General features: G+C 37.0%; 1 protein-coding gene across 3 annotated transcripts; it reads left to right on the top strand.

Annotated features, from left to right (window-relative positions):
* The first annotated feature begins 27,488 nt into the window (after window positions 1-27,488).
* On the top strand, window positions 27,489-137,479 carry ATP11A (ATPase phospholipid transporting 11A). Of its 3 annotated transcripts, none has more exons than XM_017817374.1 (30): window positions 27,513-27,647; window positions 79,376-79,498; window positions 90,774-90,863; window positions 91,994-92,074; window positions 93,588-93,695; window positions 96,417-96,545; window positions 97,059-97,162; window positions 99,631-99,681; window positions 101,131-101,195; window positions 101,585-101,666; window positions 102,964-103,114; window positions 104,312-104,509; window positions 104,987-105,160; window positions 106,475-106,638; window positions 106,950-107,021; window positions 107,867-107,940; window positions 108,190-108,293; window positions 109,987-110,168; window positions 110,664-110,915; window positions 113,445-113,619; window positions 114,855-114,957; window positions 115,209-115,354; window positions 116,315-116,374; window positions 117,937-118,064; window positions 119,815-119,950; window positions 125,306-125,371; window positions 125,667-125,770; window positions 127,568-127,733; window positions 131,923-132,038; window positions 134,386-134,501. In XM_017817374.1, the coding sequence occupies exons 1-29, from the start codon at window positions 27,609-27,611 to the stop codon at window positions 132,010-132,012; spliced, it is 3,417 nt and encodes a 1,138-aa protein (XP_017672863.1). In that variant the 5' UTR covers window positions 27,513-27,608; the 3' UTR covers window positions 132,013-132,038; window positions 134,386-134,501. The 3 variants fall into 3 exon arrangements, with proteins under 3 accessions (XP_017672865.1, XP_017672863.1, XP_017672864.1); XM_017817375.1 differs by having other exon boundaries at window positions 131,923-132,027; window positions 134,386-134,497; XM_017817376.1 differs by lacking the exon at window positions 131,923-132,038 and having other exon boundaries at window positions 27,489-27,647; window positions 134,386-137,479.
* The last annotated feature ends 6,700 nt before the right edge of the window (window positions 137,480-144,179 follow it).

Genomic DNA, 144,179 nt, shown 5'->3' with positions numbered 1-144,179 from the left:
ATCATACATTTTTGAAGACACAAGCATATTTAACTTGAACATTTCACACAGAATTAAATGTGCATGTCAGTTAAAGAGTCCTTAAAACATCTAATGTCAGTATAACAGATCCATTTTAGGCACAGCTGTCAGCTAAACAAAGCAATCAAAATTATTGACAGTTTACTTTGTAGGTCATGCAAGTTCATTTTCCATTGACTTTGCTGCCATCTGTGCATGGTTGCTGCTTTTTTTTTCCAGAATAGGTCTGTTCTGTTCCAATGTCTTCTGTGCTGTAAGATGCCATCGTAGAGCTTCGGTGTTCATTCCAGTAAACAGATTCCTCTGGCTCAATAACACTTTTCTCTTAGTTTGTTTGATGAGGCCGAGGTCAGGAAACAAAAGGATTTTGTTCTCCCGATACTGGATATTGCATTGCTAGAGTTGCTTTCAGCAGTCTATCCAGTTCTCCTGTTTCAAACTTAGATGAAATAAAAACACTCCCACTGTCATTCGCAGTCACGTTGTCCTCACTGGTATTCTACAGCACTTTTCCACACAAAATACGTTCTTCCCTGGTATTAATTTCCAAAAGTTCAGTAGGAGTTTTAATAATAAATGAAATAGGATCTGTCTGGCCTGTACCAGAGTGGAAACAAAGGTTGTGCAGAACTTCAGAACTCATTTGGTTTTTGGTTGCTTCCTCCCTTTTGTCTAGTGACACACATTTCACAAAGGAATACAGACACCTCAGACACCTTCTCCACCTTCAGCCCATGAAATTTTAAAGGCACTTTTAGGCTCTTTACCTCCTCTTATCATGGAAAGAGAAGCTCTCAGGAAAGAAGTAGAACAGACAGAACAGAAACTATTTCTCTATCTTTCCATAATGTGCCCACATTCAGTGGTATCTGAACTCAGAGCTCCAGAGTGGGCACATGCTTCCGATACAGCCCAGCCCATACCACAGCCCCAGTATGTACTCATTCTGTAGCTCTCTGTGATGTCTGGTTTGCCAAGCACTTTTTAAAAATTATGTATTCAGAAGCAATTATTTTCATACCAGGAGTCTTTACCAAAAAACTGCCTAATAGGATAGAAAAAACCCAGACTTTCACCAGTGATGCACAAAATTAAATCTATCATAATTTTAAACAAAATTTTAATGATATTTCCTATACTTAAAAGACATAGTTTAATGCTAACTGAAAACGAAACAAAACAAAACCAGTCAAAGGCAACACCATCAACCACAGCATTTGTACTTTGCTTTAATTTTTCAAACATTTGACAGTAAAGAGCCATCACAATGTAATACTTAGTTTCTCTTCACAAATACCATCTTTTTTTTCCCATTACAGTTTGACAATGGATTACTGTGCTCTCTGCTGCAAGTAATCATTTACTATATTCTTCTATCAGGTGATTGCAAGCAAACCCTTCCTTAAAATTCATGCCAGGAATTCTGGCCAGAAAAGCATCTGTAGCAATGCTGCCAGGTTTAGCTCTGTGCTGGGAGAACTGTGCAAGGCAGAGAATGCATTGCATGCATTGAGAAACAGCCACATGCACCTCAGTGGAGTTCACAGACACGTGTAGGTGGTCTGTATCTGGACAGCACAGGCATTATCACAGGGACCTTCAGCAGCCACACTCCCCCTTCCCACAGGCTCAGCACCGGTCACATCCCAAACTGCTGCCACAGTTGAGGACTCCTGACAGCAAACTTCCTTGACATTCAATGAGCCTGCTACACATCCAGACAATCTGCCGTGTGGATGTTTCTGCTGCAACATCTGTTGTTCATGATGCGACCAGGACAAAACAAATTTAAATTAATATTTACAATAATCCGTTACCTTTATTTTCAAAAATTTTAGCAAACGTGTATTTTTGTTTAGGCTTTTCATGACAAAAGAGATTCATAATCTTATGTTCCCCTGCAGGCAAAGACTTACTGGCTAAAAAACATCCCTGGCTTCCAATTGGAGAAGTAGGCAGGAAAGAGAGGAACATTTTAATTCCCTTTTGTAAAATACTGTGTCCTTTTGTTAGTCTTGAGATCTGCAAAGTAGTTGAAGAATATGTCCTTTAAGACCATCACCTTCTCTATCACAAGATTTATTGTCTCTCTCCTTAATCTCTACAGTTGAGGCAGTGTTAAACTTTTATGTTCATCAGTATACAAAAATGTGGGTTGATTAATAATAATTTAATTTCTCAGAAACCAAAAAGCACAACAGCAGCCTTTTTTCTTTCCCAACCCTTTCTTTTGACATGCATTCTAACCCATAGCATAAAAGTCTCAGCATCCAACATCACTAGAAATGTACTTCTTTTCATGTGAATTTTCAGACTGTCGTGCTGAATAACATAGGTGAAATGTTATTTTAAGATCTGAAAATTTAATGTTCTGAACAGTAGTTGTGTGCATGCATGAGAAAAAGTAAAAAAGTTGACCTATAAAAATACCATTACAGATAAAAGCTCAGGAAGACATTCTTTTGTCAGATTCTCCCTGTAAAAATCAGAATACAGTTTTCTGAATATATATTATTTTATTATTTTAATTATTTGTATATACTTGATTTGTTTCACTAATAGGAAAAGTAGGAAAGAATATGGACAAAGAATTAAAAGACTTTTAATTAGAGGTCATGGACCAGTTTTGATGACTCAAACGCAAGATGAGGAAGTTTATTTACTTTTAGGGAGAGTTTCTCATTCACACATTTGACAGCCATCTTTATAAAATCCTTGGCCATTTTCCTGGGAACGTACAACTGCTGCCACAAAGACTCTAACTACATATCACACAAGTTGATTTTAACTTTTTATGGCACTGAGACTCTACCTCATGTTGTTTCACGATCTTCATTCGATCCTAAATCAACTCCATGTACTTCAGCACAGGTTTTATCCCTTATGCAAATGAAGGATATGGGTCATTTTGTTTGATTAGAATTCTGCTGTGACCTACTCCTCCTGTAAGGAGTACCACTGAAGATATATAAGTGTCATGGAGTCTCCACTTCCATTCTTGTCCTTACAGATGTTTGTCTTCTGCAGCTTGGCCCTTGGTGCTCCCTGACAGTGCTGATTAGGCTTTGGTAGAACAGCACCACAATTACTCCAAGGACAGTGAGAATGCTTGCAAAACTGATTCTGAATTATATGCTTGCATTTGCTGGGAATTCTTTAGAAAACAAACTTGGAGCAGACAGAAAGACATCCCCATCACCCCAGCTTTACGAAAACAGCAACACACAATATCAATCACATAGATATAGTATTTCTGGGATTACTAAAAACTGCTTGGCTGGTAAGCTACAGTCATGCTTTTGTCTTGTCAGAGCTAAGACAAAACTGGGAGAACTATCATTAGGCTTTAATTGAAAATTAAAAGTGTTTTGAGTAAATTGAAGCATTGCTTTGGATAGGCTTTAACTGTCACGAAGTGGCAATGGGAGAAATGTTGTAAAGGTTTTTTTTCATCATTGTGATGAAGGCTGACAGTACTAATGGGGTAGGCTGTGAGAAGAAAGGACTTAGAAGACCTTTAGCCCATTCCAGTAAATCTGCCTCTGACAGATGATGAACAATCTCTGACTTAAAGAATTAATAAAGCATGCTGTAAAAATGCTTGTGTATTTATGACATGCCTATTTGCATCTGCAAACTGAGTAAAGTCAAATAAGTACTCAAACTGCCAAGAGAAGAACATTTGCTTAAGTCTCATTTTGAAATATATCTGAAAACAGTCAGTACCAGTTAGGATTTCTTAACTGCCAGGGGTGACAGGTACCTATTATTGATGGAAAAGATGAGCTGTGGCAGAACCATCTCTTAATATGGAAACACTGATCCAAATTCCATTCATTTAGAATGAGAATTGCTCATACAAAATGAAAATGTCCTGCTCCAGCTGCTTCAAGTCTGAAACTAATAAGAAAGATTCTGGATTAAATTAATTTTGAACATCTTCCTATGACTATTATGACAGTATTTTGGAAGAACATACATCTATTTTATATATTTTGGAAGACGACATACTAAATCCTCCTCTTCTGAAATAAGTATTCCTTTCTGTCTTGGCCCCACGCACACACACACACACAGACACACAATTCTAAGGCAGTTACATTACTCAGAAATACTTACCTCAGTCTAAAAATACACAGAAGAAAATCTATCAGTGAGAATAACTGTATTTTATTATTAGAATCTAGAGAAAAATGTAATGCATATTACATAGTTTTTCTGCATGATAATCTGGCAGAAATTTTAGTTTTCTGTCCTAAAATGAAAACTAACAATTTTTAAATTTGGAATATTTTAATATTGTAATGCATCAAGGTTAACTTAGCTTAACATTGGTACAATTACACCTTCTGAATGACCTTATTTAAGATCACTGTAAATGTGGTGAAACAAGTTGTCAGCTCAGCACAGATGTCTCGTAAGACAAGGTGAAAATTCCCCACAGGACCATGTTGTTCTTTTCCACTAAAGGAAAATTTCTGTCACGGGAGTAAGTCCCTGCAGGAGTTTCCCCAGGTAAAATACTTTATACCCTTTTCTGATGGAATAGCAGTACTACAGGTTCTAGCTCAGTTTCCACAGGAGTCTGTGGAGCCCCACAGAGATCCTGCACTTTTATAAGAGCTATATGCCTTCTTGTTGCTTTTCTACTCCTTCCTACCTAGAAACACATTTAAAAGTACCAGCTATCCACTATAGGTATCTGCATAACTGCATGCCTTTAAAAAATTCCCAGTGTGGAAAAGATATCAAAGGAAAAAAATACAGCATATGGTAATTTTACACATCCTTCTCCACTGTGTAGCGGGAAACAGGTAAAACACATTCTATTTCTCCTCTAAAACTATATTATAATGTTAAAATGTTTTGCAAAATAAAGATCAATTCGAGGAGTTAATTTAAGACTTTGAAAAACTGCATTTACTCACTTATGCAATTCTTGTCCAGTTAGTCCTTCATAATATCTTGAGATTCAGTTACTTATATTGGATCTAATTGTCAACAGACGAGTAGCAAAGCAGCCATATTTCAAAGAAGAAAATCTACAAATTCAATATACAGGATTATTTTATAGTCCTACCGTTCCATGTCAGCAAATTGAAAGCATGTCACTGAATTTATTGAACTGAAATGAGGATGGCCATAACTGTTACTATGGTAATTGTTGTGCTTAAAAGTTCTAACAAAGAGGGGGAACCCCTTCTGGCCCTGTTGCCATAAAAAATCTACATTTCTTCCAAAGGGCTTCTGATCCTGCAAAGTGCTATCTGAGTGCTCAAATTATGTTAATTGGATTTATTCATGTACTAAACAGAGAAAATGTGTAAGAAGGGAAAAAAGAACCATATTGTGTGAATAAAAAATTAATATCAAGATTAGTGGTGGCTTTCATTAGGAGCATGTGTTAAATTATTTTAAGCAGAGCTATGTCTTGAAGACTTAATTTAATTCCTCCTCTACATTACATTTATGATTTCCTAATTACCTTCATACAAAGGCATTGCAAAGGTCAGTTGAGATGCTTCTGTGATATGATGTGTATAGAAGAGGTATGCTATTATAATTCTAGCATAACTTGTATTCCAGTTTAAATCAAGATTTCAATCACTTAAACAATGTGTAGATGTGGCACTTAGGGACATAGTTTAGTGGTGAACTTGGCTGTGCTGGGTTAATGGTTGGATTCAATGAACTTAAGTGCCTTCCAGCCTCAATGATTCTATGATTCTATGACTTGATTACAGCGAGTAGCATTCCAGGGTAGGACAGTTTTACCTCTAGGAGTTACAAGGATGTACAGTAATTTTCTTGGATTGTGTTACTGTTCAAGCTGAACAAGATTGGAAGAGTTTGTTGGTGCAAAGAAATAAAAGTTGCCCTGGCATGTCATGAAGGTGCGCTAACTTGCAGCATAAGTAGAATGCCTTAAATCAGGGAATAACTTGAAGCTGTTTGAGCTTTTATGTGTGTGACATACAAATGTCTAGATCATAAATCTGTATGATTGTATGCAGCTCAGTGATATAGAACATATATCTGTATGATACACAGGAAAACAAAATTTATATTAGGAAAATATAAATTGCTAACATGGCAATTATCAGCTAAAACGTCAGGCAATACATTGACATTGAGCAAAATTAAAATAGATTAAAAATTCTCCTTAAAATACAGTTAAAGCAGAGCAAATATTTGAAAGTCTGTTCTATATAGTAGTCTTCTTTAAAGACATAGTTGGTTATTCATATTAATCACAAGTAAAAATGAGTACTCAGTTAAAATGCATGCTCAAATTGTCACTTGTCATTGCATCATTATATAAAATGAATTAGCAGGCTCCATTAGTTTCACTATTTTGGCATAGTGTAAGACGCCAGGCTCACCTCACGAGCTCATCGAAGGGGTTTTATGCCAAAAAAGATGTAAGGCTCCAAAAATCTGTCTGATGGATTTATTAAGGGAGCCTTTGGCTCTTTTATACCTTGAGGCCATGCACAGGAAAAATGCTACGATGCTTTTCATGGGGTCAAAATAACACACTTTTACCGGTAAACTTTGGAAAATAAGGGAACTTGGCAAAAGTTTAAAGCACACATCCAATCAACATAAAGAACTTCACAAAGCATTGACTTAGCAAATTCCAACCCATCAAGGTTTAAGTTTTCCAAATATCAAGAAAAGGGAATTATGAGAAGAAGTAAAAAAGAAGAGAGTGAGAGCAAGAGAAAGAGAGAATTATAGCTCCTACCTCAGATCCAGTGTAGAACCAACTACCACAGATCCAAGGACAATGGGGCCTTGACCATCTGGAGGCCTTTTGCTGCTGGTTTTATTTGCTCTGGACTCCTGTGGCCACTCCCTGTCCAGGTGGGGCTTCCTGTCTGCCAGCCATTCAAGATCTGGGTCAGGGGCTCCAGGGACGTCATGTGGGGTTTCAGGGGTGCCAATGGCTAAGAGCCATTTGGGATCTGGGGTAGGGGCTCCAGAGGGTGGGCTGTGGGGCAGTGCTCTCAGTGTGCCAGTGACTGACGGCTGCACTAAAGGCTATCAGGGAGGTGGGGTTATGAGGGCAGAGCACCATTCCACCTTGGCAGAACTCAATTTGCCCCCTTCCCCACACACAGAGTTGTTTCCAGCCAGTAATATCTTTTTTCCAGACTCTCACATATAGCTTTCATAATTCCTAGATTTTTTTAACTGCCACAGATGTCTATAGAATATTATTCATGCTAGGCAGCTGCATACAGCTGTAGTGGACAGAATAAAAAACTTGAATAATTTTACTTTATTTTACTTTATTAAAGTAAAATTATTAATTATTTTTGTTGCATTTGCCATTGTGTTGGATTTCAAGTGTCTTCAATGAGTATGGCCAGTTTTAAAAAATAAATCCAATAGAAGAAAAATTGTCTAATGGATGAGAAATTCAATATTTTTATCTTCTTAAAAACAATATTTCAAATAATCATGCTACATGTTCTCAAAAACCCCACCACTCTCATGAATGTCATTTTATATTTGATAGTACAGGACTGACCTGGCTTTAATGAATAAATATATTTTATATTAGATACAAGACTAATTGCACATTACATAACAATAGATGTGATTATTTCCTACTCTATTACATATTTTTTAATACAATACTTTTCAAATATTAGGAAAATAATCTTATCCCTCTGAAATAGGGTTGGTCTCAGCCTTTACAATAACCCAGATTACGCATGCCTATAGCAACAATATAAATGTTCTCCCTATAAAAAAATCCACAATTTATAAAGACGATAAAATCAAGATGCCTTAGTCCAAGACTCTTTGGCAATACCCTCTTGTGCATATTATAGAGCTTCTATCACATGAAACTGATTTTAAATCCAATCTCCAGTGATCTAAATATCTATTGACTTTTGAAGTAAATAGAAAAATCAGTGCTGACAGGATGAAGTTACTTTGAAAATGGATTTAACCTATACTTACCCTGCAGCTTTATACCCCTTTGGCATTTAGCTTCTTCTGAGGCAATGCCAGGAATGCAAATATGATAGATTTGGTCTTCTAATATCAGCCAGGCAAGCAACCCAGGAAAGAATAGTTTTTTACATATTCTATATATACATTTCTTCCATAACTGAAGACAGGCAACTCCATGTTCCTAGTGTTTAGTGAAGATGGTATTTTTTCTCCTGTACCAAAATCAGAAATCCGTTAGACTTGATTGAGAGAGCAGGGATGCATTTATGTAAAGGTGCAGGAGTCAAAAAAAAGGACATTATAAGAGGTTTAAAAGCAATAGTTTTCCCTCTCAATAGTTAGGCCATCAATATATCATTACATGTATTCTGATCCAAGAAAGTTGACCTAAAAAGCCCTGAAACTGAGAAAGATTAAATTCGTTGCCCAGAGGATGCTGAGACAGGTTCACATACACAAAGTGTTATTGTCAGGGGCAATTATTCACAGCTGGTGGCTTACAGTACCTCTCATATTGAATGTTACTTTTTGGGATGGGAAGAGTGGAGGAGAGAGAGAAAAATAGCTCTTAGTGGACAGCTGAGAAAAGGAGGGATGGCAGATCCTCTGATGAGCATCCTGCCCTGGACAGCTGGTGCCGCCCACCATCCTGCCTTCCCTGCAGTGATGCCTGGGGTGACCTCAGGACCTGCCCCAGGCCCTGTTGTGTTTGTTGTTTCTGTGTATGTCAGCGTTGATTAGGGTGTGCATGCAGCGCTGTGTGCTGACCAGTTGGAAGGCTTTGTGCAGTCCATCATGGGTCTCCTCAGGTCAGCCAGACCCTACAGCCGAGGGGTGGGAGACAGCAGTGTGAGGGGTCAGTCTTGGCCAATGCTGGTCACTCCCCAGGAGAACCCACCACCACCACAGCAGCTGGTTTGCTAGGGTGAGGCCATGGGAATAACAGCATGAGAACAACCATGTGGGGGCACCAAGGGAAAAGGCCTGAGGCTAAGGGGCAGCTTGGGGGCAGGAGTGCCCAGCTGGTAGGGAAAAGCAGGGTCCAGAAGGGCCAACAGGAGACCTTTGGCAATAGAAGGGGGAAGGCACCTGAGGTACTGTGCAACACTGGGGAACACAGATTATGTAAAATCACGACCTATCTGCACATTGCTGCACATTCTAAGGTGATGAACATGAAAACTTTTTTTACATCTGCCTTATGTAATATATACAAACTAAACTTCAGAAACCACCTATGTCATCCTTGACTGCACTGAATTCACATGTTCCTTTCACAGTCATCTTTCCATGCCCATTCCAGCCTAAGCCAGAGGCATGCAGTCTTTCTGAGTACATGTGCTACAACCAGCGTAGAACATGTTGCATTTTTTTTTCCTAGAATGAGCAAATTTAGCACCTTTACTCAGAGGCACAAGGTGCATATAACACTGCTCTATCTCTTCATTTGTGACATGTCAGTGGTCCTTAATAAAATGGCAGAATTCAAAATAATTCCTGATTCAATTAAAACAGAGGTAAAGAGTTAACAGCCAGTTCAAATTTATTTCTAAATCTCATAGAAGTGTTTTAAAGTACTTCAGAAAAATAAAAAAATATTCACGAGCCACCTCACCATGGATTATCTAGGTGTCAGAACATTAGCCTAAGATCTGAGATGCCACAGTTTGTTTATATTCTGCCGCAAAGACTTCCTATATAACCTGTAATAATTCATGTGGAGACAATATCCCAAAGGAGTTTAGGGCCTGACTCCCGTGGGATCCGATCTGAGTCACTCTGTTTATATCTGTATTATCCCATAGGACAGAGGGTGGAGTAATAGCCAGAATATTTCCTGACAGAGTTTTGTTCCTTTATCTGCCTCGCTTAGTACTTAGTCCGTGACCACCTTGTTCAAAGGATGAGGCTGCTTGAGCTCTGGCTACCTACAGACACCAGCTGTCTGTGCCACATGTGGTATAGGGCCACTGCAACTTCCACACTAGTCATGAACCCGTTGGCTGACATGTCTGTTCTCCATTAGCCACAGGACACACCAAGAAGGGCTGTTGCTGAATATTGTGACGGACTCAGCCAGGATACAGAGATACCAGTATATCCAACTGCACTTGAGGTTGCCTAGTTCTACTTTCTCCCCCAGTAGGTGTCTACATACATGTCTGCATAGAGACAGGTGTCTACAGGGAAACACATCTGGTCAACTGAAAGCCTCCCTGAGCTCCCTGCCTGCCCTGATTAGCTCTTCACTGGTTATAGTAGGAGTTCAGACACTGTTCAGGTGAAGATTCTTACAGTGCAGACACTGTCAAATTGCACTTCTAGATTTCATGCCATGGTGTACACTTGCATTTGGAAAGACTGAGCTAAAATCAAGACTTAGAACTTCTAACACATGAAACGCACCATAGATGTTCTTGGTTTCCTTTGGCAAGAGAGGAGAAAAGTACTTCTGCCTCACAGTGGTGTTCTAAGACAAAAAAGACAAAATACATTCCAGGCAATGGTTGCTACCCACATAGTGAAAAAGTTCTTTCTCAAGCTCAGGTGAATCTTCCTGTGTTCCAAGTTCTGCCCATTGCCTCTTCTATTGCTTGGCACCACCAAGAAGAGCATGGCTCCATCCTCTTGGCACCCTCCCTTCAGACACAGATGAGGTCCCCTCTCAGTCATCTGTTCGCAAGGCTGAACAGTTCTGGTGGTCTTTTTGACACTGCTAGGAGAGACAAAGCTAAGCAGTCTAGCAAATTTCAATGCATTCTTGAAAGTATTTTTAATATAATATTCTGTGTTAGTGCTGGTTAAACCCTTATTTAGGCCCTTTAGCCCATGCTCTTGTAACAAGATACTGAAGAGAAAGCACTTTTCGTCTACTGCTTTCTTGTCCAATGCAAGCAGAAGACACCAAGGATTAGCACCCAAGGATTTAAGATTTAATGTTTTAAGGTCTAACTCTATTAGAAATTTAGTGCTGTTTCACTCCTGAAACTGTTCTACTTGTAAATCCAAAATACAAGAATATGAGACAAGTGGTTTGTTCCAGACAAGGTTTATTTAAAGACTGAAAATCTTGTTAGTTTAGAGGAAATGGATCCTTGTGGGTCCCTTCCAACTCGGTGTATTCTGTGATTCTGTGATACCTACTCTGAGCTCTGTAACAACTGAGGAGGTGGTTAAAAATTTGGATATTCTATAACACAAAAATATTTATCTTACTTCCTTGGGTCTTTCTCTTGATGAGCTATCAAGTTTTAAAAACAGTCTTTTAGGCAACTTTCAGACTTATTATTCAATTCCCTGGGACACCTAGTATCAAGCAAAAGAAAGAGCCTATGGCCTATGGTATTCAAAGACCCTCATATCCCAGTCCTTTATACTCTGAATAATTTTGAAGATGGATTGCGAGAGACCTAATCACCATATCAAAGATGTCAATCAAAGATTCTTCACAATTTTACTAATGGAATGTTGACTAAGAAATTTCATTTGGGTGAGGAAAAAGGTTTCTGGATTTTTTTTATCGCTATGTTGTTTGCGGTTTTGCCCATGTCTCTACTCAGGGTCCTCTCTGCCCTTCTACAAGCTCTAGACAAATTTCCCAATTTCCCTTCAATAAATTCAAAGGTTTTGGGAGCCCCTTTGATCTTGCCGGCACCTAGCTAAGCATAAGAGTGAATGTTTTGGATCCTAATTTGCATGTCAGGTATTCTGGCTTGACATATCAGGCAGTATCAAACTCACTCTGCCTTTGAAGCAACAGTGTTTGATTTTCTTTCATAGTTAACTAGATATGAACTGACAGACTAAACTTAGTCACAGAAGTGCAACGGTTAAGATGTAAATGTATTAGACCTCTTCTTCTTTGTGGAGTGTCTGGTCTGATTTAAGAATTCCTTCCTGTGGGGCCTTACTTCAATTAGGGTGCAGAGGTGTGTCTGATTTCCTTCTGTATTTTGCTAGAACTTTACTGTGAATAGCAGGTCCTGATCGTGCTTGTTCAGGCAATCATTTACAGAATTACTCTTTTCCGAATTGTCTGCAAGGGAAGTAAGGGAACAAAACTCAAGAAAAGGAGAGACTCTGGCTCTCACAAATACTAGTTTAGTTACAACTCTGACCTCTCTTCATTACCTGTAGCCTTTGCTGGCTACAGTCCATGATTTTCCCTCTCTCTGTCGTTGCTTCAGGCTGCTGTGTTCCATGCTCAATCCCAGTGACTTCAGCCCCTCTAATACATATCTCATTCCTCCAAAGCCCTTTTCTTTGGAAGATAACACAGCAGTGTTATCATTTGTAGCATTTATAAGTAATGAAGCATGGTGGGCAAAGAATTATGCAAGATTTTAAACTAATGAAGATTTTAAACTAATTTTAAACTGATTTTACACTAATGAAGATTTTGCACAGGTCATAGGTATTTTCCCATGTGGTGATCCTTCTGGTCTACATATTTTCTACATCTTTCAGATGCTCCTCCTGCTCTGTCTGCACAGCATAATCAGCTTTCTTAGCACATAAACGAATTATCTGCCTGTCAGTGTAGACCAACAGGGCACTGGAAGAGCATTAACTACAAAAAAACTTAGTAATTGCATTAGTAGCATTCTTGTTTTTCTTTATTAAAACCAGGCATATTTAGTTATGATAAAGAATACTTGTTAAATTTTTACTTGTTTAAGCCAAAGTGCAAAGAGACATACAAAGACATCAGATACAAATCTGATGAAATTCCAGGCAAGGATTGTTACGCTGACTTTCTTGAAGAGTCTCTGTCCTGTATGACATCAATAGAAACCTGGTAAACTACAAAATCATACCCAACTGAGAGAGGATTAACGTGGAAAAGTGACAAAATTTTAAATTACAGCAAAAAAAAAAAAAGAAAAAAAGAAAGAAAAAAAAGAAGCAAAAAAGCTCAGTAGTATGCAGAGCAGTGAAGACGCTCTGATTTTGCTGGCACTACCAGCATATTTTTAAATCACTTTCACTAAACTGTAGTTTGGGTGAACAAGCAGAAATTTCTGAACTGTATTCAATGATCTCATTTTAGTCAAATATAGCTGAAGCGATATACATGAAACACAACCAAAATTTATGGGTTTGGTGCATCTGGTCTTGTGGACTCAAAATGAAACACTACAAAATAAGTTACCTTGAACAAAATGGTCCCCTAATAATCATAGAATCATAGAGTTGTTTAGGTTGGAATATGTTTTTAAGATCATTGAGTCCAACCATTAACCCAGCATTGCCAAGTTCACCACTAAATCATGTCCCCAAGTGCCACATCTACGTGTCTTTAAACACCTCTGGGGCTGGTGACTTAACGATACTGTGGGCAGCCTGTTCCAATGCTTGACCACCCTTTCAGTGAAGAAATTTTTCCTAATATCCAATCTAAACCTCCCCTGGCGCAACTGGAGGCAATGTCCTCTTGTCCTGTCACTTGTTACTTGGGAGAAGAGACCAACACCCAGCCGGTTACAACCTCCTTTCAGGTAGTTGTAGAGAACAATAAGGTCCACCCTGAGAATCCTCTTCTCCAGCTCATTCAGTTGCTCCTCATAAGACTTGTGCTCCAGATCCTTCACCAGCTCTGCTGCCTTTCTCTGGATATGCTCCAGCACATCAGTGTCTTTCTTGTAGTGAGGGGCCCAAAACTGAACACACGATCTCAGGCGTGACCTCATCGGTGCTGACTACAGGGGGACAATCACTGCCTTGGTCCTGCTGGCCACACTATTGCTGATACAGACCAGGATGCCATTGGCCTTTTTGGCCACCTGGGCACACTGCTGGCTCATGTTCAGCTTCTGTCAACCAGCACCTCCAACAGGCAGATTTCCAAGTGCTCTTCCCCAAGCCTGTAGCACTGCATGGGGTTGTTGGGACCCAAGTGTAGGACCTGGGTCTTCTATTTATTGAACCTCATACCACTGGCCTTGACCCATGGATCCAGACTGTCCTGATCCCTCTGCAGAGCCTTCCTGCCCTCCAGCAGGTCCACAACCCAACCCAGTTTGGTACCATCTGCAAACTGATTGAGGAGCTGCTCAATCCCCTCATTCAGGTTGTCGGTGCAGATGTTACACAGAACTGACTCCAAAACTGAGTCCTGGGAAACACCACTTGTGTCTCTCCACCAGCTGGATGTAACTCCATTTGCCACCGCTCTTTGGGCCTTGCCATCTAGCCAGTTTTTAACCAAGGTTTTAATCCTTTCTTGAACCAAGTACCCATTAAAGACTACAGAATATGTAAAAGTTGCAGCTATGTACTTATTCTGAAAACTGCAGAAACAGTAGGAGCAAAAGCAGATGCAAATATATCTAGATGCAATGTAATCACCGACAGACAAACTAACATGAACAGAAATAAACATCTTCTGCACAGAAAGTTTCAAAGAAAGGAAAAGATCTGTCTTTTACATTTATACATTTGCTATGTTTATACATTTGCTATGTTCTTCTAGAGCAACTACATTTTAAATTTATTTCTTCTGGAAAATAATTTGTTTTAAGATTATCTTCTCTAATATCTAAAATCTTCCCTGAACCAGACATTTTTATAAAGGACAGGACCTCAAGTACAACGGCAGACAAAGCCTCATCATAACGAGAGTTTTGAGGCTGAAAATACATGTATAATCCTATTCTTCCTGTCTTCTTCAGGAAGACTGATCACCTTCACTCTTCAGAGAACTCTTCAGCTGTTTGTATCTCTAGCTCCAGTCACTGGCAAAACCTTGGTAGCATCACATATGGAAGCAAGGTAAAAGCTTGTAAAAGTAACGAAATTTTATTTGTCTCTTAACTGTATGCTATAATATTCTTATCTGACAGCCATTTTGCTACATAACCGATTATCATTATCTCTGTCTCTTCTAAACAGGAGTAGTATATTCATTCTGGACAAAGCACAGTAGCATTTTCTAGTGATCTTTCTGCACTGGCAACGCCATGCAAGATTAATAAAATTCCACCTGTATTCCTAGAATATTATTATAGAACTGACTCTTTCCCTTTTTATTGGTCCCAATATATAGATTCATTTGGGCCTTTTCCTGTCACACGAGAATCTTCACAACTTTAGTATCAGATTTTCGAGCACAATCAATCCTGATGGCATCCTATAAATCATGTTAACAAAAAGAATGATTTTTCCAGGGACTGGAGTGCCTACCAGATGCCAGGGGACTGTTCTTCCCTTCTTACTGTTTATTTCCATCAGAGTTACATTTGGTAAGCTATTCTGTAAATCTGGCCAAAAGTTTCATTGAGCTTGTATTTCTGGCTCTGTAATCTCAAACTAAGAGCATCCTAGAAAGTCACTCCATTCTTCTGTCTGCTATGGAGAAAAACTTTTTTTATAATCCTTTTTCACAAATAGGACCAAAATGGTCTTTTGAGGCATTTCTGGGGTCTCCTTTCTTGCTACCTAACATTTCAGATTATTTTGCTGATACAAAAGATGACTTTTACTGGACAGATTTAGGGAAGTCAAGCCATTTTGACATGTCTGATTGCCCCTACTTCCCCTTCCCTTTCAGTTCACCAGTGTAGTTTAGGACAGTCTAAGAATTTCTTCACCTGTTGAATAGAAGCTAAAAAATAATTAGCATGGTATTTGATATTTTCTGCAGCTGCTACATCTGGAGTACCCTGCCTCCCATTTGACAGGTTGGTACTGAATCATGCCCTGAAATGGATCATAACAAAAGTAATCTGAATGTGACAGACATCGTCTTATGATATTGTTGACACCTCTCTATCAGAAAGAATACATCTTCAGAGTTCTAAATATGACATATAAGTGAAAGGAATGTATGCTGCTTTACAGATATTTGCACCTTACCACTAAATCCATGCTAAATAACTGAATTCTGCAGGGATACACCTCCTGTTTGCAATGAAGTGCTATGCAGTTCCAGGCTGCTTTGATTTTTAAGATATAAATGTCGAGGACACAAAAACTCAAGCATGATAAATCGGTTGCCTTATATGTGCCTGCATCAAACGTATTAACAATCCACTCAGATCTGAGGGGAAACCATGCCAAAATTTCTAGCTGTTAATAAAAAAGCCTTGGCAGTCTATCAGCATAGGAAGAGTAATGTGTAAGCTTACTGCAAAAGGAAAGGATATTTTGTCAGAAAGCACTTTTTTGACCTTAGTCATGGAGAAAAATTCATTGTCTTCACCTTTTCCTGAGAAACATAACAGGCCACATAAAAAAGAGATATGTTAGGTTTTGTCAGTAGTGGCTGGAACACCCGGAAACGTGTACAATGCAGGGGGTTATGCAGAACCATATCACTATATTACAAAAGGGAAATTGCTGGGCAAAAAGGAAGCACAGTTATGTTCTCAGCAAAAATAATAAGTAAAAGCAATAAGTAGTATCTATTTCAAGTAATAATGTTTGTGTATTTAGAATAAGAGCATCTTTAAAGGTGTAATGAAAGTAGGGTGGTCTCCCTATCTGCTCTTTGCTATTTGTCCAATCATTAGTATAAAATAAAAATCCAGGCTTCCAGACTAGGTTTGTAGTACACTTCTATAATATTATATGCATATATAGCACCTCAAGAGTTCTTTAGACCTTTGAACATGACTATAGTTTTATTATTAAATGTTCTTTTCTTGCTTTATTCAGTAAAGTTATTTTTATTGTATTTTGTTTATGTGATGAATACAAAATTAAACCAACTCAATATTCCTGTTTCAAGCAGTTTCCAATTTCATGCAGTAAAAATGTCCAACCATGCTTTCACTCTAAAATGTTTCTTAAAAAAAATCCCATCAGAGTACTTCACTGATTCTTGTTGCAGTTTACTTTCTGTATAAACACAGCTAAATATATCCTGATACCAGCAGATGCACAATCGTGAGATAAAAATTTGTTTGTTTGCTTTTAAAATTTTTCTGAATGTAACATAGTATTCCCACAGCCTTCTTTTGCTTGCTGAGTATGAGATAAATAGAAAGTCTATGACTTAACAAATGCTTTTATTATCCAGGGTTTCAGTGCCATTAAGAGCTTGTCTAAAAACTGCAGAGCTGTAATGGGGCCATCCAAATTCTCTTTAGGCTCACTACCATAAAGGATACTGGCAGCAGTCTACTCATGGAACTCAGACAACATATGCCGCTTCTTGACTAAAATTAGCTTTTATGTCCCATAACTGTAACCCTTAAGGGATATGTAATACACTGTAGTAATACAGTTTCAGCTACTATATTCCAATTTTTTTTAGCAGCAAGTTCATCTTTACAAATACTGTAATTCATATATATATGCATTGCATCATTCTGTATATATGCTATAAATACATATATGTAATGCATCAGCCACTGGGTTATGCATTATTAGAAAAGTGCCTTGATTTCATATGTGTCTATATCTGTATATACAGTGACTAGTACTAAAGGGCCTCACTGTAATCAAAATGTTAAACAGAAAAAAGGAGTTTGTATGCATGTGGCTGTGTACACATTTATAAATAATTATAAATTAATTGATAAGAGCTACCAAATAGCCATCCCACCTTTGTTCTGTCTATTCCCTTCCCCTCACCCCTCTTCTCTCTGGCTAGCAGTTGCCCAAGACTTGGTCGGATTTTTTCATAAGACTTTGTTTCTGTCTTCACAGTCACCACCCTGCACCCTTGAAGCAGCTCTGCAGAAATCCAAGAAGCCATTCAGATTCATAATGTGTGAGGATCATTAGGAGCAATTCAGTTACCCACATGCCAGTCCACCAACGTCAATGGGACTACACAGAAGCAGGCAAAGATGGGAATGCAGCCTAAGGGCTAAGTATTTCAAGGAAGGAATCCCTGACTCATGACCTTAAAGCACGGAAGCCTTCATAAATCACTTCTCCCACTACTGGATTCTTTCCTTAATATCTTACCTTTGATGATTAACCCGAGCCACTCTTTCCAAAGGCAGAAGAAGGGCACAGCAGGGAAGAGTGGAAAAAGCTGACATTTCCCTCACTTCCTTCTCTAAGCAATATGGAAAACTAAGGCAAAAATTTGAAATTTCTCTTTGTTCATATACTTCTCAGTATAGAGGAGGCAAAGTGGTTGCTAATTGACAAAACTCAATTTCAACGGCTCTATGACAACATGAACAAACTCTCCCACATCCAGCTATAAATCAATACCCATTACAGGAGTCATTCTACCAGGATGATTAGTTCTAGAAATGTCACACATGCACATACACTCCCCAGTTCAGATGCGTCAGGGCAGGCCTGTGCAACTCAGGACAGCACTCCTACTTCATGTGGCTCTGAATCCCAGCTGCATCTCCATGTGTAGGAAAATTCAGCTACATTCATCTTTCTGCAGTAGCACTGAAGATGATTTGTAATGGTGGCCTAATTTTAGGCACTAAACTGCCAGTAAACAATTATTTTAGAAAGCAAAAGAAAGAAGCATATTCAAGAAGTAAGATAGGTTGCATTCTCTCCTTTCACCTGAGGATGTTAAAGCACTAGTTGTGGAGGATACAAATCATACACCTCGGCCCTTCCTTTCCAGCACCAGCCAGCTTTGTAGAAGCAGTAGCATCAAAATGGGGCAAAGCAACAGTAACCTTAATTGTCTTAAAATCAGTCAACACTGAATGGTTGCTGTGGGACTGCCCTGGTAAATGTGTCCATTTATAGGGCACCAAATAGTGTTGGTGGCACCTAATCATAGGATTTAGCTTACTACCAGATACATTTCTCTTGAATGGTTTCTAGTAGTATTATTCACCTCCACTGTAAGTTCACTACTACTGAGCATTAAGTCCCCATGAAATTCTCAGCTAAAAATATTTTTTTCCATCCCACGATTTCTGGACGCTAGGTCAAATCTCCTCTGCCTGGGTCCAGCATAGACTTTCACCTGCTGACAGGATGGTCACTGATGTCCCTTGCCAGGACAGCCTACTCCAGCAAACAGATGCCTCAGGTTAGAATCAGAGTAAACACAAAATCAGGAAAAGCTTTGGTTTGCCTAACCAGAACTTAAGCCCAGTTACAAGGAAACATGAGCCTTCTCAGAACAACTGACCTTAGTCTGCACAGACTTAACATCTCAGAAGAAACTGCTGCTTTGCAAAACTACAGCCTTTTGATAAAATCTCTCCCTCACCAGGCTTTTCACTCTGTGTAGATGTTGTTGACCAGCTCTCCTTCCTACTCAGCTATTAAGTCAGACAGGTTCCCTTCAGAACTGACAGCTTTGGGAAGTATCACGACAAGGCATGGATGCCATCACTACCATTTATTAATCCTTTTCTATTTAGCCTGTCATCCATATGCCCATTACATGAAATAAAGAAACAGAAAAAAACCCCAAACTTCCAGTACAGCAAAAGCACACATAGTGTCTGGAAGCAAGCTACTTCATAGTCACACATATCTACCTCCACACTCTCAGCAAGCTACACAAATTTTCTCTTCCTTATAAAATTTGTGGAGACCAGAACTAGATTTGCCCATGAATACTTCTGTCCACAGAGAATACTAGCCTCTATACTAGTCTGGGTCTTCTTCCTGCTCCCCTCTAGAGGATTTAAATGAGTGGAATGTTATAGGAGAATACAGAATTCAAACTTCTCTGATTATATATAATATAGCGATATTTGGCATGACAACAGGCTGTGCTCTGGAAAGATAAGACAATGAAAATGCTAATATTTTTATTTTTGCCTTTTTATGCAATTCTAATTTTTATCTTTATAAGCCCTTTTGTAAAGACGCAAAGGTTTGTGATAATACATCTCTGTCAGGAGGAAACCTTCTTCCTAGAATTATTGCCTACTTAACTAAAGCAGTTTGTCATAATATACAAATGACAATTGGAACAAACTTGTAACAGCAACTTTAATGAAAATACACGCAAACTCCTGCAGGAAAAAACCCCCAATGACTGTGGCCATTACACATTTCACAGCAAGTGACATGATGGAATTGAACGTTGTCATGGTTGAAAGCTTCAGGGATCTCACACACTTCATTGAATCCATCTACAAAATGCTAAGTCTCACCATGTTCCCTCACAGCAAGATTCCCAGTCCACACAATGCTCATCTTGCCAAGCCTCATCTTCTCAAGAAGATGAGCCAGACATAGCTGCACTAAGGGAAAACACAGCAGGGTCTTAAAGAACTAATTCTCAATCGAATAAGCTGTGGCCATAAAAGCAGGTTTTGATACTTACTACATGCAGATGAGAAAGCCATGTATAGAGCATTACTACTGAAAACATGGCCAAAAATTATTTTGAAAATATGTATTGAAATACTGGTAGTTTTGTTAATCTAGAGAAAATGCTGATGCCTTTTGCACAGCAGAAATGAAAGAGGTGCAGACTGTGTCACTGTCACCTGGGATCTAGCTACAGGGAAAAAAAAAGGACCATATCCATCCTACTTCCATCCTCCTGCCTGTGGGGGTCATCAGGAGGTGTGAAGGGGTGAAGAAAGGACCATCTTTCAGACACCCTCTGCCACCATCACTCCACTGCTGTGTCCACTCCTAGCCCGTGAGCACACAGCTTCCAAGAATAACAAAGAGGGAAGGAAAGAGAGAACGATGCAAAGGTAGGGCAGTTCTCTGTAGAACAAGTCAGATTGCCCTAGACTGCAGTGCTGTGTCCCTTTATTAGGAATTTGTCCTCCAGCTAGCTTTAACTTTCAAACTGGAAAATCTGATGACTGTATCACTGCATCACTTTTATCTAAGCAAATGGTTCAGTTTTGTAGTGCTTAATATTTCTGGTACTTATGTATTGATTTGAAGCTTCTCATGCTTCCTAAATAAACAGTTATAAAACAAATTGAACATAATCAGGAGAAAAAGCAGATATTCTTGAGAAACCTGAACCACAGCTTTTTTGAAGCATAGAATGCTGATACTGCTATATTTAGTGCCTTATTTGGTGAGAAAGAACAAACCACTAAAAGATTTCTTCCAGCTTCGATTGAATGCTACATCAGAACAAAAGTAATTTAACACATGACATTAAAGTAGCCAGAAAGTGATATCCTTATTATTTACTATCCTTTTGGAGGATCAGCTCCTTGCTTTTATTGCTAGAAAATATTGTCAAAAAGTACCTCCTAACCTGGAAGTATGTTATGATGAATAGTAGCTGGACTAACTAGTCCATCTGGTTATTATCATGAAATATGACAGGAATTTTCATACGCTATTTTAAAAGTAATCTCTTTTTTCTTGATACTTGGGGGGAAAAAAGCAGCCTGAACAGCTGAAATTTATTTTGAATTTGACAGTTTCACAGTGTAGAACGATTACACAGTTAGACAGTCTAATCAGAAAAATGTAACAGCTGAAAAAAATGTATGTAAATGTGGAAACTAGACCTGTGAAGTGCTATCAAAAATAAAATTAAATAGCAAAATAATGTTCTTGTCCCTTTAAAATACCATCTAGATCCTGATGCTGCGCTCAGCTCTACAGTCAGAGGAGTCTGACTGTAGGGAGTTCACTGCTGGATCAAGGCACTGAGGTGTAAAATAGAGACATAAGGCAAGACTAACATTAATGCAAATCCAAAGCAAAGAGAACACAAAGTTCACAAAGCAGCAAGGACAAAATATTATTCACAATACCCATAGATTCCAGCACTTTCCTTTCTTCTGTTTATTTGCTGCTCGTTTGTATCTTTTTTTCTCTGTGATTGTGAATGGCTGCCACTAATGAGGTTTGTCACTATTCCAACAACAAATCTCTCTGAAGGTACTTGTGTGTGGTGCTTGAATGGGAGAGCAGGTGAGTGAACAAGGAAGTAAATGGAAAATCACATTAGTAACCATAGCAGCCAACAGCATTTCATCCCAGGAGAAGCTTCTTCTGGTGGAGGCTGGGCTTCCTCTTAATGAGTTTCATACACTGTTTCACAGTGATGGGGCAAGTCTTCCAAACAGTTCAAGTGACTGTTCTATCTCACCAGTAAGACCTTCCTGATGAACAGGACTACTTTGCAGCAGCCAAGGACTGGGTCTCTTGCATCAGGTAAAGCAGATGAACAAATCTTGGTTGTAATTGCAGTTAACTGCCTGACCTGGCAGAAGATTGCAGCCAAATTATTTTAACTGACGTGCATTTGTTTGATTGTGTTGGATATTTAGAAGCCAAATTCTGTTCTTTTAGAGGATTTTGTTAAGAAACTATATAACAAAGGTCACCTTTGGTAGCAAGGATGTGGGAATTACATTTCGTCATAATGACAGTGCATTTAGCTTTTGATTATAACAGAAGTTATGCATTATTGCCAGAGGTTAGAAACAAAGAGGTCAGAGTCAGAAATGTCTCATTTTCACATAGATGCTTTCTGGAAAAAAAAACAGATCTAGATGAAGAAAGTCAAGCAAGAGTGATCTTCAGTCTCCAGTGCTCAATCCTGTGTCCTTTGGGCCACTCTACTTCTACTAAAATCATCAGAAGAGCAGTTTAATGCTGGCCATTTTACTTGCTACATCTTCACCTTCAGTTTGTTACCTGTCCTGGGCAGGTAAGTTCTCAGAGTACCCCAGTAACTGTTAATTATGTTCTTCTTCAAATTAAGTACATCTGTCACAAACACCAGGCCATGGAATGTTTTTAACATAAAGCAAAGACTTAAAAATTATTGTTGGTATCTCTTTTCACAAACAATATTCAGAAGGATCTGAGAAAATACTATTTTAATAGATCAAAGCAGAAACATCTGTTCCACTGAGGGAATAATTACCTTTTCAGAAATATAATAGAGGGAGAGACACAAATTAAGAAGTGATATATTTGTAGAGGAAAAGCCAGGAACGCTGCAGGATAAGCGATTGCACTCAAAGCACACACCAATTTCTCAAGCAGATGAGCTGCATACAATTAATGGCTTTTCAATCTCTGTATTTCCCATCCCTCACACTATTCTCACCTATGCCCGAGTCAACTCTTACCACCTACATACAGTTTTTTCAAGAAGTATTTAGTCACTTTAGCCAGAACTACTAGAGGTACATAGTCACTAACATAATAGGAAGCAGGAACATAAACAGATGTTAAACATCCTAAAATCCAGAACAAAAATCCTCTGATGTCTGCCATGTTATCCATGTGTACTATATCACCACTGTGCCTGTGGTAACTGTGGAACTTTATTGTGGCTCAGCTTTAAATCCTGTCTTCCCACTTTCCAAAGTCAAGGTAGACTAAACTGCAGGGTATCTATCACTGCCTCAAGAAGAGACTCCAGCATGAAGTGAACTGCTGCCCTTGGACCAGTCTCTCAACATCACTGCAATTATGAAACAAAGTAACTCAGTAAGAATTGCAAAGTAACAGAAAATACATCTGTACATAAGAAGAGTAAATCTTTTGCACACTAACATATTCACCTTCATTTCTAATGCTATTTAAACAATGAGGGGGATCTTTCAAGCAGAACTGTACCGACACAGTAAGTAAATCAGAAGCAGTGTGAGATTCTGTGGTAAGTAGTAAGATCTAGAGCATTTGGTGATTCAGCTGGGCAGGTAGGAGGAGGCTGAGAGGCCAGTAATGGATCACAAGGAATCATTCAGTAAGAACAGGAAGGAGAAATGGAGAGCAATAGAACAGGAAATCTAATCTGCAGTCAGAGAAGAAGAAGAAATTTAGAAAAGACAGCTAGGTCACACAAGATAGAGACAGCATACAGGTAATTTTAGGAGTTTATTTTTAAAATGAGAAATAAGGAGTGAAATAAATGTGATGGCATATTCAAAGACAATTAGTTTAATAAATTGCTTGAAAGTGAAACATTGCATAATAGGCAGAACAGATCCATGACCAGTATGATCAAGGCTCCTCTTTTGGCTCGACTGCTAAGTCACAACGTGACCTTTAGCAGGTCGCTTAAGGATAGATCCAATAAAGGACTCAGGCACCTTAAGCCTGACTTAGGCAGATTTGAAGTACCTAAGTCTAGAAGTATGACCTAAACACCCTACTCAGTTGCACACTACCCCCGGAGAAGCTTTTAACTCCAAAAAGTCAGATATCTGCTGTTCAGTCCTCCCTGCACAAACATGGCTCAGTTGGCAAGGGTGTGCTGTGTTAACTTTCCGTGTCCTACTGGTGGGTGCTCTCTTCTGGGCTGCACATTTAGGTGTCATTTTTGGGGAAGTGTGGGCACAAGAGACACCTAACACAGGCTGGCATTTCACCTCAATATGTGCCCAGAATCCAGCTGTGCTCCTTTTCTCTCTTTTTCTTGGCATAGGGAAGGGCAGGAAAATGGCTCAGCTTTGCTTGAGCAGTAGCCAGGAAATGGCTGTATCCAAGTGTGTGTGTGTTGCCTGCCCTTGACTGAAAGAGTCAGTAAGAACAGGAGCCTTGGTCCCCTTTTCACCTAAGGGAATACAGCAACCTTTGCAGAACCTAAAGCCACAAGTGGGTCCAGGCTCTGGATGCAAGGAAAATGTTTCTTGCAGGCCCATTTTGGTTACTAAAGCTGAGGAGACAACAAGGAACTTAGAAGTATCCCCATGATGATCATGCTCAGCACTGAGCTGTTGATAACTGTTCCCAGCTCATCAGGCGAACTTCCTTCCCTTCAGAGATGCTCCAAGAAGTGCACCAAGTAGGGTGTGCATTGCACACAAGACACTTCATTAAGTGGAAAAATATATTGAGGCATCTGGATGAAAGAAACTACCAAAAGTATTAAGAGAAAGAAAACTGTAAAAAACAACTTTCTGCATATTTTGAAAATCCACTTTCATTCCAGATCCTGGTAAGAAGTAATGTCATTGAAAACATTGGATTGATTAAATGGCACGGCTTAAATAAAAGAGGAATAACTTTTAAAAATATTACAAAATATGAATATTGCACAGATTCTTTGAAAATGGAATGGCTAGACAGAGAAGTATCCTAAAAACCAATCCAAAGAATTTCCTGTTTCAGCTTTGCAAACTGAATATTTTGAAATTATCCCTTTAGGCTCATGAATTAAGTTCTTCTGTGTTTTTTTTAGTAATAAACTAGTTTCCTGAAGACTAATGATACGCACACATAATATTACTGTAATGTGTAATTGTTCATGTAAATAAACAGATAACAGTTTTGTGTTAACTCATGCAGAATTGCTACTTTTGAGAAAAATTCCTGTTGTTTCATAGGTCTAATTATTTTCCCCTTTCAGTTTCAGTGATGATTTCTCGAAAGTGAAATGCAAGTACAGAAACCTATGTTACAAACCATTTGGTCTGTAAACAGGAGCATGGAAAGGGGAGGTGCTACAAAATGCATACAAATTATTAGTCATAACTAAGACGAAGAAAATTGGGGTTTAGACCAACATCACTTTAGACTTTGAATAGCAGCGTTACCTTGACCACAGTGCACTTAGTGTGCATTAAATTATACGTTTTGCAATCTAACCAGCAATAAATGCCAAATGTACATAATGCATCTATATTAAAGGTGACCTGTAAAGAAGCAATTATATGTCCTTTCTCTTAGTATTTACGTAATGATCTCAAAAAGTGTAATTTCTATTTTTTCCATGCGTTACTTGTATTAGAAATTCAGGTACTCTTTGGGTTAGCAACTTTTATGGTGTCCAGAGAACTTTTTAATTGAGACAACGCAAAAACTAAAGAAGCAAAAATTGCCTAGTTCTGGCCATAAACTAGGCAATAAAGGACAGCTTATGTGGTTGCTGCTAAAGAAGAGAATGGATTTTCATAAGTATAAAATGCTCTTGTCAAAACTAATAATTTCAGTAAATGATTGAATTTTACAAAATTGATAAGTTCCAAATTATTTTTGAGAAAGTATTTGGTGTAGAGGCTTAATTTTACATTAAGTTGTATAGAGTAATACAGAAGTCATCTGAGACTGCTTACAAGAATCTTGCAAACTTGAGCTAGTCTTCGGTATGAACGGCATGAAAACCCAACAGTTGAGTAAAATAAAGGCCTTTAAAGGTGTTCTTTCGGGTATTTAAAAAAAATAGAATACTGATATGCTCCTACTTCTGTTTTGTGCACGTTTTTGCTGAGTTCTGCTTATCCCTTCACCTAACACCAAGTCATTTCTACCGTTTGTGGGCTTATCAGGACAGTAATATTTGGGCTTTAGTCACTGCACAGAACTTTCTTTATCCGTTCCTGCCGCGTTTTACAGGCGGGAAGGTCCCACCTGTCCGGCCGGGCTCCCGCCGCGCTGCGCCCCAGCGCTGCCGCTGCTCGGCCGCCGGGACGGGCGGGTTTGCCTTCAGTACAATTCGGACCCGCCGCGCGGCACCGGCAGCACTTATCGAAATCTTTTTCACGGTCCAACGAGAGGCAGGCCAGGCTCCGGCGGAGCAGCACCGCGGAGCCAGCGCCACCGCCACCCCGGGCACACCCGGGAACGCATCCCCCGCCCCGGCGGGGCAAAGGCGCCGTCCCGCCGCCCCCACCTACGCCCCGGAAGGGCGCGGCGGCTGCTCCCTCCTGTTCTGCGCCTCACCTTCCACCTTCCCCTCGCTCCGGGCAGGGCGGGAGCGCGGGGGGCAGGGGAAGGCAGGGCGGAGGGAGTATCCAGTATCACTTCCCATCTCCCCCAGTGCTCCCAGTTCCCTCCCAGTTCCCTCCCAGTGTCACTCCCTGGCTCGCCCCAGTGCTCTCAGTTCCCTCCAGGTGCTCCCGGTATGACCCTCTGGCTCCCCACGGCCCCGCCCCCATCTCCCCCCCATGCTCCCATGCCATCTCAGTACTCCCAGTGTCCATATCTGGCTCCCACTCCGTGCTCTCATTCCATCCAAGCTCTTCCAGTATTGCTTCCTGTCTCCTACCAGCGTTCCCACTTCTCCCCTACTGAACCCAGTGCTTTCCCTGGCTTTCCCCCCCGCCCCGTGCTCCCAGTTCCCTCCCAGTGCACCCAACATCACTCTCTGGCTTGTCCCTGCGGTTTCAGTTCCCTCCCAGTATCGCTCCATGTCTCCCTTAAGCTCTCCCAACCCCGCTCGCGCGCGAACCCCGCGCGCAGCCGTTACCGGTCGCCCCTCGCGCGCGGGACAGGAGGGGGAGGGGGAGAGGGCGCGGGCGCGGGCACGGGCACGAGCGCCGGCGCGCGCATGCCCGCGCGCCCGCCCCGCGTGACGTGCGCGCGGCCGGGAGCGCCCGGCGAGATCGGAGCGGCGCGGGCCGGGCGCGGGCCGGGCCGGTACCGGGCGGGCGCGCGCGCGAGGAGGTGCAGGGGGAGCGGCGGGGGCGGCCTCGGCCCCGCCCGCCGGATAAAGCCCCGGAGCGGGCGGGGGGGTGGGAGAGCCGATCTGGGCAGCGGCTGGCGGCGGCTTCTCTCCGCCTCCTCTCCGCGAAAGTGTAGTGGCGGCGGTGGCAGCAGCGGCAGCGGCAACAGCAGCAGCGACGGGGGGTATGCGGGGCCCCGGGGCGCCGCGCCGCAGCGGCGGCGGCGAGCACATGGCATAGCCGGGACTGGCGGCGAGCGCCGGGCCGGCGTCACAGCGGGTCCGGCGGGGCGAGCGCGGCTCCCTGCATGTGGGAAGGGAGGAGGCGAGCCAGGGAGCCCGGCGGCACCGGCGAGCACCCGGCGGCGCGGTCCTGAGCCGCCCGCCCGCCATGGATTGCAGCCTCCTGCGGACCCTCGTGAGCCGATACGTGAGTACCGCCCGTGCCCCTCGCACCCCAGCGGGGCGGGAGCGCCCGCCGTAGCCCCGCGCTCTCGGGAAGGGCTCGGTCGGGAGCTGGGCGGTCCCATGACCGGCTCGGCAGCCGGGGGAGCCCCGGGGGCTGCCACACGTGATGCCCGGTGTCAGCGGAGGATGCAGCGGCGGGTGTCGATGCGCTCCCTGCAGCCCGCCCGCCCCACGGGACTGTCCTTCGCTGAACCAGAGCGGCTTGACCCGAGTTCAGAGCACTGTAGTTTACAGTGTGCTGCGATACGTAGTTATTAGGGCAGAGAAAATGTCCAGTGGTTGTGGGGGGTTTTTTGTTTGTTTGGTTTTGTTTAGGTTTTTTTCCCCTTTTCTTCTTGTTACATTGTCTCAGTCAAGCGGCGTTTTTGTGGAATTGTCCAATTTAAATACACTGGCGAATGGTCGGAATAGTCCCAAGTTTTTGTATCTGTGCATAGTAAGATTCAAACACGCCAAACATGAGAGTACAGCGGTGAGAGAGAGGTCCTCTCGCGTGTGAAAGCCCACCCGTACCCCCTGAAAGAACAACTCGGTAGCGCATTAGGGTGCATCCAAGTGTAGGCTGAAGTGTGTCAGCTGGGTGCGAGTCTGGTTCCACTGAACCCCAAACAAATGCTCAGGATAATGTTTTAAGTAGATTGGTAGAATGCCTGTAAGTGTGGGGCTATGCAATAAAAGGGATGGGGACAGCCAGTACCAGGAAACTGCAAATTTCTGCTTTTGGGTGTAAAAGAAATTTTTAAAAGGTAGGGAGAGAGAATTTGGATTTTCAAATATATGTGGCTTTTTGCCCTATGCAAAAATTCCAGTAATTAAGGAAACTTTGGTGCTCTGACCAAGCAAAAATAAATACACTTAGATTTGTGTGTGTCAAGAGCTATCTCCACATAGTACAGGCTGAAGTCTGTCTTTTTGAAGCACAAATGAAGAAAAATAGCAGAGGTGAAAAATGGTTGGATTTTTTTCTCCTGTTTGCAATAGAATATTATGTGCAATGACCAAAGAATGGAGAGGTGAATACTGAAAGCAGCTGTGCGTATGGATCCTTAGAAAGCGGCCCTGAGGGAGAATACTCAAACTAATATGCATATTAATAATGAGGTATAAGAGAAGCAATAGTCTCTATGGATATATAAAGCTCAGGTGAGCTGTGCTGAGGTCTGAAGCAGGTGGGATCACTTGGGGTATAGAGATCTGTCAGTGCTGATCTAACTTTGGATTTAGTTTAAGATTTCTTTTTTTGTATGTGCTCACATCTGGAACCTGTACAAAAGGCGCATTCATTGTGCACAGAGCAAGCATACTGTTAAATCTCGTCTGCACAACATTGTTGCTAACCTCTTTCTAACTAGGCTAAAGCATCAGATATAAATGAAACAGAGTAGCTAAACTAGGTGTAAATGAGAAGACAGTATGTTGAAAATAAGGCACTTGAGCTTTTAAGTTGTGGACTGTCACCACTCTCCTGCACTGCTGACGAGGCTAATTCAGCAGTCTAAAAGATAAATGAAACATTAAATCCCATGTGAGGAAGGGTTCCTATTTCCTGGGTTACACTACTTTCTGTATTGTATATATGCCAATAGGCTATGCCTAGGTAATGGCCCAGCTGTTCCAGGCTGCCTTGTATATTTTCACCTGTTGCTTCTTGTTCTTCTGCATGCCTCCAGTGTCTTAATTTAGAATTCTTTCTTCCAAGGAAAGGTAATTTTGAAAAAAGCTGCTGTAAGTAAATTTTTGCTCGTCATTTCATTAAGGCCATTAATATCTGGCAAGCTGATGCCTGTGTTGCACGTTTTCTTTTGTTATCCCCACGGTTCAACACTTTTGTACATCTACAGCAGTGAAAATGAAACGTAGTAGTTTGAGTGCTGGGCCTGAAACTGGCTGCAGTGCATGAGTAGCAGATGTACAGGTCAGCAGTATCACTCTGTAGTTTTTCACCAAAGCTCCGTGCACACCAGCCAGACCACATAGGTGGAGATGTGCTTGCCACTTTCCAAACAGCTTTTTAATTAGGCAGCGACTCTTCTGTGGGGGGAGTTGGAGTGGATAGTTACATCTTGTGTTTCTTTCAGAGTAAGCTCAAACTTTGGTTTAGTTAAAATCTGTAAGGAAACTTTTCAATGATCAAGGGCCTAGAGGTACAAATCTGTGTCCTGCGAGTTGTGTCCTGGTCATGTTCAGCTGCAGGTCCTTCCTAGAGCAGGCTGGTCTCAGGATTATCCTGAGAACCTTGGCTGATGCAAACTGGAGATGTTGTTCGGGTAGCCGGGAGTTCTTATGGTACGATCTTGGGATAACAAACAGTTACTATCTGATGTACTAATGGAGACTTCTGTTAGAATGGTTTCTAACATTTCTAACGTCACTTCTTGTGTGTCATTTCTTTTCTTCCCTGGTGGTGGACATAAAGACTTAAGTTAAATACAAGGGTTCTTGTTATTGTGAAGATCCTCCCCATTCCTCTTTCCCTTACTGTGCAGTTGCTGTCCTGAAGCAGTGCAAAATCATACATGTTTCCAAGGCCCTGTGGAAGAAAAGCGATGACTGGGTGCTGCCAGTTTCCTGGTTAGCATTTTCAAATACGTCTGTTGTTTTACCTGCATTGAGTATCGTGTTTATGTCTTCCAGGCATTGAACACTTTAGCCATGTGGGCTGAATAAAATAGATGTTCATCATGCTTGTCATACTGGAGTTCATATCTCTTCACCAAGAGATGATGTAGTCTCTCAGACAGACAGAGGAATTATGTCTTTATCTTACTAAATTTTTAAATTTACATCCTTGTTCTGCCTCTTTAAATCCTGCAAACTTCGGGGTTTTTCACTTCAGCTCTTGCTTCCTGTTACTGTTACTGCAGCCATACACAGTTTACAGGACTGATGGGGAAGAATCACTTTCTCTAGAAAAGGTACTTGCTTCACTGCAGTACAGCTGACATGAAGTTCATTATAGTTTTCTAAATCCTTTGTAATTCCTCTAGCTGATAAACAGCAATGTAACTTTTCTTAATTGTGGCTAATGATGTTATTTTTTTATATTTTGCTGCTTTAAAATGTGTGTGTGTTTTTATATATAGCTTTTCCACTTTGTGGAACCATAGGAACTAAATAAGCTTTCTACAGTAAGATAAATAGGATAAATTTTTACAACTGTATTGTTTAATTTACTTTCCCAAATAATGAAAGTAATGGTTTTATGGGGGTAGTGTGAAAACTGCCTTGGCGGGGCTACACTTTTTGTCACATACTCTATAAAAATATTACCTCTTTTTCTGAATGTTGCTTTTGCATCAGGCAATATGTTCCTCTGTCTTCTCCTTGGATTGTTTGTGTATTCCCTAGAGGATGTGGGATACCCCAGGGATGGCAGCCTCACAGCCAGAGAATACAGAATTAGCACGTGCTATCCTGTAAATGTCATGGAGAACCTGCTGTGTGCTCAGCAGTACACTATTAGGGTAAAAACAAGCAGACAATGGCAATTGAAACTGTCTCCATACAAGATTAGCTTTTGTTTTATAGTTAGATTATTTGGGACACTGTGGATATCATTAAGTGATGTGTTCTGCCTGTATAACTGCAGCTGCATTAGTTTTCTCTAGTGACTTATTTCTTACTGATCTTAGGACTGCTGAAGTCCCTCCTCTTCACAGTCAAAGGATGGCTAATAATTTTAAAACAAGTCTTGATGACTTCTTATTTTCATAAAATGAACACTTTTCTTAATAAAACCTGTGCACGTGTCTTTTGTGTATTCATGGTAGCCGTTTATGGCTGAATGTGGATTTGAATATATCTGGGCAGTCTGGGAAGATGCTGCTCTTTAGCATATGTGTGTTTGGACACTAAATGATTGCTAAACGTCTTGCAGCCTATGGCAGCAGTCTGTTCTGGATTTGCAAGACAGCTGGCCCTCATCACTAAAAATTCCTGTCCATGTATGACTTTGGGCTGTACAGTAAATGCTACTGGGTCAAAGGTCTGTATTACTGAACAGTTTTGCCAGTATTATGTAGTATATTTAGATATCTTGCTACTTTACCACTTCTCCTCTTTCAGATTCTGCTGTTACTTCAGGATATTAAGTATTTGTTGCCTGTGTAAATATGTCCAAATGCTCATAATAGGAGGTAAGATTTATTTTTAGAAAGAACAGGGATTTACTACAGCTCTGGACCCTGGGAAGCTGCTGGCCTATTAATTGTGCAGGTATTTCTGAAAAATCTTTTTTTTGGAAGATTGGAATAAATGAGCTTACAAACTGATGCTCTATTTGTCACTATTGTAGAAGTGGGTCAACTTTAATCAGTCTGAGAAGATTGACTAGTCTAACCAGGAAGTTACGTTAGGGGTTTCTAGCCCCTAAAAATTCCCTAAAACTAAGTTTCATGGAAGCCTGTGGCTTTTGGTCATGGTTTAGATGATTTTTCCTAAGTATTTTGCTTGTATTTGTAGTCTTAGTAGACATAAATCAATATTGAGCTTCAGTTTATTTATATATCTAGCTTTGATACAGCAAAGGTTGATAACTACTTTGACTTGAAAGTTGGCAAAATTATAAGTGCTGGTGCTCAGTATTTGTCTTAAAGGGCAATGTATTTATCAAGTATTTCAGATGAGTTCAGTTAATACATTTGAGGATACCCCTGTGGTCAGTTCTTGGTTTTGCTTGTATTTATTCAGCTCTCTCTGCACCCTGGCAGATGAGTGTTACCTAGACAGCAGTAGTTTGTTTCTTATTCAGGGTACCTGCTAACATAAGCACAGTTTTCTTCCTAGCTATCACTTAAAATAAGTCAAAAGGTTTGTGTTGGGTTTGGTGTTAAATTCCAGGGATATGACTTGACAAAATCTTAAGCTGTTTTAAATGTCATAAGTGTGTTCGTACACAGACTCTTCATCTGCTAACTGTCCTGATGGTATGAAAGATGTTCCCTGTAGGAGCCATGTGTGTATTCATGAGTCAGGAATTAGTAACTTGTAGCTCTTAAGTGTCTATCCCAGGTATGCAATGCATTTTTGTTATCTCTTGAACAAGTCTGTGTGTCACAATGTTTTCTTGAAACCTGAGATGCTTCCCATCTCCCAGCTTTGCTTCACTGCAGGGACCAGTTCTTCCTGCTGTGGAAGGCATGATGAGTGGGTTAAACATCATGAGTAAGTTCTGAATTCCTGTTTCCCCAAGCACCATTGCTTTGTTATTCTCCTAGTTGCCTTTTTCTTTTATTTTTTGGGAGAGTGGGTATCTGTATGGAGTGCTGCCTGCATACTTTTCAGGAATTTATTTTAAAAAAGCAAAGTTTGAAAGTTATAATTACTTATAAGTTAATTCAGTTGAATGTTCACTGTGGCTGACAGGATTTGGCACTTCTGAAAATCTAACTAGCATTTCATACTGGTAGTGACTCCTGTGTTCATTCAGTATTATCTGAGGCTCAAAAAACCCCACAGACAATCTCCCTTCCCACATTAATTATTTACTGCTGAAGGGCAATAAACATGAAGAATTGCATGGGCTTTGTTTTTTCCCTTTCTCCTACCCCATCAATGAACTAATTTATACAAAAAAACATAATTTCCTTTTTCTTTTGAGAATAAACAAATGAAAGTAGAACATTGCATATGTAAAACATTTCACTTACAGGAAGTCAGTGTACAAGCTGGTTGCTATTGACTACAAAATATTGCTCATCTGCACTCATCAGATGCTCTCTGATAGTAGAAAACATTGCTTTTGGAGCATCTAAACTGTAGAAATAAAATCAAGAAAATAAATCAAGAAATTTTAATCTTGCTTTTGTTTAGCATCAAAATACTTGTCTCTTCAGAGGTGAGAACTGCACAGTTGCTTTTGTCAATTGATAACATGTTGTTTGATTAAAAAGAGTTTGATGTTGTTCTGCTTTGCCTTTTCTCAAGCACCACAGAGTATCAATTCTGCAAGCAGGAAGCCTTTTCAAGATTATTTTTGGGAATGAAAGAGGACAAAGTACGACATAGCACATTTATAGCTTAACATCTCTGATAACCATTTCTTGTTGATTCTTTTCTCCTGTCATACAGTAGTATTGAAACAAGAAAAGTGTCAAGATGGAATGGGATTTTCTAGTGAGTCTGCTTTCTAAACTCCAAACACTTAGAAAATAGTAATTGGGCTGACAAGTAAAGCGTTCTGCAAATACCATAGCTGGCTGCTCTTTGTGGTGTTGAGATGGGGGTAATAGAAACTGTCCCATCGAACTAGGTTTAAGTGTGACTAGAAAACCATTGTGAGGAGCTCCAGCGTGATTGACAGTGAGCTGCTTGCTGCATGTCATGTGCAGGTGTGTCAGGGAGCAGAAACCAAGAGAAAACTGTGTCACAGAAGACTGAGCAGATGTTTTAGCACCTGTTATGCAACTGGATTCAACTTTACTGTGTGGGGGTTTTTTTTGTTTGTTTTTTTTTTTTTTAAGCAAAATAACCTGCTTCTCCTCATGTAAGTCTTTTAGGCTGATTGTATTTTTTCCAGAATAATGCTGCTTATTCTAGTGGCTTACCATTACACAGGATAATGTAATATTTCTATTTGTATAATTGTTGAGGGATATTTCAGTTAAAGTTCCTCCTGAGCTATGAAGCAGAATGACACTGGAATGCTATTATCTTCTCTGCTGTAATTGCCATGGCAACAGTTGCAGGTAGACAAGGCAAGTTGAGGATTCTTTTTCTATATCATATGTACACCAGCTGTTTTTCTTCCCTCTCAGTAATGACACTGAGAAGCCTGTGGCACAAACACACTGAGTCATCATGAAAAGTGTTTTGTTTTGTTTTTTTTTTTCAATTTAACTCTGATTTTAATTTTCTAAGTATTGAGTATTTGTGGTACTGTATTAAAAATGCACTCTTTTTAGGAAGAAACTGGAAGCCTAGCCTGGATCGTTCTAGGAGACTGAGATGAGCCAGTGTCTGGGAAGTTTGTTTGGAACATCACAGAAGACCACAGGCTGATAAATCACCTAAATATCTTTGTAGATCTGGATGTTAATTTCTTTGTGCATCTATCTTTTCTTAGGCCAGGGATGAGAGTATTGCCCATCTTTTCCAGAGAGAGAAGTTGTAAGGGTACTTAAATGCTTCCAGGTAACAAAATTAGCATGTTTCAGGAAGACAACTGAGTGTGAACATAAGCCTGTAATGACTTTGTCTTAGGGTTGGGTTTTTTTGTTACTTAAGAGTTCCCCACTGTTTCTCCTGCAAACTCTGATTTCCCTCTTGATTCCTCCATCTGCATGCATTCACGTGCAGATGAATGAACTTCCTTAAATTGGGAGCTGTTCATTTGGTAATGTCAAGAATTATGCCAAGATTTACCAGAGATCCAGATGTGTATTGGTATTAAAAAAAAAAAGGTCCTTCATATGAGCTCTTGTGTCTGATTACTGAAGTATACCCTGAAAGTGTGTTCTGGGATGCTTCTTACTTAGATCATTGTGGTCGTTACTACAAGCATGAAAGCTTAAGAATTTGGAGATTTCACAGAGACATTTTTCCATTTATTCTGCTCTTCCCTATAGTCTAATTTCCCTTTTGGAAATAGAAAAACGTATTTCCTTCATTAATCATTAAACTCATCTAGATACAGGGCAGGGTGAGGGGGAAATAGTGTTTCTTTTTCCTGGTGACACTGACTAATCTCTTTGCTTCAGTCAAAAGAGGATTTCATCTAACCTATTTTGAATAGAGGATTAAGGACAATTAGGCTCTTCCTCTACTTCACCATTAAGATAGCATGTTGTGAAATCCTCTGAAAAGAACATCTGCTGATGTGCCATTAAAGTTTTGCAAAACTAATGTTAATAATCAAAATAGTTATATACAGAAAAAGAAGCTTTGTGTATGAAGTACTTGCCTGGAGATAATTGTATGAATGAATTGGGGAGAGGGAAGGAATACTGATCTGTTTGCTCAGTAGTTTTTGTCTCTAATGCTTCTAAATTACGTTGTGGATTGGATATGTAGATGAACTGAAATGGATTTCTTGTGACAAATTGCATTAGTAACTTGCTCATGCTTAGCATTATACGTAGTCTTTCACTTCTTTTCAAAGTACTATTAATGAGTTGTTAGCACAAATTATAATAATGAAGTACAAACACTGTCCATAATCTGTGCTTGTATAACTATTTTATGTCACTTGTATTCATTATAAGTGGCATCTCTTGAGATGAATCTGAATCAGCAGTGACATTAGATAGCTAACATGAAACTGCTCTACTTGTCAGGAGGTCATTACAAAATAAAACTGAAAAATACCGCTATTATTGGAAGATACATGATATGCATAAGACAGTATAATGATTAATGGGAAGGAAAAATGTTTATGTGTATTTTGGAGAAGGTTTGACTATCGAATCCACCCCATAAATGATAGAACTGACTGCCTTCCGTGAAGAATCGGGAGTAGTACGCTGTGAAGCTTCAGAGAAGATAGTTGAATGACACTTGCCTCTGAGAAATTGCTCTTGTGGTCTTAATTTCAATACTAGCAGTTGTAAGTAGGCTACTGAAACTCATGGCTTCTTTAACTTTGTTTCCTGCAGAACACTAGTCTAGAGAGTTCAATCTAATCTTATTTTTTGGATGATAATATGCCTGAAGAAGGATTGTCCAGAGAAAGATAAAGTCTATTTATTTCATCTTATTCTTGAGGCAGCTTGGAGTCACATAAACTGTATTTTCTCAGACTGGCATTAACCACAGTTCCAGAACAAGTGGAATGTGTGGCTCTGGGATCCCAAAGCTGACTTCAAGGAGAGTTGCGGTCTTCTGTTAAAATGTATCTGGTGTCTTTGCCTTCTGCTTGGGTTTGAGGCTATGGTGAGTAACAAACAGCATACCCATCACTGCATGAGTTTTGGGTAGAGTATAACAACTGTGGAGGAAATATTGTTGGGGAATTTGGACATCCTGCTTATTCAGTGATTTTTTTTTTTTTTTTTTTTTAGAGGGAGAAGACATTATTTAAAATTTACCTGCATGAAAGTTCTTAAAAACCAGGCCACTCTTTAATTGTGCTATAAAATGTGCCTGTGTAGAAATACAGTCTTTCATTATGCGAAATACAATATATATGACAGAGGGTACTATAAATGTAGGCTTAAAACTGTTTATTATTTTAGCTATGTCTTGGTCAATAAACTTATGCTGATATTAGCAGAAGTATAATGTAACTAAGTTCAGGCTAGACATTTGGCTTTGGTCAAAAAGGCTCCTTACACTATAAGCAGATTTTGATAGATTAATGTTAGTCCTTTAGTTTAATACTCAGCACTTTCTCTGTAAACACGGAATGTACTGAAATGCTGTTATTCATTGGTGTATTGTGTGTTACAGAATGGCTGTAACTCCTTTCTAGTAAATTATGTGTAGTTCCTTTTTCTTTGATTTTTCAGTGGAATTACATTAACAATAAGCGTGATGTTAAGAGCTACTCTCATCTTTCGCATTCTAGTCTCCTGACTAACAGTATGATTTTTGGAAAATTTAACTCTAATATGAACCTTCTGTTCATTTAGGCTAAAAAAAATAAAGATTTCTCAGGTAACATCAAGTATTATAAACATTGTCAAGTTAATTTAATGTTTAAAATCTGATATATAGATTTTATAATGTCTTCTGCTGTCTCATTTTTAAAAATGTTTAGTATTTTTATCCTTTTGTACTAGATTTTCAATTCCTGCCTACCTTAAACTAAAGCAGTTCTAAGGGTTCTAATCCCATTTCTTCTTGACTTGAAGCTCTTTGTATATCCTCTCTACAACAGATATGTAGCCAGTTAAATATATGTGGCTGGTTGTTAATATCGTAGGAGGGAGGATGGAGGCAGGTGGGTTAAAGCTAAGCTAAGAATTTTGTTTAATGACAACTGTTGAGCACAACTACAAAATTCTTTTACCTTCTAAGATGGAAACCTACCCTTCTAAGATGGAAACCCAAAAAACTAACCCACAAGATTATTGTAACTTCACATGAAAATATTGTAGTTTTGTTAATCTCTTAAACAGTGTTAACTGACTGCTTGCTCTTTACAGTTACCAAGTGACCAGATGGCCTAATCTGGTAGGAGGTGCCTGTGTATTGGCACTAGGAGGGAGGAAGTGAAGGGAAAATGGAAAAAAGCTCTTTCCTCAGCCCAGAACTGCATGATTGCTTTGAGATGATTCATGAATATGTTGACTTCTTGATTCTGTAAGCTTTTGTCTGACATAAGGAGGTTGTTTCCATACTCGGTGGCTGTAATGACACAGAAGCAATAGCAAAGCTTTATGTACTTTCGTGAAGCAGCTCACAGTGCACGTGGGCAGGTGTAAAAACAGGTTTATAAAGGACAACTGAATGTGATTTTGCATCTCTTGTCTCCTTCAGCCCAGGAAGTCTCAAATTTGAAAGGCTTGTCTTTTTTCTTAAAAGAAAGTTCTTAAGCTTTCTGACTTCCTTCCTAAGAAGTGAAAAGGTTGAGCGTTTTTACCCTGTCAATGGTATTTGCTGTAAGTTGTTCAAAGAGCTTTTATGTCAGCATATATATAAAGTAAGGTTTTTGAAAAATACACTAAAAAATGACTTGAGCCTAGATTTCTGCTGGGCATGTAGAATTAAAATATCAGTATTCCTTTACTATTTTCTTGCAAATTATAAGGTATTTTAAACTGAAAATAATAATACTTTTACATGTCCATTTGCTTTCTGGCATGTTAAAAATGGCGACAAAAGCCAAACAAAGTTTGCTTGAGTTGTGGTTATAGTTGAGTCATCAAGTGAGACTGCTGCAAATACTTGCAGACAGTAAGCTAGTAAGACAGTAGCATTGACTTTTCTTGCTTTCTCCTGCTGCCTGCAGTCAGACCAGTTAATTCTTCTTGCTGCAGAATAGCAGCTGCTTGGTTATGTGGCTTTTAGCTGATCTTTGAGAGTATTTTGATAAAGGGGAAAAGTGTTATGGCACTGTCAAATTCTTATCTAAGTCTTAGAGATGCGGAGGGGAAAAGGAGAAATGTGGTCTTTACAGCCCTGTGGACTCGAGCATAGGGAGCTTCCCGCCTGGCACTGGGCAGTTGGATCAGCATAGGAGTGGAAAAACATGTTTGTGGTGCTGCTGCTGACTGGAGGCAGCTACATCTTGTGCTTCCTTAAACTGATGAAAGATGTGATCTGGACTTCTCTTTGTTTTCTTGTAGTATGTAGAGAAGACCAAAGCAGAAGTGTTAAGCGGGCTGATGCAGTGGCATGTAGCTCTTGTAGTCTTGTAAGAGCTGTCAGAAGGGACTCTGGCTGTACAGAGGTTTGTGCTTTCTTTTGTCTTCTGTTTGGGATGTGCTGTTGGACTATTGGCAGAGACGTGTTTCACTGTGCTGTCTGAGTGACAAAACAATTGGGTAGTGGCTATATGTGGGTGCCTTCCTAGAGAGGCAACTGTTGCTCTGGGTTTGAAGCTGAAATGGATAATGTAGTGGCAAGTTTCATTGTGAGGGGGAAGAGTGCTGCCAAGTGCCAGAGTTCTAGATTGTGCTTCTGACTGGGATGAAGTGACATCCAGAGTGATGACTGATAGGTCAGGGACTGACTTGACAAGTTGGTGACATCCATGGAACACTGGCTTGTTTTGTGAGTAGTATCTGGCATCAGAAAATTAGTTGGGAGAGGGATGGGAGTTAACACTTTGTGTAAATGTCAAGAAGCTTTACGATTTATGAAATGAAGGGTAGTATTTGGGGGACAACATACTAGAAGGAATGTTACTTAAAAATAAACCAACCAGGAAATAACTCCAGCTTTTCTTCCCTGAACTAACTCTGATGTGAATGCTCTTGTAGTACTTGTCATATGACTTGACCTTCCTTTTAGTTGCAGTCAAAGCATAATGATGGCAGGGAGGGGGATGGAACAGCCATTAAATGCTTAAGATTTCCTCCTGTGTTTTTTAGAACGTGTTTTATTGAAATAAGGATGCTAGCCAGCACAGGAATACTTTAGATTGTGAAAGTCTATAGCACGTTTAACCCTTTCACAGGCAACTGTGGGAGATTGGTATTTTTGGTTTAGCATGAAGTCCAGTATCAAATGCTTAAAAATCAAGGTTTTCATTGCATGAAGACAAGGTGTACATGATCTGATTCACTAGTGATATTTGGAATGAGTTAATTCTGAAAATAATTATTTAAACTCAGTATTTCTAAAGCAAAAAAAATATTTGTTAATATCAGATTGGTCTAAAAAAGCTTCATACTTTTTAACTCTCTTTCCATAAAAAGTAACTAGATGATCTAGAGAGATGCCTTCTAACCTTCATTGTTCTGATTCTAAAGTAAGAACCACCGACTTCTGCTTAATGTTAACTTAAAGGAGAAAATACTCTTGCCTCTTTTGCAACCATCTTGGTTTTCATCTCTGAGGAGATGGTAGAAATAAGACATCCTAGTTTAAAACAGGCTCTGTGGATAAAGCTCTGTAGATATCACATCTTTAAGTGATAACCCACGGACTCCACAGATTGTTATTGTGAGCAGTCATTATACCACTTGGTGTGTTTGTTCATTCATGCTTTAGGATTGCCATAACAGAGGTTCACAACAACTTCCCTGTGTTCATCACTCAGTAAAAACTACTGTAGGTGTAACTGAGGCTTTAACCTGGTCAGGTCCACATCAATTCAAGTATGTCTCCTGGTTCATATTCCAGTTAAAGAAAAATTATTGCAGTCAGCCTATACATGGTCATTGTCATCATTCCCTACTTGCTTTAGCTGCTCATGTGGCTATTCCAAACGTTTTTCCATCAAAAAATGGATTTTTCTCAAACTACTGAATAATTTGTTAAGCTGTTCCTTCATTCAGATGTTCGTAGTATCTAAGGAAGTCCTAACCTGAAAGTGGGTGGTAGTGAGTAGCTAGGTGGGGAAGGAGCTGTGGATGGGAATCTCTTTGGGATCCTGAAGAAGCTACATGCCTAGAACTTAATTTGGAAGCTGCTGTTGTGTCGGTGTGATCTGAGAGGCTGGAAGAGAAAAGCTACTAGACTTTAATTAGTAACAAATAGTGTGAAAATGCTTGTGCCCTTGAGACTTAAGCTGACCCATCTCAGCTTTCATGACAAGATTGTTGTGTCACCATGGAGTGCTGACTGTGGGTGCAAGTGCTCTGAGTCGTCATTCTGGAGTTGCATTTAGGTGCTGAAACTACATGTGTGTTTAGTTTGGGGAGTATGGGAATAGTAGAAAGAAGATAGCAAATAGCAACAAGTCTAGAGATCAGTATAAACAGAATTACTGTTAAATGCCATTACCATAAAAATAATACTGGATCACAGTAACAGGCTTTAAGCTGTTCTTGAAAGACTTCTTACTGGGTTAAGAGCTGATGAGAGTTTTGAAAAGGGTTTGCAGGCCCTACGTTGAATAAAAGGTGATGACAATTTGACTGTGAGGAAGGAAAATAAAAAAGTAAAACCTCTTTGATCTCAGTGTACTTGACTTGAGTTTTCTTAAAATAGTTTGGGGTATATTAATGCAATGGGTTTCTATGTCTGTTTTAAAATGTCAAAGAGAGAAGGATGGTGAAAGAATATTCAGTGGAAGAGAAGGAGTCCTTGACTGAAAGAGAAACTTGAGTGTTTGATATCATGTGCTTGAAGTCATGTGTTGTAATGGGTCCTGTGGTTTCTGAGCTGGTGGCTGAGGGAGAGGAAGCTATAAACACTTCTCTGTTCTCTGCTTATGTGGTCAGTTGAAGCTTGGTGGAACTTTATTATTTAGAACTTGACCACTAAATGGGCAAATTAAGCTGGCTTTCCTCCTGATTTTAGTTTGCTCTTAAAAAAAAAAAAAAAAAGCAAAGTGAATCTACCTGCTTAAGTGGTTTAAATTGGGATGCACTCTTAAAAGAGATGTGTTCTAAAAGAGGATCTGGAAGCTTTGACAGAATTCTCCAGGAAGAAGATTTTTCTTCATCTCTTTGAAGTAGATGTCTGAAGAATTAATGATACTCCTATACTAGGCTCAACCTTTCCATCCACTTACATAAAACAATCTTTGCTAAAAATTTTTATTTTCATTAGAAAATGTGTTAAAACATCTGGTCTTTGCACTGTTCATGGATGTGTACTCTGTTTCCAGCAGCCTTCAAAACACCAGAGACATTCTTGAAAAGGCTTAATTTGTGAGTTTGAGATCTAGCTATAATAGATACCAGAAATTATACAACCCCTTGCTCTGGATGGCATCTAACAGTCTCACATGACTTGCTAAAGCACTGTTTGTCCGACTTTGCTTCCTCTGCAGGTGGTTCAGGATGCTCCATTTTTCCATGCCTTATCTCAGAACACTATACCGGTCTTTAAGCCCAGTGCCTCAATTTCTCTTTAGTGCCACCTCAGCTAATCTTACTATGGATCCTGTTTCTTCTGAAAAGTCTTTCTTTAAGGTCTTTTTCTGCTCATGTCTCCTGGTTCATTGTTCCACAATTACCTTCCTTTAGCCTGTATTCTTACGTCAGTAGAGTGCCTCTGCAGTTCTTTGCCCTAACTTGCCTAGCTTTTTGTATGCACCCCTTTTGAGAAGTTACAGGGAACAGTGTAGTGAACTCCAGATGAATTCTCCCGAGACATTGCCTCCCTTCTTCCCACAGTCCAATCTGTGTCATCTGGTCCTCAGCTGACCAGATCAGCTGTTGTTTGTGGTGGCCTTATACAGGAAGGATAAATTGACCCTTGCTTCCTTTGAAGATCCCACAGCCTTGGGTGTTTGGAAAACTACAACCAACAAAACATGCTTTTGTTATCTCCCTCAAACTGAGATAAAGTGTGTGACTGAAAGGATTATGCTACACTAGGTTACTAAATATATTTTTGCATGACACTCTTATACCAAAAAGAAAAACACAATGATAGTCATTTCCCGTAATGATGAGAGTACCTTCTCTTGGTGGACATCAGTGCCAGAACTTTATTTTAGTACCTTCTAAGTCGTTTGTATAGAAAACAGAGCAGCTGTCTTGGCAGGCTGTGCTAGAAAGAAGTGCAGTTCCTAATTTAGTGTGTATCTGATTGATGCATTTCAAAGTGGCAGTTCAGACTGGCAGCAAGAGGATTGAAAGCTGCTGCTGAGCACAGTAGTGTTTAACTTATGACAGTTCATTCTGTACAAGGGGGAAATGTTAGTGTGTTCACCTTCTGCCCTCAGAAAAATGGATTGCAGAATGGTCAGTGTTGTAGCCTGGCTGCTTGTTACTAGAAGGGAGTTGGAAAATAAAAGTTTCTTTTGAAATAGGTGCCTTGCTGCCTTGAGGCTGAAGGCCTTGAAACTGGCCTACTAGCTATAAACCAAGTTTTGCACCTGGGAGAGCCACCTGAAAATATTCCCAACCAGCATTATTTTGGTCTGTCCGGGTCTGTTTCAGATTTTTCTTTATTTAAAAAATAATCTGATGCTCAGGCTGGGAACTTTTTGCTGGGAACATTGGTTGCTACTGGGTCCCTTCAAATAAAACTTAAAATTTGGGAGCTTGTTCTCACAGGCACATAGTTTGCAGGAGATTGTAGTACTTAATACTATTTTGTAGAAGTTTTATAGAGAGAGCAAGAGGCTGAGGGAAGCATGTTCCTTTGCTCTTGTACTAGAGACTTATTGGAAAAAATGGAGTGTGTGCTGAGGCCTGCCAAAAATCAGCAATTGTGGTGGTTATTGCTGCCATGCAAGTGTATCTCATTGATTGGGATAAGCAGTTCTACTTTTAAATCTGAAAGTTGCAGTGGGATTGCTGAGTCTCATCACTGTTCTGTGTGCCTATTGCCTTGAGATATGGTTATATGAGTACTGCCAGGGCAATTATCTAAAAAGCTTGGTGAAAAAACTGATGTAAGACTGAAACTTTCCTTTGGTGACAGGGGATGGGCTATTGAAGACTGTTATGTTAAGGCTCCTGCATTTTTCATCTTACGGCTGGTTTTGTAGGTGTTACACTCCTAGTTAGATTCCTTAAGTTTGCTGTTTTGAAGGTAGTAGTGTTGCTGGCAGAGGGGGATAGATATAATTTCATTGCATACATGAAATTGGTAAATACTTATGACCTTTCTAGGTTTGTAACATACACTGATGGAAAGCTTGGAAACAAATTGGTTGTCTTTTTGCTTCATTAAAATGTTTTCCTAAAATTTTTTTCAGGTAGTGACAAATGTCCTTTTTATGGAAAACTCTTTGACGCATGTTGACCTTAAAGAAAAAGGTTAAGCTCTCTCATGTGGCTGATTTTTGTCCTGGAAAGAATTAACAGTGAAAGTTAGGCTGTCAGCTTTGTTTGCATTTCACAGTGATTGTGCACTTGCCAGCATCTTTTAAATGTTTTAAATGTAGCTTTTGTATTTTTCTAATGCATAACATTTGTATGCAGTGTTTTTTGTGAGGATGCCAGAACAGCCATATAGTAAATATTTAATAAGAGTAGTAAAGATTTCTTATTCTGAAGCAGCTCAGTCCTGATCTAAAGGAAGTGAAGTAGCCATTTTAAATTATTTATGAAATGCTGCACATAAGGAGACTGGGTTTGTTTGCTTTATGATATACAGATGGCAAGAGTAAAGGTCTCGGTTTAGTTAAGACATAAATAATGTAGGTGGGTTTTAAGCATGATAAAAATCTAAGTAATCCCACTTTTATGGCTGAAGAATCCAAGATGGTGGCTGTAGTACAGGTTGGATGATGGAAATTCTCCTGTTGCTCCATACTTCAGCTGACTCAATTTTAGGAGAGCTCACTTTGTTATTCTTTATCTGAAAAACCTGAACTGTTTGCTTGAAAGTCTTAACAAGAGGACTTGTCTTAAAAAATTATTTTTAAGATGGTAGACATGACTATCGACTTTCATGGGAACATGAATTTCTCTTGTGATATACTGGTATTTAAGAGACAGTGATTATTGGTATATTTATAACTTCAGTGTAAGGGGGAAGAAAGTGAAGCAGGTGTGTGGTTGATGCTTTGAGCATCTAACTAAACATGCAAAAAGTACTCTTCCCTCTTTGTTCAAATCCAAAAGAGACTAGGGGAGGGGTGTACAGAAGTAGTGAGGTGTGGAAGGCAAAGGAGACAAAAAAAAACAACAGTGTGGGTATCCCCCTGTCCTGAAATATAAAACTTAAAGCACAAGCTCTTGAATGTTTAGTCAGTTGAGATGCCCTGAGCCTGCCCCCTCTGCCTTTCCTCACTATTAATGTTTAATTTCTGTTGTGTGGAATGAAGAGTGTTAAAATAGAGGGGAAATGTGAAAACTTCTGAAAAAGGTAAGTGGTTATCTACTTTTCACAGCAAGGACCAAGTATTCGAGGAGTTAGCTCTCTGCTGAGAATGGGCTTTCTTTCAGCATTACCATTTTCATAAGTGTTGGGGATTTTTGTGTGTGTTGGGTTGTTGGGCTCTCTTTTTTTTGTTTTGTTTTGTTTTTTTGTTTTTCCCCTAGGGATCACATCTCTCTTCAGGGATAATAAATATTTATTTCAAAACTGAATCTGTGCTAGTGATGGGAGACATGTACTGAGATTGCCTTTACCCAGCTCACTGTAGACCTTTACATGTAATTCTGGTCTGGTAAGAAGCCACTATAGTTTCTAGAGCATGAAAAAAGAGAATGAGCAAGATTGCCTGGCAAACAAATAAGGGCTGTGCATGAGAGGAATAATCCTTTTTTTTTTTTTTAAGTAAAAAGCTCAAACATGCTTTCTTTCATGCCTCAACTCTGTTGTTTACTTTGATGTTTGGATTTATTTTACTTACTAGTATTAATTTCTTTCCTAATATCCTCCAAACAAGAAAATAAGTTGCCTTTCATAAGTTAGAGTGTATCTGGAGTGAAAACACATTGCTATATTTAAAAATACATGAATGTGTCCAGCAACTTTTAACTTCAGTTATCCAAATTCACGTCTTTGCAAATGAGGAAAGACAGATTCAAAGTAGCACCCATGGAAGTTAAGCTCCATAAAAAGATCGACTTCTTGCTTTTACACTGTATCTCGGTGGGATTGTAGTTCTCTCTTCATTTATTTTCCTTTAAAATAAACCCATTCTGAAAACATTAACTATGCTTATATCTGACTGTTTTGCATTTCTGTAGAAGGTGAGCTTTCAAAGCAGTAGTTCAATGCCACTTCTGAAAATACTGATAGTTATTCTGTTTTATGAGCCTGTTATAATTTAGTTTGGGCAAGACAGGAAGATGAAATCCTTGTTATTGAGAGTTTTTTGGTTTTGTTTTTTTTTTTTTTTTTTTTTACATTGTAGAGTATAAGCTGGTCTTAATAAATACGTATGAATATTATCCAGTACTTTACTGCAACATTAAAAAGATTTTAATGATTTGTGGTTTTTTAATAGAACATTAGGTTTGACCTAAATCTACTCTGGTTTGTTTCAGAATGTGGTGGTGTGTATTGAAGTGATGGACATATTAAATGCAAGAAATATGATGAAATTGAACTCACCTTTTTCACAGTGATAATCCTTCAGTATAAGAGGCATGAAAGGAGCTTTTGCCAGTGGTATAAAATCTTTCTGCCAACTCTTGATTTCTCTTGAGGGACTGAAGTAGAGCCTGCATGTTAACTTTCTAACAGTTGTGCATGCTGTATTATTATTGAAAGACATGATAGCAGAAGCATGCATGTTAATATTACTGGATCTGGAAAGAGTTACAGGATTTCTTTTTGTGTTCTGAAACATTCCATGGAATAGACTTGACTATTTTAAGTCATTTCTTTTTGGGGCAATGAAGATATAACTGCATACTGTGAGCTTATGTATATGTATACAAACCTATGTATATAAAACTCTTTTTATGGAAACAAATCACGTTGTAGATACCAGGGATATAGACGCTAATAGGAGAAATGTGACTGGGTGAGCCAGATAACTAAATGTGTTTAGTTTTGTTTTGATTATTTTTTTTTAATGCTGTCTCCCATGTTTCCTGCAGAAAAGCAAGTGGCTTAACAAAACAAACAGCCAATTTCTGACTCACGTCTGGCTGAATCGTCATTTGGGTTTTTCTGCCTCTGTGTGTGAGCTTCTGAGAAACCTGTTTCTTGCCTGTGTCATGCTCAGGAGCCTTTTATAAGCAAGTGTTTGCAGTTCTCTGCTGTCCTTTCCTGTCTGCATTTTGGGACCTCTTCATAGACGGTTAACTCCATGAAATAAGTGGAGGGGAAAAATAGTAGCTTAGATAGCTTTTTGATTAAACAAGTGACCTAGAGAAAGGGTGATAAAGTAGATTCTTCCAAAATAGTTAAGGATCAGCAAGCTATGCTTTCAACAGAAAGGTAAGCTATAAACACATTGTCCGTTTAGAAAATGCTTTTCTTGGGGAAGGTCTTAATACTCTTGAATATTTTTGGTTGACTAGTTGCAGGTGCATGCAGACTTTTGTGTTGTCCTTGAGCTCTCTCCATGCTTTCCATGTTCTAATGTGGTTGTGGGTCATGCACTTTACCAATTCTGATATAATAAAAACAATTCTCATGGAAAAGTGGTAAGCAAGTGAAGAGCTGCAATTTGGTGTGGAGGAGAAGCAGGGAGGGAGTGAAGCTTTAGAAGTGATACAGAGCATATCGTGTTGTGGACTGGGACTTTAATTTTGTACTTCAACTATTTTAAATATTTAAAGAATGAAACACTTGTCAGTGTAAATCAGCTTAAGTGTAAACACAAGAGAATGCTTAGACCCAGTTCCACAGGTTGTTTGTTAGGACACTTACTGAGAGGTGCTGTTCCCTGCATGAAGAGAGCTCTTTCTGAAGCAAAGGAATCTGCAGGGTATCAGGGAGTCAAAGTGTGAGAAAATAAGAGAAGTATTGTTTTTCTGGTTGTTTCTGCAGAAGTCCCTGAAGGCTTCTGTTGCAGCACATTTACTTTGAAGGATGCCTCCCTGATGAATACACTGTAAAGTATGTTTTGTTCTCTTGATTAGCAATATTGCTGGGAACTGCAGTGCTAACATTAGACTCATCTACTACTACAGCGATATATGATAAAAGCCTAATCAGTAGAAGCAACTGCTCAGACAGTAATGACTCTTTCCTTCAGTGCCATATTTATAACATTGATGACCTAGAGTAATGTGACTCTTGAACTGATATTGCTGCAGTAGAGATGGAAGTAAATGGGGAAGGAAGATGGTGTTGCCTGCGTAAAGAATTGGAAAATATTTTCTAAAATCAATACAAGGTTTCTATCTCTTTGTAGTTTTTTAATCTGGTGGCATTGCATACTACTATGTCATTTAGTAAAAGGTAAAGTCACTGAATTATGGTTAAGTAAATTATTTGAACTCAGAATAAAGCTTTGTTAATTTTCTTGGCAGTTACTGCCCTTTATTGCATTCTCAAAAAACCCTGTGTTTTAATCTTAGAGGATAAATCCCTCACACTGTATTGTGATGGTACATATAGATGTTACCCTACTTCTATGTGTTAAAGAAAAAAAATCCCTTTTTACTGTAGAGATATTTTAGGATGTGCCTCTAATGTAATGTCTGTTCCTTGTGTCTGCATGTTTAAAGCTTTTACATTGTAATGCATCCTGTATACTGCTGTTATGCACTGTGGATAAGTAACTTCATTCTCTCCATTACTGGCACAGCTTTCTAATATCTTGTAGAATGGCCTTCCCTTTCTATGTTCTCCAGCACTGATACTGTCTGTGAAGCATCCTTCCTTTTAACTAGCATTATATGATATGAGTCTGCTTCAAGGGAAAAGTGTTGCTCTCATTTTTCCTGTCATCAGGCCTGTTACTGAGAAAGTGGAGCTTGACAAATGTCTCCCAGTGGCAAGTAAACATTTGAAATTTTTTGTTTTGTATCAGAATTGTTCTTGAATTTTATTTTATTTTTTGCTAAGACAAGTGTAAGACACCAAAAATGAGCGAAGGACACTCAGTGGGGTCTGGCATGCAGTTTAGACTTCTCAAGAATGAAATTATACCAGTTGAAGCCTTAAAAGTAAATGGCAAAAGCAAAGCTTGAGCTATCACATCAGGTCATCTGAGAGTCTTAAAGCTGAAAATGGCATGTGACTGATAGTTCTACATTGCCAAGAAAACCTAGTGAACAAAATGGCTAAAGGAATAAATCGTTAGACATTTAGATAGCAATTCCAAAGCAAGTAATTTTATTATAAACCAAGATTATTAATCTTCAGTTTACTATTCTGTGTCGGTGTGTAGACTGAGTTGTAAGATGGCAGCTATTTAGCTATTCATGTGCCCAGTTCTTAGGAGGATAAGCCATCTGATACAGTTGGTATCAGATGAATTAAAGCTTTTTAGAAACAGATGTGTGTTGCCCCCCCGCCCCGGTCCAAAATGTAAATCATTTAATACCTTAAGGAATTCTTGTAATTTTGACCTTGGGAGATTAGTTAGGCCCGTACTAGGCACACTTGGAGACTTAGCAAGGAGGTGAGTGCTAGTGAATTGCTGTCTCTGTGTCCAGATCTGGGTGAGCTGGATAAGTTTATTTTATACGCAGTGCAAACACTAGGTCCTAAACATGATAAGGAACTTAGTCAGGGTCCCTCAAACCTAGTGGCAGTAGTGAAAACTAGAATTTCCCTAGTGAATGCTCTTTATAGGCTGGGCTTTTTGATAAAACTGATAAACCAAAATGAAGGTTTTAATCTTTCAGCACCATCTGTTGTGCAGGGCAGCAGCAGGTGGTCTGTCCATGGACAGGACTGGCAGAAGTGGCTGGGTGTGCTGCAGAGTGGGTGGAGCAGTGATGGTAGTGGAGCTATTTGCCTGCTATCACTTTCATCCTACCTGATTTCCAGTTAACCATTATCCACGCTGATAGTTAGTACTGAGAAGTCTGTACTTCAAAGACAAGTTAAGAAAAAACACATATCTGCCTGATTGTTTTAAAGTGACTTAAAGTGTGTTCAGGCTGAGATTTCAGATTAGCTACAAGTATCTTAATTTCTCACGTTCACCATTATCACTTACTGTAAGAGAGTCAGACAAGTAACATAGCTCAAACTTAGGATGACTAGAGTTGAATTGCAAGGTTTGCAAAGATTTCTAATTGCCTGTTGCGCTTGCACTGATGTATCAAAACTACTACACCATTCTAATCTCACACGTGGTTTGTCTGTCTACTTAAACTGTACCTGGATACGTGCATGTGATACCTATTGTGCTTGGTGGTGTGGTAATGCACAGAGCAAAGTCTCGTCAGCTCAACTGTAGCTTTATGCAGAAAAAGAAACTGGAAAAAGCAGAGAATGCTTGTATGGAAAATAACTTAAGTTTTCCCTTCTCTAAAATCAAGTAGCTGGTTTAACTAAACAAATTAAAGCACATTCAAGCTGGTTTTTTTTTTTAGCTGTTTTTATATGGGAGAGTGGGCATATCTTTCGGTTTATGGGTTTCCTAAGAGACCTCCAAGCAGGGTGAGTGCCTGAGAGTCATCTAATTTGTTATTCTTATTGTACTCCCTACCATAAAGGAGCCTGTGGTGGATGGGAGAATAGTCTTTTCTTTCCTCTGTGCAGTCACTGTGCAGAGTTGGTGAGCAGTCTCCAGCTTTACTCACCTGCTAGGTAGTGCTTTTCAGACTTCACCTTTTTTCTTGTGACTGTTCATGATTTCACTGGCTCAGGTGCAGGTGTTATATGTTGGGGCATGCTAAGGTGTCTATATCACTATCTATGCTTGCAAAGGTGTTTTCTTCTGTAGAGATGGGGGAAAGAGTGCTTTGAGCAAAGAAGAAACTAGCAGAATTGAGCTGTGTCACAAAAACATTTAAACTCTTCTGATTTTGAAGTTGAGGGTTCTGTTTGATTGCTTCCTAAACCTTTTAATACTCAAGTATCACTTCTAGTCACAATAGAAAGTTGAAAAAGAACAAAAATGAAAGATTGTGATTAAAAAATTGAGTTCTGTTGAACAGCATATTTGTGAGAGGTAGTTTGCTACTCATGATAGTGTTTAGAAAAACAAAACCAACAAGCCACCAAACTCTTAGAAAAAATGATCATGCTTGAAAACCTAGACAAAGACTCTATTTCTCTGTCCTTCTAGAAGCAATGACTATATAATCTGACAAAAAGTGAGCATACTGTAATCTAATATGTCAGTTTTGGTGTAATAAGAAAGCTATTCCATGCTCTACTTGCTTTCATGCTATTAATAAAAGGCTGCCACATTATATTACTTTGTTCCTGAGCTGTGACTTAAATTTTTCACGCTTCAAGCAGGCCAAATTCAGTGATCTGATGCCCACTACATTTATTTCATGTACAAAGTCAGATGAAGTGACAGAGTAGCTGCAGGTTATGCAACTTTGACATTTCAATAGGATGCAACAAAAGGCATCAAGAGACTTTGACAACTAGTGAACCACATCAGAAATACCTAACAGAATTGAAATGCTGCACTGTAGTTCAACTTGATGTGTTAATAAATGGAATGCCAGTAATTTTGCTGTATGCTAACATTTTTTTTATGGAAACATGCATCTAAATATGTAGAAAGCATATCCCACCCAGAGAGCATCTGAGCTGAAATTAGTTTGAGACCATAAGTGAGGATTGTCATCTTCCACATTCTTGGGGAACCCTGGGGATTTGTTAACACCTGCTGTAAGTGTAAGCAGCTTTGTCTGCTGTTTTGTTTTAACCAAGTCTCATTTTCACTGGACTGTTATGCTTAGACATAACAGTTGTAAAAGATCATTAACCTAGCACTGCCAAGTCCACTGCTAAACTGTGGTAGGGCTTTTTGGGCATTCTCAAGAACAGTACTGGAGAAGAATGTAGAGTGCTTCAGTATACTGAACTGGTGGAGACACTGAAATAGTTCATGGAAAAATGTGTCTGAAGCTGTCATAAGGCAGTATTTGAGAAGCAGAATTGCTGAATGAAGGTGGTTACACATTCCAGAAACTGGCAAAGGAGCTAAACAGTTCTTCAATGAAGAGCTATTGGAAAGTGTAGGAATGAGCAGTGAATGGGCAGGTGAATAAAAATGTGAGGATTCCTTTTTAGTCCTGGGGATTGGAAGTACACTGTCTGGTGTCAAAATCTGCTGTAATTAAATTTAAAAAGAATATTAGCTTTATTGTAATAATTTTTTCAATATTCCTTAAACTGAAAGATGTAGAAGAGAAGGTTTTCTTGCATAGTATTTCACTGAGTGATGGAAGGCCAAGGAAAGCACTTCTATACCTTTTTTCCTTGTTGCCTCTTTCCTGAATTTTAATTTATCACCACATTAAGTCCTCTTAAATGGTGCATATAAAAATAGACAAGCTGATTAAGTGTGGAGTCTTGTATGCCTTTTGAAATAACTTAAAACGAGCATACTGATACTACAAGCATTTTGAGAAACTTGATGGAAGACAGATAATTAATGAGACTGCAGTATCTGGGTGCAAATATGTAGGAATTGCATTACAGATGAGTTCCTTTAGTAGGAAGGTTGCTGTATGATTAAGGAATATGGGATAAAGGAAAATGTGTTAATTTATGTGGATTAAAATATGCCTTAAAAGGAGATGAAGGGTTTTAATATTGTAGCTGTTCTGTTGGCTGTTTCATAGTGTAGCTGATGATCACATAATCAGAATAGTGATAATTCTGTAAAATGCCTGAAGACATGAAAAGGGAAAGTTTTGGTAAAAGCACTTCAGATCATTTACTCTCAAGAGGGAGGAGGAGGGCCAAATCTGACTACTGAATGTGATGAAGAGACAACATTTATTTCAACTATCAAGGATATTCTTTAATCATCTGCCTCTGCACAAATAGGAAATTTTAATCTTTAACAACTCAGGAGGTCTGGTTAAACACATTGCTTGGCAATCAGCTTGTAAGCATTACCTATGTTTGTATTGTTATATGACATTCCTGTATGAAGAAAAAAATCCCCAGAATTATTAATAAGACTTATTCTTCTCCTTTCCAAAAACCGAACTTGAGCCTCATGGACTCAGTGAAGCCAACTAAGAAGCAATGAAGAGGTGAAGCTGTGATGGTGAGTCTTGCATGTGTCAAGACAGCAGATTGGACACTTGGAAGTTACACGTGTCAAAAAAACTTTAAAAAACCACAGAACTGTTTGAAGAGTGACAGATTTAAAATTAAAACCCTAAGATAATTGATGTATCTCTGATAGTGGGAAGCATGTGAGGAATGCTGTAGTTCATTAAGTGACCAGAACATTAGGGAATTCTTCTGGAAGATGCTGTTACAGCAGACAAGCCGCAGGAGTTTTTTGCAGAAGTGTTCACTGTGGAGGACTGCAGATGAATTCTCAGAATTTCTTACACGTGTGGACAAGAGGATCTGTCTTTTAATTAAATGTGTTGAGAGTAAATCAGTATAAAAGGAGGACATCATGCAAACCAGCTAAAATGTGCTCAAGTTGTAAAATACCTCAAATATGGAAATGTCAGATTTTTTTTGTCAGACATGTAATCCATCCCTTACATTAGGCTGTGTGTACTGGAGGAGTGGAAGATGCAAGTGCAATACCATAGTGACCTAGGAGAGAAATAGAATTGGGCATTTCAAGAAAGTGAAGTACCATAGAAATTCTTTAAATGCCCAAATAAAGTAAAAAAAAAGTCATTTATAGCTAGAAGTCATGCTTTGCAAACCAGTTAGAATCCTTGGAGAGGGCAGGGGGTAGAGGAATAAGTATATGGCTGGTGTAATGCACTTCGATTTATAAAAAGCATTTGACAAGACCTCCTGCCAAAGGCTTTTAAAGGAAATCAGTTGCTGTGGATTAAGAGGAACCGCCTCCTGTTGTATTAATATCTGGCCAGAAGATGAGAAAGTGGTAAAACTAAATGATGAATTTCCACAGAGGTCTTTCCAATGGGATCTTCAAGGATATGTGGCCTCAGCAAATTCATGCATATTCTAGACAAAGGAACAAAGTGTGCAGACATTCAACTAGGAATACAAAATCACACAAGTCAAAATTAATTGTGAGAAATTCAAGAAGAATTTCAAATAGGCTGAAACTGGACAATAAGCTGGGATTCAGCATTTGCTAATTGTAATGCTTACTGTGGGAGGAGGATGAAAACAATTCTGATTTTGTCTGCTTTGACAGTCCTAGTTAACTGTGATCATTTGACAGAAATTTTGTTGTTATTGTGGGTAAATCTTTGAAGGTATAATCTTTGTGCTGAGTAGTTATAAAAAAAAAGAAAACAAAGGCAAAAGTGTTTTGCAAAGGAATAGAAGGTGGAAGAGAAAACATCCTTTTTATTCCTTGGTGTACTGTATGCTGTATCCATCTTGGTCGCTGCCTCAGACTATGAGTAAAACTAGTAATGGTGACTGGGATAATCATTATGGCACAGCTCCCAGTTGAGAGAAGGCTAAACAGGATTGAGTGGTGAGAGGAAAGTTTGTGGATTACTCTTAAGCAGGAGGTTCTTCTGGAAAAGGGACCCAAAGGGTGTGTCTCTGTTTTTCTCCCCCCCCCCCCAGCAAGTCCCACCACTTTATTGCAAGGTACTTTCCATTACATAGATTACTGTATGAGTACTGAAAGATACTTTGAAGAGGGGATTTCATGGAGAGGGTCACAGATATTAGAGTCCTGATCGGTTTAAGAATTAATGCTAAATAAAGCACTCCAAATATAGATAAATTTTCAAGGCTTTGATGTAGGGTATCGGTAATTCTTCTGTCTGTTTTGTCCTGTGTAAAACTTTGAAAATTTTGGTTTCCATTATCTACATATAGGAATACAAATGTGGACTAACTTGGGCATGTGAACTTTGAAACCTGAAAAACAGCATTCTTAATAGAGGTATTAATCATCTTACAGCCCTGACTACGTACATCAGGAGAAGCTGTAGTGAAAACTCTTCAAACCTAGAGCTGCTTTAATATAGTCACCTTTCTTCAGGCCTGAAGTGACAACTTTGGCCACAACTCTCACCTTCACAAAGGGGAGGGTTGTGTTTCCTCTTCAGAGACCTTGGTGAGTGTTCTGAGTCAGGTTAATGGCTGAAGCACTGCTGCTTTTGTGAAGAGGAATACAGGTGTTACAACTTCAGTTATGAAAATATCTGTGTGTCATCTTGAATGACTCACTGAATGGACGAGCAGAATAGTCTCCTCCCTGTAAATTGTGATGGTTGATGACCACCTACTGTAGACTGCTGTCAGATATTATGGGTAGTAGAAGAAAAAGCTGATCGTCCAATGTAAGCTGCCAGGAACTAATTTCTATTTTAAATTTGATGTAAAGAAGTGAGATTATTAACCCTTTTTTTCCTTTCCACAAATTGCCAACAGATTTCTGAACAGTTTTTAGTGAAATGAAGGGAGATAAAATGGGGATCGCTTTCAAATGTGTGTGTGTGGGAAACAGATCTAAACTAAGTTTGATATAATCAGGAATAGTCTGCTTAAAACATTATGCAGCTTTTGCATATAGGTTGGTTTGTTTGGGGTTTTTTTCAATAAAACTTTATGCTGAGACATACTACAAACTCAAAAAGGGAAATTGATACAAATTGAGGATTTTTTTTATTTACTGCATTATAAATAGTATCACAAGAGAACTGCTTTTGAAATATTGTGGTTTCTTCTCAAATTAAAATCTATGGGAAAAAAATTATAGTTGAGACACTTCTGGTATGCTTGAATCTATTAGAACTGAGGATCATCTGCAATTCTATGAAATACTGGCTTTTTCCCATATGGAGTAAATTACTTAGCAATAAAATGTAATTATTCAAACTGGATTTTTGATTTTGCATTTTTTAAAATCTTAGTATAATTTCCTGATCTAATTTTGTTGAATTGGGTGTTTAACATTATAAACTTATTTTTTCACTTAAATTTTTGTTAACTGAGACAATAGTCAGTTTTTGCATATGGAGATGAGAATTGACCACCCTCCCCTTTTAACAACGGATGCACTGGACTCTATATCTTAATAGTGAAAGTCACCTAAATATTAAGCAAGCTAAATACAGCTTTCTCCAGTTAAAATTTTTGTGAACTCTAGTGAAGATTATTTTATTTTTATCTATATAAAGAAAATTCACCTTTTATAAAAGCCTATCAAGTGTTTCCTTTATTAGTAGTCTTTGCTGGACTTGCAATTTCAAGAACAGGACTGCCCCAGCGCTGCTCTTAACCCTTTGTATGTATAGAATTTCTTCAAGGCTTTCTGTAGAGAGGAATTAAACTCCAGCTTAAAACACAGTATAATCTGCGCCAGATCCAGATTTTTTTGAATAAAAATGAAGTTTTGCAATCTTTGTCTTGTGTTTACTGCAGAAGTGATTTACCAACTTTTCTGAGTGTAAGTTCAATATTCATTGTTATTCTGCAGTTACAACTTCAAAAATCATTCTTACATGAAGATTTGGTTGGTTTGTGTAAGAATTTGTGTGGAAATAAGCTATGGTAGGACTAAAATTGCAGCGGGCAGGAGCAGGTTTGCCTTTAGGGACTATGACTGTTGGAGATAATTTATTTAAAGGTAAAAATTTTTGGCTTCGTTTACAGTTTGTGTGCACCGGTCTGGTCTTTAGGCAAAGTGCTTCATGAAATCAACCCCTGATAATCTGATAATTCTTCATTTGTTTGAAATGTCAAAATGTCTGTTCAAATACTTAGAATTCCTGTTGTTTTGTTTGCAAAGTCTGACAATATACTGAAACATGACCTCTAAATTGCTTCTATTTATTTTGTCTCGGGGTTTTTTTTGTGGTTTGCCATATACATAGTAAACTACTTAAGCCCTTTTCTTACTTAAGTGTTGTTAGATCGGCTCATGCTGTGTAATGTGGGTCACTGGCTACAATGATGTATCCAACTTAATTATCTGAACAGAAGGAATGATATGAAGAGGGGAAGATTGATATACTTTCTGAAAAGTAGGTTTTTGACAGTTTTTTCTTTCTTAGTGCTTGGGATTTTTTTCCTTACCTGAAGACATTGCATACATTAAGCAGTTGAGTTTTAAACTCAAAATACCCTCCTGTAGAGAGAAGGGTCAGACTGGTTTGGTTTGGTTTGGTTTTTTTGCTTGTGGGTTGTTTTGCTTTGGTGATTCTGTCAGTTTAGGTAGCTGTATTATTATTGGAGGAAGTAGGTTTGCATGGCTTTCTGGTCATGCCAGTGCAGAAATCTGGAAGATTGTGGAGAATCATGCGGTTCGCAGAAGGATTAGTGTTTCACAGATAATATCCTCTCAAAGCTGAAGTCACTATTCTCTAATGTGTGGAAAGAATGTGGTTTCATATTATTTTGAGATAACTTCTAGGGCCCACTTTTAAATCAAGATACAGAAACATCAGTGCAAGTGGATTGCAGTATTTGTATCAGTGCTTATAAAAGAAAAATCTCTTCAGTTGTGGCAGAAATGTTATATGTTTACTTCTACAAAGCAGAAAATGCCCTTGGAAAATGACAGATAATGTTAGAGATGCTTATGGAGTATGAAGTAAATACCTTATCTGTGTATTGTTTGAGTGTCAGTGCCACTCAGCAGTTTGCTAGTAGAGCACATGTTTTTTTTTAAGTGGATTTCCATCTGGAATAAAATAGATTCTCTATTAGTGTTATGTGTAACTCCCTTTTTAATGTGGCATCATATTTACCTCATTTCAGTTACATCCTCATATGCCAGATTAATATCAGAAGAAACATCACTTTTTTCAAAGGACTTCTGTCTCTTTGCCGAGTTTGTTTTCATGGCTCCTCTTTTCCATTAGTAATTTTTTTCCTCTTCATTCCAGCCTCTTGCTTCTGGTGTTCAGTAATATGTTGCTGTCTCACAGGTACTACTGTTGCCTGGAAGGCTCAGGAGTTGCATGGAAAATGACAATATAGGGCTCACTGATCTTCATATGTTCAGGACACACATCACCTCTTGAGATTATTTCCTTCCTTGACATTAATTCCTTTGTCTCATTCTACGCATGATGTATGTTTGTTCCTGTGCCTATACTAACATATTTTCTTTGGTCAGAATGTATTTTGTTGAAGTCAGATTTGAATGCCACATCTATTTCTTCTTCACTTTGCGGAGAGACTGTGCAGTCAGCCTCATGTTAGGTAATCCTTTGGTGTAAAATCACATTCCTTAGTCTTCTGGCCATTTTGTCCACTCATTTTTTTATGACCAAGAGTTGTCTGCATTTCAGAATTGAACACAATTCAGTTTTGGTGGTATGTGACTCATTATACCCAGAAAGCCATCAAGGATGCCTGGCTGGGATACTGTTAGTATCACACTTGGTAATTGTCAAAGTTTAGGAGTCACTAAAACTTCAGCTAATGTTGCCTGCAGCCATTAGATAACTGGCATTTGGTGACCTGTGAGTGAAATACTGTTAGAAGCCAACAAATGACTGGACATGGCACTTTGTGCTATGGTCTAGTTGACAAGGTGGTGATCAGTCAAAGGTTGGACTTGATGATCTTGGAGGTCCTTAATGATTCTGTTATTCAGAGCCAGCTATAAATATTTCAAGCACACTGGCTATATCTCTCATGAGTAGGCCATTATTATAGTGGAGACTTTTGTGGGAGGTTGAGTGTGTTAATAAGACAACCCTCAAAACCTTGTTTATGGGTCTTTCAAAGGCTGAAGTAGGTGTCTTTCCATTAGCCATACCTTAGCAAGTTTAGACAGGTTTTTTTGCTGTGGTTTCCTTCACTAGAATAACCTGTTATACCTAGAAAATTCAGTGACTATCGCACACACAGCATCTCCTCCAAAAGGCACCATAGACAGAAGATACTTCTGTGGAATTGCCCTTGGCCTTATCTGTATTTTGGGGCAGTAGCTATGTAGTCGGGAGCAAGAACACTTTGTCTGTACTGACACCATGACAGTGTTGATTTGATGATACAGAAGTGAGAACAGAAGTTGCTTCATTTATGTGTTGCAGGCTATGAATGCTCTTAACAGGGAACTGGGAGGGAAGAACAGGTTGCCTTACAGATAGTGATGACTGTTCAGAGGTTGCCTCTAGTTCACCACCCTCTTGGCCCTGAAAATATTTTGCAGAAATCCTATTGCAAAACTAAGGTAATTACAGGAAGATGTTTGAGACTTCTGACATCATACATCATCCCCATATGATACTGTGGGGATACTCCCAGTCTCAGGCACTGTTTTCTTGGGCAGGAGTCCACTGGTACCTCTTGGACAGGTTTCTGTTTAAACAAAGGCCATGCCACTTGGACTTGGTTTTTAACTCTAGGCTTTGTTGTTCAGTTGAATACTGCCACTGACCCAGGAACTTAAAAATAATTACTGTAAAAAGGTTAAATTTAGCTATGGTGGCCCTTATCCCAATGGAGTATCCTCAAAGATAGCTATTGATATTTTAATAACTACAGATATTGTTCTGCAGCTTGAAGACTTGAAAATTTTAGGATTGTAATATTAATGTATTTTGCTGGTTTTATTGGTTCCAAACCTGTTCCATAGCAATTAGAAAAGGCTGCGCTACTTCAGTTGTGTTGAGATGTTTTTGTTTGGCCTCATCTTTGAGGCCACAGGCTGCTAGGCTTAGATAATTGAAATAAGCAAAGTCTGAGCTTGTTCCATTTGTTTGACAAGTGCATTAGTTTTAAATTCTTTTTTATTGCCAGCTCTGACTGCACAATACATATATCCAATAAATACAGATGTATAGGTGTAGTCATCTGTCTAGTCATGTTTGTCGGCAAAAAGTCTTCTGGGATGGAAGAACATTTTAAGTATAGACTAGATAAGCAATTAGAGGTGTTATGATTGGTAGAAACTTTCTTGTGAAGTACGTGTCAGGTGACTTTTTTTTTTTCCCCTAAGCCTTTTTCTGAAATTTCATAGAATCTCATTTCATAAAATAGTGCCATATTATTTCAAGTGAATATGTTTCTGTAATGAAAAATATCTTAGGAGCTTAATATTTTTCCAGTGGAAGAAATATGCAGGTTGGTGATGACTTAAAATTCTCAGTGAGAAGTCATGTGTCTGTGAGTGAATGATTAGCAGTACCTTTTGGCTTTTATTCTTTCATATAGTGTTGCATATTTCAGGCAGCCACCATTTGTGTCATCAATTTACCAAGTTCAGGGGCTGCTAGAACTTTTTTCCCCTGTTGGAAAGAGTTTATTATGTCTCTTCCAAAACTGTACAAACAACCAAAACTTTGTTGCTTAGTTTGGAAACCTTATTTTAATTTTCAGTCAAACTTTACAGACAATTAACTCATGTCTGTTTATAAACGAAGTTGTTACTTAGTATTGAGTCCTTTTTATTCTTTTATGTTTTAGAGGACAACCACACTTTTTTCCACACTTAAATTTCATAGAGTACTAAATTTTCCTAGATAGGTTAGTTTCTTTTCATCAAAAAGGCTCTCTGATTATTGATACAGCCCTGCTGTATGCTTGCTTTAATTTGAGTTGGTCTTTTTTTGAGAAAGGAAGGCCAGAATCATACATTTTTTTTTAGATACCACCCATGCCTTGTATAATACTATCAGTACTGTACTTTCTCTATAGGCAGCATCCCACCATCTGGACCTCTCCCAGCTAATGAACTGCCAGTTTATAGCCACAGCTTTTGCTATTAGCCCTTAGAAGTCCTTCAGCTTATACTCTGTACAATTAAATTTTGCTGCTTTCTTTTACTAAAGTTTTCAAGGTGTTCTAATACAATATCCCAGTCCTCTTTTGGTGCCCAACTTTGTGTTGTCATCGAAATTTACTACTGTTCTGTAAAACATTTCCACAGTTATTTGTGTATGATGATCCTCACTTCACCCAGGTCCCAGTCCTGTTTAGTCCACTGCTATAGATGTACTTTGTTTTGCTGGCCAGCCTGCATGGCTGTCGTGCTGAGTGTCAACCCGGCTTTCATTATCTGCCAGTTTTTCCCAAAAGACTGGATTTGTTGTTCTACTCTGAATTTCATTTGGTTCCCTGTACTAAAACACAGGAAAATAGAATCAGAAAACCGTTTAAGTTGAAAAAGACCTCTAAGATCAACTGTTAACCCAGCACTGCATAACAGAATGTATTTCTTCTGTTCTGATTCAGAAGAAATGATAAGACTTGAGATTCTCTATTTGTGGAATATGAAACACCCCCCCATGCACACAAACAAAACAATTGTTACTGTAACACTATGATTTTTGGGAGACTGATACAGAAATAACACTTCATGCTGCAGTGCAGTGTGTGGTCCTGCTGCTGGGTTGATCTTGGTTCATGGTTCTGTTACTCTTTACTAAAGAGCAGCCTAAAATCTCCTTTTTGTGTTGACTTGCTTTGATCTCTAGTGGGAAGGTTCTCAAGGTAAGGTGTGCTTATGATCAGATATTTTTTTGTCTTTTGTTAGAATTACCTGTCAGCAAAGAATAGGATGAGCCAGCTTTGTTGCAAGAACAGTGTGAAACTTTTCGATGAAAGCCTTTTGTCAGTATGAATGCAGAAAAATGCTTTCACAAGAGGAAAACAATAGAAAGAAACTTTTACCAGCTGAATTGGGTAATATAAACAGTGGAACAGTAGAGAAGGATTTTATTAAAATGTTGATACATTTTAGGGAAAAAGTGTTCTCATGCATGGCAGCCTTGAGAGAAGAAAAATGTAGAGATAGAACTACAGTTTGTGTTTAGAGATCTTTTTATGTCTTACAAAAGAAGACATGAACCTTTCTGTTCATATTCTGGTATTTGCTTTATTTCCCTTTCCCTGTATCTAGGTTGTGGCAACTTAAACTATAATAGATTGAGCAAGGGATGCATTGGATAAGAGAATGCTTCTTGTTGTATTATGTCTGAGCAACTTGACAGCTTATGCTTTGGCTTCCTTTTCCTTTGTGGAAGAGGAACCATTTTTATTAATAAGAGCTTTTTCATCTACAATAATCCTGAATCATTCCCACAATAGCTATTTAGATGATGTTATTTTGAATAAAATTAGTAATGAAGCTGTATAGGAAACTTGAAACCCTTGTTTTTAATTTGACATTGTGTACCACTATATTTAATGTGATCTAATTCAAGACTTTTCCTTTCTGATGCCTAGAATAAAATCTGCAGTGTTTGCAATTTGTTTTTGCAGATAATTTGTTTTTTCTCCTTTTGCAAATGTTTTCTAAGGATTTATGCTTTAATATGAGTAGAAATCTTGTTTGTTCCAACAACTAAGTCTTATTTTCTGTAACAGTTGGTGCACTGTTAGCTTTTAATCTCTTATTATACTAGTATTAAAAGAGCACAGAAACTGAAGCTTGAAATTCTAAGTACTTTGCTTTCCCAAGAAGAAAAAAGCCAGCATAGTCCTGTAACAAAGCATTTTTATTTTGTTTGTGTTAATATAGAGGGAAGGGGCAGAAAATTTCTATTAGATTTCTAAATAAAGCATTATTTAGGAAATTAGTCTATACATAACAAAATAACACCGATGTATCTTGAAACAGAGAGGACACGATTGTGCCTTTTTAACTATAAGGGAAGCAACTACAGTGTCATATGGACAAGTCTTATGAGTTTTCTCTGCAGATTTGATTTGCGGAAATGATGCTGCATAGGTAAGTTGTTCTGATGACCTCTGGTCCAGGAATGAGCATCAATATTGTGTCATTGACTGACTTTACAGTAACTTTAGGTGAAGAATGGTATCAGATTTAATTTTGTCTGGTGGTATACAGATCCCTACTAGAAGTGATGCTGATAAGTGGAAGGACCTTCGTAAGACTGAAGTGTTTCATCGGTGCTTGAGGCTATTTGCATTTTAGACTTTGCTGTTGTTTTTTTCTGGGCTTATGGAAACATAAAAAATCCAAGGACTTCATGGAAACATGAACTAACATGTCCTTCCATCTGTGTATGGTAGGTCTTTTTTCTTGATGTATAATGTAGAAGAAGTTACCCACATTTTGTCAACTTCAAATATGTTTGCTATGCCTAATATAGCAAACCAAGAAAAAAAAGATCAGAACCTTCAAAACTTTACATCAAAATAGACGCACTGAGCAGACAGGATTTACCTGACAGTGTAGTACACATAGTTTGGCAAAGTCCGTCAACCTTCTGAATTTATAAGGTTAGCATTGTTTTTCTAAAAATCTGTGGCCAAACAACCTTTCCCCCTTTGACATTTTCTGATGAACTTCTGTTTATGCTTGAAAGTTGGATATTGAAGGTTCTCTGACCTTGGAAATTGATCCACGTGAATTCCCTAGAACCTGAGCTAGGGAACCTTTGGATCCTGCTCTGAGGTTTACTTGCTTAGCTTGTATAGTTCTTTTCCTATTCTTCTGATTTTTCATTTATCTTAATTGGTTGTTTGGTTTTATATTGTATGTAGCTAAGAAAACACATGTAATAGGCTGAGCTGAACATTTATTTTGTTTTAAATACCAGAAACTGGACATGCAGTGTTGGTTCTTGGCTATGTCTGGTAGTGGGAGAAACACAGGAAAGTATATTTAGCTAGATGTAAATGATGATGAAATTGTTGAGTTTTTTCCTAGGGTAAAAAAAGGTATCATGTGTTTGCCCTTCTCACAGTAATTATTAGAGCTCAGAAATAATACTGGTGTTTAAATGATCTGTAGAAAACACCTGTAAAGAATTACCTTGTGTATTGGTGTAATTCTAAGCAAACTAAAGTACCTTTTAGTGCCTTTTTCTTTTTCCTGTTCCATTCTTTTGAAGGGAAGAAGCACTAACAGGTTGTGTGTGGAAGCACCTTCATGTTATCTTATTTGGGCCTACAAGACACTGCTGACCTTTAATCCTGATGTATTGGTATTGAATGTCCATCTAGGTATGTTTGAAAAGAAAGCTTGAACAGTTTTAGAGGGCTTGAACAGGGAAAGGAAAGTGTCTGGAGGGTGTGTGAGTTTTAAAATGCTGTAAAATGGACGTCTGCTAATCAATTTTTCAATTCCAGGTCTTGAAAAACTACTAATAATCTCTTTAAACCATCCTTGCATAACTTTGGTCTGATCTTATTTGCATCACTAAAAGTGATTGTTGCAATTAAAGTTGACTTGCAAAAGCTGTTATCTGTTCTCTTATTTCAGTACAGGGGAATGGGGAAAAAAATAAAGTAATAGTTTTGATGTGTATTGATTTGTTACTTGCTGTAACTTGAAGGAAAGTGTTTTATATGGGCCTTCTCATTTATTTATTAATTCCAAGGAGTTGCCAAGGTGATTTCTTTTCTTAGCTTAGCCTTGTTCTATAACCTAGAGAATTTTTGAACTAAGGCGGTGGGACAATCCAATAAATTTCATCATTTGACTGAATTTAATGTGAGCTCCCTGGAGTGGAACTTCTCAAATCAATAGGCTTTAGAGCCACTCATTTTTGAAGGAAATGACACCAACCAATAATGACAAGCTAGCAATAAAAGAGGAATAGCCTTTTTGGAGAGATTTCAAAAGAATAACAATGTTCTTAGATCTTTTGGCATGTGATCATTTCAGAGACACAGGAACTACATAACTAATGTTGAAGAGACCAAACCAGAAAGCTGGCTAATGTTGGCTCTGCATGAAATAGCAGAGATGTTGAGAATTTTGAAAGATGGTTAAAGATGCTGTCCACAGTTAGATGCATAATGTTTTAAAGTAAAATACAGTTTCAGAGCAGTACTCAGTGGCCACTGCTGTACAGTGTCAGTACACTTTGTCTGAGTTCCAGAAGTATTTGGACAATGCTTTCAGGCACATGGTGTGATTCCTGGGGTAACCTGTGCGTGGCTGGGAGTTGAACTATGATCCTGAGATGGGTCCCTTCCAACTCAACATATTCTATAATTCTGTATGGAGACCCTTAAAATAGTCAGCACCATATAATTTAAAATTCCTTGCTTAAGCATTGATCAGGTGGCATGGGTTAGACAATATGAGTTTTCCAGCATGAGCTGCTTCATGATACCTTGTCCCTTCCACCTCCATTGTGTAGACCACTTGCCTTTTCATGCACACATGAAGAGAACACTCTTTCAAAAAATTTCATCTTATTTCAGGTCCCTGACCAAATGCTGATTTCTCTGAGTAATACTGTTGGGGGTTTTCTGTGGTGAGACAAAATAACAAATATAATTGTAAACTCTGAACTTTCAGTAGATCTGAAACAAGAAGCTTCATCAAATAACACAAATTTGGGCACAAATAACAACACTGTTGTAGAGACATGATATTTCTATTGTTTGTTGGTCTTGACTGAAAAACTAGTTATTTCTCAAGTACTCAAAATTGAGATGTTTTTCAAATCAGTTGATTTTGATACTGAATTTATAGACTTGTAGCAAAGTGACTTCTAAAAATAATTACTGCTATGGAAATCTAAGCAGCTTTCAAAGAAAAATACTGCAGTTCTTACAGGGCCAACAGGTAACTTTTAGATTTGGGACTTAGCAAGTCTTCCTTTTCACAATATCTCCAAGTCTTTCAACAGTGACACTATGGAATAAGTGAAAACGTGCAGTTTATTTTTTGTCTTTCCTCCCTATTAACAGTTCAGTGGAAGCATTGCTCCTTAGAAAAACATGCCTTTGCTTTTATCTAGAGCTAAGGCATCATTTTATAGCCTTTTTATAGAGTATATGGGAGGGATGACATAGGTCCTAATATAAACGATTTGACATGTGTAATTTACTGAGGTTTTGTAGTATTTGCTTTGTTTTCACTCAAGGTTTTGCCTAATTATATACAAATGAAATTGTGTGTGCTCTTCAGCAGTTAGTGTGTAGCTCTATTTCAAAGGTACAATGAGTCAAGAGAGGATGCTGTATATGTGTATGGTGTGTATGTGTGTGCAAATGAAATCTGTACTGGACTTGTCTGCAGGAAGTATTGTTATAGCATTTTAAGATTATTTGGAGGTATAGTCCTCTGATAGGACTTTTTGTAGGACTTGAACACTTTTTATTTGAAAGGATTTATGTTAAGTGCAGATATGTTTTAGCATAGCTTCTATACTTTCCAATTACTCTTTGTGTAAATATAAAAAATTACCCTGCAAATGAACCCATTAGTTGTTTAATAGCCTTCTGTCAGTGTCCTTGCAAAAACATCTGGAGGTCTTGTTTCTGGAAGTTTGCAGCTGAATTCAATTTTCTTCCTTCTGTGATGTTACATCTTCACTGAAAAAATAAAAAACCACCAAAATACAAACCAAACAACAAAACTCCCACTCAAAGCCCAGTTTTCTTGGCTATTTGAATATTGTCCATAATATATATCCTTAAGAGTTATAAACTTCCTTTTATTCAAAACAATAGAAAATTTAACTCACTTGTGATAGAACATGCCACAAAATCTCCTTACTTCTTATACGTGCCAGAACTTTGTCAAACTGGTGTGAACATTACTTTCCTTCTAATGGTAGGTCCAGTGCCCTTTCCACCTCTCAGTGCCTTATTGAATAGAGGCAGTGGCTCAGCTGAAGTAAAACGTTCCAGCTGCCACCGGATAGCCTCTTGCATAAGCACATAATCAACTTACATTAAGAAACAAAGTAAGTAATTATCTCTTTCTGTCAGAATACTTACTACATTTGAATTCAACTTACAATGTATAATTGATCCTTTAGGAGCCACGTGTATAGAAAAAAATGTTAACAAGATAACTGGTAGATTCCCAGTCCTACTCTGCATTAAACCAACAGTAGCTATTTGCTTCCAGAGACATGGTTGTTGAGGATGGTAGCTGATATGGCTTCAGATGCAGTCATATTCTAAAAAGTAATATAAGTGTGAAAATATTTTTTGCTTTCCTTGGCTTTAGACATAGTTGCTTATTTATAAGATGAAATGGTGAGTTTCCTTTTTTGTTTGTACTGTGTCTCCTTAGACAATTCAGGTCAGGATCTGTGCCTGATATTCCCTCTATCTTTATTAAATGTAGTTGTATTTTATTTCTAAGGAATTGTCCAATAAAATGCCTCCTAAAACCAAGAAAGAGCATTTGTTTCTACAAGGCAAAAGCAAGTTACTTTCCCCTCCTGAAATTCTCTCTTACTTACGGATTAAATCTTCTTAGATTTAGAGGAGGGGAAAAAAAAGTATTAGGAAGTAGATGGAAATAACTCCTGTAAGACATTGTGCTACCAACCAGATCACTGCCAAGGATTACTTATCTCATTTGTAGTAATACTCCTTGAACTATCACCTGAAGTTTTATTTTTGGTGCTATCATTTTGTTATCTTTCCCCACTTTCTTTGCCTACAGGACAGATGATCCTGCCAGCAGGATACATGTCCTCAAGTGTGCAGCATGTTTTCAAAACCATTTGAAAACATGCAGATTTTACAAAGGCAATAATATGCTCTTCTGTGAGAATCAAACATAGCTCATTCATTAGGAGTGTGTATTTGTGTGTATGGGTGAAGTAGAATCTTATGTTACGGCATTTTTGGGGGAACAAAGAAGTGAGTCTAGAACAATGATTTCTGACTTGACTTAGTCATTGCCTTTGGCTTTCAATGTTATTAAAGATTTAAGGTAAAGGATTACCTGATAAAATAAATGTCTTGCATGCACAGACTTTTGTTTACAAACACAGTTGTGCTGAAATTGGCCTGGAGGTCAATAAACTCATGTAAGCTGGTTTTAGAGAGAGCATAAAATTGCCTCTCCTAAAATTATTTACATGTGGAAGTTGTTTGGTCCAAGCCTCTGCTCCGAATATGGACAGTTTTTTACAGTTCATTGAACTTTGAAGTCAATCATATTGCTCAATAAATCTGATTCACACTTCCTTATTCACAGATATTATTAAATGATTACAAAGTACAGAATTGTTGTGTATTTTTGAAATAAGCATTATTTGGAATATATGTTAGAGTATAACAAGAGTATTGGATATTGACTTTTAGACTTAATTTTCATTTGTTCCCTGCAAAAAGAAATGTAAACCAATATAGCATGACAAGCTACTTAAAAATTCCTCATTACTTCTCCTCACCCAATTTTCCAGCAACTGAGGACTTGAAGTTTTGGATTTTTTTGCTTGTACTGATTCCAGGAATTCCTAGTTTAACAGGAAGAGACAGATTGGAGGGCACACTGTTTTCTGGCAGTATTTTTAAATTGATCATAAAAACTAATAGTTTTAAAAGAAAACCTGTCTATTGGACTGCTTTCAGAAATATTTTTTCACTGTTGTAATAATTCAATTTCTTGCATAAGTGTATTTGTTTTAAACAGCAAAATGTTACCAAATGTGCTTTTTATGACTAGCTAGCTGTTTGTTTGTAGGTACTTTAGCCTGTCATGCACAGTACATTAAGATAGATAATCGTGATGATTCTGGTTCAAAGAGTTTTTGATACTTGTTCAGTTCAAGTAATATCTTTCAGGTACCATTCTTGTATTTAAAGATGAATTGTTTGTTTTTCTCTTTTCTAAGATAATCTGTCATAGAGGCTAACCAAAAGCCTGGTATACTCAACTTTGTTCCTAAGGATCTGTTGGGCCTGTGATGTCCTTAGGTACATACATGTTTTTTCAAATTTGCTAAATAGAGGTGTTTCCTGCCAGCACGTACTGGGAGTTTACTTACAGTAGGATTTCTCTAAATGTAGGGTGTGGGAGACTGTCAACCTTCTGTAAGCTGCTCTTAGCTTATGTTGGTTTCCTTTCTGGTCTTCTATTGAGGAGAAAATGTGGTTTGGGGTCTTTTTCCCCTTGGTTTTTTTTTTTCTTTGCTTGTCATTGGCGAAGGACAGGGCTGGCAGATCAGCCATTGAAGTTTGAGAAGCATTTCTTTAGGGAGACTTTTAAAGATGTGAGCTTTTAGAGATGTGAGTTAACGTTGTGGAGTGTATTTGCCTAGGGAAAAAATGGTGGTGGTTTGTTGTTGTTTTGGTGTTGTAGATTCTAGAGTCCTGAGAGAGCTTTATGCAAAAAGAGACTATCCCATCACAAGTTGTTTTTAGAGGTTGATGTATTGTAACTACTTGCCTCCATCCCTCCCCATATCAAAGAAATCACAGCAGTATATCAAAGCCTAGAAGTAGATGGCTTCTCTTGTGTTCTTATGTATGCTTTTGCTGCTGAATAGAAACCTGCAGCATCAAAAGGTTGTCAGACCTCTTCTCTGTATCACTGAGTGGCAGACATGTGGAGGTTGAGATTACACTTATCGTCTCATCCCAGACAAACCTGCATAACCTCCTTTGCCTTTATAATCAAAATCATTGCAGCTTAGAATATATTAATCTCAATGTACAGTACAGTTCTAGACTTGATAGAAAAGTCTTTCTTGAAAAATATCTTTGCTATTCTATGTGAAGGACACAGAACAGTTTTGATATATTGAGGTGCAATGTGGACATTTCTTCTTCCACATATAAATAAAAGAAGGTACATGAATCATTGAAAGCTTTAAAAAACATGTCCCCAATATTGTATAATTACACTGAGACAAGACTTATAGCATTATTTTGGACCTTGCTTGTTCAGCTATAGATAAATGCTGGAGTGTGTGATTTACATTTTAAAGTGGGAAGTAGCTACAGTTTTTGCTAAAATAAAATAATTTGAACCTTCTCTGCTTTGATCAAGAGATGGTCTTTCACACTGTATTTAGTGTACTGGAGCTTGACTTCAGATGTGTTGGGTATACTGTGTTGATCTTACTATGAATTCCATGGCTATCATTAATGCTTTTGTTAGTATTTTATTAGTATTTTAAAAGTAGGAAATGTTTACTCAGGGTAGTCAGTCATTGTGGATCAACTTCTAGTACTTACAGGCCACTGACTGTATGTTAAAAAAAGTGTTTTATTTGAGTGTTCCTCACCTTTGCTATATCAGAAGTTCTCTCTGTATTATTAATGATATTTTGTTTTAAACTTCACCCAGTCTTCACTGAACAATTTAGGATGGTGAAAACTAAAAGTCTGTCCTTGATTTCCAGTGTCCTGCTTGTTCAGGGATTAGTTAAGTATTGGAGTTTCTCTGACCTTAGTTACTGAAGAGTTTAGTTACCAAACTTCATTTTCACAGTTTTAAATACTAAGCATTGGCTATTTTGATTTCTCAAGTTTGTGATTAAATTCTTGTAAAGTAGGTGTTCTGAACTTTCTAGATTTTTTTTTTTTTTTGAATAGCAACTGGTGCAAGCTTGTAACTGAGCAGTCACTTTTTATATTTTATATCATGACTAATTTTTTTGAAATGCTACTTATATTTTTCTGTATCTGACTATATATGACAAAGGAAATAGCTCTAATATAAAATAATGGGTTTGTATGAATATCTAAAAATACAACTAATAGCAAATGCTGATAGTTTACTTTTTATAAATATTTGATTGGTTACTCTAGAAGTTCTTGAAATAATTCTTTTGATGTTTGTGAAAGTACGAAGTTGTGAAATATTTACTGTACTTCATATTGTTCAGTTGTAAATCCTTAAATGTGTTTTTGAGAGTAAAAGTAAATATTAAAAAGCTCACTGCATCAAAGGAATTGTCAAGTAATATTTAATCTTCATGGAATTCACATTTTTCAAGCGCAGTGAAAACAAAAAGGATTCTAAAATCTTGTGGTTATTGGTGTCATAAAGCTTTTTATGCATCATGGGTAGGTTTACTCATACTCCTGACATGAACACTCAAAGGTAGCGAATGTCCTTCATGCCATTTCATAAGTTTAAAACTTGCCTTTCATCAGTGTAGATTTTATCTGAAGTCAGATTTATGATCCTGATGCCTGCTGGTTTTGGAAAATTCTTCACTATTATGCATGAGGAGTGAATGTGGCATTTCATTAGTAACACTGTGTGACAGTAGGTAAAACTGTAACATTTTTGTTTGTGGACTCTTACCTGAATCAGCACATGACTTTTTCCCCTTCAAATACTTGAATATATAGTATTGCTTTGCAGTACTGGAAGAAATAATAGCTTAAAATGTTTTATTCCTTTAATGTTCCAGAAGCGTACTGGAATACTATTGTATAATTATTGAAGAATTTGAAGTATGTTGAAAGTTTTTCCAATATCTCCAAATATTTCATCAACTTTCTGAACATCTGTGATTATGGTCCTGCCCTGTATCAAAGTGTGTCTATCTGTGTGTTCACCAAGCTGAATTTGCATAATGTGAGATCTGGTCCTGATGTGCAGTAAAAAGCATGGAGATGAAGGAAAATTCTGGGGAGCTTCTAGTGCTTTAGAACTTATGATTCCAAGCAGCCAAGTTATTTTTGAACTATAAATTCAAGATTTCTTCAAGATAAAGTATAGGGATGCTGGGGTTATGTTTTTTTAAATAGCACTCAAAACCAGTTGCCTCTAGAAGACAGAGATAATTTGCAGGTTACATTGCAGGGAGTATGGCAAAATATAATTACTCATATTAGAAATTTGGTTACTAATATTGTCATTTTGACTAATGCCAGGGCTTCCAGGCTGTTGATAAATTTACCAGTAATGCAGGGAAAGCTTGTCACTTTTACTATACCTTTTTTACTTCTTTGGGTAGTTCTGTAGGTCAACAGAGTCTGGCCTTAGTCACAGGGAGTAAGTGCAGGGCTGGACTACATGAGCAAAACCTTCATTTGAAAAATTGTCCAAACATGACACCTGCTAATTTTGCTGAGGATTTAGGTTTCTCCCCCACCACAAGGTGTGGAAAACTAACAGATATTAGTGGTGTGAGTTGTACAGCTTTCAGGAACACTCGTGGTATTTTTTCTCTTTTTTTTTTTTTGGTTAATTGCTTCTGATAAGATTGCAGCCTGATCTGCAGTATGTATGGTGGCATAGGTACAGACATACACTGGAAGGCTAATTTTTTTAAGTAGTCTTTGTGTAGCAAAAAAAACCAAAAAAGTGTTACATAGTAAGTTACTGCTCATTAAGAAACTGTAGTTCAGTATCAGGTAAGTATAAATAGTTAAATATGTATAGACATAGAGATATAAATGAGTTTACAATAAATATTTTGGTGACTCTCCACTACAAATATGTAACATAAGATCTGGATTAATATGGATGGAACAGTTTATGTAACAATGTTCGGACGCTCTTTGGTCATTGACTCAGTGATCTGCAAGACCAGCATTTTACAAATTGTTAGATTTGTTGTCTTATATGATGATACCACCAAGTTGTACCACCTTCTGTCTGCTGAAATCATAGCTTCACTAGCTCTGTATTCACTTAGGAATGAAAATCCTTTTGAAGTCTAACAAGAACTGACGGTCAGGACAGTGAGTAGTTGTTACTACTTGCAGTGAACTCGTGTTACAGATTTCAACATGATGACGAGGGTTAACAATGAAGGAAAGCGTTTTCTTGTCAGCAACACTGCTTTATATTTCTCTAGTGAAAGTAGGAACAGATCTGCTCAGCCTTGTGTTGGTAGCCTGTGTTGGAGAGTGCAATAGTTAACTACTCATTTTTTTCAGCCATAACTTACTTGAACAATTTAGAAACTGGCAAACATGTAGATGAGGCATTTTGACAGCCCTTGTACTAAGTATAAAGAAGCATATGGAAGCCCATATCTTTTAATTGCCTTTGTGGAATACAGGCTGGAAATTTGATTCTTCACTTTTTGTTTGCTAAAGTCCTTGTAGGTGTTGTCAGTGTGACCACTTCTGATCATGTTTACTTGAAGCCTGATGGTAGAGCAGTTTACTGTTCTAAATTTAAGGCATATTTTTAGAATATGTTCACTTTTGTATAACCTGAAGCTCCTATAAGAACACCACTTAGGAATGACTTTAGTTGCATCTGATCTTGTCAGTCATGCCAGCGCCTGTTGTCTCCATATGCATTAATTTGTTCTTTTGAAAAGATTCACAGTAGGTATTTTTTCTTTTTTTTTTTTTTTCTTAATCATTTAGTATCTTCATTGGAAAGAAAACAAATAGTATGGTGTTTCTGTTTTTATTACTTTTTCTGAATGAATGAAAATAAACTGCAGCTTGCCTCCCTCCATCCTCATGTTTCTTTAGAATCTGTAAAAACAATATTTTTTTAAATTTCAATTAATTTTAACCTGAAAATTTTAATCTCTTTAGATTGTTTGTTTGTTTATTAATGAATTACTGCAAATAGAAGTATTTCCTGGCAACTAAGAGAGTAAAACAATCCCTGCAGATTCTGAAGTATCTGTACAACTTTCTCTTTAGAAGTATCTTTACAGATATGCTGAGTTTGACTGGCACTGCGTGCAAATCTTAATGGCATTTAGTTGGCTTGCTAGAAATAAAATTGCTCTTGTTGTTTATCGGCTTTTGTTAGCGCCTAAGGAAGCTGTAAATTTTCTCCACAAACCTTAAAAAATTTCAGCTGTTGGTCTGGAGCTGCTTAGATATAAAGTTGGTTTTTAATTAATTAAAGTGCTAAGGCTGTCAAATATCATGTGTCTTATGTGACACTTTCCCTTACAGTTTCTCTTATCACTTCCATTTGCAGTATAGTTTGTTTCTCATTTGCCTTTCTAATTGCAAGTGAGACACTCTTGAAGGGATTTCCGTGTAGTGGAGGTTCTTCACTGGGACTGGGAAGACATACAAGGAGGAAAACTGTGTCCCTGTCTCACTGGCAGCAAGGAGCAAAATGTGTCAGAACCAGTACGGTGAGAGGAAGGAAAAGGAATGAAGCAAAAGCATTTTTCCAGCTATCCAGAAATTCACATATTTCACAGATGAACCTTTTTGCTGTCATTCCAGTGATTCCTTGAAATTGGCTGAAGATTGTGTATGTGAATGGAATAGGAGACTTTAATTTGTATCACTTTTATTACTACTTTTCATTGAAATAAACAGGGAAACTGAACAAGACTCTTTCACCTGAAGAGAAAGCACAAGCATCACAGATAGCTATTTGGACCAGTATGTCAGCAATATCTGGAATTTAAATTGACCGCTTAGAAAAGATCATAATCCCACTCAAATAACTGGGGTTAGTTTTTAGGTATGTGAAACAAAGAATTACTGTAACTCTTTAAGAGGAATATAGATGACTGGCCTTGTCATTCAGGAAGTCAAATGGTTCAACCATTCAGAGTATGTGAAATTCAGTTAAAGATGACATTCCAAACTGGAAATCAGGAAGGAGAATTTAACTGTCTACAAAGTACTATACTGCAATGTCCTGTGCCAGCTCATGTGACACGATTGGAACATTGCTGTGTTAGGATGGCTTCAGAAACCTTTTATTCTAAGTACAGTGCTCAAGGAGGCGTAAAGTGGAAGGCAGAGATAAAGTTTATATTTAAGTACATATACAGAAGTTTTAGGTGTTTTACAGAAACTGGAATATTTGCTGTTGTGACAGAATGCTTGTTCTGAGAGTTGTGAATTACAGTACTTTACATCTTTTCTTTGTCATATTTCTGTGTTTCCTCTTCACAAAATCAAGCAATTTCACATAATGTTATTGCAAGCTATTGCTATGAATCCATTTCCCCTTCTGCCTGCATGCACAGACCCTTACAGGAGGTGGAAAGAAAGATCAGAAAACCAGGATCCACCAAATAGGATAGATATGGCTTGGCTGGAAAATCTATTTGTGGGCCTAGCACCATTTTCTGTAGTTAAAATATGCCCACTTTTGCTTCTAATCACATGCTTTTCCTGAGAGTCATAAATTAAATACCCTATTTGTAGTCAAAGACTGTTTATCTACTCTTTCTTAACCCTCTTCATATACTTACATACAACATTGTGTCATATGTAGGCAATTGATTTGGGAGAGTTTTGATTTCAAATGTTATTTGTAATGAAAGTCATCATCCAAGGATTTAATTCATTTACTGAAAAGAAATGCAGTAGTAAATATTCTGTGGCAACAGATCCTACTATGGGTGACATATTTCATAGGAAATGTGTTAATTAGTTGTAGGAGTTTCTGGGAGAGAGTTGTTCTGGCTTTTTTGTGGTTGCCTCTGAAGTGTTGCATTTTGGTATTCCATTAAACTATAGATGTAATGGCATATGTCCGTACGATTTAGAGGTGCCTGAAGTAATTTGCTTACAGAGCATCATATTGAGGTAGCCCTTTTTCTAATTATAAAACCTGATAGGGAATTTGATGATTACATGAATTATTTTTTGTGCCATTCTATATTCATATGAAATATAAGAACAATTTTAACAGCTTTTCAAGTTTTACTTACACTTTGTTCTGAGCTTGGCCAATTCATATGGAGGGCTGATTTAATGCTTTGAACAAAATGTAACTCTTAAGTGCTCCCTGTCTAGGTCTGAGTTTCCTAGCATTTTAAATCTTACTGAGATCCTTTAAGTGGATGAGAATTTTACACTTTACCTTCACAAAGAAATACATGTAAATTAATGAGATTTTTTTTTTCAAAGTGGATTATTTAAATTCTTAATCTATTTTACTAGCAATTATAGAAAACAGATTTTTTAAAAATTGTCATTTCTTTAGAGGGATTCTACTTTTTGTGATTTATAGATCAGATTTATCTTTGAAAGGACTGCGGATTTGATGCAATTTTTAAAGGTTAGGTAAGAATTTGCACACACTGCCATTGTTTGCATAGGGAGAGGGCTGCACATTGACCTGCAGAATGGCATCAAGTGTAAAAGAAGAGGTACTCAGTATGTTTGACAAATGAAGATGGAGATGAGACTATATGATCTCATGGTTTGGTAAATAGTATATGATAAGGATGACGGTTTCCTTACAATATTATAAAGTAAAAACAGTTGATTGTTTTTTTAATTACAACTTTCTGAGATATTGAAGATTTTACTCTTCACTGAATAAAATATTAAAAACTAAGGGCCTTTAGTGCAGAGCTGTTGCAACATATCCCAATAGATACCAGCAAAATCTTTTACGTGTGAAGGTTTTTTCGAACTGCACCATTAGTTCTTCCTGCAGTTTCTAAGTGATAATGGCTTATCTCTGTCATCCTAAAACTTTGAAGTGATTGTTTTAACAATGGTGCTAATTGCTTAACTGACATCAAATAGCGTTTCAAACCTCCCTCTATGGGTGTAAAGAATTTGTGTGAAAGAACTGGAGTTACAGCCTGGGTGAACACAGCAATAGCTGATGAGGAGAATTTGTTGCTGTCGAATCTGTGTTTAGAATGTACTGTTTTAACGAGAAAGCATTTAGCAAAAAAGTGTAAGAGAATATTGTTCAATGAAGTGTATTTACAGCCTGGCCAGAGCAGATCGTAGCTTGGTTTTCAGCTGTATTTAATGCATACTAACTTAACTGAGTAATGTTTGTGTTTACATTATTTGGAGAGAAAATAGAATTTTGAACCAAAGATTGTTGCTGCTAATTATGCCCAAATTATTAGTTCAAGTGGAGAGTCAGGAAAATAAATTCAGCGTTTCCCTTGATTTCAAACTGTAAGTCAAATCTGATTACTATAAAATACCTGGAAAGGCTTTGAATCTTTCAAAGTCAGTTACTTTTCCAGCAGCTACCATTAGTACCTTCCTATCATCCTTTTGCTGTCACCCATTGAATACCAACCCCCTTGTCTCTTCAGGTAATATATTTTTGTTTAAATTCAAATTTAGATAAAAATTAGCAGAGTAGCATGAGGGTGAATCTCAAGCTAGTTTCAGTTTGATTTTTTTTAAATCAGAAAAAAAGATGCATTAATATTTTAACTCTTAAGGAACAATCCTATTAACTGTCTCTTATTTAGTGTTACATAAAGATGCCTTAGTCTTTTGCTGATCTTTGCTTTCGGTATTGCTGACCCTGCTTGAAAGAGTAAAAGCTAAGTAACATTTCTTCATTGATGTGCCAATGAAATTAGGTCTCGGTACATTGAACTTTACAGTATAAATAGAAGCAGATAATGCTAGAGTTTATTTATGGTTTCTTGGACATATCCTTAATGGGCTAAAGTAATAGAACTTAAAAAAAGAAGTGAATATAGTTCATTGTTCTGACAGCAATATCAGATTGCTTTTTTCAGTTGCTCTGTGTCATTCTGAGTCATCTCTCATGTACAGTACCTGAGCATTAAAAGAATCATTGGATCAGCATGGTTGTCTTTGTAGCTTGGCATTACCAAACATTCAGTTGGTGTGCTTTGATTTCTTTAAGTGGCCTGTGTCCTGACTTAGTGCTGCTTTTCTAAAAGCATCTTTTTCTTCACACAAGTGAGTTTCCTGATGGTCATAGTGCATAATGCATGCTACTTTATGCACTGAGCTTGTACCTCACTGGAAAACAGAGCCTTACTCTTTCCTGCTAAATTTTTACACTTGAATTGTGAGTGATTTGGAGGCTTGAAGTTGTTGACTTAGGTTAGTAAAGTGCATTTATTTTGTACCTTCCATTAACATATTGAAAAGTAAAAAAATTTTATGCTAGCGGATAGTTAAAATTAAGTTAGATCTGGTTTTGTACATTTGTGGTGAATTTATCAATTTGTGATAAAAACAGATTCAATTAAGCTAATAGAAGAGATTGTCTCGGTTTTATATCCATGCTTAAAGTAAATTTTGTAGAGCCTTTTTCTAGGGATATAAATTCCAGGGTGAAACATTAAATTGATTTACTTAGTGTTGACACAGTACTCCAGGGCCATCAGACCTGTAAAAACTCGTGGTGATGCTGGGAAAATGCTGTTTAGAGCTCTGTCTTTTGTACTTCGCAGCTTCATGGGTAATTTCAGAGGCCCATTTTAACTGAGTTGTGATAAACATTCAATTTATACAGTGAAATTTTAAAAAAATGCTTTTCTGAACTAACAGCCTTGTCAAGCTGTCTTGGACTGGTTCGTAATAAATACAAGAAATAAATTGTCAGGCTGGGCCTGTGTAGAGGGAAGGAGAAACTGAGGGCTTTCTTCTTGATGTTCAAAGTTTCATGTGTGGAATTCCCATTAGCCCTTTACATAGACATCTCTGAACTCAGGCACTTATCAGGAGTAATCTTTGTGTTGCTTTTATGTCTGTAATGTCTATCCTTATGAAAAATTTAAAAATGTTGTACAGTTTAACATCTTATACAGGAATATCTCACATTCCCTTGCATTTCTAGGAGTATTACTTGGCAAGAGTGTTAATAGAGAATTTGTGTGCATTTTACATTCAGTGCACTGACAAGATGAAAAAATATTGTGTATAAAATGGTAAAAGATAGCTTTTTTTTTTTTTTTTCATTTCATAGAAGTAAGGTGGAATATAGAAACATTTTCATTGTTTTACTTCCTTCCAAATTATTTTGGTTTGCTCAAAGAATCCTACCTGGTCTTCAGAAGTGGCGCTTTACTTTGGATTGTGAGAAGACTAATCAGTGATATGGGAAGAGCTGTCTAGCTGGAAAACACAGTGGGATTTTTAAACTAACCCACATCCTGATTTCAAGTCATGCTACACCTGGCACGTGAGGAATGTTGTACATGTTCTCCCACTGAGTCAGGGACAGTTAGAATTTAGCATAAGCTCTAAGCCATTGGCATGTCTTATGAATGGCTGTCACCCTTACTTCGATTATGAGCAGCTTGTCTTCCTTTAATATGTTGGACTCTTTCACATTCTTGAAGATTGAATAATACATTAAAATGGCCAAGGAAAACTTTGGATTTACTTTTTGGTTTTAGTTTTATGCCTAGTCTTGTAATTTTGCCCTTTGGTATCTTCTGAACATAATACCTTCATTTTTGTCATGTGCAAGAAATAGTAATAATTTAGGGTCCTTTGTATCTACTTCTTGTATAAATGTCTGGGATAGCACAAGTTGCTTTTCTTTAAGCCTCCTACTTCACTTTACATTTTACTTGATGACTACTCAGCTATTCTTTGCTTAATAGTCTGAGTCCAATAGGTTTTCTCTTTATGTTCCTTCCCTCCCCCCCCAAGAAAGTCATGTGCATCACATAAATAATTGTTTTTTAGCTTAACTGCTCCAGATTTGCAGAGTATTGCAGGATTTCATGTGTGTATTTTAACAATAAATTATGTTGAAAGTTTGGTCTTGGCCTGTTTTGCACTTAAGGCAGTGGAAAAATCATAAAGGAATGAATTAATGAAGGAAATGTTAGGATGAATGTGTAAGTTTGAGAACTAAATTTTAATTTAGACTTATTAGTTAAGTGTGTACTAGTAAAGTAAATGGACTTGTTAGTGTTGACAGCAAGACTAGCTAGAAAAGAGGGTACCACGTCTATATGATTAAACTCTTATTGTCAAGAACTGCTGACCTACATCCAGCTGCTTTGGGGAATGATGCTTTGGCTGCATTAACTACCAAACTCATGCTCTATGTCTGGGGTTAGTTTGCTTGGTAGCAGTCTGACAGTTTACCCATAGAGACAGACAGCCAAGAACCAGTGCCCAGGAGCACTTTCAGGACATATTTAACATACTAAATAAATGTAGCTGTTGAAGATGCAGAAAAGAATCTTGCCTCTAACGTGCTTAACAAAAGTATATGTAAATGCATTGTTACAACACAAATCAGAGGGTTTGAGTTTAATATTATGACTATTTAAATTGACCATATGATAATGTTGAAATTGCTGGTACCTGGGCTTCTCTAAGTATTAGGAATATGTTCTGTACTATACCACTGCACTGGTGGCTGTGTATGTGTTAATGATCAAGCACGTGATTAGTTAATTCAGTGTGTGACCCATCTTACTGCAGAAATACTGAATGAACTGACACAATAACGTTTTCCCCCAATAGTGTGCTGGAGAAGAGAATTGGGTGGACAGTCGGACTATTTATGTTGGGCATCGTGAACCACCTCCAGGCACTGAAGCCTACATTCCACAGAGATTTCCAGATAACCGAATAGTCTCATCAAAGGTAGTATTATTTTCTTTCACTCACGTACATAAATGAGCTGAAGTTATTTTGTATGTGTTCATTTATCTCTTTCAAGATTTTTTTCCTATACTTCCTGCATGTTTTTTCTTTCCACTGACCAGCAAAGGTAGAATGAAGGTATCTTATTTTTCTACGGAAACTAATAGCCAAATTGCCTCCAATATGAATAGAAATAAAATGACTTCTCCATTGTTTACTGTAGTATATAATATAGTACAGTTTTGAGTAATGTGCTTTTCCACAAAGGAAAAGTAAGAAAGAATATAAGAAAGCACTTTTCATTTGGGGCAATCCTGGAGTAAAGACTCCAAGTAAAGACTGCATCCTTTGTAATCCTAAGCAATACCTCAAAGTACTAGGAATAGCTTCATTTGTGGAGCACTTAAATTCATCATGCTATCTCCAGCATAAGTGTCATTCCCTTCAAAAGCTCATATTGACAAAACCCCATAGAAATAATAATTTTTGTTATACACATGCAAGTGTGAATTATTCTTAAAGTCTTGGTATTGTGATACATTTGTGCCCTTAAGAAACCTTCGAGTTGTTCCCCACTTCAACTAGTAAGCTTTAACTTCCATAAGTTTCAGCAGCTTTCTGTGAACAGTTGGGATATTGTTACTCTCCAGCTGGCTTGGTTTAACCAAAAGTTTGTGTTGCAGTGGCATGAAAAAATGGACGTTTGCAGCTGACAACTCAAGAAGTCCAAGTTATTACTGTGTTTGGATTTTAATCTTTGTGAGCACACACCTCCAACCAATTATGAAATAATGAATTCAAAAGAATAGCTGCTTTACTGAGAGAATTTCTTTTTGAACAGTATGTCAAATCCACAGACACTTTAAGAACCTTAGTAGCATTTTGATCTCAAGGAACTGAGTGCTTGCTCTCGTGGATCCAAACACTTGCCATCCATTAACATAATGGCAAAGCTGAAATGAAACCCACACTTTTCACAAGCAGTGTCATGTGAGATTTTGCATTTTAGTACCTTCTCTCTGTACTTCATTCAGAAACAGTATAATGACAAGCAGCATAGTATCTAAGCATCTTTAATTAGATTGTTCAAAAGGTAATGCAGTGAATAATGCAGATGAAGTACAGTCAAACTGATACAGTAGTAAATCCTGTGCTCTACATGTTGATTTGTATTGGCTTTTGAATTATGGAAGGGTAAACACATTTTATGCAAATTTTGGTACTGCTGTGACAATCTTCTTGTTTTTCATCTCATACGTTTCATCTGGGTTTTATATAAATAAAGTCATTGAAGTTATGGCTGATACTTTTTGAAATAAAACCATCCTGCTCAACTCTGCAAGGTGTTTTGACACTTTTTTGTGAATATTAAATTAGTGGAAGTTTCAAGTTACTGTTACAGAGTGAGATTTTTAAGTATGACTTAGACCTGGATTGAGTTGAGGAATCCCTGGCAGCAATTAGTAAATACGTATGACTTCAACTAGTTCAGAAAGGAGACTTCACTGTATTTTTATTTGGATATAAAGTATGTTTAGTTGAATGTTTTTAATGTGAAACTCTAGTTGTGAGCTGTGTCTGTAAATATTTTTTCGTAAACAACAGGTATTAGTGAAAATATATACATTTTATATATATATATATATATACAATGTTTCTCAGTTTTTCTGTTTATTGATTAAATTTCTCTCACTTAAAAATAAAATATAGGTTGTCTTTGTGAAAGTAAATACAGTGGTGATATTTCAGGAGGGAACAGAGTTCACAGAAATGTTTTATAATATTGAACAGTTCTTTAGACTGCTGAAAGCTGTTTTATTGACAGTTGCCGGTATATGAGAAGTTTCTGTGCTGTCCCTTTCAAGAAAACTCTTATTTACATGCACCATCCCAAACAGCCTGAATAAAGAGCACCACTGTGATTTGACTTGCATTCATTCTGCGTCTGTAAGCTAACTAATCTTTTCACCCTGTCCTTGTCCCTTACTTGCTTTGGGGGCATCTATTACAATGTAGGAAACACAGACATAAGTGTCCTGAAAAACTATCAAATATACCGCATAAAGGTGGCAAATCCGTAATTGTCAGAATAGAATAAAGATACATGCAAGCAAACTGTGTAATGTTACTTGAGCCGTGAAGGATACTTACTTCATCTTTCATCGGCGAGACAGACTTTCAGCTGTGCTTTTATAGGTCTTAAGTGCTTATGTAAGAAGGTATATGATTGCTCTTCAAGGATGAGGAACTCTGGACTTTCAAGTACATATTTTACCAATTTAAGACACATTGAATTTCTAAAAAGGGTAGTTTAAAACCATGAGGAAACCTCATCAATTAGTCTGTCTGTGTGCTGCTATGCTAACAAATGTCATGTCATAATGCCCTGAAAAAGACAGCAGCTGGCAATAATATGAACCTTAAACTTTCCTAGTCTTGCCAAAGGTATACTTCACTGTGCTTCAGCAGAGGCTTCCTGGTGTCAGCAAGATAGTTATTTTATTTGAGTACAGAGTGATATTTCTTGTATATTGCAAAGTCACACTGGAATCTGATTAATACTCTGTCTACTTAATGACACATTCCTGGTCATGAAAATTTATAGAGACAGACCTGGGCAAGACATAAGTGTTCTACTGGTTTGATGTGTTAGTTCAATTATGATTTTAAGAGTGTATTGCAGAAGGGCTGTGTTGAAACAATAGAGGCAAAAAACTTATGTCTTTTGGATTGTGCAAGCAGTTTGTTTATGTTCTAGAGATAGTGACCTTTGTAATGTGGATCCTTATGTTGATCTGACTTTTAGCTACTTCAGCTGCCTAGGGTGTTAGCCTTTAAAGTGGTTGTTATGTGCCCTTGATTGAATTTATCACATGACAGTGATGCAGCATGGCAAAATGTCAGCTGGTAGAAAAACCTAATGTTTCAAATGAGAAGAAAGAAAGCAACTGAATTGGCAGGGAGGTGACTTGCTTTTATTCTTTAACAAATTATACACATTTTGAAATTAGCTTTTAGTAGAACTGCTAGGTCAAAAGGAAACCAAGTTAAACCACGTACCGGTTAGCAAAACTGGGTAGGAAACAATCTTGTTCCTTCTTCTGACACAGGATAACAGAAGCATCTTATTTTTTTTTTCAAGACTGATAAATCATGAAATAACTTTTTAATACAAAACTTCCTTAAGGTCCAAGCTTTTTGTGCTGGGAGTACCCCAGTCAGTATGCTAAACAGAGTATCTGTACATGTGTAGTAGTACAGAGATGTGCCTGATCAGCTAAGAATTACCAAAGATCCTTCTGTCACAGTACATTGTCACCAGCAGTAGATCCTTAGGGGAGTATGCAAGAAGTACATATAGAGTGATACTTCCTCAGAATACTCTCTGGGTGTTTGGTGCTCAGTGACTTAGCCATTTGTGAGCCAAAAGGTATGATTTTGTTTTTAATAGTCTTTAATTAAATACCTTTTAAACCCATGTAAATTCTCAGAATACATGGTTCAGGCACAGTTAAACTGTAGAAATGTTTGCCAAAAGAAACTATGAACCTTCATTTTGTAACTTTGTGTTAATTTGAGTTCATATTTGAAGTCTTTGAATCTGAAAATTACTGTTATTCCCTGTTTGATTCCGTTGATTTTCCACTATATTCCTTTCCAGGCAGAATAACCTTAACCTGTTCAATAATTGTTTGTGTGGAAGCTAGTTCATGCCTTTGCTTAGAGTTGGACTTACCTTTTCCCACACCAGCTGTAGAGTTTTTGAGGCATGTGCAGATCATTCAATACACAACAAACTATGGATTAATATAGTGGCATGATGATGTTTTTAGTTTGTTTTTAATTTGTTAATATTTTTCACCATCTGAATTATCTTTTCCTGAAATTGATCTGGTATCTTTATAGAACTGCTATGCCTCCAAGATCTCATTTTGTAGACAAAGTAGGGATTTGCATCTCCCATTCTAGCTGAATCAATGAACTGAAGACTAACTGAATATGTAGATTTGTCTCTTGAACAGAGAGAAAAATTGTACCAAAAATAAAATCTTCTTTTGAGTCAACAGCATGGAGTTCTGTAGAAACATGTTTAATTACAGCTGCTTATGGCTTCTGACAGACAACCTAAAGAATGAAGCACAAGAAAGAACCAAAAATTTCAGAAATGCCTGGATAGGAATAGCCTGTTGAATAAGAGGTCAGAGACTTCCCTGTGTGTCAAACTTAGAAAACCCAGGAACTTCAGACAGGAGATCTAATTGTTTTTTCCATACTACCCATAGAGAAAGCTGGGCTAGAGAGACATAGAAAGTCTTTTATTTTTTCTTTCAGTCTGGGAGTAATCAGTACATAGTATTTTGTGGTGGTGCTCCTGTCTAGCTGCAAACTTGTCCTGTCGTAGTTTCGTAAAGAGAAATTTTTACAGCTACAGAACCCACTTGTGCCTAGGTCACCAACATAACTAGAGGCAGCAGGTCCTCAACTCCCAGAAGATGATATTGAGGAGTATTGGGATATGACTCTTCAATGAAATGCAAGGTTGAATCTACAGTGGATGCAGACCTGTTACTTGAAGAATTTGCCTTAAGAGATGTCACTGAAGTTAAATTATTTGAAATCACAAAATGCTCTCTTGTGCTGTAGCTTTATTTCCTGTTCTTCATATAAAGAAGCAATAAGGTGAACTCAGATGGGAAAACAGTAGTATTATTAACTCCTGCTTTGAAACGCTGTATACTATATTCGTGGACCTGAAGTGATCCTGGTTTTGTTTCAAAAATACTGCAGTGTTCTGTTGTCTGCCTGTTTCCTTAGGACTTCTCATCAAATACTGATCCATTGATTTCTATGATAGTGGCCTAAAACAGTAATTCTGCATTTTGAGTACTATACATTGCAAGAGAAACTTTAGCTACCTTCAGTGCTAATCTGATTAATTGTGAGTCATCTTAATCGCAGTGACTAATAGTTAAATAAAGTTAAATAATTCTGACATGTTTCAGCAGATGTTGAAATATTCCTTTCTTTCAGCAGAAATTCATGCCCTTGTGCTGTACCTCTTCTGTGCAGCACTCGTTTATAGTGCCACTATAAAACCACAAAGACCGAGTGTGCTGTGATTTCTCATTTTGTTGCCACATTTAGAAGAAATGTTAATACTGAAGCTTAAGGAAATATTAAAATACCTCCACCAGGATGAGCCACTTGGAACCCAGAAGAGACCTAGGCTGTCCTACACTTCTCCAAAGTGATGCTTCCTAACTGGGAAGATTTGTCTGGCCTCTCTAGGGCCACGAGATAGCAGTTTCAAGATGAGGAGTTCAAACACAGCCCTGAGCAGTAACATCTAAAAGTCAAAAAAGCATCCAAAGCCCACAGTGGGAATAGGCCTTGTCATGTGAAGCTGATAAATAATTGTGTAGAATACTCTCTGTGGGCAGAGAGGGTGATTATACACCAATGTGTATAGGACAGGGACCAATGCAGGGAGTGTTGTGTGAGTCTTCTAGTGTGAACATACTGCTCTGCTTTAAAAGCAGCTGTAACACAGAATTCCCACCTTGAGCTCAGGTAATCCACTGACTCACAGCCACACTGGCTGAAGCAGGAGGTCAGATTCCATGCTGCAAGAGTTGAAGAGTCAGATGTGCCCAACTGTGCCAGAGAGTGAGTGGGGCAGGAGCCATTGTTGGCAGTCAAGCTTAAATACTTTTTAATCGATTGGACTCCCTAAGGTGCCAGCTCAGGGATAACGATACCTGAGATGGGATGTGAGTCCATGGTTGTGCACTGCTCCTTCCAGGCACAATAATACAATTTCCTTTTGTGGATAACTGCCAGTGCCTAGAGAGAGCAATGAAGACCTCCTGTTTGCTTTTGATGATGGATCCCTGGATGGGATTTCCAGGGCAAAAGCTCTCTGCAACCTCCTTTGTGTTCCCAGGAGAAGCCATCTACCCTTCCCATGACTTGGTCCACGGTTATTAGCAATATTTTATACTCTGCTGGTACTATCCCTAACAGAGCCTTTAATTTAAGTTTTTTGTGTCAGTATGGAGTCTGCATGTAGCAAGAGAGAAGCAGAAGAAGGAAGCAAAACAAGCAGATCCAAACCTAACACCAGGGAGGACAGGTGTAATTTTTCTCACTTCACATATAAGAAAGTGAAGTTTACTTACTCTCACACACTTTCTCTTCTGTTTTCCTAACATTCTCTGTGAGTTTTGTCTTCAGTCAGTCATCTGTGCTGTAAGATTTATTTTTATTTTTTTAAAATTATAATTAGATAATTACAGATGCTGAGGAGTGTCCTTGTCAGAGGAGTTCCTGGAATTAATAGCTTGTATTATAAGATTGAGAGTTGCTAAACAAGGATGACTAAAGATAGGCTTCTTCGTTTTAATAGAATTCCTTTTTTATTAGCAACAGTTTTTAAGAAACCCTATGCCAAAATATGTATGCTTGTTCCTCAAATGCGTAGGCATCATTTGATCTAACTGCCCTGAACCAGTTTTATTTTTGCACTTTCTCTGAATGTACTGGTGGCTCTAATTCACTTGTAAAAGCCCTACATGTAGCAGAGCTTCCCCAGGGATCCCTGTGATGTGAACAACCCTGTGATGTGGAGAAACAGGGGTCCCTCCCTCAGTGGGGTGATAAACATTGTGCAGATGACACGTATGTTAATACTGTCGTTAACAATATTGTTAATTGTCCTTCTACAGCTCCAAATTGCCATAAATATTGCAAAGTATTTTTCAAAATATTCCAATTTTATTGAGTAGCATATAAACACAGAAGTCTGAAGTTTTTTGCCTCAAGTTAAAGACTTGATACTGAGTTAATACATTAAAGAATATAGGTCAGTTCTTCTACAGACTTCCTATGTGTTTATAAGCAAGTCACTTGAGTTAGACAAGCCATGCTCTCAACTCGGATCTTACGATTTCAGATGATTATTGACTTCCTGTACTTTCATACCCTTTGCTACAGTTTGATTTGCCAGTTCTGTGATAGAGTTAGACAAAGTGTGTTTTAAAAAAGTAATCATTTTATAAATAAAACTAATTTAAAGGAAATTGTCAAACTTTCGATCAGACCTTTTTCAACTATTCTGTTGAAGGGGGATAATTATATCTATGTAATATATTAAATGCTTATGTTGTTTAATAGCATAATACTATGTAAGATGGTATTATATAGAGAGTGTTGTGTCCAGTACCTAAAAGAGGCCTGCAAGAAAGATGAAGAGGGACTTTCTACAAGGGCATTTAATGATAAAACAAGGGGGAATGGGCTTTAAACTGAAAGACAGTTGGTTTAGGTTGAATATTAGGAAGAAATTCTTTACTGTGAATGTGGTGAGGCACTGGAAGAGGTGGCCCAGAGAGGCTGTGGATAATACATCTGTGGAAGCATTCAAGACCAGATTGGATGTGGCTTGGAGCAACCTGGTCTAGTGGAACGTGTGCCTGCCCATGGCAGGCGGGTTGGAACTAGATGGTCTTTTGAAGATCCCTTTCCACCCAAACCATTCTATGATAGACACACATGCCTGCAATCTAGTTTTTAAACTGCAACTTTAAGAATGCAGTGTTTCTTGGTAACTGATAGATACTATAAAAATCCATATATTAAAAATACTGAAGTCACTATGGACACAAGTGACTGCAAAATTATTGTTCAGCTTTTCTCTATACTTCCCTGAACTTACTATCTTCAGGATGGATTCTGTTTTGCAGAAGGGGTGAGAATCAGCTTAGCAAGATGTATGTAAACCAGGGTGAAGCAACATAGTAGATGTTTTTGTCATAATAGTTTTAAGAGTTTACACAAAATAGTCAAAAAGATTGAGGGGAAGTGAGTGAAATCAGAATGGGTTGGAAGAGAGGTGTTGACTATTTAAAACAAATAATGTGTAAGAAACTGAGGTGTTGACAGAACTCAGTGCAGTATGGAGTGCTTTATCTTATTGCTCCAGCTTTTGATGTCAAGTGATTACTTAAGAAACTCTCCATTTACTTAAAGAAATACCTGCCTCTTAGGACAGAAAGAGAAGCTTGAAATATGAGCCAGAATTCTGGCATGTAGATATCAAATGAAAAGGTCAAAGTACAGTGTTTTAAAAAAATCAAGCCATTGTCAAGAACACTATTTTGTATCTTTGAATTCATGTGACTGGCTCTAATAAGGAGGTGTTGGAGCTGAAAACAACATGGCATCAGTAGTTGGTGCATTGGTGAGATGAAACCAGGGGCATAAGCTGGAATACTGTTAAGGTGTACATGAGTAGTTCAAGCATATGATTACAGAAGTACACCAGCACTGCAGGTGCTATGGCAATTATAGATGGGAAGAAACTCTACTTGAATGATGCTGATTTGACACCAGACAGACTGATTTTACAATTTCTTGCACGGTGCTTCAGATGCATCTGTTCGCACAGTGTGTTCATCTCTTGGATGAATGTGTGACTGCTACTTCTTGCTGTTTGATGTATTAACTCCTGCATGCAAAAAAGCATATATGTGCTGTGGCCTCTATTGTAGCAATTAAAGAAGATCAATGAAGCCTTCCCCAATTTAAAAGCTTATTCAAATAGTGTGTAACTGTTTGGATAACCTTATGTCCTTCAAGTGAATTACAGTGAAAAAAGGCAGTTAAATATACATAGACTGCTTTTCAGATTTTACAAAGAACGAGACTAGTATCTGAAGATGAGAGATGGTATTAACTCTGGGCACAGTAATCTGATGCATTTAATATCATCATTTTTAATGTCTTTCCTTTACAGATTTTTATTTTGTTTCTGCCTAACTAGGGTAGAGAAACTGCCTTGAATGCAATCATGACATAAATATTGTTCTGAGTAGCAGCCACTCTGTTGCTTCTCTGGGGAATGATTATGGTCATTAAACATTAATTACCCATTTGTAGATACTGCTCTGAGCTACTGATGGCTGGGGCAGGGGTGAGTCTGCTAGACATCTTATTAGTGGTCTTTCTTTCTTGACTAAACTTCAAATATTCCTTTGAAGAAAAATGGGTGGAATAAAGACATACTTTGTATGTCTGAAACCCAGTGTAATAAAGTGCTAAAAGTCTGGCAGTTGTTTGAAAATAAAGTTTTAAGAAGTCTTCCATGTTAAAGGAGCATTCATTTTAGGAATTGCTTCTCAGACCACAAAAATAATCTGTTCCCAGGTTATTCACTTTTATTCAGCTAAGAGAGTTGCTGACCAAAGGTGGAGCTGTGGGAAAGACCACAGCTTGACAGAGAAAGCAGTGAACTGAGGTTAGAATATGAGGAGGATCAGATACTAAGCTAGGTAAAGGTGAACATTCAACCTTGTTATAGATTCTCGTTTTAGTTGATTTAATTGACTTCTTCAATCACATTCTAGTCTGACAATAATATGCTGTTACCACACATTTAGTCAAATAACCCTTTAGGAGATATAAAGAGGAAGCCACTGCATAAGAGATTATTTTCTTTTTAATGAAGGTGATTTGGGGAGCTTGTATAAATCATAAAACTTTTAACAGTCAAAAAACCTCTTTACCATGGAAAAAACACTGCTTCTATCAAAAGAGCTAAACAGAAGAATGTTAACAAAATTTTTTCACTGAAACCTCTATTTGTTTTTCTTTCTCAGCAGATGGAGATTCTTGAAAAATAAAGGGATAGAATTAGAAAACAAAGATAATTTACCTGATAAAGTTAATGATGAAAATATACAATTATTGTTGTAGAATAGAATCTGTATTTTCATCTATCACAACAGCAGTTTTGAATGACCAGGATTGTTATGCAAGGAATTATAATCAAGTCTAACTGGTTCTTCTTGAAAATTCCAAGATAAGTAGCCAGGTAGTGGGCAGTGCAAGCTGCATTCCTGTTGATGAAAAGTGTTCTGATTGCAAAACTAGAGCATTTGATTTTTCTAGGTGTTGCATGTCTGCCTGCCTGAGTTTTGGCTTGCTCACATGTGACTTTACCACTTATCCAGGATAAGTGGTAACTTAAGGCGATTTAGAATAGATACTGATTTTTGGCACGTGATATAAAAAGAACATTTCATTCCTATGTCTTACACTTGTCCAGGCTTTAACTCTCAAGAAGTAAAAAGATTATTCTATGTAGTAGGGCTTCATGTACTATTAAGGGATACTTCTCAAGGATCCTTTTTGTCTGCAGATGTAATAGAAATACTTCCCTTCTGGAGTTCTGTCTGTCTTTGCCTTCAGGGCCAAATTCAAAAGATGTCTAGCTCATGGAATAATTTGGTTATCAGCAAGTATAAGTGCAATCTGCCATGAGGAGACAAGGCACATTTGTAGCAGAGCAAATAAATTAGGATAAGCTTCTTAACCCATCTCCTTTGAAATGAAAGTTTTATTGGAGTTGTCATTTTATTACGTGTCAAAGGATAATTTAGATAATAAGACTATGCAGTGTTAGTTTTCTCAAGCCATTTTTTAGACCTTTTCACACAGTTTTAGCTGACATTTTTACGTGTGTTCCAATAAGCTATCCTTGCAACGATTTTCTGGATCTACAGAGTGAGCTGTGTGAAAAGTGTAAGTGAATGTCTGCAGGGCAGGGGAAGGGGACTAGATTGTGTAAGATCCTTTCTCTCTCACTTTTATATGATTTTTTTTCCTTTGAAATTTTAGCATTTTCTGTTTGCAGTTTTATATACTGTTTCTTATGTCATTTTACAAAACTTTTGATAATTGGTAAGATCAGTAGAGAAATATGCATTTACTCTTATTCACCACTATACTTTTATCTTAAGGAGTATGTTTGTGCCCTAGCCAAGGAACAGAAGAGGGGCTGACAACTTTTATTTGATTGTCTTGCTGTGACTGTATAGTTAACTCTCAGACTGCTGCCTATCTCCTCAAGTCATGCAGACAACATATGAGTGAATTAAAAGTGCTCTTCGAAGTGACTAACATGCTTTTAAAATCCATTGATGGCTTTAAATAATCTGTTCCATAACTAAATCTCCGAATGGGCATTGTTGCTAGTTAGAAATTATTACAGTCTCTAGTAGAAAGATTATCACAGTTTAGAAAATCGATATGATTCTGAGAATACATGATTGTCAATTTAAGATTCAATTTCAGTAAATTATTAAACTAACAAAAATACTTCTTTTTTTTAATTTAATCCTGAAATGTGAATTATGACATTTTTGATTTTTTTTTTTCCATAGAATGTAAATAAAATTTTCTTACAAAGACTCATAATCTGTGCATTTGTTTTCAGTACACATTTTGGAACTTCGTACCAAAAAATTTGTTTGAGCAATTCAGAAGAATAGCTAACTTCTATTTTCTCATCATTTTCCTTGTTCAGGTAAGCTATCTCCATTTTTCAGTAAGTTCCTGGACTCTTTCTAAAAAAGAGAGGAGTTGAAAAAGGTTTAAAAATTATATGGTTTTGATGACTAAGGAGGTAAATGGTTGAGCCTGGACAGCCTTTTACACTGATGATGTGACAAAAAGAGTCTTATTTAATTTCCAGGTTGTAAATGTTAATCTAATCTAATCAGAGTTTGATACCATCGCTGGTTTGATGGGAAGACATGTCTTGATAAAATTTAAAAGAATGAGTGTCATTTTTATTTTGTACTAAACATCCAGCTCAGTAAAACTAGTATTATAAATTATGTTGGTGATAAAGTTTTGTTAGTTTTGCAAAACATGATATTTTATAAAAATAATTCCTTGGCATCAGTTTTCCAATTGTAGTGTCATCAGGATCTGTAGAGAAATCGAAATATAGATACTGGTATGATGTTTACTTAGGTGGGGTACATAAATACTTGTTTTTGTAATTAGTACCATGAATAATTAGTGTGTTGCTTTCTAGGTGTCTTCATTCTGAACCTTTTGCAACCACTTAAATGTGTGAAACAGTAAAAATCTTACTAAATGAAACCTGTATTACTTTGCATACCAGATTCTGTAGAAGGAAAAGTGATGTGGATTCCCATGACAATTTAGATTTTGTCATTTGCACTCCCTCTCTGAATTCTACCTCTTTGTTTATGTTTGCAGAAGCTGCAGCTCAGTTTTTCAGGATTTACTTTTTGTATGCATAAGAACAGCTGTTTTGTATAACATGTAAAGCCAGTGCTGTGCTAATTTCTAACGATGCTCCATAATTTTGCCTCCTAAGATGCAGCTTTCCAGTCTAATACTTCCTTTAACTCTTGCAAGCCAATATTTTTGTGAGACATTAACGTCTGAATGTTAACATGATCTAACTACAGTGTTGTATCTTTTTATACCATCTAACTTTTAATTTTTGTTGCTACAGTATATATTCTTAAAGTTCTATCGAAGTTCTGTTCTTCTTAATTCAAGTTCTTTGCTGCCTTGTAACATAGTGGTGAAATGATTGCTTGAAAGATCTTACTTGAAAGATTGACTGCTTACATTCACAAAAATATAACCTGAAAATATTTGTTCCTTTTGTTGCAGTTAATTATTGATACACCTACTAGTCCAGTTACAAGTGGACTTCCACTTTTATTTGTCATCACTGTAACAGCTATTAAACAGGTGAGTAATTTAGTTAGCAAAAGTAAAATTAAAGAGAACAGTCAGGTCATTTTGGATCTGTCTAGGCATTACCCCCTCCCAGCCTCTTGCCCACCCCCAGCCTGCTGGTCTGGTGCGGGGGAAAGTTTAAGAGAAAGCCTTCATCCTGTGCAGGCACTGTTCAGCAGTAGGCAAAACACTGGGGTGTAACCAACACTGGTTTAGCCCCAAGTACAAAAAATAGCAGCATATGGACTGCTGTGAAGATCCACTCTAGGCAGACCCAAAACAGAGGATAATTTTGACTGTTCCTTAATAGATAACCAATTATCTTTGCAATCTTAATGCCAAATGCAGACTTTTCCTTCATGAGTTTTCAAAGAAGCTGTGGCAAGTTGTGATTCTGTTTCTTTACAGTGCTAACTATACATAATTGAGTATATTCTATGGTTGAATTCAGCTCTTCTTATTGAGCACAAGTTGTGATACGTGCAAGAACTACTATTTTAGTGTGGCTTTCCAACTATTAAGATTTGAAATATTAAATTTTAAAGTCTTACTGTTAGTAATGACCTACCAAAGCCCAGGTTATGACATGCTGTGCCACTACTACAGTTCTGTCTATCTCCTTGGGTCTTTCTCCCAGTGACTGGTGTAGATTTTGGGACCTGTTTGAGGAGCTGTTCCAACCCCTGGGAGTATAATACACTAAAGTTTAAAGTCTCTTATGAGTTCCCAGATTATCTCTGGGAGTATTTAAGGAAGTGATACTTTTGTTCTACGTTGAATTTTCAAATGTGCTCAAGTGAATTAGATGTAAAAATGTGGTATTTTCCATCTCTTAACCACTGGTGACTTTGTCAGTCCCAATCTTTATCATATGGCAACACCTTTTCAATGGAAAGTTCCAGATTCCCTGTCCTTTATTTAGTTTGTCTGTTTGTATGAAACACAAATTCATAGGATAATTGAACAATAAAAATAGGTTTTGCTGCACAGTCTTTTGAAAAATTCTTCCCAACTATATATACTGTATATAAGGTTAAAAGGTTTGGCTTAATTGTATGACAGTTGGGAAGTATGACCACCTCTAGTCAGGTCATCTCTTTATCATCTTGCAAGATAAAGTCCCAGTCTTTCCAGATCTATTTTGTACACTTCTATCTATCTTCTTGGCAACTGCTTTTATAAGTACTTTGCACTCACTCAAGGGACAATAGAGCATGAGCAAGAGATGATCACTTAAATACCAGAAACTGTTCTGCACATTGGAAACATCCCTATTCATCAAAATGTCTTCATTAAAATACATAATGTTGTTGACCAGTGGTAATTGTGAATATTCTTTTTCATAGATGTCCAGCATGACTGTAGTACTGATATGTATCACAGTTCCATTTGTTCTAGTGAGAATATTTTTTTTCCTTTTCTTGATCAAGGATAATTTTTAAAATTTTTCTTGCAAGCTAGAGCAATTCTGTGTCTTTGTAGCCAAATGTACACCACTGCATCATTCCATTTCACTCTTTTCTAGGGTTACGAAGATTGGCTGCGACATAAAGCCGACAATGCAATAAATCAATACCCTGTTCATTTCATTCAACATGGTAAACTGGTCAGAAAGCAAAGCCGAAAATTGAGAGTAAGTAACTATGATCTAACAGGTTTTGGGAGTCAGGCTTTACACACTTTACATGTAAAGTAAATTGTACAGAAATGTAGTATGATGATATAGCATTTATTGCGTTTTATGGAGATTAGACCTGCAATATACTAATTTTTAATTTAATACCTTTGAATAAAGTATTTTTATAAATTAGTTAAGTTTCTGCTTTCTTTGCCTAGTTAAACTCCTTTGATAAATGTTCCTATCGTTTTCTAGTTTTTAACTTGAAATTAATCTCATTATTTATCTTTACTCCATTTCTGTCATCTGCAGTTATCATTGAATTATAGAATGGCTTGGGTTGGAAGGGACTTTAAAGATCATCCAGTTCCAGTCCCTCTACCATGAGCAGGTTGTTCGGAGCCTCATCCAAACTGATCTTGAACACTCCCAGGGATGAGGCACAATTACTATGATGCACATTAATAATTTATTAATTATGATTGTGACAGTCAATGCTATATATACAGATATATGCATACATATATACACAACACATTCTGAATGCTTTCTTCATTACCCAGCAAACCACAGTCTCTTCATTGACCTTCTGAATGTTGCTACATTCCCTTCTTGAGATTTTGAGGGTTATTTTCAGAAATTAATTTTTGCTGTCTTTTTTCCCCTCTTTTCATGAGCAGATTAACTTTTTATCATCATTTTCTTTAGAACTCAGAAAATTTGATAGATATGTGCTTGGAATTTTCTTATTTTTAATATGTTTATTTGAGGTATCTTTTTCTGCTCTGCTGTGTTTGGGCATAAAGGCATCAACAGTGTTCACAGCCTCTCTGCTGTGACCTTCTCTTTGAGCGTAATAGCTTCTGTCTAGGGCTTCTCAGATTAAGATGTCACATGCTGAGAATTCTGTGTGTGTAACTAACCCGTTAAATATTCCAAACAAAAAAAATACTGCATAACTGAGGTTTGAATTCAATTAGTTAATCTGTTGCCTATGTTTTCTTAATTTCTCCCCTATTCCTTGCTTTTCAGAGATTGTGTATTGAGCAAGTAAATGATAGGAGGGACAGACATAGGAAATATTTGCTTGGAAAGGGATATCTGTATATATGGGTAAATATGGGTAAAATTCTCTGATCTGTATACATGAGAAAACAAACTAGATTGTATAAAGGTAGACCTTTCTGCACCTAAAGCCTTTAGATATTCGATTAAAGAAAGGAAAAAGATTTGCTAAAAGAGGAGGTTTCTTTTTCACAGCAACAGAGAACGATTGAGGTTGGCAGGTGTCTCTGGAGATTGTCTGATCAAACACCCCAGCTCAAGCAGGGCCACCAAGAGCTGTTTGCTCAGGACCATGTACTAGACAGGTTTTAAATATCTCCAAGGAGGGAGACTCCAACACCTCCTTGGGCAGGCTATTCCAGTGCACAGTGAAAAAGAGATGGATTCCTCCCATGTTTCAGTTTGTGCCCATTGCCTCTGGTCCTGTGACTGGCACCACTGAAAAGAACCTGTCTCTGCTCTCTTTGCATCTTTAGCTGACATAGTGACAAATGTTGCTGGAACATCTTTTGTATTTTATTAAGAAGTTGCTATGTGCTAGTACTTTTATTTGTTTTGGGTTAAGGAAAAAGAGAATTTCATACCTGATAGTTGCAAGTATGCTTAATAGCTTGTGTTCTCCCCTGCCAGGTGTACAATCTGAGACTTTTCATCGCCATTGGTTAAGAAAAGAAAAGCCTTTTGCATATCTACAAATAGATAAATCTAATTTATTATCGTAATTCTAAAATTTTATTTTAAGATGCTAATGTTGCTGATTGTTGTCAGGCTATTTTGCTTAACTAGAATTAACTGAATCCTGCCAGCTGCTGAGGGTATTGGAATTTAGCTTTATAAGCACATGACAAGAACAATGATTAAGCTGAGTCTTATTATAATGAATTATGACATAAAAGTATATTGAACAGATGTTGACCTACATGAAACATTGCAAGAATTACATCTTTTTGATGGTATTTTTATTGAAACTCTGATGTTCTTAAGATGTGGAGTATGTCTTTGCAACTTGTTAATTTGTAATTATTTGTAAAAGGTAACCTCCAAAAATGTAGCAAATGCCTTTTTTCTCGAATGATTTGCAGGAATATTTTGAATTTGTATTTGGTTGGCTGTTCTGTGATACTTTAACATGCTGCAAAATACTGCCTATGTCTGCATGAATAAAAATTCATTTGCTCATCTGTAAATGCGAATAAAACCAGGATGGACACCTAGTCACAAATTCTAAAAATGTACCCTGTGTTCATTGGCAGACTTGGAATTCTTAGCTTTTTCTTTCTCTTACTGTAATATTTGGAACTAGATGCTTATCCTCAAGAGCCAATGAGAGTAGCTCACATCTCCAGCTGGTTTTGAAACAGTGTTTTGTTGTATTCAGTCTTGAAGCAGGGATAATGTCTTCCATCTCTCAAACAATGTTCCAAAACTTAATAAGACAGTACTTGCAAAATAGTTAATCCTGAGAGGAGAGGTAGACCTCAGTCATTCCACAAGGTATAATTCTGTTTTTCAGAGATTTTTCTATAGTTCTTTGCTCTCTGGCAAAATCCTAGTGTAAATGAAAGTTGATGAATTTTCAAAATATTTGTGTGAATCTAGGTTTTAGTTTTGAAATCTGAAATTTGGGCTGCTATATAAATGCATTTTATTTTCTTATGTTTTTTTCCTTAGGTTGGAGATATTGTAATGGTAAAAGAAGATGAAACATTCCCATGTGATTTAATATTTCTATCAAGCAGTAGAGGAGATGGAACATGTTTTGTTACAACAACTAGTTTGGATGGTGAATCCAGTCATAAAGTAATTAAATGTTCTACATTTTCTTTTTAAGGCAAAGTTTGCTTTTATTTTTTTACACAGATCACAATATGACTTTGTGCTTATATATGTGAGCAGATACACTAGTTTGCGTAATCTGTATTTCTACCAGTTGATCTCATTTCTCTAAAAGAAACATTATTGTATGAAAAGTTTTAAAACATATTTATTTGTGATTTTGTCTGTCTCCAATCTGGGAATGCAGGGTTCAGAGATAGTGCACTAACTTTTTTGTACTTAAATGCTTTCACCATGACTTGATTTGTGAGTACACTGCAAGGTACTGGCACATAATCATAGAATCATGAAGGTTGGAAAAGACCATGTAAGATGATGCCCAAGTAGGAGCATTTAACGCTGCATCTTATTTGAACTATGAGCTCTTATGTAAAAGTGAGTAAATGTATTTTAATGCCAATCTGAAGTACATGTGCAAATTACTGTCTTGTGTATCTGTCCTTTTTAATTTTATTTACACCATTTTATTCGCTCCAGACTTACTATGCTGTTCAAGATACAAAGGCATTTCACAATGAACAAGAAATCGATGCACTACATGCTACCATTGAATGTGAACAACCTCAGCCTGACCTTTATAAGTAAGAAAATAATTTTTACCTGTTTCATTTAAGGTACCCTAGAAATAAATTATAAAAAATATCATAATGAAAAGATGCTGTCTGCATCTGTTGGGTTGGAGGGAACCCCAGAATGAGCTGGAAGTCAGGTTAGTCTTTCATCCATACTCCTTTTCTGCAGGTCATTCACCCTCAGGTGTGCTGATGGGTAGTGGTCTCCAGAGATAGCACAAAGCAATCCACTGGAGAGTGTGATGAAAATTTTAGAACAGCAATTCCTTTTTAATCTGAAAATAGAAAAGAAATTAAGCTTTACTAATACTTAATGTTTTTCTTGATGTTTGCACCCTTACTCAATCTGTATGTGAGAGAGCCCTATGCCACAGGCAGTTCTCAAGGAGCCTCCAGGGAAAGAGGGGGTGTTCTACAATGCGGAGAGGCTGCTTATGGCTCCATCACTCATTCCTTTGCTTTCAGCATATTGCAAAGTATTGTAGTTTATGTGTGCCCAGTTAAGTGGATTTACAGATTATATTATCTAGTTTTAACTAAAGTAACACTCACAAAATGCTTAAGTGGCTTAAAAAGATTCTTGTAAAGAAACTACAGAATGAAAATAATAACATTTGAGTACAAATGAATAACAAGAAAATGGCAAACACTTCTACTCCTGATATGAGAACTTTACCTTGTAATGTGGCTGATTAAGCTACTGTTAATTTAATCAAATTTGACAAGAAGTTGGCCAGAAAAAATTTAAATAGTCAAGACTATTTGGAATACGGATTTACATCTGCTGTTGTTAACCTCAGATCATGTGCTTTGAGATATTAGCTAATTATATTAACTAATGATAGCATGAAGCCATCATGATTAGCAGGACACTTAAAAACTAAACATGCAGAACATGAAGAAAAACCTCCGCAGTTGTTTAAAGTCATGCAGTGCTGAATATTTTACAAAAGTAGTGTACAAAATTTCACTAAACCTACTGATAAATATTTAGAAGCCTCTTTTCAGGTTTCTTCCTTAATAGTCAAAGACAAAAAGCCCCATACTGTTGGGAAAACACTTGGTTTTTCTGCCACAGTAAAAATAGCTGAAATAATACAAAGAAAGCAATGTGGTGACAAACAAAAATGTACTCTTTTGACAAATGTTGTTGGAAGATGCAGAGAAAACATTTCTTGTTTCTGAGGTGTGAAGGTATCTTTTCCCCGATCTCAGTGACCAAGAAACTGGTCTAAAAATCTGCATGGTAATAGATTCTTTAGAAAATCAAGTCCATCAAAGGCTTAGTCCTTTTTTAAATACAAAGCAAATCATTGAAAGTTGAAGCTTGTGCTATCTTAGATGGTGGAATTTGTTGCAACAGCTGTTGACAGATGAATAACGAAAATGCTGGTTGGTAGAAAGCTTGAATCTCTGCTGATTTTTACTTGGCACTTTATCTCTCAAAAAATCACAGTGGTGAATCTTTCTTTCCAAAGGCACATAGTATGATGTATCATAACAGACGTACATTGTCTTTAGATGTGGCCCTAATGTGTTGTATGTTCTCTGAGCAGACAGGTTACCGATCCAGTGAACCTCAGAGGTTCCCTTTCAGGGTAACAGGTCCACCAGCTCCCACAGTTTTCCTCCACCAATCAAAACACTAATGTTGGTCTTAATCCCCTTTGATTTGAGATACAGTGCAAATACAGTGTACTAAATCTGGCTAGAATGGCGTCAGTTTTCTTTGTATCATTTTTTCTAAATAAAACAGTGTTAATAGCACACCAGAGTATTAGCTATTGCTGACAAATTCCTGCAGAGTGTCAAACTTTTTGTTCCTGGCTTTGCCTCTCTAGCAAATAGGCTGGGTGTGGGCAAGAGACTGGGGATGGATGGCTGACCTCTTTACCAGAGGGATATTCTGTGGCAAGAAAACTGGGGTGGGATAGTCTCCAAAGTAGCTGTTGTTGGAGACTGGCTGAAAATGGGCATGCTGATGGGAGGTGGTGAGTGGTTGCCCTTGTATCACTTGGTTTTTTCCCTTCACTTAATAAACTGCTATGGTCTTCCTTTTGCTCTTCCGATTCTCTTCCCTATCCTGCTGGAGAGGGAATGAGTGAGAGGCTAATGGGTGCTTAGCAGCTATCCAGTGTCAGCCCACTGCATACAGATAAGATGTACTTAGAGATATTCAGAGGGAAAATTACTTACTGGCTCTATGCTTTGGTTTGCTTTGGTGTTAATTCAGTTGTAGGCTTTAGATGTTGTAAAGGATAGTAATTACACTGACTTCTCTCAGGAAGTTTAGGGAATAAGTCTTCTTGCTATTTCTTGCTCATGGGTCTCTTTAGAAGATTTATCCCTAATTTTATAATCTGGTATATTTTTTTATACGCAAAATTTACACTGGCTTCGATAAATACTTTCTAGAAAATATTTCTCAAATAATCTGTTAGCAGTGCTGTTAAACTACTTGTATGTTTCCCTTTCAGATTTGTTGGTCGAATAAATGTTTACCATGATAGGAATGAGCCTACTGCAAGGTAGGGAAATCCAGAGTTTCTACATATTTAAACATTTTCACAGTTGAATAAATATCAATAATAAGAATTATCTTTGGTTCACCAGCATGGTGCTGCCTTGTCTTAATGATAGAATATTTTTCCTTAAAAGATTCCAGACTGTTATTTTATAAATCATAAATATTTCCTTTTCCAATCATATTTTTCTGCTTTTATATTTTTGTTTTTAATCACTTCAATTTTATTTGAAATGTATTTAGTTTGTAAATAGTTGTAAATAAATAGTAAATAGTTTTTAAATAAATGTTGATAGGATCTTGACAACACTTGTACAATACTGTCTCATTAGCATGAGATCTTGGTAGTACACTAAACAATACGAATAGTATCACTTGTTTATTTCTCTCATTTTTCTTCTTAGATATTGAAGAGTTTGAACACATCAAATAATCATGTTTAATTTTACTAAGGGTCTAAATGCCCATGGTGCTGTGCATGCAAGGAAGGCAACATCCAGCTTGCTGTACCTGATTTTGTTCAGGTCCTTGCCACATAGAGGCAAGGCAATAGGATGGAAAGCTGTTTGATCTAGGGTGATACCCTGGATCCCAGCATATGGGGAGTTACTCAGTTCTGTCTCAGTGCCTTCCTAACCTCTTCAGATACCTTGTTTTCTGTCACAATCTGCTATAAAAACTGTCGATTGATCTGTGTCATTAATGTAACATCACTCCACTAGTTTCCTGGAACTAGTTTCACGTTTTACATCAGAGTTATGGCTCTGGAGTTCTTGTTTGTTTAGAATTTGTGATTTTGGGTTAGTTTTATACCACAAGAAAACACTGGACTTACTTCTTATGGTTTTTTGCTGTATGGCTAGAATCTGATAATTCTTCATGCAGTCTTTCTATAAAGTACTCCTTGGTTTTGAACACCTATGGTGATTTATTTATTACATATCATGCTCCAAAATATTATTTAAACTGCATGGGTATCCTTACATTATGCCTCAATAAGTTATTTTACCTATATTCATCGACATGCTTTGAAATGTTTCCAAGAAGTATCTAAAGATACCTTATATGCCATTTATACTTAAAGTGGAAGACTGTATTTTCCTTAATAAATAATTCTAACATACAGAACACTATAGTTTATATAAGCCTAAAACAGACTTGAATCAGTATTTTTAAATATAAGAACTGTGCAATTAGGATGATGAGTCTTTATTTATGTCCCTACACACAGGGGTTTCAGGTGCATTGGTTCAAGATTCGCCTTGTGAAATTATGAGCTTAATTTTAAGCATCTGATTGTTTATTTTTAATTTTCAAATATTACATATTCCTATTAAGTTTGTTAAACAAAATAAAAGTATTTGAGTAAAACTAATTTCCTGGTTTACATGACTTTCACCAAGGTCTGATGTTTTTCTCTAAATGTTTGTTTTCTGATACTTATGTTTTGCAGGCCATTAGGATCTGAAAATCTGCTCCTTAGAGGAGCCACTTTAAAGAACACAGAAAGAATCTTTGGTAAATATTTGTATTGACTGTTTGAATGGACACCAAATTAATAAGCAAACATGAAAAAAGGTTACAACTGTACAGTTACTACTGGGCATATGATTTCTTTTAAGTCACTTGATTTACAACTTCTTAATAAGGGGTACTGATGCTGCATAGGAACACTTGAGCAGTTGAAAACTGTGACTGGAATGGGATTTAAATGCTGCTTAAAACTTCCCTCTAAGAACCAAGATATTAAAGCCATTTCTAATTTTGGGGTATCATCCAAATGTTTGTTCTTTTTCTTCAGACTAAAGAAAATTAAAGAAATGACAGAATATTATAATCTAGTGAATTGTGCTCTTATAAAGTTATTGTACTGTACAGTCTTTAGTAAACAAATTGTCTAATTTCAGGTGTTGCTATCTACACTGGCATGGAAACTAAGATGGCATTAAATTACCAGGCAAAATCACAGAAGCGATCTGCTGTAGAAAAGTAAAATTTCTATTATTTATTTTGGGGGTTGAAAACTGTATGCTTGAATGGTGAAAACGGGATTTATTTTTTTTTTTAAAAGTGTATGTTTCATTGATTTAAATAAAAAAAAAAGAGGTAGGAGTTATGATTTTGCTTCTTTCTGAATATTTTTTAGTTATAATACCAGTCATATAAGACCATATAAGTAAAGTGTCTTAAGACTGAATTATTATTAATGTTAGATGTTTAACAAATAAAACCATTTTAATTTAATGCCTAGCTTTTTAAGATATGACGTTTTCCTGTACCAGAAGACTTTTCTTTCACTGGTTAGAGTACGCCTACTGACAGTTTTCCAAGGCTGTGTGTTTTATTCTCGAATCTTCGTTTGCGAAGACTAGCCATGAAGTGTTTTATTATGCTAACATTCAATGCTTTTCATTGCAATTAACTCTTGAATTCAGTAAAAATAACTTTTTTAATGCACTTCACTTTTGGTGAGCTGCAGTAACACAGTGCTTGTCTGTGGCGTGTTTTCCATGGTTTAGCTAAAATTAACAAGTTCCATATAGGCATGTGTAATGGGAAAGTAAGATACTACTATCCTTAAGGAATGAGCTGACAGTGGGCACTTACTGTTTTTACATTAGATTATTTTCTAGTCCTACTCTGCTATCTGAACTCATCAGCTCTGAGTAAGGGGTCCAACCTTGTAAAAAACGAGATGTCATTTATTGAGGCAAGATGTACTGACCAGCTGACAGCCCTTCTCTTATGCAGTGACTAAGCAATGACGATGTGTCTCTTTCTATTGTTATTAATGTGAACATGGCTTTTAGGTTGGGCCCATCATTAATGAAAATATAATTTTAAATGCAAAATGTTCTTGTTCTTTTTTTAGATCTGTCTATTAAAACATTACAGCTACAAAGCAAAATGTTCCTGATGGTTTTATATTTCTATAAAAGTACTTATGTGAGTGAGTTTATATTGATTCAGAGAAATGGCATAAAAAGGTCTGCAGAGGCAAGCCCAGTTATTCTGTTATGACTCTATCTATGCTATTGTTTCCACTAATATGCTAGTTTTGGTAATGTGTCACACATTTTGGAAACAATTATAGCAGTTTACATTTTAAATAGAAAATAGTCCTCAACGTTTTTCTTCATTAGAAAAAGACCGTAGAAAAGTTATATACTATCTTAGTATTGTTAAACTTGCAACAAAGGTTAGGCTGAAGCACAAGTACATTTTTTAATAAACTCTATAGCTTATATGCTAATGGAATTCTTATTTTGCCCTTTTTTTTTTTTAGATCAATGAATGTATTTCTTATTGTATACCTCTGTATTCTCATCAGTAAAGCACTAATAAATACTGTTCTGAAGTATGTCTGGCAGAGTGAACCATTTCGTGATGAGCCATGGTATAATCAGAAAACAGAACCAGAAAGGAAAAGAAATTTGGTATGGAAGTAAATTAAAATACAAAAAAAAGTTTATCTAAACCCTTAATTTATAAGTATTTACTGAAAAGTATATACAGCTTGCTTACTTACCAGTCATAAATTTTTGCTCTTTTTGCTAACAATGGTGATAGTGTATTTGTAGAAAGCTTGTATATTAAATTTTTGTCCTTTAGTTGTATGTGTGAATTTAACTGGTGAGAAAATGTCTGGCTTAGTATAGAAAGCTTCATGAAAGTGTTTTGGAGTTGCCTGTCATTTATGGAAATTACTAAAGGACTAACCTCTTGCAGAGAAATACAAGACTGGAAGGAGTCCCACAGCTATTGGCAGTTCTGTAACAGACATGTTTAAAAGAATCTACTGTGGGAATCTCTATAAAAATATCCCTCAAAAACTTGGTTTCATATAGCTGTCTCATGAGAACTAGATGCCAGCATCAAGAGTTACCAGTGTCTGATGTTCTTACAGGAACAAGATCGTTGTCCAGAATGGATACTCATGATCCAAAGTAATGAACTGAACCCTGCACTACAGAAAGCACAGTATTATTTCACTAAATCCTCCCAATCAAACTAGGGGACAGTTTGCTTCCCTACCCTAAATGCATAATGAGCACATGCTAGCCAGGCATTTTCTAGATTTCTCATTACCAACAGTAGCACTACTTCAACATGCTCAGTAGGTTGACTATAGCTCCACCACTGAAAAACTGAGCTAGGGTGTCTGCACATGTTCTACTTGTTCTGAGAGAGGGAAAGGAATCCCTTTATTTATTAATGAAATGCTACCTGAAAGTTATTTAGTTTGGTAATCCTTGGAAGAGTTGCTATAGTTCTACAGTATTTTTCTGGTAATCTGCGAACATACATGTTATTTTTTCCCTTGTTCTCAAATACATCTTCACCACTCTCATTAGTTGTTCTAGAACTTTGCCACAATGCTATGTAACTGTATTCTACACCTGTATGTCTAAAGAAAAATGCAAATTTAAAATCGAAATTTTTATTTCATACCAAATTAGTTGTGATGTTATAAACCATGAAGATCTACATCCTATGCTGAACTGTGAACTGCGAAGGGCACTGCTTGCTGTTTTAAAGTTATTTGAAAAAAATAATATGTAAATATATGTAGTAATTTTTCAGTTTTTGATGGTACATGAAAAATCAATATTTTCGTCTTGTTTCTTTGGCAGTTTCTTCGAGCTTTTACAGACTTCCTTGCATTCATGGTTCTTTTCAACTACATTATTCCTGTATCCATGTATGTCACTGTGGAAATGCAGAAATTTCTTGGTTCTTATTTCCTTACATGGGATGAGGAAATGTTTGATGAGGACACGGGTCTAGGACCACTGGTGAATACTTCTGACCTCAATGAAGAATTGGGACAGGTAAATTTCATTGAATGGTAATTTTTTTTTTCCAACTGTCTCTAGTGCAGTTTATTTTAAAGTTGTTACTTAAAGGTGGAGTTTTTTTAGGGGTTTCAATATTGAGGCAAAATGAGTGTTTCCAGAGTGGTAATGTTGCCCATATGTATAACTGTATGTGTCCAGAATCCTCATTTAAGCTAACATAATTGTAGCATGGAATTCTGATACTACCCTAAAGACTGTTCTGACAGTAACTGATGCAAATCGAGGCATGTGCATTAAATACTAATCCCTGGGAAAATAAATTTGTGTGCATTTTGTTTCCATTTCTGTGAAGATAACTGCCAAAAGAAATGGTCGTCTTCCTTTTCTGGAAAAGCCTGCATAAGGATCTTTAAAGAAAGATGTAACCCAGTAATAAACTCAGTTTTGTTAAGAGATGATGGAAAACCTCTGGTTATATTCCTGCTGTTTTTAATTTGTGCTCATTTGCAGATTGAGTATGTCTTCACAGATAAAACAGGAACGTTAACTGAGAACAACATGGAATTCATAGAATGTTGTATTGAAGGGCACGTTTATGTACCACATGTTATCTGCAATGGCCAAATTCTCCATGATTGTACAGGCATTGATATGATCGATTCATCTCCGGGAGGAAGTGGAAAGGTATGATAACTCTTTCTATGCTCTTGTTTTTTCACAATGAAACATGAAAATTGAACTGTACTGATGAAGGGAATGTTAGAAATACAACATTCTTTAATTTCACTAAGCAAAGTAGGTAACTTCATAGACATTTTTCCTTTTCTAGTTTAGAGTAAGATGTAAAGGCTTAATAGGAAGTTTCTCATCTTACCGCAAATGTAAGACTGAATTAAAACCCCAAAATACAGAACTTCCTCTGGTTAGTAACTAAAGAAATGTAATAACTGGTTTCTGTTTAACATTAGCCACAGAGGCGAAAGCAAAGCAGGAAACTCCTCCAAGGGGAAGAGTGCTCAATGCAAGCACTTACTTAGTCATCACTGAATGAAGATGTCGCCAAAGAATGGTTTATGATCAAATTAAATTACTTTAAAATGTCATTTAATATAGCCACATCTGAAGTGTCCTGCACATAGCATGTATATACTGTGGCTCTTTTGCTGTATAAATAAAAGTAAGTTGAAAGTTAAGGAGTCTTCACATGTCAACAAGTGAGCAGTGTGTAAGTGGGCAGGATAATCATAGCCAAAGGAAAATATATTTTTATATATATCAGTACAGTATCATATAATAGTTTGGCCATACCCTTCACCCATAGCCCTCAGAATGTGGTCCAAAGTATGCTGTGTTTTTATCTTGGAATTACAGTGACAGTACAAGGATAGGTTTCAGATACGAAAATAAGGGTATAACACAGCCAGGTATCCATGAAATAGAAATACCTATCTGATGCAAGAAGCTGTCATTAACAAATAATCTGAAATTTTTTAGAAAGCATTTGGCTCCAGCTGCCAAAATGTGTGCACTCAGGTAATTTATGTAGCTCCGAGAGGTGTTCAAGCTGCTTAAGAGACTGAAATCTGTACTCCCTGTTAAGACTTGTGCTCCAGGTGCTGCATCCTTCTGTGTGGACTCAGGACTCCTAAATTGTACCTTGACTAGTATTTAATTAATATAAGTTGTTAAAGTTTAAGCAAAAGAAAAACACTTTGAGCCACATGGTGGTGCTCAGAGGAGGCAGAAGTTGCACACTATCTTCTTTTGGGCAGCAGAAGCTTGACTCACAGGGCAACACTAGTGGTAAAGGCAGCTGTGAAGCAGTTGTGTGGTTGCCACTGGCAGAGACTCGGCTCCCCTTAAAGGGAAGGTGACCTCTGACACTGCCTTTGTCTGATAAGGAACAGCAGTAATGAGTTCACCTTCCAAAAGAAAAGTTTTCAAAGCAATACTTAAAAATGATAACAAATAATGACAACCATTCTTTTTATTTTTTAGGAGAGAGAGGAGCTATTTTTCCGAGCTCTTTGTCTTTGCCACACCGTTCAAGTAAAAGATGATGACAGTGTCGATGGATTGAAGAAAAACCAGCTCTCAAGAAGACCTTGTATATATATATCATCATCACCTGATGAAGTTGCTTTAGTTGAAGGAATACAGAGGTATGTGTGTAATTAGGTATTATGCTTTTTTAATCTATGGATCTAATCACTGAAGTTCAAAATTGTTTTGAGCACAAAAACTGTAATAACAAGCACCAAGTAATCTACAGTTGATAATTTTCTTAACATGCAGTCATAATTATTCATATTCTAAAATCAACTAAAAGCAGTTTGGGATTTTGGTGTTGGTTTGTTATGTTTGTTTTTTTTTTTCAAAATATAAGCTTGTTCTTAAAACCTTATGGCATGCTTAAACTGGATAACTATATATTTGTTGTATTCATTCTCTAGATGTGTGTTTCATTTTACAGACTTGGGTACACCTATCTAAGGCTGAAGGACAATTTTATGGAGATATTAAATCGGGAAAATAACATAGAAAAGTAAGTGGTTAAAAATATAACAAAATAGACTGATGAAGAGTTTTTGTTGATGTGTTTAATAAATCATTATTTCCTTATACATTAATTTTTAATCAGGAAAGTCAGAAACCTTACCTTTTCATAGAAAAATAAAATATTGATAATTTTAATAAACCCCGGAGTTCTATATTTTACTTCGTCTAGTAGTTTGACATAGTATGCAGTACAAAATACTGATATGACAACAAAGATGTGGTGTGAGGTTTATGAGCTAATCTCATAGTTCCTAACAGTTTTAGAAACTGTGGGTATTTTTCCTTTTTTATATGGTAAAAAATATTTTCTTAATAGAAAATGGTGTTTACCCAATTTGTTGTTTACAAATAATCTGTAGAATTTACAGAAGAGTAATATCTGTAAAATAAATTTTTATAGCTGGTTCAAAGAAATTTAAAACAGGTACTTTTTTGTTGTTGTTGTTGCTTTCCTTTGACATGTAGAATAAATTTTGTAGACCATAACATGAGTGAAATTTTCAATAACATTTAAGTAGTACAGCTGTTCCATGGAATGTACATACTTTTGAAAAAGTTACTTTACACTTCTGTAGATGTCTGCTGGTTAGGTCTGTTGTGTATCTGGGTCTTCCTGCATGGATACTCTGCTAACTATGCAGGGACTCTTGGGGGCCTCCCCTATTTATTATTTGTAACCTGCTGTTTCATTCTGTACTAGTTTCATATTCCATAGTACTCAACATAATTTTCCATGTTAGAAGTCATGTTTTAATGCTTGAAGTCATAATAATCAGTTTACGGATCAGGAAAAACAGAGTTGTTTAAAAAATAATTCCGTTTCTGTTTCAGGTTTGAATTATTGGAGGTTTTGAGTTTTGATTCTGTGAGACGACGAATGAGTGTAATTGTTAAATCTTCAACAGGTAGGACTGTCACATTCTGTTTCTTCTTAAATTTTTTGTTTCAGTTGAATTTGTTTCAGGTTTATAAAAGAGTTAGACATTAATCACAGTGTGTGTGCCTTTCTTTATAAAATAGGAGATCACGCACTAGCATGGGTGCAAGTGTTATTAAAAAGTTGAAAGAAAACATTTTGAAAATGTGTTAATTTGGATGTTTTTTGAAGAAAGTATATTTGGTCATTCTGAATTCCATATGCTGTCTTTTTTTAGGTGATATATTTCTGTTCTCTAAGGGAGCAGATTCCTCCATATTTCCTAGGGTTAAAGAAGGCAAAATTGAACAAGTACGATCCCGAGTAGAACGCAATGCAGTGGTAAGATTGCATTTTATTGATCTGTTCACGTGATGTCCGTATCAAAAAGAAATTAAGTGTTCTTACCTCCTGCTTTATCTGCTAAGAGATTTGTCTCCCCAGGCACCAAGGTTATTCTATGCCAAAGTTCACTCATGTGGGTAGCAGTCTGTGTTACTCCCTTATTTGCATCTGTCCTCCATCTTATCTTCCAAATGGTAGTTGTGGTACAATATGAATGCATTAGATATGCACAACTCTATATTAAACCAGAGGTCATCAATTAGCTTTTTAGTATGGCACTTTCGTAATTGTGGTAGTTTGAATGAACTTTTGAATATAAGAAAAGTGAAAAACTGTAAATCTCATTGCTAGTTTCAGTTCCCAGCCTTAGCAACTGCGATTTGCTGCCTTTGGTTGCTTTACAAGCTCTGGGGAAACAGTGCAGTGATCGTTCATATCTTACATTTTTGCATGCTAAAAATCTGCTGTGAACTGGCCGATCACCTTTAAAAGAAATTCAGAACTTGGTTTTATCTAGAAGGTAGTTGTGAAATACTGAATTTTTCTGTGTCCAAAAATATGTAGAACTCATTGCAATGCAATATGACTGCTGGTCTTAAAAGTAGCATAACATTTGCTGGCATCCAGTACTCAAACTGAAAAAAAAGTATTGTTACAGGTATGTGAAAAAAACCCCTACACTGTCACCTGCTTTTGTTTTGAAGGGAAACTTCAAAACTCTCAAAGTGCTTTGTTTTAGTATATGAAACAGCTGAATGATAATCACAAGTGAAGAAGGCCAATGAAATTGAGAGAAGTGTTTACATATCCTATCCATCCAATGTCCCTCAAGAAAGAAAGTCAGACCAACAGCTATTGTTTCATCATGGATAATTGGAAATAGGGCTGGCTTCTACATACAAAAGCCTCTGAAAGCAAATGCACCTGCCACCTGCCCTTATCAATAACAAGAAGCAGGGAGCTATTTTAATAATTCTCCATCTTGATTTGTTAATAAACAACTATAGAAATACCTTCTCGATTAAAGTTTAAGCAGATGAAGTACCAGTTAAATGCTATTGTGAGAGGCAATTTGAAGTGGCAAAACTTTTCTGTGTTATAGCAGCTTTTCCCTACCTCACACAGTCTATATACTGCCTTTCTAATTCATCACACAGTCCAGAAGTCTGATGCAGTCTGAAACACCTGCAGCTAAATTCTAGTTTTCACGTGACTGAAATGATACAGTTGGATTTTCACTTTCAATGTGGTCTGTGACATTTTGTCCCTGTTCATGCCTCTGCTGCAACACAGCATCAAAATCAGACTCTGCAGACCTACTATTTATATTGTTGTTATTTGTTCTGTCTCATCCTGCCTAATTATACACATAGGGAAGGAAACCTTTATCTTGACTCTCCCTTCCCTGGTAATCTAATACATCCAGTTGTGTCACTGAGCTCTGTTTCTTTTCTGGAGGATTGAGGTTTGTCCCTCAGGTTGTAACTGCTTCCAGGGCAGCAGAGAATCAAGCTGAACCATGTTCTGTAGCAGTCTGTACTACATTTACTTCAGTATAAATGTGACTAGTGGGACTCTTTGTGTTAGTAGTAAAATGATTTTTGTTTTTCAGATGTTCCAGCATAAACAACAAGAAGTCTAAGAAGAGCTTTATAATATGCATTTTGTTTCTTTTGATTGCATTCTTTAGGAGGGATTGCGAACATTGTGCGTTGCATATAAAAAGCTCACAGCAGAAGAATATAGCAAAGTACAGAAGCTGCTTCAGAATGCAAAGTTGGCCCTCCAGGATCGGGACAAGAAATTGGCAGAAGTGTATGAGAAGATAGAAAGAGATTTAATTTTACTTGGTGCTACAGCTGTTGAAGATCGGTTAGTATGTTTCTTAGTTTCTTATGTTTAGTGATGTTATCAAAGTAATTGAAGAGTCTTTTTCTGCATTAGAGACTTATTTGAAAAACCCTTTATTTGAATCAATTCCACACCCTTAGCTTGCTGAAGTTACACATGGTAACTTTATAATTTAGTAAGCTAGTAACAGTAGTTAGGTGTACAAAAATCAGTGTATTCGAGCCATTTGCAAGCAGTTCATGCAATACTTCACTGATCAAATTAAAAGGAAAAGGTTTGGAAGAAAGAACTACAATATGGGCATTGAGGAAATAAAGGAAGAATAGAATCATTAGATCTTTAAAAGATTCGAAAACACGTACTAGTCCCCAGACATTTTTAGAGTCACATGTTGGGGAAAATTCTTTTATCTGATAACTTCTATTGAAATTTTTTATTTAGAATCTTTCAGTAAGAACCTCTGAATTTCTCATTTCCAAGCAATCTATCAATATGTGTTGTCAATTGACTTTACAGACTACAAGAAAAAGCTGCTGACACTATTGAAGCACTCCAGAAAGCGGGAATTAAAGTTTGGGTTTTAACAGGAGACAAAATGGAGACTGCTGCAGCTACTTGCTATGCTTGTAAACTCTTCCGAAGAAATACACAAATACTTGAGCTAACCACAAAGAAAATTGAGGAACAGAGTTTACACGATGTGCTTTTTGACCTAAGCAAAACTGTCCTAAGACACAGTGGCAGCTTAACCAGGGATACTTTCTCAGGGTAAGGAAAAAGTTGGATTTTCAAGCCAGGAATGTGGTGCTGTGCATTTCTTAAACAATGAAATGATGACCAATTACGTTAAGAACATAGTATGTTTCAGTTTCTGTTGCTAAAGTGTGAATTATTGTATGACAATTAAGTATGTTTGTTCTACATAAATTTAAATTTTCAGTCATGGTTCTTTATCTTACTTATGTTACGGCTTTAACTATTTAAAGAAAAATCACAACTGGTATTGCAATTACTTATTTTTCCACTGCAAAACTGTTTATTCTTGGGAAAAAAAAGAAGAGGTTACAAAGCAAAATACTGTTTCTGACTTCTACAAAGGAAGTAGATAAGATATATTCGTGTAATCAGAGTTAGTATATGATATAACTTTCTTGATAAGACCAAGGCCACAGAGAGCAGCAATATATGGCTCTTTCTAGGGAAGATTATGCTACATTTACAGAACAGATGAGGACCAAATCTTCTGGTCTACATAAAAATACTTCAAGTGACCTAAATTGTAAAGAAATCATTGACTTCTGTGTATTTTGAATTTTCATAGAAGTATAGGTATCATGTATATAAAAGTGAAACATAACATGGAATAAGATAAAAATAGCATTAAAAAGAAAAAAATACGTATACTGTAGTTAAATCTCATACAGGCAGTAAATTAGGCTGCTTATTTGAAGGTTTATAGCTGGTACACATTGCTTGCTTTCCCTGCCCCCCCGCTAAAAACAAGAATTGAATTCTAAAGCATTTTTATCATCTTAAGATGTTAGGAGGTTACTGGGCTTCCAGACATAATGGTGCATATTTTTATTTGCTTTTCTTTTTAATATGGAACCAGCCAGCAAGCACATTGTATATGCATTTGTAATCAGTTTGTAGTAAAGGAGCAAAAAGCTAGCAAGCCTTTGTGATATTATTTTAGCAGAGAGTTTCTATAACTCTCAGCCTTACAGCTTGAATCTCTGGGCCAGAGCATTTTTCTTAGCTCTCCTTACACTTCAAACCCCGTTGGTCTAATGAAGAACATTTGTATGTTCAGCTAAATAAACATTTCTCTGTCATCTGTACCACATTTAGCTGAAATTCCGTAGGCCTTACAAGGTATGATTAAACGTGTTTGTTTAACTTTTTGTGCAATGCCAGTTTTCTAGATGTTAAAACTCTTTAGAATTTTTTTGCCTTTGGCCCCCTGAGTTGGAGAATGTGCTAAGATAGTAATAGCAGGATTCTGCCTGTATATTCAAATTCAGGCTGAAAATATTTCACGATAACATGCCAAACATTCAGTACACTGCCTGAACTTGGTAACTTTTTAGTTATCATTAAACTAATTAAACTATCAAACTATTAAACTATCATTAAACATGGTATCATTGTACACTAATGGCATTGATCTATTTGTGCCAATGGTAGCAAAGTGCCAAACGTATCTGTGAACTGTTATTAAACATAGCTTATGGTACTTTATATTATTTGCCAAAAATAACTTGTGTTCTAGTAGTGAAGATGGAGACACCTAAAATACATTGCTGTTTATAAATATGGTGTTTTCCTCACAAACACTGGTCCTGGTGAAACCATGCTTGTTGAAACCCCATGCACAGTCATATAACCTTGGAGCACTGAAAAGTGAGTAAAAATAAACCTCAGTGTATGTTTATACAATCTTCACTGTTGAGCTGAAGCCTGAGGCTGCTGTGTAGTGCAGGCAAAGGCAAGGGTGCTCTGAAATAACTTGTTCAGATGCTGCAGAAAACAGCTCTTGTAATGTGGACCATCTTCCTGCATTGTTCAGCATATGTTATTGGGATAAACTGCTTCATGCAACCATGCTTGCACTTCTAGCAGGTATACTGGTGGTAGATTTTTATATATATAATACTATATTGTAATACTATAGGTAACATATATAACTATTATATTTTAAGATTAAAATTAAGTTATACCTGTATGAGACTTAGCCACCACACTGAATGCAAAGTATCCATACTGTGAATGTAGCCTTATCTATCCAGGCCAACAGGTCTCTCTGGCATTTTCTTCAAACCATGGTTTACTTCTCTAATGTAGACCCTTAGGAAAAGAAAAATATTGTTTTCCTCATCAGAGTAGATTTCAGAGTATAATGGCCTTTCCCTCTAACTTTTTTTCTCTATGTTACGGAATGTCCACAAAATTAACTTTATTCCTGCAACTTGGTTTACCTCACTGCAGTTCTTGGAGCCCTTTCAAACCAAACTGAAAGGTCGTTAATTATACACTCATACTCACTGGTGAAGTCAATGAGGTATTAGATTTCTGTATTTGAACTGGTAAAGCACTGAATATTTTTAACATAATCTAGAATATTCAAATGTTGTAAATATCGGTCTTAGAAATTTCCTTTAGAGGTATATTAATTTTCCTGTATTGAATACTCATTATTTTTTCATTAATTCATTTTCACATAAGAACTGTTGCCAGATTTGAAACATGTCTGAGAATTCTACAGTGACTCTTAGTTTATATTTTATCCCTGAACAGACTCTCAACTGATATGCAAGATTATGGTTTAATTATTGATGGAGCAGCATTATCATTAATAATGAAACCAAGACAAGATGGGAGCTCTGGTAACTACAGAGAGCTCTTTCTTGAAATTTGCAGGAATTGCAGTGCAGTGTTATGCTGTCGAATGGCACCTCTGCAAAAAGCACAGGTTTGTGTTTAATTTCATAATTCTTATTAGCTGTGCACATACATAATTATTGAAGGTTAATACTCTGTATACTTATCATAATAACTTAAAATGTCACCATTCACTTTTGTATCTTCTAAAATGGAGAAGGCAAAGAAAAGGAGAGGGGTGAATTTCTACTGGCAAGCAATTTAGATAATGATATGCTAAAATGGCACCCAGCTGTGCACCTGAATTTGATTTATGTACATATTGTGCAAATTTTATGGTTGGTACATGCTGATAAATGAACATATTTAATAAATTAACTAACTACTCTCTTTTTAACCTAACAAGCTTTGAATATTCTACTATCTGTTGATACTACAAGAACCTGCATTATTTATTACTGTAGAGTGATATTTTTGCTTTATTTTTCACATAAGTGGAAAGCCACTAAAGAAGAATCCAGACAAAAAAATGTGTGCATTATAATTTTTAAATACTTCCTGACTGTTGCATTTGTTGTTTATATCAAGTAAAAACATACCCTTCCATTACTGAAACATCTCAAGATAGCTGAAGAACATTTAAAGGAAACAAACATTGGAATATGCACTTCTTTTTTTCTTTAAATGGTCGTGTGTTTACAGTGCTCAGGTACAGCATATGTAGCCCTAAATCACATTAACAAGTGTATTTAGCTAGCACTTGAACTGTCTGGAAGTTTGTAGAAGTTTTTTAGTTGCAGCTGGCTCGGTACCAGATTTACAAAGGTGACCATTTGTAACAGAAAGATCTGAAGTAAAATTTTAGAACAGTTTTTATGTCAATAGTGTTTAGATATATAGAAAGTCCTATTATATTTTCTTAAAAGTAAGAAAAAAAATCAGTACAGTTAAGAAAGCAGAATTTTTCAGTCTTTAATTTCAGAATTTCTTTGAAATTGAACACTGTCTCTGGAACCCTCTTGATTTATTAATGCACTTACACAGCGTTAAGCAGTCTCAACAACATCTTTTATTCTGCTCTTCCTTCCTCCGGTACTATTTCTCTCAAAGTAGTTTGGAAGTATTTGAAAAATGTTTGGAACAAATACTTTGTAATATGAAGAAACTGTGATCTTTATGCATAGTAGTTTCATTGGGTAATGTTGCTTTTGTCTCCCTTCAGGGGATTTCTTATATAACCATCTTGGTAATTTGTATTTAATTGTACGCTCACGAAAAATAAGCAAACCATTACAGATAAGAGTTTTAACACTATTTTTTTTCCAGATTGTGAAATTGATTAAGTTATCAAAGGAGCATCCTATCACATTAGCAATTGGTGATGGAGCAAACGATGTCAGTATGATTCTAGAAGCACATGTTGGTATAGGTAAGCACACTTTTTAGAATATTAATTCAGTGAAATGACAAAACCCATTTATTTCTTAAAAGCAGGCAGTTTTGAAGAATCAGGTTATACATTTTATAGACAATTTCTAATGCATTTATCCCACAAATTGTATGAAATACAGTGGTGATCTCCCATTAGATCAATGTTATAGCATTATTATATAATTTTTCAAATAATTGTATTTTTTAATAGTCCTTTAGTTATTAAATAGCTTCATCTTTTTTTTTAAGGAATCATTGGCAAAGAAGGTCGTCAAGCAGCAAGAAACAGTGACTATGCAATACCTAAATTTAAACATTTGAAAAAGATGTTGCTTGTTCATGGGCATTTTTATTATGTTAGGATATCTGAACTTGTGCAATACTTCTTTTATAAGGTAGGAGAATGCTTATTCTAATTACATAAATCTCAAAAACTTACATGGTAATACCTAACTATATACAGTTTTCCCAGCCAATAGTACAAAACAGCAATAACTCCATGAAGAGATTTTGTTGAGTGCCAGACGCAATGCTGAAATGGGATTATTGTTTCTATCCTGAAGATGAAGTGAAATAGCTTTTACATAGATACATTCTGTAATCTATGTTATGTTTAAACCCCAAATTTGCCTTGTCTTATTTTTTCATCTCCTGCAAATTTTGTCTCAGACTGTTCTACTTATTTCCAATACCTTGTGGGTTGTCTCTACAGTGACCTTTTAAGTCACATTGGAAATAGTATTTGAGAACTTAGAAACTAATGTAAATTAAGTTATGTTAAATTCATTAGGATAGTGTAGGTGGAGGAAGGTTATAATGAGCATCCCCCTCTTCAGACAGTTTTGTTATTTCTAAATGTTGGGATCCAATTGAAGTTCTTTCAGTAAGCAATGGATGATTATAGAAAGGAACTGCCAGAGGATAATCCAAGGTTTTAGTGTTTGACTATATGTCTAATTAGGAGAGGATGACGTTTGTGGTCACAGCTAGAAACATCTTTCAGTTGCTTTGCTGGAAACCATGCCTGCGCTTGCTTATCATGGTTTGTGTCCTCCTGTGAATTGTCCCTTATTTGCCTTGGCTTAATGAACTGTGCTCCTGGATCACAAATTTCATTGCCCTTGAATTTTGAAACTGTAGCCTTATAAGTTTGCTTTCAAAATATTTAAGTGTTTTTCTTAGTGGTAGTAATGCAAGATGTGACTGTTGATGTTTAATATATGCAGCTTCTTCTAATGTTCTGCAATGTTCACTATTACCAGTGTTATAAAACTATGGTATATGTAGCTATAGCATTGTACAGCATATAAATTAGTGCTTGCATTTCAGTTGACGACTGTCACTTTGTCTTTCAGAATGTCTGCTTCATTTTTCCTCAGTTTTTATATCAGTTCTTCTGTGGGTTTTCACAACAGGTTAGTTTTTCTTTTTCCATCAACGTCATGTTTTCTCTTGCTTTTTTTTAAAAAACGGATCCTCCTGAGAAAACTTTTGTATTAGTTTACACATTTTAAAAAGACCATTACTTTTGGTTCAAATGGTTTTCAGTGGCAATTGCAGTTCAGTTACAGAAAGCAGTTTTATGAATTATCATAAAAGCAATGTTATTCTCAAAGTCAAGGAATACAGGAACACAAAATTTAGAAATGGCAATGCAAAGTGAAATGTCTATGGAAATGTAGAGTCAGTTGGGTTTAAGCTTATTGGACATGGGCAGAGGAAATCCTGAAAGATGAGTAATTGAACTAGTTGTTCATTTTTAGAATCCAGAATGAAAATGGAAGAATAAACTCATTTTCTTTGGTGTATATGAGTATAAATTACAACTTTCAGACAAATAGCAGCATTCAATTAGTTGAAAAGAAAAAATAAAAACAGAAAAATAGAGAAAAAGTGAACTGCTCCTGACCAGAAAAGTACCATCATTCAGGATAGGATCCAGTATCCTCCTTCCTAAATTTTTGTTCATTTTCTCTTCTCCTTGCTCTCATCTAATTTGTGCAGAAAAGATCTACCTCTTCTTTTTTCTGAGTGAGGGACCAAAAAACAAAGGAATGAATGACCAAATTTAGAAAAAAATAAAGGTTTATATTTTCAGGATTAAATTGGGCAAGAGTAGGATTTAATTGGGAGAAATAGTACTGTTGCTTTGAATTTGTCAAATGTCTCAAAAAAAAAGCTCCAGGATGATTTTTTGTCTGTTTTGGTTTTAATTTCAAATGACGGCTGAAAACTTTGTAGGTTTTTTCCAAGCATCATTAGAATTTAGATATGAAAGCATATGCTGATGAAAATTTAGATTGATTTTATTCTTTTAAGTGCTAAATATAATTTTGAATCAAAAAGGGGGGTTTGACAGCAATTTTTCCAGCCTAAATGATCGCCAGATAGGTTTTGGGAAATAAACAACTCTTTTTAGGAGGTGATGTAGTAGGTTTGAGGGCTAGTTACCGTGCTATATGTGAAAAAGTAGTTCAGTGAGAAGACTCAAAGGCACATTGTGATGTTCCTTTGTATACCTCATTGCAGTCACCCACAGTTAAAGAACCTTTGGAGTACTTCCCCTTTCTCTCTGCACATCTCCATGTTATATAGAGGAGATAAAAGGGAAGGGGTGTGTGTGGATGCGCCAGAGAGGAATTTCTTCCTCTACAAGCATCAGCTGGTTTTCAGTTTGGGTAGTTCGGAGCTGGTCTTACAGCTGAAACAAGAAGAGGGGGCCAGTATGTGAATCAGACTATTAAATGGATCTTTTAGCTGAGCTGTCCTCCAGATGAACAGGATACAAGTGCAGAGTTGTCTTATATCAGTTAGCAGCTCTTCAGGGATATTTGCCTCCATTCTGAAGGAATATGATTTTGTTTTCCTGAAAAAGTGACTCATTAATTTTAAATCAAGTGTCATGCAGAGGATTTAATTTTAAATGAAAATTTAATTTTAAATGAAAATACTTGATTTACTTATTTTTCATCTACAGACTTTATACGATACTGCGTATCTAACACTGTACAATATCAGCTTCACTTCCCTTCCTATCCTCTTCTATGGTCTAATGGAACAACATGTCAGCGCAGACACACTCAAGAGAGAGCCTTCCCTGTACAGGTAAAATTAATACACTGTGCCCCAAAGTTTGACTGCTCAGTTGTGGGATCTATCTCTGTTACAACAGAAGTCCTCAGGATTTCTGTACTACAAGGCTATGGTAGAACATCAGATACACCACGATAGAAGGGCTGAAGACCACATGCATAGTCTACCAAGTACAGTAGTGTAGTTTTACATGTATATTTAGAAATCACACCACTCATTTGCTCTATAAGTGAGTGAGAGCAAAATAGAAATTACTGTTCTACAAATAAAATTATGATTTTTTTTAGTACTCTTTATTTCCTCAAACCATGGGGAAAAGAAGTATTTTTAAAAAAGAAAACATACTGTTTTTTTCCTATATACATGTTTTATTCTGAAAGAAAAGAGGACTGAGTGGTAAAGCGTTGTATCAGAGGATGTATTTTGTGTGGTGTCCAACATTGTCCTCTGCATATTGTTGATTCACTTCTGAGGATTGGAATCGTGACTTGTTTAGGTTCTTAGCCACTTGAAATACAGTTCTTGCCAATTAATTGCATTTGGCCATCTAAATTAGGGACATTGCCCAGATTTGATCCTTGTAGCTGCAAACACAGTACATTTCAGGGAGAGTTAACAGTAGGTAATCAAAGAAAAAAAAATTTTTTGAAAGAAGTAATAGTAGATGCCCAAAGGTTAATCAGTGCACTGATATGTTTTTACTGATGAAATTGAAGAGGAATACAAGATATTAGGGTTGAAACTTAATCCCTATATTTTTATTTTCTCTTTTATATTTTAAATGTTTTTAGTTTAGAAATGGTAAATCAGAAGACTTTTTTTGGTTTTTGAAAGCTAGCAGAGGTTATTTGTCAGGAATTTTTGGATTTTGATACCTAACAGAGCCTATTGCTAAACTGTTTTGGGCAATTGTACAGTTGTTCTAGGCCAGATAGGCTATTGTTTGCCATGTATGGCTTTGCAATCTGTATTGTTAATCTGCAGGGAGAAGTTACTTCGTGTGGTCATCAGACAGTCTTTAAAGTTCGTATGGTGAAAGTATTGGTTGGTAGAAAATGTTTCTGTAATTCAGGGTCTTCATTTAACTGTGTTCTGATTTACTCTGATGTGTTTTATGGCCAAGTTGATACATACCCATTCTGTGAACAAGAGCTAAAGTTGTAACATGTAAATTTTTTTGTTGTAAGAAAATACATGCTAGTGAAGAGTTATGCTGTTGACCAATTCCTGTATTTTTATGGGAAAATGCTGAAGAAGTACTATTTGACCTGAAGCTTCAAGTCAACTGCAAACTGCTCTTTTTGCATGTTCCACATAAAATTAATATTTTGTTTTGTTGCAATAGTCTGTATATAAGTCCCCAATAGGAAATAACGCAAAGTCTCCAGAGACCTCTAGTGTTCTAATTTCATATCTACAGTGGATCATCATGTGCACAGCAAATACTAGAAAAGAGATGCCTTCTGTAAAAAGATTGAGAAGTAAATAGGTGCAGCACAGGGAAGTGTACCATACAGTTGAAATAAGCAGAATTACAGGCAGTAATTGAAACAGTTTAGTAAAAAAGAAATGAAAATAAATGAAGAGGACATTTTCAGGAAAAATTTACTGGTAAAGTGGTAGACGGTTGTCATGTGGGAAGGGGGTGCTTTTGCATGCAGTATCTCTATTGTTTTTTCTTCAAAAAACAATATGAATGACATCATTTGTCTGGGATTTTCAAACCTGCTGATAATGAATACATGTATCTTATTTTACACAGAGATGTTGCTAAGAATGCTTTGCTGCGCTGGCGTGCATTTATTTATTGGACATTCCTAGGAGTGTTTGATGCTGCGGTATTTTTCTTTGGTGCCTATTTATTGTTTGACAACACAGCTGTGACCAGCAATGGACAGGTTAGTGTTGGATTTCATCGGTCAGTCAATGATAATTTTTTTAATGTTGATCGTGAAATGAACATAGTTTTAATTGTTTTCTTCAATATTTCATGCAAGATGATAACTTTTATGAGTTACAGTGAGATAGATGGGTTATCTGTTTAATGAAGTCTGAACTGTGCAGTGGGACACACTGTGTATCAGTAAGCAGAGACATAGGACTAGATACAATTTAGGAGAAATAAGTATCATAAATTCCAAGTATTCATTCTGAATTTACATAGTGACTTTTCCGTTTCATGCTTAACATAAATCTGACGAATATCTGTTTAACATGTCAAAAGACTCTTGGTAGAGTAGTTATGAATGGTCATAACAGATCTGAAATATAACAAGCTTTTTAATAGTTTAATTATTTTTGACATATGGCAGCTTAAAATAACGTATCTCTGCTTGCTTTGCAGTCACATGAATGCAAATCTTAAGAACTTTTGCATTTTATTTATTTTATCCATTGATATTTTGGTCTATTTTATTTGTGTGCTTTTTTTCTTTTTGCTACTTGCTTCTCTTCCTATCCTCAGCTAATGACAACCAGCACTCACATGGTAAGACTATTGTGGATTTGTCATGATATCCATTTCATCTTTCACTGTTCTTTAATTAAACTGGTAAAGAACAATAAAATATCACTTAAACCTATAGTTAGAATTGTTCTTTATAGCTACTTTATAAGTACTTATAATAAAAGGAACTTTATATAAAACATATTGATGTATATGAGATATGATAAAGAGCCATGAACTTTAAAAAGGCTTTTTGCTTCCTTGCATTTTGTTATTTTGTTGTGTGCTTTTCTGTAACCTACATTTTGTTGCTGACTATCTCTGCTATGGAAATTTTTGTTACAGTTGATGCTATAATGTGCTCGAATGGCTTTAGAAAAGACCCTCAAAGTGAGAGAGAAAATAAACTGTACACAGTTTTCTTGCTTACAGGCAACATAAATATTTGCTAGAAATGCAATATTCAGATATTATTAAAAACCATCTTTGTGACATCTGTTAGGGAAATGAACTTACACTGTGTGAGAGAATTCTTGTTTAATGGAGCTTTTCTAAGGACAGAATGTATTTCCATTAGACAGAACTGTACACTGCAGTATATCTTTTCTTGGTACCACTGTGCTCTCTTTTAGATGTTCAAAATTCTGCATTAGCTTATATCTTTGGTCCTGAAAATTAGAGTTATCATACCTGTACAAATTTTGTAAACAGTTTATATTACAAATATTCTGAACTGTGTTCCTTTTTGAAATTTTAGTCGTCTTCTGTTGCACACATTCAATCAAATTCTAAGGCTCTGAAGCCAGACTAATGCCTAATTTTCAAATTTTGAATGTTTATATCTACAACTAGATACCCATGTTAATATTTGATGATAAAATATGTTGCTTGAGAAGGCATTCTGAGTCCTGAGTGTCCAGAGTGTGTTAGAAAATTCATCATTACTCAGCATGCATACTTGTGGTTATCATAAGACTTAGAGATATTACGCTGCAATTTTAAATTGAAAGGCTTGAAAATGTTAAGCGTTCAGGAATAGTGGTACTTATGTGAGTTCATACATACATGAACGCTAATAGGTGTTGATGGTTATTTCTCAGTATTTAAATTATGCTTACATCTGGAAAAAGTCAATGAAGGATTTGAAGATTTGAAAGGTTTACTACTGCAACAGTATGTTGTTATGGAACAGGTAGAAAGCAGGAAAGGAGATAAAAAAGCTGACGGTAATACTAATGCAATAATGCTATAAAGTGATTCAAGTTAGGTTCCATATTGTTAAAATGGGTGCTGGAGATTTATTTCCTATTACTTGTTACTAATTTTTGGTGTTTCTTTGTGTGTATGGTGTTCCACTCTGGATATGACATCCTGGTTGGTGTTGTATAAGAAAGTAAGAGGAAAGGAAGGCACCGTAGAAGTCATTGCAGAGTGTCAAGTGTCATCTTAGTTTAACCATATAATAAAATGTATTTCCTGTTTGATATTTTTTTTTAAATTTTAACATTTGATATGGAGTACATTAAGTAGAATTGTTAAGCTAGGTTGAGAGAGACTTAAAAGGAGTAACAGAATGGCAAATACAATACAACAGGAAGGAAAGTAGGTGAGTAGAATGCTGAATTAGAACATGGAAGAGCAGCAAATATAGTCGCAGAAGGAGGAGGAGAAGTCTTGGATAGGCTGGGAGTAGGACATAGAAAAAACTTGTTAATAAACTAGATGGTAACAAACAGACTTAAAGGCATGAGTACTATCTTGAGATATTCAGTGCTGAAAAGCCATTGTGAGCTTTTGAAACTCACACCTTCCCATACTGACCCATTTACCTTTCTCTGTGCCAAATCAGCAGCTTTATGGAGTCTTGTGTCTCTGTGCTATGACCTCACTTTCTGAGCCAGTAAGATGGGTAGGTAAAGGGTTTGGTTGCAGCCCAATGCTGTCTATCTAGCCTAATGAACACAGAGAAAGATTATTTCAACTCTTTTATTTCATCTAGCAGCTTATATTGAAAATGTGGACAAAACTGTTCAAAATGCAGGAACTTAGGCTGACAGTAGGCTCTCTGAGAGATACCAGATATGACATGAGCATATTGTAAAATTTAACTGAAAGAAGAAAGTTGATAAATGGCATAATTGGAAGCTCCTGATCCAGATTCCTGGCCAGTTTTAACTGCACAGATTTTTTTAGGGCACAGGAAGTATTACAGTGATGGCATGAGCCTATAGAATTATTATATTACATATCTAAGTAAAAGGTCAAAATGCTGAAAGTTTTCTGAATTTCATTTTGTGTCTATACACTTGGTCACACGTAGAATAATTTTAAAATAGTGAAATGGTTACTGAGAAAAATAATTTTTCAGCCAGTCATTTCTTTACTTTTAAATTTATTTTCTGTTCCCAGTTGATCACATTCTCAGCCTAGTTTCCTACAGATTTCTCTCTTATTGCTGGCTGTGGTCTCCATTCAGAATTTGTCACACAGCAGCACATTTGGGTGATCACATGCCTGTATAGATCCCCTGTGATGTAATACTGGGCAAGCTCATACAGAAAAATTTAGATGGGATGTGATCCAGTTCAAATCCCTGCTTTGTGCAGGGCTGATTAAGATCAAGTTGCTGAATGCTTTGCCTAGTCTTTTTCAAGTTTTGGATATCCCTGAGGATAGAAAAACCTATTCCAGTGTTTTTCTGCCTTCATGGTGGAAGAAGTTTCTCACAGTATCCAAGCAGAATATTGCTTGTTGCTGAAGAGATGTCTGTTCCAGTTCTTCAGCTCTGTAGTTCTTCAGATATTTGTGGACAGCTGCTAGGTTGTTCCTTAACCTTCTTTCCACCAGACTAAGTAAGTCCTTTAACCTCTCTTTGCAGAAGAACCATAGGCTGCTAACTACCTTGGTTGCCTGCCATTTGATCCTTTCCATTGTTTTTTACATTGCTCCTGATCTGAGGGGCCCAAAACTGAGTACGGTGTTCCAGGTTCAGTCTCACTGTAGCTGAGTAGATGAGAATAATAACCTTTCTTCAGTGGCCATGTTCCTCCCAGTGCAGCTCCATTTGCAGTTTCCCTTATGTATAGAACAAGCACAATATAGGCTTGTATTCAGCCTGGAGTCCATGTAACCCCACTGCAACTTCCTTTTCTGCAGGGCCATTACTCAGCCAGTCAGTTCCAATATATGGCACTACTCCTCCTTAGATGTAAATCTCTGTACTTTTCCTTATTTAATTTCATAAGATATTTGTTGGCATGATTCTCAAATCAGCAGAGGTCTCTCTGAATTGAAACTGTCATTCATTATGTCAGCTGCTCTATATTTTTGTATCAATTGGTAGTTTACTCGTGATGTTGTCTGTGTCACCATCCAGGCCACTGACAGGGATGTTCCACAATATCTGCCCCAGTAGCTGTTTCTAGTGTGGTTCACCAGCAGCCAGTCAAACATCAAGGACTCTTGAGTCAGTGGTTCAGCCAATTTTCAACTCTAGTAGTAGTCCATTTACCCCACCCCTGCTTCCTTATTGTCCAAGTCAAATGCCTTGCTGAATTCAAGATACGTTGCATTCACTGTTTTCTCTCCTTAACAACTCCTTAACCTGTTGCTTCCACACTGTTGGCTGCTCCTTTCTTTCCCAAGCTTTGCTGTTAAATGCAAGAAGCAGGTTTTGGTTGTGAAAACTGCTATCCAGAGTATTGCATATTTCAGCATTTTCTGTTACACTTTCCACTAGTTTGCCTTACCACTCCACTTTCATTTTCCCTTTGAAACAAGGATATCTATAAATATCATTTTTGTCACTCTCAACACCCCTTACTAATCCTAGTCAGAGCTGACCTTTGTGTTTTTTTTCCCCTCTATAGCCAGGTAATGCTTTTATGCTATCTGTTTACTTCCTGCCCATATTGTCATCTCTTGTATGCTCCCATTTTGCCTTTTTGTTCATTGAGAAACATCCTACTTGGCCAACTGGGTCTTCTGAAATTCCACGTCTTCCTGCAGAAGGGAATTCATGAGATCTCAGCAGTTCTCTTTCAAAATAATTCAGGTCTCTTGGGCACTCTTCTCTTTCATGGGTGCAATACTCTGAATCAAACAAAGTCCCTTCTAAAAGAGAGTGCCCTAACCATTGCTTACTTTCCCAACATTTCTCTGGATCCTGAACCTGGTAATCCAATAGCCACTGCAGTCCAAGCAATCCTCTGTGACCAGTTCTTCTCTCCATCAGCATTGATGATCATTTCTGCCCACCTGAAAAGCTGAAGTGTTTTTATTTTGTTATGAAAGTGGGGAAAAAATCAAACACAATTTAAAAGTGTTTTATCTTTAAATGTATGTAGACATTTATGTACTTAGATGGTTATGACATTCTTTTTGTATACTGTTACTCATCTGTTTAATATGCTGTTCAACCTACGAGAATTATTGGATGCCAAGGACAGCAGAGAAGGGAGATCAGAGAAAAGATGACATCCAAGAAGACTGATGAAATTACTGCAGTTCATTTGTCAATCTCCGTGATTTAACTGTGCTACACTTAATTTTTACTAAGAAACATACCTGTGAACTTCAGGTTGAGAGGATTGGTTGTGATCTTTTTCTGTCTGTATGAAATCTGAGGTGTGTACACACAAGAGCAAGAAACCAAAACACTTTGGATAGGTCATGTAGGAATTCAGTGTTTTTGCTTAGGTGTCAGTTCATGATACAAAGCAATACATAGCTTTAAGATATTTATTCTGGACAATTCACAAAGTAGGGGACAATATTGCCTATAACTGCTTTGGACCATTTTTTATAGATGTTTGGAAATTGGACCTTTGGAACAGTGGTGTTTACTGTGCTTGTATTCACGGTTACATTGAAGGTAAGGGGTGCTGTGTTTTATCCACTGAAACTTTATTAGAGCTTGTTTTCTAATTGCCGCTTACTTATATCTGTTTCTCTCTATGACCATGCCTTGTTGTATTAGTTTAAATATAGATTTTTCTATCTGTGCCTTCTTAACTGTGCTCAAAACTGAAAAATGTTTTTGGCTAATTCTGTGTAGAATTCATCCCTATTTTCAAAGAGTACAGTTCTGTTTTATCTCCTGCTGAGTATTCTGTTGCTCTTAGATAGTGATAACACCATATGATCTCTTTTTTTTCTTTTTTTTTAAGCTTGCACTAGATACACACTATTGGACATGGATAAATCACTTCGTGATCTGGGGATCACTGGTATTCTACATTATCTTTTCTCTGCTCTGGGGAGGAATTATTTGGTATGAACCCTAATCAAAATTGCATTGCAAATGTTATTTCAGAAACATAAAGTTGTTATATTTCACCTTTTTGTCTGAAACAGAGTTAAATCTAGCCTTTATCCATTGCAGAACTCCATTTTAATCACATCATTAGTGCTAATTGGAGAGTTCTCAGCTCTTCATTCACTGAATATCTGCTAAAATCTTCTTAAAGGAGAATACAAGAAGAATATCAGACCTCAGACTAACACTGGGTCTATCTCAGTAGTGTCAGTCAAAAGCAATCCAAGGGTTGGTTCAAGGAACCAAGGCTGCCTCTCTGAGACAGAATGTCACAGAACAGGTCATGTCTATGCAGCCAGTCTTGGGAGGAACTAGCTGGAGCAGTCAAAACTGGAGTCAGGAGTGAAACTCATATGGAAGTGATGTGGGTGGCCCCGAGTCCTGTGTTTGAGCTCATTATTTGCCTCCTACTTATCAAAGTAGATTTACTGTAGGTGTCTGAGCACCTGCTTATTCCTGTTGGTAAGAAGCTCTTTAGGAATTAGTATAACTCTTGTACATAGCTGATTTAAAGTGTTGGGGTTTTTTTCCTGTTAAAAATTCTGTGTACTTGAAACTGAAAGTTTTTGGGAAGGAAATCAAGTTGAAACAAGTTCAATTCCTTACTGTGCTTGATTGCTGTCAGGAACTTGAAATTGCATTTCGCAGCTGTAGAGGACCCATCTTTTATAATGTGTCTGCTGGAGCTGTTCCACTTTTTATACATAAGTATAACATTTTGAGGGACTAGAGAGAAGGCAGAGGCTAACTATTGCCTGGTGATTAAGATGCCATTTAATTTGGAGAAAGGATTTGTGTTTCAATGTGTCTTTTGCAAATGAGTGTCTTTTGCAACTGCCTCTCAACTCATTGGATATTCAGCAGCCTCTTTTTTTTTTTCCTAGTAAGATCAGGTCTTAATTTCTTCAGCAGCAAGAGGAAAACAATTTGCAGAAGCAACGTTTTCCCTGCTAGGTTTTTCAGCCAGCCTTAGCCTTGCTGCCTATTAGAGTGTACTATTTACATGCAACAATGTATTTTAGCGTGGTTACCTTTTTAGTAGGCAAATACTATCAAATTTTGGAAACTATCAGGAAACTGCCCCAGTGGTAGGGGGGCTTTACACTGTGTTACTGCAAACTGTCCCTTGATTTTTGCTCCCAGTAATCATGGCCCCTGGTTCCCAGTACTATGTAGTGGTGGCATATTAATAACCATCCAACTGCCATGGTATACAGGGAGGTATGCAAATGAAAGTATTGAAAGTGTGATTAGATAACAATGTGGTGACTAGGTTAGGGATCATAACATGAAACCATCAGAGATGCGTAGGGGAGCCTGAGAGGTATGAAAATAGGTATGGTTAATGAGCCTTACTCTAAAGATACATACAGACAAGTGTGCCTTAAGAAAGAGGGAAGTGGTGGATGGGATAATGAGAAGAAAGGTGGAAAATACCTGGGGCAAGATAAGGGTATATGGAAGAGCATAAACAGAATAAAAATGTAACTTAGTTTATCTTTGCAAGGGAGAGACAATATGGCAGGGGAGGAGGGCATGGTATTTCCTGCAGCCTGGAAAAAAGGAAGGTAGTTGTTTCCAGTCAGTGCATGTTTAGCTCTCCTTTTGAGAAAACTGGGATGGATAAAATCCCACAAACTGGGAAGCTGAACCTGAACAATTTCAGCACTGTCATAATTTTTATATTTAACATTGTCAGTCTTTCTTTTGTATATTGAAGTGTAATTTTTATTTATTCTTTTTTCCTACCAGGCCTTTTCTCAATTATCAGAGGATGTATTATGTGTTCATGCAAATGCTGTCTAGTGGTCCTGCATGGCTGGGTATAATTCTGCTCATAACTGTCAGCCTTCTTCCAGATGTTTTGAAGAAGGTCTTATGCAGAGAGTTGTGGCCTACAGCAACAGAAAGAATCCAGGTAAGAAATATTTTTCATTGTGAAGTTAGTTTTTTGTATCACAAGTCTCTAGTTAGTCCTCTTTCAAAGTCAGAGACAAGATTAGAACAGGTGTTCCCCACCTGTGGTGTCTGAGCAGTATGATGAAAAACACTGCCAGTTATTTACATGGTGGTATTAACCTGAATCCTGGGGCAACCTTGGTGCCTCCATATGAACAACCATAGGAAAATCAGCTGATGAGGATGGTGGGAGACAGGTACATGGCTCAACATGATTTCTGATTAGAGGAGATAAGGGCAAGGGGTTTGGGATCTCTGTGAGGGTAGATAGAAGGCACTTATATCTAATAATATACTGATTGATGCCTTTTACAAAAACACATGCATTAAAACTTATCCTATTAACAATTTGTTCCTCTTTTATATTTCAACTTACATTTTGCCTGTTCTGATCCATTATTTCTACATAAATGTGCCTTGCTCTGCCAGTGGGAAGAGGATTTTAAAGTTTATTGTCTCCTTTCATCTGATCAGCCAGAAAAGAGGAACCACTGTGTAAATACAGGCCTGCTCTGTTGAGGCTGGAGGGGAAGCCAGGTTCTGTCAGAAGCATGGTGCTATGCTGGGGACATTAAACCAGCCTCAATAGAAAATGCTACCTCTATTTTAACCCCAGTAAGCTTTTATATATCTATACGTTAGAATGTAAAGGACACTAGAGGTGTTGAACCTTAATGTTACTGCCCTTGCACTTTTCAGTCCATCAGCTGCCATTGGTAGGTTAAAATAATGAGTTACAGGCAACTGTAGGGATTAGGTAGCATTTTGATGTTTGAGAAGGTGCTTTGCATTAAGAGGAAAGGAACAGAGGAGCTTTACTGCCAAGAAAAATAAAATTTCCCTTTGGTAAAGGTAAAACCCCTTGCCACTGTTTTGTATTCCTAGAATGTACAGGTGTAATAATGCCTCACTTCAGGAGGGCAGGAATGAATAAAGAATAGCAGAAAAGCATTCTCAGGCAGATCAGCATGTAGTGGTTTTTCATTTTGAGATCTTTGATACATCATCTTTGCCCTATGTGCTACTTCTGGAAGAAGTTAATCTCAGTATAGGCTCTGCATGCTTAATTTAAAAGAAGACTAAAGAGAGAGAATGAGCATGGGTTAAGGCAAAGAAACAGGCTAGTGAATAAAAGCCTCTAACAAAGGTATTGCAGTGTTTCTTAGAGACACTGTGTATTAGTGCTGGAAAATGAATCAATTATAAAGCAGACTTTGGGCTCAACACTTGCAATATTCACTTTTTAATATTTAGTAGAAAATCTGTGACTTTTAACCAGTTATATCCCTTGTGTTTCTTCTTCCCTCTCTTTCTTTCTTCCTGTCTTCCAATCCGCTTTGTCTAAATAACTCCTACCTTGCTTTAAACATAAATGATGTGCACGGTTGCTTCCTACATCTGGGGAAATCAGACTAAACATCAGTGCCTTTCTGTTGAGCAGTCCACCATCTTTATGCTTTCTCAGACTTCAAGCAGTCTAAGTTTCTAATGGAACAAAAGGTGACTTTTTTCTGCCTTTCTGCATGCTTGGCCATTTCATTCAAAGGACAGTAAAATGTTTATCATCAGAAGTTATCTACCTTACTCATTATCTCCATTTATGACTCATCTCAGCTGTATTTTGAAGACTACTTTTTGGTACAGTTTTTTCCTTCTGTTTATCTCAAAGATTTTATGAATTGTTGTCACAGTCCATCTCTGTCATTATCATTTTTTGTCACTGTTGTTACTGCATTTTACAGAACCTTTCTGCCTCAAGAATCCAGGATTTTTATATTCCCATTTTAATCATTGGTCTGTCTGTAGGTGAATGCATGTAATGTTTCCACTGTACCTGAATAAATGGAATAGTTGCCACACAAAGAAGTGATAATTCTGATTAGGCTGATATTACTACCATCATACAGAAAATGGGGTACTGGAAACCATTTAAGCAATCTTTGGGATATATTAATGTATCTTTCCTGATAAAGGAAAATGCAACTTTTTTAGTAATAAGTTTTTTCCTAGCATGCATTTTGAAACTGAATTTTTCTTATGTTCCCTTTTATAAAATTCTGTGCTCTTTCTATAAAGAAAACAGCTGAAGACCTGTATGTGACATTATTTAATATAACATAAAAGTAGAAGAAATGCAAGTAAATCTTGTTTACCCTACAGTCTCCAAGAAAACTTGGCTAAGATAAACATATTTCCTGTTTTTCCCACTTTGAAAATATATAGTCAATAAAATGTACTGTAATTATATAAGTCACAGAGAAGATACCGTTTTTTCACTATTGAAAATTCTGGCTAAAATTGGCTTTTTTAAGTGCTTATGAACAATTGTTTTTAAATTTATTGCACTCCTATAAGTTATATTGCTTTCTTTGTAAAAAAAAAAAAAAAAAAAGGTTGAAAACCTTTAATTAACATAGAAAAAAAAAAAAAAAAAAAGGTTGAAAACCTTTAATTAACATAGGACTAGCAACCACCTCCCAGGCTAGTAAATTAGTTCTCCTCAGGCAATAAGAATGCTTAAAACCTTTGGAGCAATTCTTATGCTTCAAAATTTTTCATGTATTTGAGAGTCATTCTGGTGTGTGGTGAGTGATTGTTTACCATCATGGACATTCAGATGTTTTTAAACAGTACAGATATGGTTCTGGTGTTTTTTTTGTTTGTTTTTTTTTTTTTTTGAGAGAGCTTTTCAGTGACACATGGATATATACATATACACCTACAGACATATGTATATGTATAAACATACATACATGTACATACAAGTGTATGTATATATATGTGCATGCATATTAATATTGAGATATATATGTATATATACACACACATATGAACTGTTGTCTTTCCTGGGCTAAAACATTAATTTTGCAAAAGCTTTGGAGGAATCTGTTGCCTTTTGGTAATTTCGGTCAAATTCTGCTTATTTCTCATATATGTAGTCTCTGCAACTCTCTGGCTCAATGAAACAAGCTGAATTTTATGCTTTAACTGGTATTGTGCATCTGTGAGGCTTCTTTCAGCCTTTACTTTTGAAAAGTAGTAGGGTATTTTTTTAATATATCCAGTCTATATTGATTATATTTTTCTTTTCTTTTTTCTTCTAGCATTAATAGCAGAAGCTCAACCTCTCTGTTAGGGAAAATATAAATTCACTTTAAATTATCCTATTTGCATTTTTATAATTGTCACTTCAATTAACAGTGTTTCAGCAATCACAATTATTTTGTAGCTGAAATACCAGCTGTTTAGACCCTGAGCCATAAATGACTTCTGTGCTCCCATCCCTTTTTAAGAAATACTTTTTTTTCCTCTTTGTTTTTGACTGATGATTTTTTGATGATTTTTTACTTTGCTTTCACTGAATCACAAGCTTGGCCCATCAGCTACATTATGAGATCTCTACCTCTTGCTGCGCTTGGGAAAACCCAAAGTGGTACTTTTGCCTGGGGAAGCCTCTCTGGAGACTCATCGTTCTTCTGTTCCTCAATGGGCTTAGCTGCTGTTGAACAGCTGCACAGGGAGCTTATAAAACTGGTCATGAGAAAACTGCTGCCTTTGTCAGGCTCCTCCTCTATGGAAAACAAAGCAATGGATCTCGCTGTTGCAATATTTGAATCCTGTGCAAGAAGTTTCCTTGGCGACTCCCCAAGGCCCTCTCTTCCCTCAGTGTAATGACTAAGCTGTAAGTCAGCCTTCATTAGCACCAGCCCCATCACCTTGGTGTGTGGCACTCCCTTCAGCAAGCCAGTTGTTCTGGGGAGTAGTGAAGCGGGATGTCCGCTCCTTAATTTGGAATTGATTTGGCCTCACTGTATCACGGGGACCTCTCCTGTTTTAGTACAAGTTATTGTCAGAAGGGCAGGACACACAGCCCATAGTACTTAGTCTGTTTAGTGCTTTAGAGAGTAATTATTTTTAACAGAGTTTGAAATGGAATTGAAAACATCCTCAGGGTGGCTTAAAGGATTAACCTCAGGATCCAGAAGTACAAACCTTGTTTTACACTGGATAACCTTTCGATTTTAAATCTATCAGAAAATCCATCATTTTTCCAGTTTGCTATAACAGTTACGTACAAATGGTACAATTCATTCACATTTCCCTCTTGTATTCAGCAAGAGTTTCACTGTTTTTCCTCATCCTTGCAGAAGAGTGTGAGACATAAAACAGCCCTAAATGCACTGACGAACACCGATGGGCCACTTCTTGAAGGAAATATTTCAGCTTCCGAGCCATAATTAGATCAAAGCTAGGTAACAGTACTGTACGTGTTGCCAATTTGGATTAATTTCTATTGGTTAACTGTGCTATTTACAAATCAGCTGTTTCCTCCAGAGTTTTTGATGTACTTGATCAATATTGATACAAAATCAATATGTTTTACTTGGAGAGCCTAGTTTTTGCAAGAGATGTTCCATGCCACAGGTAAGATCTCTTTGTCTTGGAAACTTAATCGTGTAAGGCAAAATAATAAATCAATTTACCCATACTCCTGTCCTGTAAACACATTGTGTTATGTATAGGTATTGTGGGACATTTCTTCTGTAAAAACTGCAGTCATTATTGCAGCGTGTACTCACATTACACATATGAACTGTTGTCTTTCTTGGGATAAAAGAATAGTGTTGAATACATAAAGTCAGAGGTAATTCTCACCCAGTTTATCCATCATCTCTCATGCTCTTGAATGCATATATAGACCAAATGCAGACAGTAACACATGAAGATTATCTCAGTGAGTTACTTGTGAAAAGGACCTTGGGTCAGAAGGCTGGGGCTGTACATCTGACAGTGTCTGCCATAGTACCGTGTTCCGTATGGACCAGGGCATTGCTGCATCACTGCCTCAAATCAAGAGAGTTTTGCCAAATATAGGAGACAGCAGCATGAGTGGTGTCTAAATTCCCCAAACATTAGACCATTCATTAGCAGAATGAAGTTCTCAGTTTTACATCATCTCCTTGCCACGCCACTTTTTACTCAAATACATTCCCATCTGGATGCCATGTCTGTTACTTTCCCTTCATTCTCTCCTGACCCTGAAAGCAGCACATGAGGAATTTAGTGAGGATGCAAAGTATCAGTATGTGAAGAGGGCAAATGTCATGTGCTCTGTGGGCTGTAGAACTTCAAGGTAGCTGATGGGTGCTTTTTGAGTTGTTTTAATGACTTTTAGACAAGTAATAGTAGAAAACCCCAGCTTTCTTGAGTAGCTTCAGACATGGTAGTGGTGCTTGCCTTGGGGCCATGTGTAGAAAAAAAAACATTTTCTTTTTAGAACCATGTAGGGTAACTAAAATGCTTCACTTCCTAGCTGAAAGAATAGGAAAGATAGTAACCAAGCAGTATATGACTACTCCCTCTGACATTTCCAAAACAAAATCTGCTAACCTGATTTTTCTGTATTAATTCTGATATTTGGTCTATATATGTGTTTAAAACAACCTAGGCCTCACTGTTGGTGAGCAGTTCATTTTAGTTTTGTGACTTTTCCAAGAGTGTCTGTTGTAAGAAAGCTTTCTGATTGCTCTTGGCTATGCAATAGTGTTCCGAGCTTGTGATTGGCATTGAAGTGTAATGTGAAATCTCAGCCAAAGTTCTATAAACTACATCATTAATATTTATTTTGTGATTTTGTCCCTTTTGCTACTGTGCTCCGGTTAACAGGGAAGAAGGAAGGGGATAATTGACAATAGAGGATTAACTGGCTTTTATAGCGTTCATGGAGAGAGTGATTGATAACATTGATTTGAATTGTGCTTATAATGCATTTATATCTTAGATACCATCACATAACCTCTATACCTGGAAATTTTATGTGCATTTAGTGAGAAGAATTTTATCAACTCATTGGGCAAAGGGCTGTGCTAATTTTCTTTCTGCTCGTACACATGTTCCAGGCTCTTGTCACGCAGCCATGGTGTTACTGTAGTCTTGAGCATTTCCTGAGGGGAAGTGGCAATTCTGCCAGATGTGGAGTGATTATGTGATACAGATAAATTTTAATGGACAATTAGACTGTGTAGTATAAATTGCCTGTATAGATGCTATGTGTAACCTAAGCAAGTCTAAAATTCAATACTGCTTAGAAGTACAAAGCAAGTGCATTAAACCTCTGGAACTTTTGTCTGTTAGCACAAACTGACTGTAAAGAATTCCCTCTCTTTGGAAGTATAGGCAAAGTACTTGAATCTGTTCTGTCTTAAAATTCCTCATAAAAAGTCCCGACTACAGAAGTTCAGAGATAAAAAGATGTACCAGGAGAGATTCCAAAATGAAATATAAACTTCATTTAAAACACTTTGATATGAAAGCAGTCCTCTGTGTCTTCATCTCTTCTCCAAAGAGCCCATTATCAGGTTTAGAGGTTAAGTGCAAAATTATGCCTGGTTCTGTAGGTCTGAATATAAAATTAATGATGTTAAAAGTGGTTGATGGCAAAACAACACGAGAGGTTATACTTTCACATGAAACAAATAGCCAGTGGTGTTCTAGTGAAAGCCATTATTGTACCAAGGGCACAATGGCCCTATGAAAGAACACAGTTATATACTTTTGGTTCCAAGATTGTCTATTTACTGTGCATTTGTTTCTTTTTGTCCCTTTAACAGAATGCATCGAGGCACTGTCGGGAGCACATCTCAGAATTCACACCTCTTGCCTGTCTGAAAAGCCCAAGATATAGGAGCAGTGACTGCAGCAATTCCCCAGCAAGAAGGTCTAATTCTCATTCTAAAAAAATGATGTTTACGCACTGGAGAGGCGTTGATTATTCAGTACTTCCATCTGTCTTTGGCTATTCCAATAAGCATTGCCATTCCCGTGCAGGCTACCACTACAGTGGGTCAGGTTTGGAAACGTCTATATGACAGAACACCAAGTCAAGCCTTTAAAAACTGTATTTTTGTTTATTTCTTTTTTCAGAAACAAACATGTCACAGAAATATATTAAGTTATACGTGGCTTCTGCTGTCTGAGGTAGTGTTCAGACAAACAGGATCAAGAGCTAGAAGTATGAACCCTTCCAGGCCAATAGGCCTCTTTTTATGTTTTGAACTACTGGAGCAATGAACAATCTGCACAGTCTGGTACTGTGAGACTGGTAGCACTGAAAATTGTCTTCATCCTGTGTCAAGACTTCCGTGCATTTACTGCTTCTGTTACCTTTAGTAATTTTCTTTGTTACTTGAAGTGCATAGTTTCAGTCAGTGACCTACATTTTGAGATCAACAGTTTTAATTTTCAGCCAGAAGCAATGACCTCAGTTATCTCGAATGAAAGTCTCTTAAAGCGTATTTAACAAGTGCTGTTTCTGATTTTCCTCTGTCCTTTTTCTTTCTTTGCTCTTTCTGTAGAACAAACTGGTGTTTCCTCTGTGCAAATCTGCTTTCAAGAAACACTCTCTAATGTTCACTTTCTTGTAAGTGGCCAAATCAGGGCTATGTTTGGTTTTCAATTAGTTTTCCCCTGTAGAAATATAGGCAAGACAATCCTTGTGTAGAGTATGCACACACTATATGAAGTCAAGTTGGCTGTTCAATTGGTAAATATCATCAGTGTTGGTATCTACTTAAAAACTGAATGTAAGCATTTTGCCTAAAAGGTCTTTGAATTTGTCAAAGATGCAGATTACCTAGTGTTCCCACTTCCTCTCCCTGTAACTGTAAAATATACATAGCAGAAAGTATTAAGCTTTTTTTTTTTTGACACAGTTTGTTGGGTTTTTTTCCTTAAAAGAAGAAAAGTTGTTTTTCCAAATGAGCATCTTTTACTATCTGGATTCATCCTCTTAATTTTGATTTTTTTGTGTGTTTGTATGGTTAAATACTGGCTAAATGGCTTGATGTATTACAAAGCACGCAGCTGTTAGCTTTTGCAAACAAACCACAAGGTGGCACACAGCTGTTGACTAACAGTTGAATCGTAGTTGGGATATAGAAACCAGTTTGACTGCAAGGATTCTGTTTTAATTACTTTAAGAATGACAGCCAACTTGCACTTCTGTTTTCTCTGCTACGTTTATTTTACCTTGTACTAATTCAACTATTAGCAGTGTCCTTGTCTTGTTTCTTTAGTCCAGTGTTTTATTTTGGGGTGCAGAAATATCTGAAGGAGTAATCAGATTTCAGTCAGTTTCAGCCTGATGGTTAGAACTGGTTAATAACCATCCTCATTCAATACCTCTGTGAGGACATTAGCTAAAAATTTATTTCAGTGTGAAAACAAAATATTTGGAATCAGACCTGCAGCCTTTATTGGAAGACCTGGCCAAGACGTTTTTAGTTGTCTTTAAAATGGACTAGAGTGGCAGAGAAAAATGTTTTCCCTTTTTGTGTTTGAACAAAAAAACCCAGACAAAATAAGTTTACTTCCCAATTTAATTTTTAATAAAAGAAAAACCAACTTACTAGGAAATTTTCCTCACAGTATTCCAAGTGATTCTCGCATTTAACGAACAGGGAATTATTATTAAAATGCCCTGGGTCAAGCAGAGATTGTCAAGTGATTTGTGAAATCTTCAGTATACCAAAGATAACAGAATTTTACAAAGTCTAATGGTGAGCACGACAGACAAATGTTTTGTATCATATAGCATATAGCACTTTTAAGTTTCAAAGAATGTCCTTATAGCAGTAGCATTTTGAAATACATACACATGTGTGGGCGTGTGTACATATACTTGCCATTGCAGACTTGAATGTTGGTCAGTTAGAACCGTCCCCTACATAAAACACTGGTGTATATATTTTTAAAAAGTTAATATGGGTATAAATTTTATACCAGTAGCAGTGACAAATTTCTTGTGTGTAGTTAACAAATTATTTGTAATGTATTTTTTAGAAATCTTAAAATTGCCTTTGCACTGAAATATTTTTCATACTGTAGCTATTTATAAATCTGTTTTACGCATACATTTGTTAACACACCATTTCTATTTTTTTTAAGTATATGTTTTGAAGGCTTTTTTTATACCTATGAGTTTTGGCCACTTAAATTTAGCCTAGAGTGGAGTTGTGGCTGAATGTTAAAATTCTAATGAATGTCAAATTAGAAGTACAAGTCTGTTGCTCTGTCCGTTTCATCCAAATTATTGATGTTTTGTTGAGATTTGTGGTAGCTGTGATTAGAGCACTGTACTTGCAGTGCTATTCTATTATAGTGAGCTTTTTTACTCTATAAAGCCTCCTGCTTTTTTACTTTGTGAGTTCTATCTTTTAGCCTTAAGTAAGGATATTTTTGCTTGATGTTTTTGAAATGCTGCATTCCTGTTATGCCTAGTAACAAAGCAGTTCATTGCAAACTTCATGTAGCCCTGAGCTTCGAAATTATTGACAACATTGTTCAGGCTTAAACACCAATATACGTGCTTAAAAAAAATTTTAGTTAAAGATGACATTTTTTGGAGGAGAAAGAATGCTTTGATTTAGCAATACTTTTCCCTTTAAAGGTTGGTGCTGTTTGTTAAAATAAACCATTTAATGGAAAAAACATAAAACATCAACTCAGCTTCACTTGATGTGTTTCTGCTTCAGTTCCTGTTACTGTTGCCATTCAAACTTAGTCCACTACAGCAGGTGTAAACTTGGAGTTTCACTGTAAATGGATCAGATGATACAAAGATGAAAAAGTAGAAGTTAGAACAAAATGCATTATAGTGTTTATTATGGATGGGACACTGAAAGGAGACAAATTTTTATGTATCAAGAAAAAAAGAATTAAAGAGGAAAAGTCTAAAAATCTATATAACTTTCTAACTTGCCTTGTTTAAATTGTTGCAGCTTTAACAGCATAATGTCTCCATAACTGCTTCTATAAATGTCTTGAAACTGGTAAGCGCTAACCAAATGTATGTGAAGACTTAGAAAGTATTCGAGCTTTTCGGCCACTGAAGTTCATATATACCTGCAGTGGCATGTGGCAAAAGATCTTTTTCATTTTACCATGTACAATAATTGTTTGTTCAGCCACTTAATGTAAAAGCTTACAGTTTACTTTCTTGCTTGCATTAGCCTGTTTGTCTTTACCCAACTGGCTTGCAAAAATAAAAGGAAAAAATTGTTTAATTGAGGAACTGCACTACTTTTCTTTTGGAAGCCAGTGGGGTCATTGTGCTCATGCTACTGTCTCTGCTAAAAAAGCTTTAATGGAAATTTGTGAAAGTATTACAGAAGTGAAAACGTGTGTGATTCTACTTTGCAGAATAATCAAAAATCATTTTATATAGCTTTAATTTTTTACCTTATGAAGATTCACAGGATTTCAACTTGTGTTGTCTTGGACATATTCTTTGCATTTTAGATGTCCTTTCATGATTTAATGTAAAGTAGAATCTGCAGAAGTTGCTGTATGGGGGCTGGGGGTAGTTATCTGTGCATTAAACATTAAAGATGTCTGTAGCCATCAGCACCAAATACTGACACTTATTTTTAATTGTACAATTATAGGTGCGTTTATTTGAAAATAAATCAGCCTTCAAATCTAATGTTTAGATTATTCTATACTACTTGATTTATTTTATTCAAAGAGTCAGTGTGTGAATACATTACTGTAAAGTTTCTTTTCAGTGCTATTTTTAACTTTTATTTCTGTAGACAACCAAATATAACTTGTTTATATTCAGTCACAGTTTGGATCCTTATGTAGAATATATAAGCAGGAGACATGAATCTGCTTGCAATAAATATAAACATCCAAGACTGGTTTAAGTTTGCTCACAAATAATTACAATAATTCTAGTATGAATATGAGATGGTTTCATATTAGTCTGTAATAAAATGTAACTAGATAACAGAAAACGAAATGAGTGTTTGATTCTGTTATTGAATATGCTTATAGTCACCCTCATTTCTCCTCATACTGGAGAGGGTCCAGCAGAGGCCACAAAGATGATAAAGGGTCTGGAGCATCTCTTTTATGAGGAGAGACTGTGGGAGCTTGGCCAGTTTAGTCTGGAGAAAAGAAGACTGAGAGGGGACCTTATTAATGCATATAAATATCTCAAAGTTGGGTGCCGGACTCTTTTCAGTGGTGCCCAGTGACAGGACAAGGGACAATGTCCACAAACTAAAACCCAAGAAGTTTCACCTCAGTATGAGGAAGATCTTCTTACTCTGAGGGTGGCAGAGCACTGGAACTGGCTGCCCTGGGATATTTTGGAGTCTCCCTCTTTGAAAACATTCCAAAACATTCCCAACACCTTGATGAGTTTCTATGTCACTTGGTCTAGGTGACCCTGCCTTGGCAGGGGGGTTGGACCAGATGATCTGCAGAGGTCCCTTGCAACCCTAACAATTCTCTGATTCTGTGATTTTCAGAGAGTGTATGTAGTCAGCTAAAAAAGCAAGCTAACAAAATGAAATTCAGAGAAGGCTGGAACATGAGCTGTGTGAGGGATTTGTTGAAAAGCTAGTAGAAATTGGTACCAGTCCAGGAAAGCTTTGTTCCTCCTGCACAGATTGGGTAAGTGCTAAGATTCTTTCCAAAGTAAACTCATAAGCTACATGAGAAGATCTGTATTTCCTTACAGTTCTGCTGTACAAGGTATCCAGAGCTATTTCTTTTCTTTTGCAATGTTGTCAATTTACAGAAACTTTACTAAATTAAAAAACAATGTGCTTTGCTATCTGAGTTGGTAGCAATGTTCATGGATTCTTACAGAAGAGGCTGAGTGCACAGAAAGACCATAATTTTCTTTCATTTGGTGATAGAGTATTTTGGGACTCGCTGTAGTTTCAAAACCATTACACACATTTTGTTTCTACTGAATGAGCTTCTGGAGAAGGTACTAGGAGGAAATGTATTTTATGGAAGATGTTTTTCCCTGTATTCATGCAAAGAAGAAAAAATGCATGAACTGTAATTGGATAGGAACATCACATTGAAACTGGTTTTGAAAAAAATAATGTGATCATGTATTGATTTCAGGAGGAAGGACAAATTACCTCATAAGTACATAAATTTTTATTTTGCATACAAAAATACATTTACTTATTTAAACAAAAAAAGGATAGAAAGTAATTTAAATTCTGAACAGTGTTCTAAATCCAATACCATGTGTTTTCCTTTAGCTCTTAAGTTATGCTCTTTTTAGTAAAACTACATTATAGAATTAATTGAAAACTGTTTCTTATATTTTACAGTGAGGCTACTTTTTTCTGCTATAAATGCAACACTGATGTATAAAATCTTTCCTGAAGGTTATTTTGATATGAAGTTAGATAGGTTGGAGACAGACTGAAGTTCCTTGGTTTTGTTTTCTGAGTACTTCGATTTCCTCAGGTGATACTCTACAGGAATTAAAAACCAGTATTTGACCATTCTATTAAAGCTTTGTTGTTGTGTGTTTCCATTGCAAATACTTACAGGTCTGGGGCCCCCTGGTGGTCTAGTGGTTAGGATGCGGTGCTCTCACCACCGCGGCCTGGGTTCGATTCCTGGTCAGGGGACTTCCCCGGGCAGATGGAGCTCGTCAGCCCTGTAAGGCCATCCAAGAGAAGGTCACTCTAAACAAACCTACGTCCTGAGGACCTCACTGCCACTGTCCAAGCTCGCTTGGCCCCAGCAGATGAACCTTAGGATTAAAGGGTGGGCTCAGTTCAGCGCACACTGGGTCTCACCTAAAAAATCCACTGCGCAGGCTCGAAGGATAAAGACCTTTCCCAGATCTTCATTCGCGAAGACTGGCCATGACTCCTACTGACTGACTGACTTACAGGTCTGTTAATTTTAATTTCATTCAAATGAAAACCCACAGCTATTCAAAGGCTTCATTTACACTGTGAAGTGATAAGACAGGGATAATATCAAAGAAAGCCATGAACTCATTTCATTATACAGATCAGTTTATCAGATGCCTAATGTCCCCATCTAGGTTTAGATGTGTTTTTAACAGAAAATTACACTGTGTGATCTATTCTTTTTTTAAATGGCAAGTCTGCAGTAAATGAATAATGGTGACAATCATTTAAGTGTTTATTTTGCATTTAAAGGAGACAAATAGGAGTAGTATTCAATTTTAAACCACTAAAAGGCTTGTTGTTGTTTTCCATTATTCATTTTGGTTAAGAAATCTCATGGTGCATTACACTTTTAAAAATACATATGATGCAGTGTCCTGCTAGGTTCAGAGGCTGTTTGCACTGTATCAGGGAGAAATGTCAACATCCAGTCTCCTTATTTAATTTGGGAGAAGCTGATGTGCTGCATCTTCCTAATGACGACACCAATGTTAAAAAGCACATCAACAACTTACCTCAAGATTTCAAACACCTTCTGTAAAGATACTTCACGGTGAAATGTTAACCAGATTTGAAAGCTGGATCCTGCAATCTTATAAACACTGAGTTTTAGAAAAGAAGGAAAACAAATCCTGGTCTAAGGATCAAGATCATCAGGTGGTATACACTGACTTTAATTTCAGAAAATAATTCCAACCAAGTAGCCAGCCTAGAAGAGCATTCTTCTAGAAAGTCCTGAATAGCTTGCTTCTAGGATGAATATAACTGCATAGCTAGAGAAAGTTGTCAGTATTAATTAGGTTGAGATTTAATTGCTTATTCCCAGCTATGAAGAGATACTGTGTATAATTTTATTCTGATAAAATTATAGCAAAGAAAAAATATCTCTCCTCCTGAGGCATTTCAGGCACAAGACCATTTAACATTGATGCAGTAATAGAGCTCGTAACATTTGAGATTTACCTGGCTTTTAAGTGACTCTTCTTAGTCCAAATTATGTATTAGTTTAGCACAAAAGCAATGTTTGTGCATCATTGTGCTGAAAGGTACTGGTCCAGATGGAAAAAAGCTGAAGATTCTTCCACTGTAGGTTGTATTGGAACATGAGTCCGGCTTCTCTCTGTCCTCTTGGATACGGCCCGCAGCAGATGATTTGGAGACCAGCTCTCTTGAATTGTTCATCTAGAGTTTGACCATGGTTTCAAATTTTAATGCCTGCTCAAGTCTTGTTCTCCCTGTAGTTAGGAAATGGGATACATATGTTTACATTTCCCCTTTCTTGCCTCTTATATAGTACCTGACATGCTGTAGTACCTCCCTTTACCTCAGAATTCTATTTTAGCACACCAAGCTTAATTCTGAAAGGAAAAAAAAACATTTCGTTTACATTTGAGCCAACATAATCCCATACATGTTAACAAGAGCAATCTCTCTTTTTCATGCTCTCTCAGAGGAGCATTCAGCAGACCAACCAGCAGATTTGAAGCAACGTGGTCACCACCACAACAATTACTGCCTTAGTTGCTTCTATACAAAAAATACTTGAACACCTGCACATAAACACAACAAACCAGCCCCCCGCCCTATCTCACATGGGAGATAACCTTTCTATTGCCTTCCTCCTGTTGCTTTTCCCAGGCGTCTTTCTAAGCAAATTAACACTCAAAGTAAGCTCATCTATCCTTTTTTTTTTACTAAAATTGTGCACATTTTGGAAATTAACCTTCTCCCTAGTGAGTTCATTTCTGCTAGTTGTTATAAAAGGCTACACAGTCTCAGAGGACTTTTTGATATTTTTTTTGTTTCCTTATAAAAATTTGTGATTTGAAGGTATTGGGGAAAAGAAAAAAGGAATTTTTAACCCACCTAATTTATTGCAAACTACCTGTATCCTATAATTTTGTCGAGTGACACATTACCTGACCACTCGTGTTTGAGGGTCTTCAGGGAGAATTTATTTAAGAGTGATAGTATTTGTTAGACAAGAGAAAAGGTCAATTTTCATCCATACCCAAACATTTGAATCTAGCATAGAAAGGGAAGGGCTATTTAAATTCTACTATCACTGCCATCAAGGAAATTCTTACCCGTATCTGAAAGATACATTTCCCTCATACTGATCTGGTTCTGTGTCAATCATGATTATATCCTTCAATTAACTTTGGGAAATATTATCCTCAGCCCATGAATCTTTCTATCATATCCTATCTGAATAATATTCATGCACTCAGCTTTGGCATTTTATATTTTCAGATGTAGTTCATGAGAACCATCTGTCAACACTTTGTTTCCAAATGTGTATGAACACTGAAATACAAAAAGTTGAGATAAAATCTTAATTTCACTGGCAACTAATCTTCTCATTGGAGAAGTCTCCACCCTTACTCATTGTTTGAGAGCTGTGGCTATTATAGAACAGCAAATAATTGGTTTCTAGAAGGTACTTGTGTTTTCCATAAGGAATATCCAACCACACTATTAACTTTTTAACTGTTTCAGTTTATGAAGATTTACATTCCCTTTACGTTTCACAGAGATGCACACTTACCAATCCTGGTATAATTAATTTTATATCCAGATATTGACCCAAGACAGTATGTTTTGCAAAGAAGTCAGGCTTCTGCTGCCAGGCACTACAGATCCCACAATACTCCCATCACTGATTTGTCTTCTTATCTATCTATATGTGGACATTACAAATGTTATATTAAAATATGTCAACTTAGGAGTTAGGAAAGTTAATTACAGTGGCATAAAAATAAATTTCACTGATCCACAGTAGAGTTCAGGCATCCTCTCACATGGATTGACCTGTGAGAGGTCATTCATTCTGATGAATGTCCATTTTGTACATTTGCCTGCACCTCAGCTTTTATATTACTGTTCACAGACATTTCATCTTACTGCCATGTTACACCACTCTTCTAATAGGCTAGCAAATCCATTTATTCTCTCCACCACACCAGATGTATTCAAAACTAACATGCTCTAGTAATATTTTTAAAGAAAGTCCATGGGTTTTGTTCAGTCTCAAACAATTTCCTTCCTTTACTATGAATCTTCATTGTTACATTTCAGCTGTTTCATGGTGCACAGCCCAAAACAGTGATCTAGTTTGTGCTTCCCACAGAACAAGACAGCAGCACCTATGACTGAACTCCCCTCCTCATGTACTGCAGATCAAAGCACACCATGTATCTAGTCCCACAAACTTTTCCACTCTCCTCTCCCTTTCAGCCTCTTCTCTGCATAAGCAGAATTAAGTGGGAGCTGTGTATTGGAACAACTCAATCTCAAAATATGATCCAAGATGCCAAGTGTGAGGTTCAGGTTCAGGCACTTACAGCTGTTTGTGTTCAATGCACAGCTGTTGGATGGTCACTGAGAATAAAAACAAGTAGTACTTACAACATATTGTAAGTACATTCAGCCCAAGTCCTTTAGTATGTATTTGTTTGTGTATGTTTGTGTTTACTGCCTAATGGTACTGAACATAAGCACAATGAACTCCATTAATTAATTCTTTTTTTAAAAAAAACTCTTGGGGAAGTTCTTGCCTAAAAAAAAAGGCAACTAGAAGGGACAGAAAACATACATGGCAAGTGATGTTTTGCATCCATGACAAAGAAAAAAGCCCAAAATATTCTCAGTGACTTCTGTCACTATGG

This window comes from Lepidothrix coronata, unplaced genomic scaffold (assembly GCF_001604755.1).
Source record: "Lepidothrix coronata isolate B3197 unplaced genomic scaffold, Lepidothrix_coronata-1.0 Scaffold60, whole genome shotgun sequence".
Lineage (NCBI taxonomy): Eukaryota > Metazoa > Chordata > Aves > Passeriformes > Pipridae > Lepidothrix > Lepidothrix coronata.
This window is presented reverse-complemented; position numbering and strand designations above follow the sequence as displayed.

What these genes read in the sequence shown, in the direction of transcription:
- ATP11A (XM_017817376.1), top strand. Translation starts at nt 27,609, where the DNA reads ATGGATTGCAGCCTCCTGCGGACCCTCGTGAGCCGATAC. An exon ending in TCATCATTTTCCTTGTTCAG is followed by an intron (nt 90,864 to 91,993) that starts GTAAGCTATCTC and finishes CTTTTGTTGCAG; the next exon opens with TTAATTATTGATACACCTAC. An exon ending in CACCTCTGCAAAAAGCACAG is followed by an intron (nt 113,620 to 114,854) that starts GTTTGTGTTTAA and finishes TTTTTTTTCCAG; the next exon opens with ATTGTGAAATTGATTAAGTT.